This window comes from Neoarius graeffei, chromosome 16 (assembly GCF_027579695.1).
Source record: "Neoarius graeffei isolate fNeoGra1 chromosome 16, fNeoGra1.pri, whole genome shotgun sequence".
Lineage (NCBI taxonomy): Eukaryota > Metazoa > Chordata > Actinopteri > Siluriformes > Ariidae > Neoarius > Neoarius graeffei.
The window spans coordinates 48,345,072-48,466,967 of NC_083584.1; the positions used below are offsets into that span (position 1 = coordinate 48,345,072).

Consider the following 121,896-nt stretch of genomic DNA (forward strand, 5'->3'; position numbering starts at 1 on the left):
GTTCACAACAACCGCATTCCCAAAGTCAGCAAGTCAACTGCAGTCCCCAGCCACAAAAACGCCACTGCAAGAGTCCAGAGCATCCTCCAGGTGCGACCCCCAACTGTCCACATGGGGCCGCCCTCCACAGGAGTGATGCGATGAGACTCCAACCAGACACAGGGCACCAGGATGGACCAGGCAGGTCCAAGGAGCCTTTGGTCCCTGTAGCGCTAGAACATCTTTGTGGAGCATCCATTTTCACTAAACTAGACTTAAGAAGTGCATACAATCTAGTCTGAATAAAGGAAGGCGATGAATGGAAAACTGCATTCCTTACCACTAGGGGGCACTACGAGTATTTAGTAATGCTCTTCGGGTTGCGTAATGCTCTGTCAGTGTTCCAAGCATTCATAAATAATGTCCTAAGGGATATGCTTGGTCATTACATTATTGCCTACATTGACGATATCCTGATTTATTCCCCCAATCTCAAAACTCACATTCAGCATGTCCGTTGTTCTTACTCATCTGCTTGAGAATCAGTTATATGTGAAGGGGGAAAAGTGTGAATTTCATCTCCCTTGTACTTCTTTCTTAGGTTACATCATCAGTCCGAAGGGTGTTGTTATGGATGATAGGAAGGTAGAAGCTGTAGCTAACTGGCCCATCCCTACTTCCATAAAGGAACTCCAGCAATTTCTTGAGTTTGCTAACTTCTATCGCCAGTTCATTCGTAATTTCAGTAGCATAGCGGCCCCTCTTACCACCTTATTGAAGGGAAACACCAGAAAACTAACATGGAACCCTCAGGCACAGGAGGCGTTCAAAACCCTCAAAATAGCTTTCACCTTAGCCCGTTTTGAAGCATCCCAATCCCACTCAGCCTTTTGTAGTAGAGGTGTACGCCTCTGAGGTAGGCACTGGAGCTGTGTTGTCCCAGCGCGTAGGTAATCCCTGTAAATTACATCCAATAGCCTTCTACTCCCATAAACTAACCCCTGTTGAATGCAATTATGGTATAGGAGATAGCGAATTGCTGGCCATGAAGCTGGCTTTTGAAGCATGGCGCCATTGGCTAGAGGGAGCTACACATCCGTTCCTAGTTTTAACGGATCACAAAAACCTTGAATATTTACGGTCAGCTAAATGGCTCAACCCCCGTTAGGCTCAGTGGTCCTTATTTTTCTCACGTTTCAATTTTTCCATTACATAATTATCATCCCGGTTCCTGTAATACTAAAGCAGATGCCCTTTCACGTATATATCCCAGTCACAAGTCCTCTACTGAGGTTGACAATGTGTTACCTTCATTAATTGTGGTCGCCCCCATTAGATGGGAAATAGATGCAGAAATTGATCAGGAATTAACTGTCACTCCTATCCCTGAACCATGCCCTGTGGGAAAGAAGTATGTGCCTATCCAATGCAGGGACAAATTAATTATGTGGGCTCACTCCTCTTTAACTTCTGGCTACCCAGGAGAGACATGTACCCACCAGTTATTTTCTGGCAGATATTGGTGGGAGAATATGCTGTCAGATATAGGTTTGTTTCCTCATGTACCACTTGTTCTAAATGCAAAACACCCAAGACTCTCCCTGTTGGTAAACTAATGCCCTTGCCTGTCCCTTCTCGTCCATGGTCACATTTCGCTATAGACTTTGTCACTGATTTGCCTCCCTCACAGACCTACACGGTCATTCTGACCATTGTTGATAGGCTTTCATGAAGAGATAGATTTATTCCTTTCGTTAGCCTACCTACAGCCTTTCAGACAGCTGAAGCTATTTTCAACAATGTGTTCTGTATATTTGGTGTTCCTGAGTATATAGTATCAGATCGAGGGCCCCAATTCACCTCTCGTGTGTGGACAGCATTCTTTGAGAGACTGGGAGTTACCGCAAGTTTCACATCTGGTTACCATCCTCAGTCAAATGGTCAATGCGAAAGAGTGAACCAAGAACTAGGAAATTTTTTGAGAATTTATTGTCACAATAATCAAGCCGACTGGTCAAAATATTTACCCTGGGCAGAAATGGCTCAAAATTCATTAATTAGCTCTGCTACAGGATTAACGCTTTTTAAATCTATGCTGGGTTTTCAACCCCCATTAATGCCATGGTCTGCCACACCCTCTGACAATCCTGCCATTGAAAGCTGGATGCAGCGGAGTGAGCAGGTCTGGGAGCAGACGCACCAGTGGATTGAGAATGTCCTCCGCCAACACAAGAGGCTGACGGATCGTCACAGAGGTGACACACCTACCTGCCTCCATGGGGACCAATTGTGGCTGTCGACCAGGGACTTCAGGTTTCCTGAGGGAAGTAGAAAATTATTGCCCAAGTACATTGGTCTGTTTAAGATTCTCCAGAGAATCAATAAGGTTACTTACAAAGTAGATCTGCCTGTGCATTACCGTGTTTCTAACTCATTTCATGTATCTCTCCTGAAACCTGTTGTCTCAGGTCCGTTGGACGAGGCCACACACGATGTTCCGACCCCACCTCTGGTGTACGTGGAAGGCATCCCGGTGTATGCTGTCCATCAGTTGCTGGACTCCAGGAGGAGAGGAGGGACTCTGCAATATCTAGTGGACTGGGAGGGCTATGGGCCCGAGGAGCGTTGCTGGGTTCCTGCACGAGATGTCCTGGATCCGGGGTTGGTGGAGGATTTCCATCAGCGTCATCCAGGGAAGCCCACACCTCAGCCTAGGGGCTGTCCCAGGTGCCATGTCCAGCCCTCCCGGTAGTCTGCGCAACAGTGGTTTCACAGGTTGTCCACAGCAACGGTCCTCTGTCCAGCACCATGGCAGTTCTGGTGGCTTGCTCAGGAGTGTTCCCGGCAGCATGGGTGGTGGTCGTCATGGTTGTCCTCGTCCCTCGGCCTCCTTAGACTCCTTGGGGGGGTACTGTCGCACTTCCGGGCTCACCCTCCGTCTGCTTTAACCCTCAGGACTCCATTTCCCATAATCCCCCTCACACACCAGTTACTATCACATGTACTCCGTCAACTAATCCAGAACCACTTCTTAGAAGTGCATTGCCCAAATTCTAATTACAATCACCTGTACCTTTTTGTCTGTGTTTGTATTTATACACCTTTGTCTGTCATGTCCATTGCAAAGTATTGCCTTTCAATCCTCATAAGTGTACTGAGCATTCTTCTATGGTTTGTTTCTCTGTGTATGACTTATTTTTTGCCTTCCAGTTTTTTCCTATTGCCTAGCCCTTTTGTTTTGGTCGCCTGTATCTCTTGATTCCTGTTTTTTCGACTACTGCCTGTTTTTGACACCGATTTGCCTTGCCCATGTTTCTGTTTTGATTATTCTCGGTTTTGACCTGGCTTGACTTTTGTACATTGACTTCTGATTACCCTTCTCACATTAAAGCCTTGATTTTATTGAAAATCCGTGAGCGTCTGGTTAGTCACAGCTGTGTTACAGTAAGCAGTGATTGTTTCCTCAAAAAAAAAGGGGTGTGTTTTTCAAGATCGCGACTCCCATTTTGGTCAGAAAAGGTATATGTAAATGGCATCATATTGTCCACTCATATATTATATACGGTCCTTGAGATGGACGAATTGTCTGCCTGGATCAGGACAGAAATGTTTCATCACATAAAGGTCAGATATAACTTTGTACTGATTTGCACCAACCCTTCCCTCTAAGACAGTGATTCTCAAACTGTGGTACGCGTACCACTAGTGGTACGCGGGCTCCATTCTAGTGGTACGCCAGAGAATCACTTAATTAAATATAAATAAAATTAAAATAAAATAAAACGTGAAATACTATCCATAATATCCGAATGGATGAAAATATCTTATCAACCGATGACAAGAAAATGAAAGGAGATACAAATTAAGTTAATAATTTTAAAAAGTTTGCAAGTGCTTCTGGGTAGCCATACGTAGCGTACGTACGCATTCCCGCCGGTTCCGCTGACAGACGGTTATCCGCCATTGGTAGACTAGGCTGTGATGGGAAAAGGTGGAGGTGGCTTTGCTAATTATGACGAGTACGACAAAATTACTGTTGTGGCTTAAATCCGCGAATGGGAGCGTGGATCAGGAGAGAGGGAGAACTGAAGAGGACGTGTGTGAGCCGAGCGCAGATGCTAACGACAGTGGCAAAACCAGCCCCAGAACTGCTAGCTAACGGCAGAAACCAGTAAGGAGGAAGTATGATGAAAATACATAAAACTGGGATTCATTTGGAGCGGGACAGAGGAGCTGCCCAGGCTGCAGTGTGTTGTATGCGGGGACGTTCTGAGCAATGAGTCCATGAAACCATCGCATCTCAAACGGCATCTTACAACCAAACACACAGCACTAAAGGACAAACCAATGGATTTTTTTTTTTTACGAAAACGTGATGAACTGAAGCAGTCCAAGTCCACCATTCTGTCCTATGGTACACCCGTAGCCAAAGCACAGGAAGCTTCATATCGTGCCAGCCTCCTGATCGCCAGAGCCGGTAAGCTGCACACAATCGGGGAACTGCTGTGTTTACCATTAGCCAGAGAGATGACCCGTATCATGTGTGGAGAGAAAGCTGCCAGAGAGTTAAACTTGGTGCCGCTTTCAAATGACACCGTGTCAAGGAGAATAAATGACATGGCTGACGATGTTAAAGGAACAGTCCACCGTACTTCCATAATGAAATATGCTCTTATCTGAATTGAGACGAGCTGCTCCGTACCTGTCCGAGCTTTGCGCGACCTCCCAGTCAGTCAGACGCAGTCAGACGCGCTGTCACTCCTGTTAGCAATGTAGCTAGGCTCAGTATGGCCAATGGTATTTTTTGGGGCTGTAATTAGATGCGACCAAACTCTTCCGCATTTTTCCTGTTTACATAGGTTTATATGACCAGTGATATGAAACAAGTTCAGTTACACAAATTGAAACATAGCGATTTTCTATGCTATGGAAAGTCCGCACTATAATGACAGGCGTACTAACACCTTCTGCGCGCTTCGGCAGCACATTGATATCTGAGCTCCGTATCAATGCGCTGCCGAAGCACGCAGAAGGTGTTAGTACGCCTGTCATTATAGTGCGGACTTTCCATAGCATAGAAAATTGCTACGTTTCAATTTGTGTAACTGAACTTGTTTCATATCACTGGTCATATAAACCTATGTAAACAGGAAAAACGCGGAAGAGTTTGGTCGCATCTAACTACAGCCCCAAAAAATACCATTGGCCATACTGAGCCTAGCTACATTGCTAACAGGAGTGACAGCGCGTCTGACTGCGTCTGACTGACTGGGAGGTCGCGCAAAGCTCGGACAGGTACAGAGCAGCTCGTCTCAATTCAGATAAGAGCATATTTCATTATGGAAGTACGGTGGACTGTTCCTTTAAAAAGACACTGATTGAGCACATTAAGAACAGTAGATATTTTACCATACAGCTTGATGAGACTACAGATGTTGCAGATTTGGCCAATTTATTTGATTCATTATTTAAGTACAGTGTTTTATTTTCCTATATTTAAACACAGTGTTACTGTTCAAAGTACTGTGTGTAATGTTACAGTGGCCAACAATATTAAATATACTTGTTAAATAAAACCTCTGCCTTGTTTTTAATGAATACTTAGGCCTACTATGCTACTGTATTTTAATGTTGGTCATTATGGTGGTACTTGGAGAGCCAAGTATTTTCTGAGGTGGTACTTGGTGAAAAAAGTTTGAGAACCACTGCTCTAAGAGGACAAGTGAACCTAAACTATTCCAGCAAAATGTATAACACGCAATATCACAGAGCCACCATTTTTCCTTTAATTTGCCACTCATCTGCACATTAACAATTGATCTTCAAAGTAATAAACCATCAAAAGATAAAGACAACTCTGACTATGTGAATGTGAAAATAATGAAAAACCAAGATGCAGTAAAGCATGTTTACTTAAAGATGCTGACTGCAAAGTTGAATTCTGGGCAAAATGTTCCATTTCTATTACTGTTGGAGTTTCGAGATGTTTCACTGCTGCACACATCGTGTATCCTATCTGTAAATGTTTTGCTGAGATAAAAAGCATGCCACATTTTACAATTCCGAAGACTGCCGAAGCAAGTGAGCAACAATATCACGTGACCACCGTGGGGCGTATTTGACTTATTTTTAACCAAAACACGTCAGCATGGGCAAACATGGCAGACTCCACTCTCCTGCCACCTAAAACCCAGTGGAAAAGAAGAGGAAAATATGAAAGTGAATAAGCTAGAAAGTGCACCAGAAAAGCAATGGAAACCAAAAGGTTGTCATGAAGGGGCAGATCGACTACTGGAATCAACTGAAGGATGAAACAGGCAGGAAATCTGATGAAGAATTTGCAGCACTTGTCTTGGATTGGTGAGTCTGAGTATATAGTTATACACCTAATGTTTTGATCTTACAAAGAAAGAAATAATAACACAAAAGCAGTAACAGAAAATATATATTCGTCTTTTGTTTCATGGATCTATTCATTAATGTCAACCACAAATTACATACCTCCGACTCAAAACTCTCCGAGGATGATGCAGAGTCACAATTTTTTCTGCACGTCGCCATCTTGGTGTGACGCAGTTCCATAATTATGCTAATTAGTTAAAGGAAAAGGCAACTTTTGTACAAAACCAGGTGTGTAATAGGAGAAAAACATATACGTAATCAATTCCGTTAATTATTTCCATTATATATCGAACATGAAAAAATATTTTTAACTTTGAAATCATGAATTGACACAGAGGAGTCGAAGTTGGAGGAGTCAGCCATTTTGAGATTGTGGGCAACTATAAACCAATCAGAATCTTTCGTTAATGCGCCTCCCTCTGATCTGTGATGTCACTGGGCCCATGAAAACAGTGTTTACAAGCAGATCACTGTGATTAGGAGTCCCGGCGGGTGGCTTGTATTCGATTCGTTTATATCCTGACCTTGTCAGCTGTCAGATTTATGTTCATGGACCCGGTAAGCTGGTAAATAATATTTATTTATTTTTTTCTTTACCAAATTCTAACAGAAAACGAGAGCGCCCGAAAGGGAAAACCGAGCCGAGCCACTTCACGCATGCGCAGTAGGCTTGGTAGGACAAATCCAAATAGGAGTCATTCAGGATTCAGCCATGTTTTTGCTCCGTGTTTTTACTCGACCAAAGTTATACAGTATTATGAGCTTTAAGTTGCATAAATAAAACCATTTGGTGAAACTTTGAAGAAGCGATTGTACTGGTTTTTTACCTTATTACCATGAAGCACTGAAGAGTTCTTTTCAGTGGTGGGCCGCATGACGTCACGCAGTAGATCAATATGGCGGAACGCATCTTCGCTGAGCTCAGCACAAGCCCATATTATTAAAAGTTAAAAGATACTGTTATGCGGTCTGTTCTTTCTCTATAAATTCCATGATCGATTACTTTATATATTTATCTATCTATTTGTGGTGATTTTGTACAAAAGTTGCCTTTTCCTTTAAAGCTCTTCACATTTGGCTGTTTCTGTAGGGCCATACTGTTTACCTCAAGAGGGAGGAAAACAGTCCCAAAATGGAAGAAAGCAACCCTCAGCACATCAAAATGATTACATCTCGTCTGCATGATATTGTTCTTGCAAGACATAGGAAAATACCATGCACAATAAAAAAATTTGAAAATTTCAGATGACTTTGCAGTCAGCACCTTCAACAGCTAACAGAACGGTAGAAGAAAATACATAAAGTCAGTATATATTGCAGGTAGGATGAACATGGCCACACAGAAAGTCTGGCCAAAAGGCATATTTCTTGTTGTAAGGGGCCTTTCTTAGGCACCTGCCTATGTCTCTGTCACACTGGCAGAGGATTTTCTCACATCTGTCTGTAAGGCAATCTGGAGAGAAGCCACATGAAAACACATCAGTAATTATTTCTTTAAAAATTGTAGGATGAGACCTACAGTATATATTGTATACTGGTGATACTTAAGTCATTCCATGAAATTGAGCTGTATATGAGCTGATAGCCAACAAGGCACATAGCCCCGAGTTGGCTATAAGCCATGTACAATGAGATTGAGTGGAATAACTGTTTTATTCTATCCACATTCACTGGATTTTGAGAAATGGAGCATTTTTACTTTTTGCAAATTTGATAAATAAAAACTTTATACAGCGGCACGGTGGTGTAGTGGTTAGCGCTGTCGCCTCACAGCAAGAAGGTCCGGGTTCGAGCCCCGTGGCCGGCGAGGGCCTTTCTGTGTGGAGTTTGCATGTTCTCCCCGTGTCCGCGTGGGTTTCCTCCGGGTGCTCCGGTTTCCCCCACAGTCCAAAGACATGCAGGTTAGGTTAACTGGTGACTCTAAATTGACCGTAGGTGTGAATGTGAGTGTGAATGGTTGTCTGTGTCTATGTGTCAGCCCTGTGATGACCTGGCGACTTGTCCAGGGTGTACCCCGCCTTTCGCCCGTAGTCAGCTGGGATAGGCTCCAGCTTGCCTGCGACCCTGTAGAAGGATGAAGCGGCTAGAGATAATGAGATGAGATGAGATGAGATGTTCTTACCATCAAATACTTTTATTCCATATTTTGTTGCTTTTTTAAAATTTTTGGGGGGTTTTGTTTTCGAGTAGAATTTTTATTTCATCCTCAGTTGGTTCAGCAACACGCTCTGCCATTTTGTTTTTCTCTACTCGCAGTATATGAGCTGATATCCTAGTAGTAGAGTAGCCAATCAGAGCATGCGATTGCTCATATCCAGTAAATGTGGATATAATAATAACTATTATATCATATAAAGAGTTAGCTAAAGTCTAAGTTGAATTACTAGCTGCTGAAGCATTACAATTACTTGCCTTATGTCACTTAGGAGATTGAGTGTACAAGAAATGAAGGAAACATTTTCAGCATTGATAAACATACTGCTTATTAAAATGCCTCTATGTGAATGCTTTCTAAGGAATCAACTATAAACATCCTCCACTACTTTCACCGTGTATTTAGGTTTTTGTTGTGTGTTTATGCTTGCAATTACTGTGGTTTGTACAGGCTTAAAATATCATGAAATTAGAAAACAAAATGACTCAGACCTACATTTACTGCCCTTCTCTTATAAAGGATCTACTGTATTCCTCAAAACCACTGGGAATTACTCATGAGCAGATTCAGGGCTGTTCCACATTTTTCCCTCCTGCACTTTAAATCAGCAGATTCTCTTTAATTTGGCCAGCTATTCTCAGCTTTTATGGATGATACAATACAACTTTGATTTCTCTACTGTAACACATACCACAGTTAGCCTCTTTGTCCTCACAAGTCCATTGATACTTGTCAGTTGTTGTCTGACAGCCTGCTGCTTCCGCATCACCATAACAGCAGTCGTGCTTGTGGCAACACCTACAAGCACATTTATAGAGCATAAGCAAGTTTCCGTAATAATTGAAGATTGAAAAATTACATGAGACTTGCACGAAGGACACAAAAACTAAACACAAGAGTGCTACAAATAGTGAAGAGTAACCAAACAGTCAGTTAAACTATGAATGATACAGTTTTACAAGTTGAAGAAGGAATATAACACATAACCATCAGCAATTGCGAGTTCTACTTGTAGTCGGGTCATACCAAAGACCATCATAAAAATGGTACCTACTACCGTCTGGGCAAGGCACGCTGCAATACAGATGTGAGTGGGGAAGTCAAACTCTCGTGGTTACCAGAGAACTAGCCCTCCCCCCCCCCCCCCCCAACTGTAACCCTAGCTGTATAGACGAGAGGCCGAGGGCTATTGAAACGGAGATCGGCGCCGCACCCATACACCTTAAAGAATTGGTTAGTACTGGGACAGGAGACTGCCTGGGAAGACCAGATTCTGGCGTGAGAGGGACTTTGACTTGACATCAGTAATCCTGATCAATAATCACAACCTTGGGTAACAATGCAGCAAAAGAGAACACATTTACCCAAGAAACAAGGTCTGTATAAAGACACTGCACAAACATTTCCCTACTCTGAAATGATTCATCTTAGTGTTTACAAGACCGTTTAATTAGCCAAAAGCCAATTGTGACCATGTTCTCCAAATCATCCCTTGTACCTGACTTAAGTACAGGTAGTCGTCGACTTACAAATGCGTTTGGTTATGACTGACCAGTCGTAAACCAATCTGGTCGTAAGTCGGCCTATGTTAAATGAACGTAAGTATATTGTGATGTGTAATTATATTGTAATCATCTTAAAGTCTTATTTTATCAACATTTTCTTATTTCATTACCTTGGCTCATGATTTGGTTTAAGTCAAACACTGCATACTACACTGCGTACAGTACAATTCGTTTAATATGTGCAAAACAAAAAATACGAAATACAGGTGTGAAATAGAAAACATTTTAGTTTGAAACATACCAAAATACAAATGTAAAACATAGCAAAATACAAAACTTAGTGACCGCTGGCATCACTGGTGCTTGGCTGTGGGTCGTCTACGTCATCATCAGCTGTTGCGGCGCTCGGGCTGGTGGGAGCATTTGCTCGTTTCATAAACCAGGAGCTGGGGCGGAAACTGTATGACGGAGTGCGTGAGGGAGCACGAGAGAGACTGCGCATGTGCCTGGAGCTGGGGCGGAAACTGTTGTATGCGGCGAGAGGCGCTGCCGGGAGTTGGGGCGGAAACTGTCGTACGCTGAGCTAGCTCAGCTGGGAAACACTTGCCAGTCATAACCAGACGGTCGTAAAGTCGATCGGTCATAAGTCGCATAGGTCGTAAGTCGACGACTACCTGTACACGGTTTATCTTTTAGCTTGACCGCATACTACATTTACAGAACAATAATAATCTTATTGTGCAGACCACAGAACAAGCTTATTATGCTTTAACTTTGATTCTGAACTCTTGTATTTCTCTGAGAAGAAGTAAAAGGGATCTGTTTTTCCTAAAAGCTGAGACTAAAATATAATGTTTAGGTTTATGTGGGTTTCGCATGTGGTGAGCGTAGGGTGGACCTGTTTTTTAGATGCCCACCACACAGCCAAGGAATTTATTCAACTATATATTACATCTTTGCCAAACAGAGCCAGTTTAGGAAGTGTCTGCATCCATTTAACAATGCTTTTAAAAACACTAGTGGCACTATAACATCAGTGTGATTTGGATATTTGTATCTTATAATGTCTTACCAGTCTGCCCTGTCTCTGGGCCAGCCTTTCCCTCCAAGCCCACAATAACAACCATACATCACATACAATAACGCTGGCCTGCTTGTGCTGCACTTAATGATCCCAGCGAGCTCCAGTAGACTTCTCTTACTCCTCACAGACCTCTGGGCCACCAGTGAAGCCATACTGACTGATAAGGAACCAATGAATATTATTTATTATTAGCTGTCATTGAATGATATCCAGAAACATGGACATTTATACATACATTACAATCTCAAATAGCTGTACAATATATAAGCTACCTTATATTTTGGGTGTTTTTTTCTATTCTTGATGTTTCTTCCATAACTATTTGTGGTGCATATATTTATAAAGAAGCACTTAGAGCTCAGTCTATTTGCTTTCTATTTTCTATGCTAAAAAAAAAACCCTGTGTGTTATTTATCCAGGGCGTCATTTAGAGCCACAGGCTATTTTCCTACCATCAACTGCTTCTTAATGTCCGAAGAAAAATAAGTTGATCTATGATTTGGACTTGGCTTTAACAATGACTAACACCACACTATAAACTCTGTACTATAAAAAACTATACTATAAAATATATACTACTATTAAAAAGCAGCAAAAGTAGTGATACTCATTACTGCTCATGAATCACGATTAGTGACCTATGAGAATTTTAGATGTTAAATATGGAAGTGTGAAAGTGACAAACAGTGTGAAACATAGACAACTATGGAAACCATTAAAAGTGGTCTGTTAAGTTTTTCCATAGCTGTGCGCATGCGCACATGCATAATATATGTATGTGTTTTATATATATATATATATATATATATATATATATATATATATATATATATATATGGTTTAAAGATAACTACAGTCTCCAATCATGTACCATCTATGCAATCTTTATTACAGATTTTAAATCACACTTCAGTACTTAAATATAAATTTGCACATCATACTCTCATAAATAATGGATATTTCAGTAGTATGTACATTTTATTATATATTAGATCCATAACACAGGTACAAAACAAGTCCCCTTGATGAAACCATCCCATTGCCCAGGAGTCTGGTGCCTTTATTTATTAGAGTGTTTATTCAACACTGGGATTTTTGCTCGTACAACTATGATTTAAAGATAGTGACTACACTTAAAACACTTAAAACTCAGAACTTTAACTAAATACCTAGTGGAAGAAAACTTCAGACTGACCTGAGAGGACCAGGAATATCCGATACAGAGCTGTCATTGTGTGAACTGAACTGAGTCTCAAATGAGCAGTGCAACTGGAGTCTATGTACTGTATTTCCACAGGAGCAGGAACACAAACACTGAAACCTTCCTTTGTTACCTCACCCAAGACAGAGTCCACCAGGGGGCGAGGTATTGTTTTCAGTGGGGTTTCTTTGTTTCTTTGTTTTTTTGTTAGCAACATTACGGGAAAACGGCTGGACCAATCTTTATGAAACTTTCAGGATAGATGGGCATTGGTCTCAAATAGAACCTCCAACATTCTGAGTTTCATCTGTTCAAGGTCAAGGTCACCAAAAAGGTCAAAATATTTTTTTTTATTTTCGCGACATCTTCCTTTTTATTCATCATATTTATTTCAAACCAACTCCAAAATGTTCATCTTTCAATTCTGCTTCCATTGATATGCTACATGATGGGGTATCTCTCATAGGTTTCTTTCAAACTTTCATTTGTTTGTTTGTTTGTGTGTGTGTCTGTCTGTTAACAATCTAGTGTCTAGACGGTTGCACCGATTGACTTCAAATTTTCAGGGCAGATGGGCAATGGGCCGTAGATTACCTGATTACATTTTGGGGTAATCAGGTCAAGATGAAGGTCAAGGTCACTGGAAAGGTCAACCTTTTGGTCAAAATAACATATTTTCCATTATAACTCAAAAACGGCTGCCGATAGACAGATGTTTATTATTATGAGCGTATAGGAACTCCCATATGGCCTTTCATTTGGCACCATGAGCTTTGACCTTGAGTGACCATGAAAGGCCAAACTCAAGGTCATGGATTTTCAGAGGACTGTAACTTGAAAACGGTTGATGGTAGACAGATATTTACCATTATCAATTTATAGGAAGTGCCATATGGGCTTTCAAATGACTTTGGAATGTCAAACTCAAGGTCATGGATTTTTATAGGACTATAACCTGACAGCTGATGGTTGAGGAAATATTAGCATTATCAATATATAGGTATAAAATAAGGGCTGCCGGGTGAGGTTTGTTTTGCCTGGCAACACTTGTTTAACCTTTATTTAGCTGCTGCCTCAAATAATTTTCTGCTTCCACAAGGTTTGGGTAATCCGTGTGATTTCCCTCTTACACTGGAATAACTTTGTTTATTATTATTATTATTATTATTATTATTATTATTATTACTATTATTATTATTATTATAAACAATAGATTTGAGAATAAATGGGAAGTAAATTTGATCTTAAGTTTCTTTAAATAAAATGTAATTTATTATAAAACTATTTGCTTTGCAAATAATCTATATTTATGTGGTAATAAAATTAAACTCGCACGTTGATGACATTCTCCATCTTGTGCACTCTGTTTACCTGTTTGGACAGATCTCTTAGGGGTGGGACTAACACTGGACAATGAAAGAGGTGTTTTTATTGGTCAATCTCAAGCAGAACAATGCACTGGCCACGCCCACTGCAAGCACAACATTACATGCATTGAAGAACAATACTGAAGACATTAAAACTATGAAATAACAAATGGAACATATATGGAATTATGTGGTAAACAAAAAAGAGTGTTAAAAAACAAAAACAAAATATGTTTGATATTTTAAATTCTTCAAAATAGCCACTGCTTATCTTGATGATGCTTTGCACATGATTGGCATTATCTTACCCAACTTCATGAGGTCGTCACCTGGAACGCTTTTCAATTAACAGGTGTGTCTCATCAAAAGTTAATTAATGGATGAGTTTCTTTGCTTCTTAATGCATTTGAAATCAAACAGTAAATAGTAAGTAATAAACATACAGTAAATAGCCCTGTTCTACAACTGTAGTAATCCATATTATGTCAAGAACCACTCAACTAAGTAAAGAGAAACAACATCCATCATTACTTTAAGACATGAAGAGTCTTTTAATTAATAAAATTACCTAATTACATAAAATTAACCAGTGCTTCCCAGTAGCATTGTGCATGTTTGTATTTTCCCCCATACAAGTTTACTTTCACTTTTAATGACATGTGAAACAGCTTCATTGGATGGCCAGAATTTCATCAAGGATTGAAAGGTAAATTTAAATTCTAATAAAATTCAGAACTTAAAGGGAATATTCTATGAGACTGATCATTTTATGAGACTGATTAATTATATTTATGTTGAACCACCTAGTTTGTAGTATGCTAGTATGTACCGTGCATTACCAGTGTTTCCTGTATAAACAGTACTATTTGCAACTCTACGTATTGTGGTGACCCCTACCACTCAGGCTCAGACACAGACTTGGGAGACAAAAGTGCAGTGGAAAAAACAAGTGCTCTTTTATATACACAAGTGGTAGGAAGTGGGGATAAGTGAGGGTGTGAGGCATTGGTGATGTGTCCTCCTGTGGTGTGATAATGTCCCTTTAAGGTTGTGTAGGCTCCATGGCTCAGGGGAGGCATCAGGGAGGAGAGCTGTTTTGGCCTGAAGATGGGTAAGCATTGTTGGAACTGGAATCTGTTGGAAGACTCATTATTTCCTCTCATCCTCCTACTTGCTCAACTGATTAAGCAGCATCATTTTATATCCTCCCTGTGCATCATGCAGGGTGATTGAGCATCTTGATTAGAGAGTTCCAGCCATGCTGTGTTAGGCTATGTGTGTGTTGTTTACAAAACAGTGGCAACATGGTGAGGAATGCTGGTGATCTTGTGGCCAAGGGCTGCCAACCCACTGTTGTCAAAGTATCCCCCTGCTGTTGTTGGAGCCTGAGCCCAGAGCACACTTCTCCTGGAGAAGCCATCAGCATTTCCATGGTGGACCCCCACTCGATATCGGACCTGGAAAGAGAAGTCCAGTAGGGAAAGAAACCATCAATTTATTCAGCTGTTTGAGTCCTTTGCCATCCATTGCAGGGATATGTGATCTGTAATGAGAGTGAAATAATGACCAGTTAAATAATATTGTAGCCCCTCTAAGGCCCATTTGATGGCCAGGGCTTCTCGTTCCACGGCGGCATATCGTTGCTCTGTGGGGGTCAGTTTCCTACTCACATATACAATCAGGTGCTCTTCTCTGTCAAACTCCTGGCAGAGAACGGTGCCCAGGCTCAGAGCATTGGTGTGCACCAGAATAGGTTATGACAAGTCCAGGTTTCAGAGCACTGGCTTGCTGGTGAGGGCTGCTTTCAGCATGGAGAAGGCCTTCTCCACTTCTGCTGTCTGTCAGACTTTGCCTGGCTCACCTTTCCTGGTTAAATCTGAGAGTGGGAGGACTATAGAGGAGAAGTTAGGCACAAATATTCTGTAATACCCTGCTAAGCCCAAGAAAACACATACCTGGTGCTTTGTTGCGGGTCAGGGGTAGTATTTTACAGCCTTGATCTTTTTGTTCTGGGTTTTCAGGAGGCCCTGCTCTATATGATAGCCTAGGTACTGTGCTTTGTTGAGTCCCAGGTGGTGCTTCCAGGGGTTGGCTGTCAGCCCAGCTTGCCAGAGTTTGAGCAGCACCTGCTTGACCTGCTGCTGTTTGTACATGCTCCTGCCATGTGTAGGAGTGGTAATGACAATTGAGGTATGTGGCTGATGGGGCCACAGGAGAATGTCCATTAATTGCTGGAAAGTCGCTGGCACCCCATGTAGCCCAAACAGGAGAACTTGGTACTGTCAGTGGCTTGTGGTGGTACTGAACATTGTATGTGGTCTGGAGCTGGGAGTGAGGACCACTTGCCAATATCCTCTGGTGAGGTCTAGTGTAGAGATGAAGTGGGTTCTCTCCAGGCACTCAGTGAAGTCATCCATTCATGGCATAGGGTGGTTGTTGAACTGCATAGTCACTGAGACCCAGCAGGCTTAGGAACTGGGATTATGGGGCTGGACCATGGGCTGTTGGACTCTTCAGTGACCCCAGATTGAAGCATATGGGCTATTTCAGCTTCTATATGCAGGCCTCTGGGACCTGGTAGGGTCTTTCTTGAGTTGCCACTCCCAGTGGTGTCTTAACCTCATGTTGGAGTACATGCATCCACCCTGTCTCAACTGAGAACATGTCCCCAAACTGGTCCTCCAGTTCTCTGAGCTCCTGCTTCTGGGCCCACATGAACCCTTCACCATGGTGGATTCACTTATCAGTGGGTTGTGAGGAATAGAAAGGCCTGAGAGCACTGACACAAGTTCAGTCTGCAGGGCTTATAGCTGCACACCACAGCCCTGAGAGTTCCTACCAAGGGAAAGTGTGCTTCACCTCATCCCCAGCAATGCCTGCAATTTTCCTGGCCCATTGGCAAGGCCCCTACACCATCACAGAGAGAGTAGGCCCAATAAACTACTGCCTGCAGCAGCCATGTAAGAGAGCCACAGACAAGCTCTACCACATTAACATTCTGAAAAAGCGGATACATACAATTCTGACTGATTTTGACCTTTTTTTAATGCAAAAATTCTACCCCTCACCACAACACATTTATTTTTTAGTATATTTAGAGTATATGTGAAATCAAAATAGATGTTTTCAGAACTTTTGATACCTGCTTCTTTTAGTGTTATTGTTTTTACTGGAAAAAGACAAGGGTCCAGTTGTTCAAAACATGGTTATTTTAACGGCAGGTTAACCTGTAACCATCTGTTAAAATTTTAACCTGCTGTTAGTTAACCAGCCATTAAAAAATAATTTCTTGAAGGTAATTTAACCATACCATTAGCAAACCAATTGGTTTAGCCCTAACCAATTGGTTATGACATCAAACCATGTCAAAATCAATCCCACAATGCCACGCCCACCTTTGCAACAAGATGGCTGATTTTACGTCTGCTTCACTTGACTGTTCTTACATGAAGAAATGAAAGAAGAGAAACAAGAACTTTTCTCCGGACGAAGAAAATTTGATGCAAGCAGTGGTGGAGGAGAATCATCAAATCCTTACTTCTAAACACAGCAGTGATGTAACCAATAAGAAGAGGGCAGCTTTGTGGCAGGAGATCACCCGACAGGTGAACCTGAAAGCAGTGGCATTGAGGACAGTGGACGAGATAAAAGAGAAGTGGTCCAGGATGTCCAGAAAGGCCAAGAAGGAATATACAGACAGGCAAATTCATCAAAGGAAGATGGGTGGATGTCCCCCACCACCAGAACTAAGCCAGGCCACTTCCCGCATAATTGATCTGCTGAAGGACACTGCCAGTTTCAGCAGTGTCATGGGAGGTGTCAAGATGAAAATTTCATCAGGTATTAGATCTATTCATGATAACAATTACTTTTCTTGAACTAAATTTATGTTTTCAACATTTTGCTTAGAACAGAGGTTCTCAACCTTTTCTGCTTCGAGCCCCACCTTTTCATTGTAACGAGTCGGGCCCATTATAAAAGATCACCAATTATTTTGACTCATACTGTATATTTTATTAGAATCGAATAATCTATTGTAAAGTGTATTGATGATTGATGGGATGCAGCATCACTCCCTGTTACAGATTGGAGCCCAGGAATTAAATAAATGCAATAAAAACAAACTGTTTTAATTGTAGATATCCATCCATCCATTATCTGTAGCCGCTTATCCTGTTCTACAGGGTCGCAGGCAAGCTGGAGCCTATCCCAGCTGACTATGAGCGAGAGGAGGGGTACACCCTGGACAAATCACCAGGTTATCGCAGGGCTGACACATAGAGACAAGCAACCATTCACACTCACACCTACGGTCAATTTAGAGCCACCAATTAACCTAACCTGCATGTCTTTGGGGAAAACCACAGCACCCAGAGGAAATCCACACAGACACAAAGAGAACATGCAAGCTCCACACAGAAAGGCCCTCACTGGCCGCTGGGCTCGAATCCAGGACCTTCTTGCTGTGAGGTGGCAGTGCTAAACACTACACCACCATGCCGCCCTAATTGTAGGTATTGTTGTTAGGTTGGGCTGGGAATCGAACCCAGGTCACTGGTGTAATAACCCAGCAAACCCACACTAGGCCACCAGGGGAATGACTCAAGTGCAGAGGAGTGAGACGAAAGTTAGAGTTCAAACAGTTTATTCGCCAAAGCTCAGAAGTCCAGAAAATCCAAAGTTTGTGAAAAAGCAAAAATCCACAAAAGAAAAATACAAACACACAGGAGATACAGGAAAAACATCCAAAAGTTCAAAAGTCCAAAAATCCAAAACCAAGGCAAAGAAAGCAAAAATCCAAACGCTCAGAAGATACAAAAACAGCAAGGGTCCAAGTAAACAAAAACAGTCCAAATGTTCTAAGAGAGTAGAGTTCCAAAAACACAAGTAGACAGGCAAGGTACACAGAACCAAGGTGACTAGTCATGAACAGCACAAAGACTCAGTAACAAGAGACAAAAAATGGGGTAGTATAAATACCCAATGTAATAGGACACATGACCAGGTAAAATTGGCAATTAAGAAAATAGGCGGGGCAGTAAATAAAGAACAGGTGGGGCACAAGGCACATGAAAAACAAAGAAGCACATGGCTGTCAAAACAAACACAAATCACAGATACAATAGAGGCCGAGACAGTCACAACACCTAACAATTGTATTTAAAACTGTACGGATGTGCCAGAAGCCAACATAAAACTTGGATTAAAGATCCAAAAGTGGAGTCTGGTCGATTAACACAAGAACTTATGGGAGGCGTAAGATGGTGGCGTAGAGTGAGCACTGACTGCTGCGAGCATCCGGAATGAGATGGCGTAGTCTGCGACACTTCCTCCCTGCCGGATGGACATGAGCTTCCTGGCTGCATCTTTGCTGATGTCCGCCTGATCGAAAACATGAAGCATCTCCTCCGTAAACATCTTGAAATCGGAACACTCGGGTCCCTGTCTCTGCCAGATGGCTGTTGCCCAAGCTCATGCCTTATCAGCTAACAAAGTTATTACATATGCAATCTTGCGGCGGTCTGTAGTGTAGGTGGTAGGCTGGAGCTCAAAGGTGAGTTGGCACTGGGTAAGGAACTCCCAGCACTCACCGTGCTTGCCGTCATACCTCTGTGGTGCAGGAAGGTGGGGTTCGTGAGGTGAAGGAGGCAGCATGGCAGGAGGCACTGGACCGGGAGCAGGGGGCAGAGGAGTCAGCTGTGCCAGGGCATTCCCAATTCGCTGAAGCAGTGCATAGTGGCGAGCAAGGGCCTTTTATTGGCTTGCAAGTGTTCGTCCATGAGTGTCCATGGTAGCTCCAAAGCTTGTTAAAGCAGCCATAATTTTCTGAAGTTTAGCCAGGTAGACAGCTGAAGAAGCCTCTGCTGAGTCGGTCATGACTGAGTCTTTCTGTTAGGTTGGGCTGGGAATCGAACCCAGGTCACTGGTGTAGTAACCCAGCAAACCCACACTAGGCCACCAGGGGAATGACTCAAGTGCAGAGGAGTGAGACGAAAGTTAGAGTTCAAACAGTTTATTCGCCAAAGCTCAGAAGTCCAGAAAATCCAAAGTTTGTGAAAAAGCAAAAATCCACAAAAGAAAAATACAAACACACAGGAGATACAGGAAAAACATCCAAAAGTTCAAAAGTCCAAAAATCCAAAACCAAGGCAAAGAAAGCAAAAATCAAAACGCTCAGAAGATACAAAAACGGCAAGGGTCCAAGTAAACAAAAACAGTCCAAATGTCTTAAGAGAGTAGAGTTCCAAAAACACAAGTAGACAGGCAAGGCACACAGAACCAAGGTGACTAGTCATGAACAGCACAAAGACTCAGTAACAAGAGACACAAAATGGGGTAGTATAAATACCCAAAGTAATAGGACCCCCCCCCCCCCCCCCCCCCCCCCAGGAGCGTCTCCTGACGTTCCCAGGGCGATCAGGATGGGCCAAATGGAAGTCCCGACAAAGTTCTTTGTCCAAAATGTCCCGAGCGGGGACCCAACAGTGCTTCTCAGGGCCATAGCCCTCCCAGTCCACTAGGTACTGAAGACCGCCACGGACCCGGCGGGAGTCCAGCAAGCGGCGCACAGTGAACACGGTCTGTCCACGGAGGATGCGGGGAGGCGGGGGATTCCTAGGGGCAGGGGCATAAAGGGACAACAGTACGGGCCACAACAGGGATACGTGGAATGTGGGGTTGATTCTCAGAGACCGGGGCAACTGGAGCCGGTAGGCAACAGGGTTCACCCTGCGCACTACCTTGAAGAGGCCAACATAACGAGGGGCAAGTTTGCGGTTCTCCACCCGTAGAGGGAGGTCTTTAGCAGACAACCAAACCTGCTGCCCAGGGCGAAAAATGTGGGCAGGCCGTCTATGGCGGTTGGCCTGAGTCTGGTTGGCCCTGGAAGTCTGGATGAGAGTCCTCCGGACCTTGTTCCAGGTCTTACGACACCGTCTCAGGAACTGGTTGACCAAGGGCACCCCAGCGTCCTCCTCCTGTTCAGGAAACAGAGGTGGCTGGAACCCGAATTGGCATTGGAATGGAGACAACCTGGTGGCCGATGACTGCAGGGTGTTATGGGCGTACTCCGCCCATGGCAGCCAGGTGCTCCACGACGTCGGGTTATCCATCGCCAGGCCTCGCAGGGTGGTTTCCAGGTCCTGGTTGAGCCTCTCAGTCTGGCCATTAGACTGGGGATGGAACCCAGAGGAGAGGCTGGCAGTGGCCCTGATAAGCTTGCAAAACCTCCACCACACTTGGGAGGAGAACTGGGGCCCCCAGTCGGAGATGATGTCCTGTGGGAGCCCGAAGACTCAGAAGACATGGGTGAATATTAGTTTGGCCGTCTCAAGGGCAGAAGGGAGCTTGCATAGTGGTATGAAACAACAGGCCTTTGAGAACCTGTCGACTATGACTAGAATGACAGTGTTACCTTGTGAATCTGGAAGGCCTGTGATGAAGTCGACTGCCACATGAGACCAGGGACGCCGAGGAATGGGCAGGGGATGCAGGAGACCCTGGGGATGCTGCCATGGGTTCTTGCTTCTGGTGCACACTTCACAGGACAGGACGAATGACCTCACTTCTTTCTCCATGCCTGGCCACCAGAAGCGTCTTTTCAAGAAATCCAGGGTCCTCCGAGCTCCCGGGTGGGCAGTGAGAGGGGATGAATGACCCCACTGGAGAACCTTGGCCCGGGCTTGACGTGGGATGTACAAGAGGCCAGGTGGCCCTGTCCCAGGACCGGGGTCCTGGCGTTGAGCTTGTTGGATGGCCTCCTCAACACCCCAGCGGACAGGGGCCACAATCCGGGACACAGGGATAATGGGCCCAACTTCACTTCCCTGTTAGTGGAAGAGAACTGTCTGGAAAGAGCGTCAGGTTTGGTGTTCTTCAAGCCGGGGTGGTATGATAAAGTGAAATTGAACCGACTGAAGAACAAGGCCCACCTAGTCTGTCATGGATTAAGTCTCTTGGCTTGCTGGAGGTACTCCAGGTTTTTGTGGTCTGTCCAAACCACGAATGGATGTTGCGCTCCCTCCAGCCAGTGCCTCCACTCCTCAAGGGCCAGTTTGACCGCAAGCAGTTCTCGATCCCCCACATCATAACGGGACTCCGCAGGACTCAGACGGTGGGAGAAGCATGCACAGGGGTGCAACCTTCCATCCGAGCGTTGAGAGAGGACCGCGCCGATGCCACTGTCCAAAGTGTCCACCTCGACAATGAAGGGTTGCGATGTGTCAGGGAGGACCAGAATGGGTGCTGTACAGAAGCGGAGCTTGAGGTCCTTGAAAGCCTTCTCTGCCTGAGGAGACCAGACATAAGACCCACCTGTCCTTTTGGTGAGGTCAGATATGGGCGCTGCTACAGAACTGAAGTTTCTGACAAACTTGCGGTAGAAGTTAGCAAATCCTAAGAACCACTGAACTTCTTTCACGGACTTGGGAGTGGGCCAGTCCCGGACGGCCAGGGTCTTAGCTGGATCCATCTGGAGTTGTCCCATCCATACAATAAAGCCCAGAAAGGAGACCTCAGGGACATGAAACTCACATTTCTGGGCCTTCGCAAACAGATTGTTCTTTAGCAGCCTCTGAAGAACCTGACGGACATGGTGGCGGTGCTCATGCAAAGTCTTGGAGAATATCAGAATGTCGTCGAGGTAAACAAAAGCATATTTGTTGATCATATCCCTCAGGACGTCATTGATAAGGGCCTGAAAGACTGCTGGTGCATTGGTAAGTCCAAAGGGCATCACTTGGTACTCATAGTGTCCTGAAGGGGTGTCTTCCACTTGTCTCCCTGTCGGATACGAATGAGGTGGTATGCATTCCGTAAATCCAACTTGGTGAAGACTGTAGCACCTTGGAGCATGTCGAACGCTGTGGACATCAGTGGAAGGGGATAATGGTTGCGCACTGTGATCTTGTTCAGGCCCCTGTAGTCAATACACGGTTGCAGCCCCCCATCCTTCTTGCCGACAAAGAAGAAGCCTGCATCAGCAGGTGAGGTGGAGGGTCGGATGAATCCAGAGGCCAGGGCATCCTTGATGTATTCATCCATGGCTTTGCGTTCTGGCTGAGAGAGGGAGAACAGCCTGCCCTGAGGAGGGGTAGCCCCAGGGAGCAAGTCTATGGCACAGTCGTAGGCACGGTGCGGAGGAAGAACGGCGGCCCTACTCTTGCTAAAAACCTCCTTCAGATCCCAGTACTCTGTGGGAACTTGAGATAACTCGGTGAGATCAGGGGGCTCGGCAGGAGGCACAGGAGAACTAGAGAGCAGACAAGAGGCATGGCATGTAGGGCCCCATTCCACAACCTGGCTTGTTACCCAGTCTATGCGAGGGTTGTGGCGGGTAAGCCAAGGAAGGCCTAGAATCACTGGGAACTCTGGTGAATGAATCAAGTGCAGGGATATTTCTTCTTTGTGACCTTGAGACTGGAGAAGGACTGGAGAAGTTACTTGGGTGACTCTTCTGTCACCTAAAGCTTGGCCATCCAGAGCAGACACAGACAACGGAACTTCAAGAGGTGCAGTAGGGACATTGATTCTTCGGGCGAAGTGAACATCCATAAAGTTTCCAGCAGCCCCGGAGTCTAACAAGGCTTGGCAAGAGTGGACAGACTCACCCCAGGAAATGGAGACAGGGATGTAGACTCCTTGGCCAGGAAGTTCGGGAGAGAGGGTAGTCCCCGTCACAACCCTGCCTCGGCTGGACGGGGCGGTCCTTTTCCCAAGAGCTCGGGACATGATGCTTGGAAATGGCCAGGCTTGCCACAGTAGATGCAGCACTTGTCCCTCCTTCTGTGCTCCCTCTCAGATGCGGAGAGACGAGTACGGCCAACTTGCATGGGCTCCAGACAGTCACTGGAGGAGGTGGACGGACTCCAGGTTGAGGCAGTGAGGCAAGGGAAGCTCAGGGCTTGGCGACGCTCTCTAATCCTGTTATCAAGACGAATGACATGTGAGGTCAGAGTTTCAAGGTCACTTGGGCATCCGATAGAGGCCAGACCATCTTTGATGGGGTCAGACAGACCATGGTGGAAGGCTGAAACCAGGGCAGTCTCATTCCATCCACTGACTGCTCCGAGTGTCCGGAACGAGATGGCGTAGTCTGCGACACTTCCTCCCTGCCGGATGGACATGAGCTTCCTGGCTGCATCTTTGCTGATGTCCGCCTGATCAAAAACACGAAGCATCTCCTCTGTAAACATCTTGAAATGAGAACACTCGGGTCCCTGTCTCTGCCAGATGGCTGTTGCCCAAGCTTGTGCCTTATCAGCTAACAAAGTTATTACATATGCAATCTTGCGGCGGTCTGTAGTGTAGGTGGTAGGCTGGAGCTCAAAGGTGAGTTGGCACTGGGTAAGGAACTCCCGGCACTCACCGTGCTTGCCATCATACCTCTGTGGTGCAGGAAGGTGGGGTTCATGAGGTGAAGGAGGCAGCGTGGCAGGAGGCACTGGAGCGGGAGCAGATGGTGGAGCAGGAGCAAGGAGAGGATCAGGAGGAGGAGATGGGGGCAGAGGAGTCAGCTGTGCCAGGGCATTCCCAATTTGCTGAAGCAGTGCATCATGGCAAGCAAGGGCCTCATGTTGGCTTGCAAGTGTTTGTCCATGAGTGTCCATGGTAGCTCCAAAGCTTGTTAAAGCAGCCATAATTTTCTGAAGTTTAGCCAGGTAGACAGCTGAAGAAGCCTCTGCTGAGTCGGTCATGACTGAGTCTTTCTGTTAGGTTGGGCTGGGAATTGAACCTGGGTCACTGGTGTAGTAACCCAGCAAACCCACACTAGGCCACCAGGGGAATGACTCAAGTGCAGAGGAGTGAGATGAAAGTTAGAGTTCAAACAGTTTATTCGCCAAAGCCCAGAAGTCCAGAAAATCCAAAGTTTGTGAAAAAGCAAAAATCCACAAAAGAAAAATACAAACACACAGGAGATACAGGAAAAACATCCAAAAGTTCAAAAGTCCAAAAATCCAAAACCAAGGCAAAGAAAGCAAAAATCCAAACGCTCAGAAGATACAAAAACAGCAAGGGTCCAAGTAAACAAAAACAGTACAAATGTCCTAAGAGAGTAGAGTTCCAAAAACACAAGTAGACAGGCAAGGTACACAGAACCAAGGTGACTAGTCATGAACAGCACAAAGACTCAGTAATAAGAGACACAAAATGGGGTAGTATAAATACCCAATGTAATAGGACACATGACCAGGTAAAATTGGCAATTAAGAAAATAGGCGGGGCAGTAAATAAAGAACAGGTGGGGCACAAGGCACATGAAAAACAAAGAAGCACATGGCTGTCAAAACAAACACAAATCACAGATACAATAGCGGCCTCTAGAGGCTGAGACAGTCACAACACCTAACAATTGTATTTAAAATTGTACGGATGTGCCAGAAGCCAACATAAAACTTGGATTAATGATCCAAAAGTGGAGTCTGGTCGATTAACACAAGAACTTATGGGAGGCGTAAGATGGCAGCGTAGAGTGAGCATCAGTATAGGACAGCTCTGGTGGCATTTATCAGGTTATGTGTGAATTATTTATGTCTGTGCGATAAAAATACGAAATTTTGAACATGAGGTATCATATCATGAGCCTGGACAGTTATTTTCTGCAAATCTCAGACCGTATGAAGAAAGTAACGAAAAAAACAGCAAAGACCAGCTCTACCTCGAGCCCTGATGGCGGAGGTGAGCTAACCGATGCTAGCTCAAGAGCTATGGAGCCATGTCTTATTCAAGCTTTGGATAACTGACAACCTCACTAAAGTCATTGACACCAAAGTTGCCACGGTCTTAGAGGCCATTAAAGAGCAGACCTTGCAGTTGCAAGCAATTGCCATGTGTGTTGCTGAAGCTGAAGAGCGAATTGCTGATGTTGAAACTACAGCTACATCCTCAGAGGCTAGGATAATGGCTCTTGAAAAACAAGTGCATGACATGCTGGAGTATATCAATGACCTTGACAACCGAGGCCGCAGATGCAATGTGCATATGGTTGGATTACCTGAGGACACCGAGGGGTCAGATCCGGTAAAATTCTTAGAGAAATGGGTCCCCGAATACCTCCAGATGACAACAAAAGATGGTTGACTGAAGCTTAGCCAGGCTCACAGATCCTTAGCATCGAAACCTGGCCCAAATCAACATCCAAGGCCACTGATACTGAAGTTCCACAACTTTCGAGACAAACAGCGGGTGATGGATGCCATGTGTCGACTCAAGTCTCGCAGACGCAACCGGGATGACTCCGCACCCAGAGAGCCCAAAGTTTCATTCTTCAACGACTACTCAGCTGAAGTGTTTTGGAGACGTAAAGCATTTGACGACGTGAAATCCCGATTGAAGAAAATGAACATGGATTATACTTAGCTCTATCTGGCTATTTTAAGGGTGACAGTGGATGGAAAGCAGAGACGTTTTGACTCTCCGAAGGACGCCGTACTGCTGGCTCAGTAATTAGAGGATGCTAAGGCATGTCAGATTGACAATCTACAAAGCGGACTCAGTCATTGATCAGATTGATACGTGTTACCGTAACAACACGGTATATAGATACCCCCTACTCAACTTATGCATGCACTCTATATTTTATTGTGCAGCAAATTATAGCCACTGTGAGTGCGCTTGGATGGTTTCTTTTTTTTTTCTTTTTTTTGTGAATTAAGATTATCTCCACAGAGTGAGGTGTAGTTTAATACTGACATTGTTTTGGAATGAGGATTGGATGGCAAGTTTTCTAGTCTTGCCATGGAGGAAGGTTTGTAATCCCTGCAGGTTAGATGGCAGGGACAACCCCCTTGAACATTTGCATTTTTGTTGTGTTTTTCTGTATAATAGTTCATCTTCTGTCACCTAAAGCTTGGCCATCCAGAGCAGACACAGACAACGGAACTTCAAGAGGTGCAGTAGGGACATTGATTCTGTTCACATCTGAATGACGAAGAACATCTTAAATTAACAATGCATTCTCAAATAATGAGTTACCCCAGACTTTGAGAGAAGCAACTATCTCACTCATTCTGAAAAAGAGGAAATGTCCAGAATCCTGTGCCTCTTATAGGCCCATATCCCTTCTTAATGTAGACCAGAAAATTTTGGCCAAAATTTTGGCCATGCGCCTTGAAGGTCTCTTGCCTAAAATTATAAAGGAGGACCAAACTGGTTTTATAAAGGGACGAAATTCTAGTAATAATGTTAGGCGACTGCTCAATATCTTTCAGGTTTTTCAGCATTGGCAAACTGATGGTTTAGTACTCTCTTTGGATGCAGAGAAAGCCTTTGACCGAGTCAAATGGATATATTTATTTTACTGTCTAAATAAATTTGGTGTGGGGATAATTTTATCAAATGGGTCAAGGTCCTGTATAATAGCGCCAGAAACTACACTATAAGTAACTTTAAAAACGCACATTGATAAAACTTGCTGAATTCGTGCTGAGTTTATCTCAAGAAGAAAAGAAATATATCACAATGGAAAAATAACTTCGTTCCGCCCGAATAAGTTCCAAATCTGTGCTCAAATCAGAATTTAAGGGAGTTGTACTCAATAACGTACAATATGACTCGGGTAGTCAATGACATGGACAGGCTTTAATTTTCAAACAAATTTTGCATACACTGTACACACACAATCTTGCCTATAAATACCCGGGGGAAATGATGGGAAAATTGTCATTATTGAAGATGCCACGCCTAAGCCAAAATCAACGTGAACAGGCCATCGGGATGTTGCGTGCCGGAAGTACACAGACAGAGGTCGCCCGGCACTTCGGTGTTCATCATTCGACCATTTCCCGTTTGAGTCAGCGTTACAGACAGACAGGGAGCACCAGGGATCGTCCACGCCCTGGTCAGCCTCGAGTCACGACGCCAGTTCAGGATCAGCACATCAGGCTAGCTCACCTCCGTGACAGATTCCTGACACCCTCGGTCACTGCTGCTGAGACCCCTGGACGACCCAGACCCAGAATCTCCAGCATGACGGTCTGAACATGGACCAACTGTCACTTTGAATTTTTTTATTGTGAATTAATTCTTGAGTTTGACAATAAATGTCCTTTATTGATGTTTCAAGATGTGTGTGCATTACATACAATATCATAAATTTCAAATATATGCATGGATCTAAAGTGATATCGTGTTGAATTCCATTGTGCATTTTTAAAGTTAGCCTACTTAGTATAGTATAGAGGTGTTTAAGGACTGGGTAGAAAAGACATTTACAGTAGATAATAAAAAAGTTATCTTCATTTGTGGGGATACTAATATTGATCTGTTGAACCCTAATAAGCACAGTACGACTGAGGAATTTATTAATACCATGTACAGTATGAGTCTCCACCCAAAAATTACCAGACCTACCAGAATTACTGACCATAGTGCTACCTTAATAGATAATATATTTACCAATGATATAGATAATAACATTATAAGTGGAATATTAATCAATGATATTAGTGATCATCTACCAGTTTTTACAATTTATGACTGTAATCATAAGAGAAATGTGACAGACCATAAACTTAAGTATAGAAGAGTTAGGACTGAGGAGGCCATGTTTGCATTAAATAATGATTTATTAATACAAGACTGGGAATCAGTTTATATAGAGAATAGCATTGATAGAGCATATGATAACTTTTTAAGTATATTCAAAATATTATATGATAAAAATTGCCCAATGAAGCAATATAGTACAAAACAAATCTTTAATGACCAACCTTGGATTACTAAGGGCTTACAAAATGCCTGTAAGAAGAAAAACACTCTATATAGAGAATTTATTAAATTAAGAACCAAAGAGGCAGAAAATAAATATAAAAAATATAAAAACAAGTTAAAGTATCATAAGGAGATGTAGGAAGGATTATTATGGTAAATTAATATATAATAACAAAAATAATATTAAAGGAATATGGAATATATTAAATAGTATTATTAAAGATGGTTCTGGACAAATACATTACCCTAAATACTTTAATGACAAAGGTATGGAAAATTATAACATGGATGTAGTTGCTAATAGTTTTAATAATATTTTTGTTAATGTTGGACCAAGATTAGCTCAAAATATCTCTGATCCAGGAACAAATGATGATTGTATAGATAATATTATAACGAGGAATTCTTGTTCTATGTTTCTTACACCAGTAGATGAGAAGGAAATTATTGATATAGTTAATAAATGTAGTAATAAAATATCCACAGATTGTAATGATATTGATGTGAAACTAGTGAAAACTATTATTGGGGGGATTTCTAAACCATTAACATACATCTATAACTTGTCATTTCAAACCGGTACATTTCCAAGCAATATGAAAATAGCAAAAGTAATTCCATTGTATAAATCTGGGGACAAACACAACTTCACAAATTACAGACCTGTTTCCTTACTTCCTCAATTCTCCAAAATTCTTGAAAAACTATTCAATAACAGATTAGATAAATTTATTGAAAAATACAAACTACTCAGTGATAGTCAATATGGATTTAGAGCAAATAGATCAACAGAGATAGCACTAATGGAATCAATTGAAGAAATCAGTAAGTCTATAGATGATAAGAAATATGTCGCTGGGATGTTTATTGATCTTCAAAAAGCTTTTGATACTATTAATCATGACATATTAATTAATAAGATGGAACAATATGGGATAAGGGGAGTTGTATTAAATTGGATAAAAAGTTATTTGAGCAACAGGACACAATTTGTGAAGTTGGGTGACTTTGTCTCAACTTGTTTGAATATTGATTGTGGTGTCCCTCAGGGGTCAGTATTGGGTCCTAAACTGTTTATTCTTTATATAAATGATATGTGCAATGTATCAAAGATATTTAAGATGGTATTATTTGCAGATGACACAAATATGTTTTGTTCTGGAACAAATTTACATGAGTTAGAAAACATAATCTCTTCAGAATTGTGCAGGTTAAAAAGTTGGTTTGATCGAAATAAATTATCATTAAATCTGTCTAAAACAAAAATCATGTTATTTAATAATTATAAAATAAATAGGGCAATAAATGTACAGGTAGATGGTGTTGATATTGAAAGTGTTTCTAATAATAAATTTCTTGGGATAATAATAAATGATAGAATTAATTGGAAATCACATATAAAATACATACTAATGAAACTATCAAGAAGCATATCTGTGTTGAGTAAAGCTAAGCATGTCCTGGACTATAATTCACTCCGCATTCTTTACTGTTCCCTGGTTTTACCTTACTTAAATTACTGCTCAGTGGTGTGGGGAAATACATATAAATGTTCACTTCATGCAATAACTATACTTCAAAAAAGAGCTATAAGAATAATTCATAGTGCTGGTTACCGAGATCATACTAATTCACTATTCTTAAATTCAAAATGTTTAAAATTCAGGGATATTATAGAATATAAAACTGCCTTAGTAATTGTGGCAGCGGAGGCGTGGTCAAGCGCCGGTCTGTGACAGGAGGGTGGAGCCAGGGAAGGTGAGTGGCAGAATCACTACACCTGACGGTAATTAACCTGTGTTTGTATGTCTTCCCAGTAACCGCGCCCTATTTAAGGAGGCAGAGGGAGAGCAGAGGAGAGCTCTTCCCGGGACAAGAACACAGCGGGTGTGTGTGTATTTACCCAATAGAACTATTGTTATACTGAAAAGTCTGGCAATAAAAGCCTGTTATTAACTGAAGCTTTGTCCTGCTGTCCTCTGTGCTCCACCCACACCTAAGAGAGCTCTACAGTGGTGCCGAAACCCGGGAAAAGGTGGAGCACCAACCTAGCAGCCCCATGGAATCCTCCCCGTTCGCGGACCTGGTCCACGCCCTTGCCACGGCTCAGCAAAGCCAGCACCAGGCGCTCATCACGCTCCGAAAGGAACAAGAGCGGCGCTTCGAAGCCCTGGTGCTGGCCCAGCAGGAAGATCGCAAGGCGTTCCGGCATCTCCTTGCGTCGGCGGGGTCCACCAGCGCCCCGGCCGCGGGCCTGTCTCCCCTCACCGTGACCAAGATGAGCCCGCAGGACGACCCCGAGGCGTTCCTCGCATTGGTCGAACAGGTCGCCGAAGCCTCGGGGTGGCCGATGGAGCAGCGCGTGGCGCGCCTCCTCCCCCTCCTGACGGGAGAGGCGCAGCTGGCCGCGCTACAGCTCCCCACCGACCACCGGCTGGCCTACGCGGACCTTCGCTGGGCCGTCCTCCAGCGCGTGGGGCGCACACCAGAACAACAGCGCCAGCGCTTCCGCGCGCTGTGGTTGGAGGAAGTCGGCCGGCCGTTCGCATTCGGCCAGCAGCTCTGGGATACCTGCTGGCGGTGGCTGAGGGCCGACGATCGTGACGCTGAGGGAATCATCGATCAGGTGGTGCTGGAGCAGTTCATCACCCGCTTACCAGCCGGAACTGCGGAGTGGGTCCAGTGCCACCGCCCGGCATCGCTGGATCAGGCAGTAGGACTGGCGGAGGATTATTTGGCGGCTGTTCCGGTGGCAGGACAGCCGACGACGTCTTCTCTTCTCTCCTCTTCTCTCTCTCTTTCTCCCCTCCCTTCTGTGTCCCGTCCTCGCCCCATTCCCCCACCACGGAGACGGGGGCCGGCTCCACCCCAGCCAGCCTGCCGCACCCGTGGTGCCCTCCCGTTTCTCCCTTCTGTGTCTGTCTCTCCCCCCCCTCAGGTGAGTGAGCCCCAGAGCACCGGTGCAGAGGGAAAGCCCGGACCGGTTTGCTGGCGCTGCGGGGATCCGGGCCACCTGCAACAACAGTGCGCAGCAATGGAGGTGGGCACGGTGGTACGGATCCCCGATGCGCCAGAGGCTGCCCTCGATCGGCCCGGAGCGTATCGCATACCGGTGAGTGTCCAAGGGGCTACATATCAGGCATTGGTGGATTCTGGTTGCAATCAGACCTCGATCCGCCAAAGCCTGGTGCAAGACGAGGCATTGGGGGGAGCACAGGGGGTGAAGGTGTTGTGTGTGCACGGGGATGTTCACAGCTACCCTTTGGTGTCGGTCCACATATTTTTCAGAGGGGAAAAATCTATAGTGAAGGCGGTGGTTAATCCTCGCCTTACCCACTCTTTAATTTTGGGGACTGATTGGCCGGGATTTCGGGGTTTAATGACGCGCCTAGTAAAGAGTGGGTCCTGCCATTTGACAGGGGGAGGTCCCGGTGTCGCTTTGGCTGGAGCTGCTGTCGCAGAGCCGTCTACGTCATCTCTGTGACAGAGTGAGGAGCCGCCGGCTCCTCCTCTTTCTGTTGGGGAATCCCTCGTGGATTTCCCATTAGAACAATCGCGAGACGAGACTCTGCGACATGCGTTTGACCAAGTGAGAGTAATCGATGGTCAAACGCTCCAGCCGAACGCCATCCCGTCCTTCCCCTATTTTTCTATTATGAAGGATAGATTATACCGAGTGACGCAGGACACTCAGACGAAAGAGCGAGTCACACAGCTGTTAATTCCAAAGAGCCACTGGGAATTGGTATTTCAGGCAGCTCACTTTAATCCCATGGCTGGACACCTAGGGCAGGATAAGACACTAGCCCGAATAATGGCCCGATTCTATTGGCCGCGGATTCGCGGCGATGTCCGTAGGTGGTGTACGGCGTGCCGCGAATGCCAGTTAGTAAATCCAGTGGCCATTCCAAAAGCACCTTTGCGCCCCCTACCATTAATTGAGACCCCGTTCGAAAGAATTGGGATGGATCTCATCAGGCCATTAGATCAGTCAACACTATTACAACATTATATCAACATTATTCAGACAACACCAGCCTGCTGACTGACCTCACTAAAAAGGGGGCGCCAGATCCGGTCCAGTGGACGGAGCAGTGCCAGCGGGCTTTCTCTGAGGTAAAGGCTGCACTGTGTGTGGGGGCCACTATTACACTCCCCTGACTTTTCTCTCCCTTTTGTGTTGCAGACCGATGCGTTGGACAGAGGGCTGGGGGCGGTGTTGTCCCAGGAGGTGGAGGGGGAGGACCGCCCCATCCTGTACATTAGCAGGAAGCTGTCGGTGCGTGAGGGGCGCTACAGCACTATTGAGAAAGAATGCCTGGCGATCAAGTGGGCGGTCCTCGCCCTCGGTTACTACCTGCTGGGGCACCCTTTCACCCTCTGTTCGGACCACGCGCCCCTCCAGTGGCTCCACCACATGAAAGATGCCAACGCGCGGATCACCAGTTGGTATCTGGCACTCCAACCCTTCAATTTCAAGGTGGTCCACAGGCCGGGGGCGCAGATGGTCATGGCGGACTTCCTCTCCTGTCAAGGGGGGGGAGTCGGCTGCGGGCCGGACGGCTGCCCGGCCTGAGTCGGGAGGTGGGGGTATGTGGCAGCGGGGGCGTGGTCAAGCGCCGGTCTGTGACAGGAGGGCGGAGCCAGGGAAGGTGAGTGGCAGAATCACTACACCTGACGGTAATTAACCTGTGTTTGTGTGTCTTCCCAGTAACCGCGCCCTATTTAAGGAGGCAGAGGGAGAGCAGAGGAGAGCTCTTCCCGGGACAAGAACAGAGCGTGTGTGTGTGTGTATTTAAGCAATAGAACTATTGTTATACTGAAAAGTCTGGCAATAAAAGCCTGTTATTACCTGAAGCTTTGTCCTGCCGTCCTCTGTGCTCCACCCACACCTAAGAGAGCTCTACAGTAATGTACAAAGTAAGGAATTATAAAGTACCAAGGAATATCCAAACAATGTTCTCGGATAGAGAGGGGGGCTATAATTTTAGGGGGAAATTGAAATTTAAAATTCGCAGTGCTAGGACAACGTTAAAAATGTTCAGTATCTCTATTTGTAGAGTAAAGCTATGGAACAGTTTGAATGTGGAGCTCATGAAATGTACAACTATAAACCAGTTCAAAAAAAGGTATAAGGAACAGATCTTTATGAGGTATAGGGAGGAGGAATTACAATAACATGCTATTGATAATATAAGTGTATATATGTGGGTATGGGTACATATGGATACATTATATAGGAAGTGAGTATTTGTATTATATATATATATATATATATATATATATATATAATGCATAATTGTATATAATATATAAGCATAATTATGATATGGGTGTCTGTGTACGTATGGATGTGTATAGTTATAGGTATGTGTATATGTATGTACTGTATATATGTATTGTATGTGTGTATATATGCATAGCATAAGTATTTGTATATATATATGATTTGATTTGGGCGATATTATACCATGCTGGTATGTCTTGGTATGTTGGTATGGGGTTTTTTTTGTTGTTGTTGATTTTGCTTTCTTTTGTATATATAGTTTATTATGGTGGAAAGTGACATTTGATTAATGGTGGTATAGAGGGTTAGGATTTGATAAGTTATTTACTTCTTCCTAATCCTTTCCGAACATTATTATGTTATTGCCTTGTGGCTACGCTATTCTGTTTATGACGATGTTTTGATAATTGCATTTTTTATTTTTATTTTTTGTTTGTTTTGTTTGTTTTTATATCTTTACTGTTCAGAATAAAGCAATCAATAAAATCAATCAATCAATAATCCTCAAGCAGCCATTCTAGCTAATGGGCTCAGATCAGACAGCTTTCCTGTACATAGCGGAACCAGGCAGGGATGTCCTTTGCCCCCCCTTTTATTTGCCATGGTTATTGAACCATTGGCAGAGGCCATTAGGACAGCGCCTGCTATACAGGGCTTGCAAATAGACAGAGTGCATCATAAAATAAGTCTTTATGCGGATGATGTTTTAATTTTTGTTTCTAATCCAGGGACTTCAGTACCTGCGTTACTTAATGTTATTGACTTATTTAGCAAATTTTCTGGATACAAAGTCAATTTGATGAAATCAGAGGCCATGCCGCTAGGGAGCCTAAATTCAGTACCTAAAACATTGCCCTTCTTCCCCTTTAAATGGTCTCCGGCAGGCTTTACTTATTTAGGTGTACACATAACCTCTACATTTAAGCAAATGTATAAAGTCAACTTTGTTCCCTTGTTTGAGAAAGTGAGACAAGATTTAGAGCATTGGAACTCTCTGCCGATATCCTGGCTAGGACGTATAGCCTTGATTAAAATGAACATATTGCCTAGACTACTTTACCCTATCCAAATGATTCCGATTTTATTTTCAAATAAGGTTGTGAAAAAACTAAATGGTTGTCTCAGTTCTTTCATATGGAGTAAATGCAAACCAAAGCTAAAAATGGCTACTCTGCAGTTGCCAAGCTCTGAAGGAAGGTTAGATTTACCTGATCTTAGAAGGTACCAGCTGTGTGCTCATTTACAATATATTTATGATTGGATCTTAAATAAGACGACCACTGTCTGGCTGGATGTTGAATCATCCCTTTCAAAATATCCATTAAGAGACATGCTGTTTATTAAGAATTTTAAAACTATTAAGCTGTGCTGTGACAATCCTGTCACACCCAACACAATTAAGGCATGGCGATTGATGTGTAGACTTGAGGGGAGGTCAAAACTGACATCAGCTTTTACTCCTATTCTAAGTAATCCTGTGTAGCACGTGTTTAGGTGGGTGGAGCACAGAAGCACGGCAGGCCAGTACTGAGTTCTCACTAACTCTTTATTTGCACTTTTCGGTCGCAAACACACTCTCCCAGCCACACGCATGCACACACACATAAGTCATCTGGTTGGGGAGAGAGCCCGCTCTGCTCTCGCTCTCTTCCTTAAATAGGGCGCGGCTCCTGGGAAGACACACAAACAGGTTAATTCACCTCAGGTGTAGTGATTCTGACACTTACCTTCCCTGACTCCGCCCTCCGGTCACAGACCGACGCTTGACCACGCCCCCCTGCCACATACCCCCACCGCCCAACTCAGGCCAGGCAGCCATCTAGCCTGCAGCCGACTCCGCCCCCCCTTGACGGGAGAGGAAGTCCGCCACAGCCATCTGTGCCCCCGGCCTGTGGACCACCTTGAAGTTAAAGGGTTGGAGTGCCAGATACCAACTGGTGATCCGCGCGTTGGCATCCTTCATGCGGTGGAGCCACTGGAGGGGCGCGTGGTCCGAACAGAGGGTGAAAGGGCGTCCCAGCAGGTAGTAACGGAGGGCGAGGACCGCCCACTTGATGGCCAGGCACTCCTTCTCTATGGTGCTGTAGCGCCCCTCACGCACTGACAGCTTCCGACTTATGTACAGCACTGGACGATCCTCCCCCTCCACCTCCTGGGACAAAACAGCCCCCAGCCCTCTGTCCGACGCGTCCGTCTGCAATATAAAAGGGAGAGAAAAGTCAGGGGAGTGTAATAGTGGCCCCCCACACAGTGCAGCCTTTACCTCAGAAAAAGCCCGCTGGCACTGCTCCATCCACTGGACCGGATCTGGTGCCCCCTTTTTAGTGAGGTCAGTCAGCGGGCTGGTGATGTCTGAATAATTAGGTATAAACCTACGATAATAGCCAGCCAGCCCCAGGAACTGTCTCACCCCCTTTTTGGTCTTGGGCCTCGGGCAGGCCGCAATTGCCGCTGTCTTGTTAATTTGGGGACGCACCTGCCCGTTGCCCAAGTGGAAGCCCAGATACCGTACTTCCACCCGCCCAATCGCACACTTCTTCGGGTTGGCTGTGAGGCCCGCCCGCCTCAGCGAACCTAAGGACGGCCCTCAGATGTTGGAGGTGCCTCGGCCAGTCATTACTATAGATAATTATATCGTCAAGATAGGCGGCCGCATAGGCGGCGTTGGGGGGAAGGACCCTATCCATCAGCCGCTGACACGTAGCGGGCGCCCCAAACAGCCCAAAAGGAAGTGTGACAAATTGGTGTAAGCCGAACGGTGTGGAAAAGGCCGGTTTTTTTTCAGGATAATGGAGTCAAGGGGATCTGCCAATAACCCTTTGTTAAATCCAGTTTCGAGTAAAAGCGAGCCGTGCCTAGTCAATCGAGCAACTCATCAACACAAGGCATTGGGTATGCATCGAATTTAGACACCGCGTTGACCTTCCTATAGTCGACACAGAACCTGACCGACCCGTCGGCCTTGGGAACCAAGACCACCGGGCTGCTCCAGTAGCTGTGGGACTCCTCGACGATGCCCATTTCGAGCATGGTCTGAAGTTCTTCCCGAACCACTTTTTTCTTGTGCTCGGGTAACCTGTAAGGGCGGCTACGCACTACCACCCCCGGGGGCATCTCAATGTGGTGCTCTATGAGGTTGGTGCGGCCGGGCAGGGGCGAGAACACGTCCGAAAACTCGGTCTGCAACTGGGCAACCTCCGCGAGTTGGGTCAGGGAGAGGTGGTCTCCACAGGGGACCGGAGAGGTACGCGATGCCAATGTTCCCTTTTGCACCTCCGGCCCCAGCTCCGCCTTCTCTGGAACCACCGACACCAACACCACGGAGACCTCCTCGTTCCAGAGTTTGAGCAGGTTGAGGTGGTAAATCTGTAGCACCCCACCCCTATCCATTTGCCTCACCTCATAGTCAATGTCCCCGACTCGCCGTGTGACCTCAAAGGGTCCTTGCCACTTGGCGACTAATTTGGAGCTCGATGTGGGCAACAGTACGAGTACTTTCTCTCCCGGTGCGAACTCCCTAAGGCACGTGCCCTTGTCATACAGGCGGGTCTGTCATTCTTGGGCCTGCCGCAAATTCTCCTGAGTTAGGTGCGTGAGTGTGTGGAGTTTTGCACGCAGGTCAATAACGTATTGGATTTCGTTTTTACTTGGTGAAGGTCCCTCCTCCCAATTTTCCTGCAGCACATCTAGGATGCCGCGCGGCTTGCGCCCATATAACAATTCAAATGGGGAGAACCCCGTAGAGGCTTGGGGGACCTCTCGCACTACAAAGAGCAAGGGTTCGAGCCATCTATCCCAATTACGTGCGTCCTCACTTATCTCATCTCATCTCATTATCTGTAGCTGCTTTATCCTGTTCTACAGGGTTGCAGGCAAGCTGGAGCCTATCCCAGCTGACTACGGGCAAAAGGCGGGGTACACCCTGGACAAGTCGCCAGGTCATCACAGGGCTGACACATAGACACAGACAACCATTCACACTCACATTCACACCTACGGTCAATTTAGAGTCACCAGTTAACCTAACCTGCATGTCTTTGGACTGTGGGGGAAACCGGAGCACCCGGAGGAAACCCACGCGGACACGGGGAGAACATGCAAACTCCACACAGAAAGGCCCTCGCCGGCCACGGGGCTCGAACCCGGACCTTCTTGCTGTGAGGCGACAGCGCTAACCACTACACCACCGTGCCGCGTCCTCACTTATGAATTTTTTAATTATGTTCTTGAGGGTGCGATTGAACCGTTCAACTAAACCGTCCGTTTGTGGGTGATACACGCTGGTGCGGATCGGCTTAATACCCAACAACCCATACAGTTCGTTCAGTGTACGTGACATAAATGAGGTGCCTTGGTCAGTCAGAATCTCTTTCGGGATTCCAACTTGGGAGATAACGTGGAAGAGTGCCTCCGCAATACTGCATGCTGAGATATTGCGAAGAGGCACTGCTTCCGGGTATCGCATTGCATAGTCCACTAGAACTAATATAAAGCGGTACCCTCGTGTTGACCGATCTAATGGCCCAACGAGATCCATTCCAATTCTTTCGAACGGGGTCTCGATTAACAGTAGAGGGCGTAACGGCGCTTTTGGAACGGCCGCTGGATTTACTAACTGGCATTCGCGGCACGCCGTACACCACCTACGGACATCGCCGCGAATCCCTGGCCAATAGAACCGGGCCATTATTCGGGCTAGTGTTTTATCCTGCCCTAAGTGTCCAGCCATGGGATTAAAGTGAGCCGCCTGGAATGCCAATTCCCGGCGGCTCTTCGGAATTAAAAGCTGCGTGACTCGCTCTTTAGTTTGAGTGTCCTGCATCACTCGGTATAATCTATCCTTCATAATCGCGAAGTAGGGGAAGGACGGGGTGGCATTCGGCGGGAGCGTTTGACCATCGATTACTCTCACTTGGTCAAACGCATACCACAGAGTCTCGTCCCGCGACTGCTCTAATGGGAAATCCGCGAGGGATTCCCCAACAGAGAGAGGAGGGGCCGGCGGCTCCTCACTCTGACGCGGAGATGATGTAGACGGCTCTGTGACAGCTGCTCCCGCCAACGTGACACCGGGACCTCCCCCTGTTAAATGACAGGACCCACTCTTCACTAAATGTGTCATTAAATCCCGAAATCCCGGCCAATCAGTCCCCAAAATTAGAGAGTAGGTAAGGCGAGGATTAACCGCCGCCTTCACTATAAATTTTTCCCCTCGGAAAAAAATGTGGACTGACACTACAGGGTAGTTGTGAACATCCCCGTGCACACACAACACCTTCACCAATTGTGCTCCCCCCAATGCCTCGCCTTGCACCAGGCTTTGGTGAATTGAGGTCTGATTACAGCCAGAATCCACCAACGCCTGATATGTATCCCCTTGGATACTCACTGGTATGCGATACGCTCCGGCCCAATCAAGGGCAGCTCCTGGCGCGTTGGGGATCCGAACCACCGCGCCCACTTCCATTACCGAGCACTGCTGTTGGAGGTGGCCTGGCTCCCCACAGCGCCAGCGAACCAGCCCGGGCTTCCTCTCTGCACTAGTGCTTTGGGGCTCACTCACCTGGGGGGGGGGGAGAGAGACAGACACAGAAGGGAGACACGGGAGGGCACCGCGGGTGTGGCGGGCCGGCTGAGGTGGCGCCGGCCCCCGCCTCCGTGGTGGGGGAATAGGGCGAGGAGGAGACACAGGAGGAGGGGAGAGAGAGAGAAGAGAAGAGGTCGTCTGCTGTCCTGCTGTCGGGACAGCCGCCAGATGGTCCTCCGCCTGCTCGATTGCCTGATCCAGCGACGCCAGGCGGTGGCACTGGACCCACTCTGCGGTTCCCGCTGGTAAACGCGCGACGAACTGCTCCAGCACCACCTGGTCGAGGAGTCCCTCGGCGTCACAGCGGTCGGCCCTCAACCACTACCAGCAGGCGTCCCGGAGTCGCTGGCCAAATGCGAATGGCCGGCCGACTTCCTCCAAGCGCAGAGCGCGGAAACGCTGACGCTGTTGCTCTGGGGTGTGTCCCACCCGCTGGAGGATGGCCCGGCGAAGGTCCGCGTAGGCCAGCCGGCGGTCGGCAGGGAGCTGTAGCGCGGCCAGCTGCGCCTCTCCCATTAGCAGGGGGAGGAGGCATGCCGCGCGCTGTTCCACCGGCCACCCCGAGGTCTCCGCTACCTGCTCAAAGATGTGATGAATGCCTCGGGGTTGTCCTGTGGGCCCATCTTCGTGAGGGTGAGGGGGGACGGGCCCGCGGCGGTGGAGATGGTGGACCCCGCCGACACGAGGAGGTGCCGGAATGCCCGACGATCTTCCTGTTGCGCCAGCACCAGGGCCTCGAACCGTTGTTCTTGCTCCTTTCAGAGGGTGAGCAGCGCCTGGTGCTGGCTCCGTTGGGCTGTGGTGAGGGTGTGGATGAGGTCGGCGAAGGTGGAGGACTCCATGGGGCTGTTCTCTCCTGTGCTCATGCCGGGTTTCAGCACCACTGTGGCAGGTCGTGTAAGTGGGTGGAGCACAGAAGGACGGCAGGACAGAACTGAGTTCACAAAAACTCTCTTTATTCAGCTTTTCAGCCTATCTATATACTCAGACACACGCACACACATCAGTAGTCTAGTTGTGGAGAGAGCCACCTCTGCTCTCGCTTTCTCTCCTTAAATAGGGTGCCGTCACTGGGAAGACACACAAACACATTAATTAATGACAGGTGTAGTGATTCTGCCACTTACCTTCCCTGACTCCTCCCTCCTGTCACAGATAGGCGCTTGACCACGCCCCCGCTGCCACATTAAGATTTTGCACAGAATGCATATATCCCCTAATCGCAGACATAAGTTCAACCCCAGTTTGTCTCCAATGTGTCTCAAATGTAAAACAGAAATTGGCACTCTAACTCATTGTCTTTGCTCATGCCATAAGCTGCAAAATATTGGTCTAATGTCTTAAAAGAAATTGAAAAGATACGAGGATTAAAACTGGGGATGGACCCATTGTCTCTTATATTAGGCCTGCCTGCAAGAGGTGTAAGGTTAACAAATCAAAGACTGTTCTGTATTCTTACATTTGCAGCTAGGAAAAACATTTTGTTGCAGTGGATTAGTTATAAAGAACCAAACATTAAGGGTTGGCATAAAGTTCTGTTTGATTTAGTGCCTTTGGAATACTTGACTTGTATATCACATTCAAAATCAAACCAATTTTATAAAGTTTGGGAACCTTATTTGAATTACTTGGACCCCAATGTATCTTCCATTCTGTTACAGGGATTCCCTGGAAGGTCATAATAAGGGGACGCATTGCTGTACACCTAGTTTTCTTTTCCTTCATTTACAACCCCGATTCCAAAAAAGTTGGGACAAAGTACAAATTGTAAATAAAAACAGAATGCAATAATTTACAAATCTCAAAAACTGATATTGTATTCACAATAGAACATAGACAACATATCAAATGTCGAAAGTGAGACATTTTGAAATTTCGTGCCAAATATTGGCTCATTTGAAATTTCATGACAGCAACACATCTCAAAAAAGTTGGGATGAGGCAATAATGCCGCTTTTCCACTACAAACGCGGCTGAGCCGTGCCGTGCTGAGTCGAGCTGAGTCGAGCTGAGTGGGGCTGTTGGAGTTGCATTTCGACTACAACCGTGCTGAACCGTGCTGGCTGGAAGTGGGTGGACACATTGGGTGGAGTTAGCGAAAGTGGGTGGACGTCACGTGATGTCGTTAAGCAGCGCAAACAGTGACATCAGTGACAGTGGCGGAACAAGTCAGAGCCGGGCCGGGGGCGGGGCAAATGACCAGGCCCTTTATTAAAGCTTATCATAACATCATTTTAGGCTACAAAATGTCCGCAACTGCGGTGTTTACCAATTTCAACACTACCGGGTGCAACTATGTTATTTAGTACATCAAGTCCTTCAAACGAACATGTAACTCAGAAACAAAAAACATTAGGATACTGTACATGGCTCATAATAAAACATCAATAGCCTATACTGCGCACATTATTTGAAGGGCATACGAATGAGCGCTCAGAGGTTGCAACGGTGACAGGAAGAGTCAGAAATAAAAGGAGGGCGGTGCAAACCTCACTGAATGCACTGTGTTTACCAATTTCAACACTACGGGGTGCAACTATGTTATTTTGTACATTAAGTCCTTCAAACGAACATGTAACTCAAACAAAAAAACATTAGGCGACATACTGTACATGGCTCATAATAAAACATCAATAGCGGACTGCGCGCATTATTTGAAGGGCATACGACGAGCCTTGCGCTCCGCGAACTCATCCACGATGCTCTGTATGTCACTGATTCAGTGATCTTTTCAGCGGTAGTCTCACGACCCGGATAGTAAACAATAAACATGGAGGACATGGAGTCATTAGTGTTGCTGGTCTTAGTGCTGTGGCTTGTTGTCACCGACAACGCCAACAGATACTGGCAAGAGCGTATAGATGAGGCAAGGCGCATAAGGCTTCAGAAATTCTCGTAATTCATAATTATTATTCTTCCGGGTTTGCGGTGTTTACAGATCCCAGCGTGCTCGCGGGGCGTGTGTGGGCATGTGAGGACACTCCTCCTCACCAATCAGTGCACAGGGGAGTGTCTGCTCACGCCCCCAGCCTCACTCGGCTCGGTTTGGCTCGCTTCAGCCCCACTCCAAAACGGTGCGAGTTTTAGGGGCTAAGCAGGGCTGAAGCGAGCTGAGTCGTGCTGTTTTTTGGTAGTCGAAACGCGAGCCGTGTCAGGCTGAAGTGAGCTGAAGTGAGCTGAAAAAGGGTAGTGGAAAAGGGCCATAAGAGGCTGGAAAAGTTAACGGTACAAAAAAGGAACAGCTGGAGGACCAAATTGCAACTCATTAGGTCAACTGGCAATAGGTCATTAACATGACTGGGTATAAAAAGAGCATCTTGGAGTGGCAGCGGCTCTCAGAAGTAAAGATGGGAAGAGGATCACCAATCCCCCTAATTCTGCGCCGACAAATAGTGGAGCAATATCAGAAAGGAGTTCGACAGTGTAAAATTGCAAAGAGTTTGAGAATATCATCATCTACACTGCATAATATCATCAAAAGATTCAGAGAATCTGGAAGAATCTCTGTGCTTAAGGGTCAAGGCTGTAAAACCATACTGGGTGCCCGTGATCTTCGGGCCCTTAGATGGCACTGCATCACATAAAGGCATGCTTCTGTATTGGAAATCACAAAATGGGCTCAGGAATATTTCCAGAGAACATTATCTGTGAACACAATTCACCGTGCCATCCGCCGTTGCCAGCTAAAACTCTATAGTTCAAAGAAGAAGCTGTATCTAAACATGATCCAGAAGCGCAGACGTCTTCTCTGGGACAAGGCTCATTTAAAATGGACTGTGGCAAAATGGAAAACTGTTCTGTGGTCAGACGAATCAAAATTTGAAGTTCTTTATGGAAATCAGGGACGCCGTGTCATTCGGACTAAAGAGGAGAAGGACGACCCAAGTTGTTATCAGCGCTCAGTTCAGAAGACTGCATCTCTGATGGTATGGGGTTGCATTAGTGCGTGTGGCATGGGCAGCTTACACATCTGGAAAGACACCATCAATGCTGAAAGGTATATCCAGGTTCTAGAGCAACATATGCTCCCATCCAGACGACGTCTCTTTCAGGGAAGACCTTGAATTTTGCAACATGACAATGCCAAACCACATACTGCACCAATTACAGCATCATGGCTGCGTAGAAGAAGGGTCCAGGTACTGAACTGACCAGCCTGCAGTCCAGATCTTTCACCCATAGAAAACATTTGGCGCATCATAAAACGGAAGATACGACAAAAAAGGCCTAAGACAGTTGAGCAACTAGAATCCTACATTAGACAAGAATGGGTTAACATTCCTATCCCTAAACTTGAGCAACTTGTCTCCTCAGTCCCCAGACGTTTACAGACTGTTGTAAAGAGAAAAGGGGATGTCTCACAGTGGTAAACATGGCCTTGTCCCAACTTTTTTGAGATGTGTTGTTGTCATGAAATTTAAAATCACCTAATTTTTCTCTTTAAATGATACATTTTCTCAGTTTAAACATTTGATATGTCATCTATGTTCTATTCTGAATAAAATATGGAATTTTGAAACTTCCACATCATTGCATTCCGTTTTTATTTACAATTTGTACTTTGTCCCAACTTTTTTGGAATCGGGGTTGTACTTTCTTTTTACTTCCTTTATTAATGTGGATACTGTATGTGTGTAGCTGAGCCATTGTGTGTTGCTGGTGTGTTGTTATGTTGAAGTTTTGTGGTTTTAGTTTGCTTGCTTGTGTTGTTGGAAAAAGGAAAATTAATAAACACCTTTAAAAAAAACCACAAGAACTTATTGCCATGTTTGTGTACAGCAAACAAGCACATTATTAAAATCAAGAAGTACACTCAAAAGAAGTGGATATAGAAATCACTCAATGGGATAGATCCTTACATACTAAGAAGGATTTTTCCTTTGAAAGAAAAATTTACTCGCTAAAATTGACATTAGTAGAATAAATTTTGATCCTATTATAGCCATAACTAAATACAAAGACACTAGTTATGCATACTATTAATTAACTTAATGTGAAGATAATTAACAGATAATCAAGAGATTTTAAGGGTTTTTTTTAAGATTGTGTTTATTTTATTCTTTTGTATTTGTAATTATTTGTATCTGTGCACGACCCCACCAGCTCTGCTGATCAACTTATTGTGTATATATGAATAAATAAAGTTATTCATACATTCATTATGAGCTGGAAAATTATCCATCCATTGAGTTCCCCGACATCTCAAACTACCTGGTGCTGCAGACATCATTCTACACGGACACACAGATGAAAACCTGGAAGAGCATGGAGGAGTGCAATTTTTATATGTGGCTTAGTTAAAGATCTGGGGATCAAAACACTACAAGATAAATTCTGTATCTTTTTTGCCCGGGTAAAGAGGAATTTCTGGGCTTTGTACACATCTTTACAATGGTTGTTAGGACACTAGAAGTTTTAGTATCGGGTGTAAACAAACCATAGCTGTTCGATTCTCTTCCAGCAGGCATCACAGATCCATATAATTTACCCACCAACATATTTATTTATTCAGCACACTGTGTGTGTGTGTGTGTGTGTGTGTGTGTGTGTGTGTGTGTGTGTGTGTGTGTGTGTGTGTGTGCGCGCGCACACCCGTGCGCAGGGGGGTTAAATGCAAAGGAGGAATGTGACAATAATAAAGACTTGTTCTTCTTAATTTAACCACAAATGTATTTACTCCACGTGAAAAGTGTTTGGCAAACCAGCTACCGGATTTACTTTATTATTTAAAGAATTATTTAGTATTTGGGGGGTGGCACGGTGGTGTAGTGGTTACTCCTGTCGCCTCACAGCAAGAAGGTCCGGGTTCGAGCCCCGTGGCCGGCGAGGGCCTTTCTGTGCGGAGTTTGCATGTTCTCCCCATGTCCGCGTGGGTTTCCTCTGGGTGCTCCGGTTTCCCCCACAGTCCAAAGACATGCAGGTTAGGTTAACTGGTGACTCTAAATTGACCATCGGTGTGAATGTGTGTGAATGGTTGTCTGTGTCTATGTGTCAGCCCTGTGATGACCTGGCGACTTGTCCAGGGTGTACCCCGCCTTTCGCCCGTAGTCAGCTGGGATAGGCTCCAGCTTGCCTGCGACACTGTAGAACAGGATAAAGCGGCTAGAGATAATGAGATGAGATGAGACTAAATCTGGGCATACACTGTGCGATTTTTGACACGATTTTCACTCATGCGACTATTTTGGAGATCGGGCCGAGTTTTGGCTCAATCGTGCGTCTCGGATCGTGTAGTATACATGGGGTAACGACAAGTGATTAACACCTCACAACCTCCTCCCGATCGATCGGATGAAAATCAAACCTGTTTGAAATCCTGAGCATCGCATCCGACCATCGGATCATATAGTGTGAGAACAGGAATCGTAAGCTGCGTGCTGTTTACCCCTGCGATTCACTCGTACAGTGTGAGCAGCAGCTGAATACCACGATTGAAAAAATCGCACAGTGTATGCCCAGCTTTGGCTCCAAACTTGAAAAAAATTCGCAGCCCACTAGATGGCGCTTTATGGCCCACTAATGGGCCACAGCCCAGTGGTTGAGAAACACTGGCTTAGTGCATGATTGAAACATCAGCGACAGAAAAAAACAGTGTATGTTTACAAATCTATTCTGGTTTTCCCATGTCTATTTATAGAATGTTTACGTTTCCATGACAAACAAGTTTCACGTTTGCCTATACCAAAAGTTTTTCAAATAAAAGTGCGACAAAGCTGTAAATATTATTCGATTATGTACAAGAACATCATTCAATGCAAAATTCTTGCAGCAAATCAAATATATAACAGAGAGATTCTCTACCAAATCGGTACAGATGTCGAAGTTCTGTGTCTAACTAATTTGGTCCTCATCTGAATTGTTTTGGACGGCGTGCATTAACAATTGGGAACATGCCAGCAGCGTTCGCCTATAAGATGAACACCATTTTGAGGTTTACATAACCACTTGGTTAAAAGATAACGAAGGCTGGGGAGTGTATTAACTTTAACCACTTGGTTAACTTTAATGGAGTTTTGAACAACAGTTTAATGGTATGTAATATTTAACATAATGTTAACTAGTAATTTAACCATTGGTTAAAAGATAACCATGTTTTGAACAAGCAGACCCAGGTAATTTTTTTAACCCCTAATCTTCAACTGTACAGTTTTTGTGAATCTGTGCCCATGATAGCCCCAGATTCCTGTTCCTGGCTATCAGAAATGGAACCCAATGTGATGTGCTGTTGTAACCCATCCACTTCAAGGGTCAATGTTTTGTGCAAAATGCTTTTCTGCTCATCACTGTTGTAAAGAGTGATTATACACTGCCTGGCCAAAAAAAAAAAAAGTCACCATTTGAATTTAAATAAGCAAGTATCTAACAGCCTTTGATTGGATAATTACTGCAGTGATCAGGGCCGCGTTAACCCTTGCCAAGGCCCTGGGCAGACACCCCCCCGAGGCCCCACCCCCGCCTGTTGTCAACTGCGCTCAGCAAATTCACCCCCTCAGACGTGCCTGTCTAACTAGACACAGAAACTTAAATAATGACAGTGGCACAATTAGAAATACTATTGAATGATAAAACTTTAATTCCATCAACACCTATTTAATCGAGAAAAAGCAATGGTGAAATAGGCAATTGCATGGTGAAAAAATCCATCAGACATCACGGTTAACAAGTCTGGTTAACTAAAGTTTAGCCTCAAGAAGCCTTTGAATGAGTGAGTCAATGAACAACATGTCAAGAACATAACCTAGGCCTACAACAGTTTCTTTAGTATTCAGAACAAGAACATTCATTTGGTATATAATCGTTCGTTTTCATTTTGGAATCCAGGCGACTTTTAACTTGTGAAAACAAAGAGCGATAACAAAGAAAAAAAAAATCTTGCTTCTCAGAAATAAATCTCAAAATGTTAGGCTATGTGAAACATTTCATCCTTTCACACACGTAATGTCCCAAACAGCAGTGGCACACAGCTTTGCGCATTCAGTTTGACAGCCATGGGTCAACTTACAAGGGCACTTTCCTACTTTTCTGGAAAGCGAAGTCATTTATTAAATCATTGAACTCAAGCTGGCGTAGCGTGTGAAGACATGGTGGACAGTGATCATATTGACAATGACGGGTGATTTATGCGACGGGACAAGGTGGGCTTCCTTACGGGTGGCGAAATGCATCAAAAATGTTATCAATATGATCAAAACTTCTGAAAATATCGTTTCATATTTTCCGATCTCGCTACCTCCGAGGCCCCCTAGTGGCCGAGGTCCTGGGCAGCTGCCCATGAGGCCCATTAGGATAACACGTCCTTGGCAGTGATTAATGTGTTTCAGCTGCCACAAATTCTTTTAACCTTACCTGATGCAGGGAGTTGCTTCTCATTTCTTAAACAAACATGTTAGAAGATGCATCCTGTGCTCATAGAAAAGATGTTACTGTGTTTCAGAAGGTCAGATTGGCCTGCATCAAGGGGAAAAAAACCGAAGGAGATTGCTTAAATTACTGGAACTGGCTGAAGAACTATCCAATGCATTATAAAGGATAGTGATAAACTGTCAACTTTGTGGGAAAAAATGTGGTTGGAAAAAGATCCTGACTGACCGTGATCAGAAATCATTTAAATGCTTGGTGAAGTTGAATCATAAAAAAACAAGTGTTGCCAGGCAAAACAAACCTCGCCCGGTAGCACTTATGATGAATATGAAGGAGGCTATCACGAAAAAAATAGGTACCCTATGGGTACATGTGGCTCATTCCCATCTCATTATCTCTAGCCGCTTTATCCTGTTCTATAGGGTCGCAGGCAAGCTGGAGCCTATCCCAGCTGACTACGGGCGAAAGGCTGGGTACACCCTGGACAAGTCGCCAGGTCATCACAGGGCTGACACATAGAGACAGACAACAATTCACATTCACACCTACAGTCAATTTAGAGTCACCAGTTAACCTAACCTGCATGTCTTTGGACTGTGGGGGAAACCGGAGCACCCGGAGGAAACTCACGCGGACACGGGGAGAACATGCAAACTCCACACAGAAAGGCCCTCACCAGCCATGGGGCTCGAACCCGGACCTTCTTGCTGTGAGGCGACAGCACTAACCACTACACCACCGTGCCGCCTGGTACATGTGGCTACTGCTTATAAATAAAATTGTTTTCTGATACCTTGTCCATACAGTAAATATACCATATATATTTATTCGATGAGGCAGTAGCCACAAAAATGAAGCGTAATCCAAAAATGACCAATTTAAAAATCACAGAAGTAAAATATACCAAGTGTCTGTACTTTATATTATTCTACTCTTACCTCTTACAGTTTTCAAAACTGAAACCTCCGAACCGAGGCTGACATATACACGCTGTCGCCATGACTGAAATTCTTATTTCCTGGAAATGGCCCAGTGCTAGAGCTCAGTGGAATGCACTTTCCCTCTGTAATAAGCATAAACATGTCTGAAAGCGATTTCTTTAGTCTAGTCCAATTATTTTGAATGGTGAACCAAATTGCATACACTCACCAGCTATTTTAACCAGAACACGTGTATGCATATGCGCAGTGCGCGATTGGTACACTCTTACGTTCTTACAGCACAATGACATAGAGGCTAGCGCCTCTATATGAGGCAGTAGACACAACAAAAACAATTTTGACCTTTTTGGTGACCTTGACCGGATGACTCTCAAAATGTTGGAGGTTTTATTTGAGACCAATTTCCATCTATCCTGAAAGTTTCATGAAGATTGATCCAGCCGTTTTCCCGTAATATCGTTAACAAAGAAACAAAGAAACCCAACTGAAAACAATACCTTGCCCCGCTTACTCGGTAGCAGGCGAAGTAAAAATCAATAGTAGACCTCACAGCTATGTTTAATAGTGACAGTAAGAGCATTTCCACACTCACAATGTGATGAGAATTCAGCTGCGTGTCCATAAGAAAACCACCTGTTAGTGAGACTAATCAGGAGAAAAGGCATCAATTTGCTCGGGAGCATAAAGATTGGACTCTGGAGCAATGAAAAAGTGTCATGTGGTTTGATGAGTTCAGATTGACCCTATTCCTGAGTGATGGGTGTGTCCTGGTAAGAAGTGGAGCTCATGAAGCCATGCATCCATCATGCATAGTGGCCACAGTACAAGTCTCTGAAGGCAGTGTTATGATTTGGGGTTGTTTCAGTTGGTCAAGTCGAGGCTGAGAAACATTATGGGGTAATAAAATAAAGTCAGCTGATGATCTGAATGTACTGAATGACCAGGTTATCACATCAATGGATTTTTTTCTTCCCTGATGGCATGGGAATAAAATTAGGGCTCAGATTCTGAAAAGGTGGTTCAGGAAGCAGGAGGAATCATTTTCACACATGAATTAACCCCTACAGAGTCCCGACCTTAACCCCATTGAGAATCTTTGGGATGTGTTGAAGAAGACTATGCAGTAATTTGGCTCTCCCATCCTCACCACAAGATCTCTCATTATCTGTAGCCGCTTTATCCTGTTCTACAGGGTCGGAGGCAAGCTGGAGCCTATCCCAGCTGACTACAGGCAAAAGGCGGGGTACACCCTGGACAAGTCGCCAGGTCATCACAGGGCTGACACATAGACACAGACAACCATTCACACTCACACCTACGGTCAATTTAGAGTCACCAGTTAACCTAACCTGCATGTCTTTGGACTGTGAGGGAAACCGGAGCACCCGGAGGAAACCCACGCAGACACAGGGAGAACTCCACACAGAAAGGCCCTCACCAGCCACGGGGCTCAAACCCGGACCTTCTTGCTGTGGGGCGACAGCGCTAACCACTACACCACTGTGCCACCTGTGTGACTTGTTTTTTTTTTTTTGACAGGGCAGTGTATGAGTGACTATGTTCTCATCTCCAACCAATCTGATTAGAAGAAGAACAACTTTATTCATCACACACTTGTGAAATTCCTCTCTGCATTTAACCCATCTGAAGCAGTGAACACACACATGAGCAATGAGCACACACACATACACCCAGAGCAGTGGGCAGCCATGCTAATAGCACCTGGGGAGCAGTTGGCTCACTCAAGGGCACCTCAGCCCAAGGCCATCCCATATTAATCTACTGTATAAGCATGTCTTTGAACATGTGGGGGAAACCAGAGCACCCGGAGGAAACCCACGCAGACACGGGGAGAACATGCAAACTCCACACAGAAAGGCCCTCGCCAGCCACTGGGCTCAAACTCAGAACCTTCTTACTGTGAGGCGACTGTGCTAACCACTTACACCACCGTACCGCCCAAGCTCTTCTAATCAGATTGGTTGAGATCCTTCTTGGCATCTCCAACCAATGTGATTAGAAGAAGAACAACTTTATTCATCACACGCTTGTGAAATTCCTCTCTGCATTTAACCCATCTGAAGCTAGGGCTGTGCCGATAGACGATGCCATCGTCCATCGACGATGGTGGTCATCCATCACGATGGAGAGCCACCATCGTGATACCACGCCCCCTCCTGTCATAATCATGCATATACGGTATCATCTGGGCCTATTTAACCTAAAAAGTTAGTTAGTTTTGTTTAATATATAAATATATTATATAACATATATAAATACATAATTATATAAATCATTATAAAGTAATATCCTATTCCCGCTTGTTCACGTAGGCTATGGTGCAGGGACGTGCTAGTGAACATAACGTGGTTACACAAATACAGTATGCTACTAATAATAAATTTCGACTTCATTTTTTAGCCTACACTATACTTTTAATGTAAAATTTGTCATGTTGTTCAAACAAATAGCCACTATTAACGACTTCAGTCGGGAAATATTTCACCTTATCAAACGGCAGTGAAGCGCAGACTTCGGCAGAAGTCAAATAACTTTAATCTGGTAAATAGGCCTACTTTCAGACTCAAAATGGTCCACTCTAAGCCATAATGTCAAACCAAATGGAAGAATGAAGGTGATTCTGATAAATGTAAAGACAGTTAAAAAAAAACAATATTAAATCATGATTTTAAAAGCTGGCGCAATAATTCAAACACTAATAAATTGGAAAAATTAGCGCGTTCAAGTGCGCACTAAAGGCCGAAACACATCTTCAATTGATATGATGTAAATAAACAATGAGTAATAGCTTAAGTGTAGTTTCTTCTCATAGTTTGAATACTAGTCTTTCATTGTTAGAGCAGATTAATATCTTATCATGATCAGTGAGTGCTCGGGGAGGTTCATTTCCACCTGCGCTTTGCGCAGCTCATTTCTCCGAAGCCAGCTGTGCGCAAACGCAGTGTTGACTGCTCGGCAAACTCCAAACGCTCGGTCTGTACTGGCCCTCTGTTGCGCAAGCGAGTTGGTTATGGCCAGGTTCAAATTGTGCCCAAAACAACTTAACCACGGCCATTTCAATTGCCTGATGGCTGTGACAATATTCGCCCCGTTGTTATACAGGCGATCTTTTTCTCCTCTATTTTCCATTCGGCAAGTGTCTCGCGCAATGCGTCTTCTAAATTGTCCGCTGAAAGTGTCTCTGGCATGAAACTCGTCTGCAGGCATTTGGACTGCATTGCCCACTCTCGGTCCACATAATGTACGGTAGCTGACATATAGGGCATCATGTTGCAGCTGGACCACATATCCGTTGTCAAGGCCAAATATTCCACATCACCTAGCGCTTTTTTTTCCTTTACGTGCCAAAGCCTCGGATGAGTATCTAATACTTTTAATAATAATAATAATAATAATAATAATAATAATAATAATAATAATAATATATTTAATAACGTGGTATTAAAATCCCCCCCGCCCACGATATCATCGTCCATCACGATGTTTGCACTGTAAACATCGTCGATGCCAATTAAGGGGACATCGCACAGCCCTATCTGAAGCAGTGAATATACACTTGTGAGCACACATACACATGTGAGCAATGAGCACACACACATACCCAGAGCAGTGGGCAGCCATGCTAACAGCGACTCTTCAAACAAGTCGGTTCGAAGAGTTGAATCTTTCACAAACGACACATAACTACTCCTGTGTCTGTGATTGGCTGTGTTCAGCAGATGGTGCAGTTCAAATCCACAGAAAGTCACGTTATATCTAAAGACTAGCCTGTGGCGACAACCAGAGGTGGACAGTAACGAAGTACATTTATTTGAGTACTGTACTTAAGTACACTTTTTGAGTATCTGTACTTTACCTGAGTCTTATTTTTTTTGGAAACTTATGACTTTAACTTCACTACCATTTGAAAGACAAATATCATACTTTTCACTCCACTACATTTCTATCAAGGTCCTCGTTACTCGTTACTATGAAGCAGCTTTGAAAGTGGATGAGGGTTTTTTTTCTTTTCTTTTCTTTTCTTTTCTAAAACATGATTGGTTTTTTTTGCAGGTGACACTGAGACAGCCGATCAGTAATCACTATAGTCACGTCACATCCATAGACTGGATAAAATCAAGTTCAGTGACTTCTCAGCAGCATTATTTAACACGATCAGTTGATGGCAGAATGGAAGCAGGCAGTTATTCTAGGGAATGCACACTCCCATGGCCCATGAACCCATGTTTCAGTTTTCTGAAAGGATTAAAGATTCATTTCGTTTTAAATGTTTGCTTTGTTTGCCAAAAACGAACCACATCACAGCCTACAAAAACTCACCATCCAATGTGCAAAAGCGTATTGAGGAATATAAACGTTTTATTCCAAGAGAAAGCTTGCAGTGAAGTTGTCTGTGCTTTTAGAGCTAGCGATAACGTTGCAATAGCTATGCAGGCTGGTTAGTCAAATGACTTTCAATGGATTTGCCCACCAAGTTGCCGTAGCCTTGTCCACAGCTAATGTTACCACACAACTAGTTAACTTGGACACTGTTAGTTAGCATGTAAAAACGGAGTTACGCTAACATGAATAACGTTAACTTATCTGAAGTGCTTTCAGAAATGTTTTAGCATCTCATCTCATCTCATTATCTGTAGCCGCTTTATCCTTCTACAGGGTCGCAGGCAAGCTGGAGCCTATGCCAGCTGACTACGGGCGAAAGGCGGGGTACACCCTGGACAAGTCGCCAGGTCATCACAGGGCTGACACATAGACACAGACAACCATTCACACTCACATTCACACCTACGGTCAATTTAGAGTCACCAGTTAACCTAACCTGCATGTCTTTGGACTGTGGGGGAAACCGGAGCACCCGGAGGAAACCCACGCGGACATGGGGAGAACATGCAAACTCCACACAGAAAGGCCCTCGCCAGCCCCGGGGCTCGAACCCAGGACCTTCTTGCTGTGAGGCGACAGCGCTAACCACTACACCACCGTGCCGCCCATGTTTTAGCATAATCTTGCCAAATAAACAGAATGTAGAAATCTTTCTTTTCTAGTAGCATTAGCTACTCAATATGATTTTGAGTTTGAAAAGAGTTTGCTAGCATGTCAGGTGGAGTTTCACTGACTAGCTAGCTGAACGTTAAACCACCATGATGCACAGCATGTGTTCATTTTGTGAATTCACATTTCTGTCTTTGGTAACGGCATTAGGTTTTATAAGTGTTGTGGCAATAATACAACAATGTGTTGACAGAAAATGTACTTTTAATACTTGTTTTTTTAAAAGCAAGTACTTTGGTACTTTAACTCAAGTAAAAATTTGACTGTACAACTTTCACTTGTATCGGAGTAACATTTGACCAGTGGGATCTGTACTTTGACTTAAGTAATGAAGTTGGGTACTTTGTCCACCTCTGGCGACAACCAATCTGATTATTTTCCTGTGATCTGTGGGTGTGATGGTCAAGTGTCCACTGACTAATACAGTAACTAAACACAAAGACAATAGTTATGTGTGGCAGTATGCAGTGATTTGTCCTAGTGACGTTCAGCTGGGTTCTGATCCCAGCCAATCGCTGCATGAGAATGCTACATAAAGGTGAGCAGAGAGCACCTGTCTGCCTCTCGCTTGCCAGAGGCTGGGTTACGTCACGTCCCAGCGTCTTCTACTTCTGCTTTCGTGTGGCGACAGAAGCTCACTTGGGTGTTGCTGCTGGCTGCATGCTGCTCACCGCTCCTTATGCCTCTCACTGTTCGCTGCTGGTAGCTTTCGTATAGCGTCGCTCCCTCCGCTTCACACTGTGTTGTTCTGGACTGCCTGACCGGGTAAAGGTAGTCTAGCAGCGGCGTAAAGCCGGCAACCCTGGAAGAAACCACTGCTGTTTTGACTTAAGCTGTTTTGCTCAGTGTTATTTTGCTTCGCGTTACTTTGCACCGCGTTGCGCTGCTTCGCTTTGTCTTGCGTCGGGCATGCATGGCTTTGCCACGGCCGACTTGGCTTTTGGTTGCCTTGCTTGACGCTGACTATTCAGCAGGCCAGTTGCTTCCGTGGCGTGCCGGTGCTCCTCAGGCGAAGCTGTGGCTCAGTAACACTGTCTTTTAATTAAGTCAAGCCACATCTTATCTGTGTGTGTGTGTACATGTGTGTGAGAGAACAGCATGGTGATTTAGTTATTCTGTTCCTTTGTTATTTGTGTTTGTTTGTTTATTGGTACATTCTTTATTTTCTTTGTTATTAAATAGTTTTGTTTTTATTTCTAACCCATTGCTCTCTGCCCCCCCCCAATTCAGGTGCTGAGTCTACAGTGGTGGATTGGTGTCCTGGTGATGGTGTTCCCCTTGTGTTGTGTTTTGCACGTCGGGTAGTTTTTGCTTCCTATTTAGTTGTTTCATGTGTGGTGTTCCTGGGATTCCCCTTTTTATTTGCACCATCTGGCACCGTGAGTCTCAGCCCTGATTGGTTTTCTCTTGATTGTCCCAGAGCAAGTGATATATTTTTTTTAAACAAAAATTAACTTGTTAATAATAAAATTTGTATTTTTGTATTCTTGAACTGCCGTCTCTGTCTTACTTGCTAACGAACCTAAGTGCCCTTTTTGTGTTTCTTTTGGGGATTATCATATCCAAAATATTTCCCTGGGTGAAATTCCCAGGGTGGCGTAGTCTCATCTCATCTCATTATCTCTAGCCGCTTTATCCTTCTACAGGGTCGCAGGCAAGCTGGAGCCTATCCCAGCTGACTACGGGCGAAAGGCGGGGTACACCCTGGACAAGTCGCCAGGTCATCACAGGGCTGACACATAGACACAGACAACCATTCACACTCACATTCACACCTACGGTCAATTTAGAGTCACCAGTTAACCTAACCTGCATGCCTTTGGACTGTGGGGGAAACCGGAGCACCCGGAGGAAACCCACGCGGAGAACATGCAAACTCCACACAGAAAGGCCCTCGCCGGCCCCGGGGCTCGAACCCAGGACCTTCTTGCTGTGAGGCGACAGCGCTAACCACTACACCACCGTGCCGCCCGGCGTAGTCTGGCAACAAATTAAATTCTTTACACTGTCCTAATCCATACTTTACGCCTCGTGCCGCTACATATGTCAAGTCAACTTTATTGTCAAATATGCTATACATGCTTGACATACAGCACAGATGAAATTTCAGTCCTCTCTGACCCACGGTGCAAACAGGCAATGCAATAAATAAAAATAGAATAATTGAAAAAAATATATGTATAAACACTCTAGATAGGAACTAGACATAGACTAAACACTCAGACAAACAATATAAACAGTATAAACACTAGATAAGAACTACACAAAGACTAAACACTCATATATACATACACACACACACAGGTTCAAATAAACAAAACAGTCAAGGGCACTTGAGGTATAGCAGGTAAACATGAAATAAGCAGTATAAACAAACTAGCAGCTGTTAAGATGAGGTAGTGCGGAATATGCATACTAATGTGAACAGATGTTCAACAAATTTTAAGATTGTATATATTTTTAGTCTTTTGTATTTGTAATTATTCGTATCTGCACATGCACGACCACACCAGCTCTGCTGATTGACTTATGTTTAAATAAAGTTATTCATTCATACACACAGTGAAACAGCAATGAGGTGTGCAGTTGGAACAACTGAATGGTTCAAGGTGAAGGTGGGACTCCATCAAGGATCTGCTTTGAGTCCTTTCTTGTTTGCCATAGTGATGCAGGGCCGCGTTAACCCTTGCCGAGGCCCTGGGCAGACACCCCCCCGAGGCCCCACCCCCGCCTGTTGTCAACTGCACTCAGCAAATTCACCCCCTCAGACATGCCTGTCTAACTAGACACAGAAACTTAAATAATGACAGTGGCACAATTAGAAATACTGTTGAACGATAAAACTTTAATTCCATCAACACCTATTTAATCGAGAAAAAGCAATGGTGAAATAGGCAATTGCATGGTGAAAAAATCCATCAGACATCACGGTTAGCAAGTCTGGTTAACTAAAGTTTAGCCTCAAGAAGCCTTTGAATGAGTGAGTCAATGAACAACATGTCAAGAACATAACCTAGGCCTACAACAGTTTCTTTAGTATTCAGAACAAGAACATTCATTTGGTATATAACCGTTCATTTTCATTTTGGAATCCAGGTGACTTTTAACTTGTGAAAACAAAGAGCGATAACAAAGAAAGAAAAATATCTTGCTTCTCAGAAATAAATCTCAAAATGTTAGGCTATGTGAAACATTTCATCCTTTCACACACGTAATGTCCCAAACAGCAGTGGCACACAGCTTTGCGCACTCAGTTTGACAGCCATGGGTCAACTTACAAGGGCACTTTCCTACTTTTCTGGAAAGCGAAGTCATTAATTAAATCATTGAACTCAAGCTGGCGTAGCGTGTGAAGACATGGTGGACAGTGATCATATTGACAATGACGGGTGATTTATGCGACGGGACAAGGTGGGCTTCCTTACGGGTGGCGAAATGCATCAAAAATGTTATCAATATGATCAAAACTTCTGAAAATATTGTTTCATATTTTCCGATCTCGCTACCTCCGAGGCCCCCTAGTGGCCGAGGCCCTGGGCAGCTGCCCATGAGGCCCATTAGGATAACACGTCCTTGTAGTGATGGATAGCTTGACAGACGAAGTGAGGCAAGAGTCACCATGGAACATGATGTTTGTGGATGATATTGTGATATGTGGTGAAAGTAGAAAGGAGGTTGAGTTGGGTTTGGAGAGATGGAGGTATGCATTGGAACAAAGAGGAATGAAGGTGAGCAGTAGCAAAACAGAATACATGTGCATCAATGAGAATGGGGATGAGAGTGTAGTGAAGATGCAAGGAGTAGACGTAAAGAAAGTTGGTGAATTCAAGTACCTGGGGTCAACTGTGCAGGAAAATGGGGGCTGCAATAGTGAGGTGAGAAAGAGTGTGCAGGCAGGGGAGAAGGATTTCGGTTCAAGGAAAGTCCCAGCAAAAGTGAAAGGTAAGATGTATAAGACAGTAGTGAGACCAGCTGTGATGTATGGATTGGAGACCGTACCCTTAACGAAGAGACAGGAGGTGGTGGAGTTGAGGATGTTAAGGTTTGCGATGGGAGGTTGGACAGGATAATGAACGAGCACATCAGAGGGACAGCACACGTGAAGAGCTTGAGAATTAAGCGAAGAGAGATGAGACTGAGATGGTATGGGCACATCCTGAGAAGAGATGCAGAGCATGTTGGAAGGAGAATGTTGAGGATGGAGCTGCCAGGCACACGAAAACAACGAAGGCCAAAGAGGAGATACATGGATGTGGTGAGAGAGGACATGAAAGTGGCAGGTGTGGTAGAGAAGGATGCGGAAGACAGGGAGCAATGGAGATGAAAGATCCACTGTGGCAACCCCTAATGGGGAGCAGCCAAAAGAAGAAGAAGATTCATACATCATGGCTTGAAATTCGCGGTGGTCTGGTCGCCCGAGGCGACTTAATTTGTCATTTGGCGGGTAATTCCTGTCACTAGCTAGCCCGGCTGGCTAGTTGAAAATAAAAAATATATATGAAGCAAAGATTCAGACACACCGTCAACTAAAGCCACAACATATTAAGCGTGTGCCGTGTCTGTGTTAATCGATGTGTTTATCGGCAGGACGGAAAATACCGAAGAATTCCGAATCATATCATGTACGAGTCAGGCTGTCGGTTTTTTCACTACTGTGCATGCATATAAGGCATCTTGTTGAATATCGCAGTAATCACGTTATCAAATTCAATAGATGTGGCCACATTATCACCCATTTAAACACGTGTTTTTGTTGTTGTTTACATCTACATTTGCCAAAGCTACGCTGCGATGTGGAATTTTCTGAAAGGTGTACAGAAACCACCAGAGACGGGGACAAAGCAACCTCGGTCTGAAGAGGAGAAAAAGGCCGCCGATAAAGCGTACGAGAAGGAGAAATGACAAAGGACTTATAAGCAAACATGGGAGCAGGGTAGGCCTTGGCTGCGATACGATTTTTATGGAATAATTAATTTTTTTCAAGTTGATTCCTAGTCTAGTTAGTTTTTTCTTTTTTTATCAGACATCTAGTTTTTAGGTTTGTTTACCTGACATGTTTCGACGTACGACTGTCGTCTTCCTCAGAGTGCCTGGAGTGCCATCTTGCAGGGGACGAACAGACAGTAGAAGGCGTGACCGACCTGTCAAACCAGACAGGAAGACCACGCCTTCGGAAACATCAGCTGATAAAAGATGCGTCACCAATAACATCCAGTGACACTCTGAGGAAGATGACAGTCGTACGTCGAAACATGTCAGGTAAACAAACCTAAAAACTAGATGTCTGATAAAAAAAGAAAAACTAACTATATTTAATATATGACATAATGAACGTAATTGAAAGATTGATTCCTAGTCAATATGAAGCTCCTAATGCTTTCTCTCTCATAAATGGTTAAATACAGAAAGCATGTTGGACATATTTCGGGTGCTATAGTCATGATAGTAAGTATATTTGTTTTCAATACTCATACACCAAGTTGCCAAGATTTCCAATATATTAGTATTTGTTGATATTATATTTTGGGGGGCGGCACGGTGGTGTAGTGGTTAGCGCTGTCGCCTCACAGCAAGAAGGTCCTGGGTTCGAGCCCCGGGGCCGGCGAGGGCCTTTCTGTGTGGAGTTTGCATGTTCTCCCCGTGTCCGCGTGGGTTTCCTCCGGGTGCGCCGGTTTCCCCCACAGTCCAAAGACATGCAGGTTAGGTTAACTGGTGACTCTAAATTGACCATAGGTGTGAATGTGAGTGTGAATGGTTGTCTGTGTCAGCCCTGTGATGACCTGGCGACTTGTCCAGGGTGTACCCCGCCTTTCGCCCGTAGTCAGCTGGGATAGGCTCCAGCTTGCCTGCGACCCTGTAGAAGGATAAAGCGGCTAGAGATAATGAGATGAGATGAGATGAGATATTTTGGGGGCGGCACGGTGGTGTAGTGGTTAGCGCTGTCGCCTCACAGCAAGAAGGTTCGGGTTCGAGCCCCGGGGCCGGCGAGGGCCTTTCTGTGCGGAGTTTGCATGTTCTCCCCGTGTCCGCGTGGGTTTCCTCCGGGTGCTCCGGTTTCCCCCACAGTCCAAAGACATGCAGGTTAGGTTAACTGGTGACTCTAAATTGACTGTAGGTGTGAATGTGAGTGTGAATGGTTGTCTGTGTCTATGTGTCAGCCCTGTGATGACCTGGCGACTTGTCCAGGGTGTACCCCGCCTTTCGCCCGTAGTCAGCTGGGATAGGCTCCAGCTTGCCTGCGATCCCGTAGAACAGGATAAAGCGGCTAGAGATAATGAGATGAGACAAGTTTTGGCGAGTTACTTTGGAAGGTAACTAGTCCGGCTGGCTGGTGAAAAAATATATGAATTTCTAGGCCTGTACATACAGTATACCTTCGGCCATATCATGTACTGTACTGTATTTCAAGGTGAATCGCTTGAATGAGTCGGTTCGAAGAGTGGAATCTTTTGCAAACGACACATAACGACTCCTGTGTCTGTTATTGGCTGTGTTCAGCAGATGGCGCAATTCAAATCCATGTTATATCTAAAGACTAGCCTGTGGCGACACGTTGTCTGATTCCGGAGGAAGGATTGGTGGGATATTATAACGATACTGGTGTATAAAACGTTTAGTTTTTATTTATTGTTTCTTTGCTGAGTCACGTCACTAAGGTGAGTCATTTGGCAAAACAGAACAGTGTTCGACCCGTCTTGTGAGCTACTCCATGAACAACTCGAGCTGGGTTAGCTTAACTTTTATTCTGCATGGGTTTCAAACAATGCTAACTTCCTAGTCATGATTATCTAGTTGTTTTGAAAGCTAATGCGTGGTTAATGTTCCGGATTTAGTTGTGGTTTCTAGTTGGAAACCACATCATGGGTACATTTCTAGATTCCATCATCATCAACACCACCATTAGCATGGCCTGTCTGGGTGAACTCCTTGGATTAGTGACCAGATATCACCAACACATGGATTTTTAGAAATATCTTAAGTGACTTAGTTGTATAAACATTTATATAAATGTACTTGGAGGGGGAAAAAATTCTCAGTTTGTTTGTAGAGAAGTTCCAGTGAAGTTATTTAGCCAGACCGCTAGCTAGCTACCTGAACCGCGTGACGTCATAGGCTGTATCAGGAAGTGTTTTAAATAATTCTTTCATGTTTACCTGAGCAATTTCTGTTGACATACCTGTGACAGGAAGAATAAGGCTTTTTGTGTTGCAGGTTTTGACGTCAAGTGAAGCTCCTACCACGCATGGGAACATGTCAGGAGTGTGTCAGGACCGAAGCAGCCGGTGGCAGAGTATTGAAAAAGGGCTGCAGTTCATCCAGTGAGTCCATCTCTTACCCCACACCATCATCAGGTTCATAGTGGCATCAGCGTTTTCCTGTTCAAGTTAGAGATGTTGGCCTGGAAAGCTGAACAGGTCTCAGATTGGGTGTGACGTTGACTGAAATCATAAATCGTCTGTGTGAACATGGGACATGATGTTCCTTGAGGAACGCTGCTATCATGTCTGCAGAGGATTCTGTTGTCAATTCAGTATCTGACATACAATCAGGTCCATCAATTCGGTATTTGAGCGTTGAGACAGTTTCTGTACTTTTCAAGATGTCTTTATTGAAATTTGCAGTGAAGTCGCAACTGAATTACTTTCAATTTACAGACTTAAAAAGTAAAAACTTATACGCTAGGGTGTAATTTTGGGTAGGGACGCTAGGGACGTGTCCCTACCAATATTCAGCCGCTACTGTGTAATCACGACCAATAAAACCGATGTCCTAACCTGAGCAATGATTATATGGCACACAAATGCCGCTTTTCCACTACCAACGCGGCTGAGTTGGGCTGAGCCGTGCCGTGCTGAGTGGGGCTGTTGGAGTTGCATTTCGACTACAACCGTGCTGAACCGTGCTGGCTGGAAGTGGGCGGACACATTGGGTGGAGTTAGTGAAAGTGGGTGGACGTCACGTGATGTCGTTAGGCGGCGCAAACAGTGACATCAGTGAGCTTTTAAGCGGTAGTCTCACGACCCGGATAGTAAACAATAAACATGGAGGACATGGAGTCGTTAGTGTTGCTGGTCTTGGTGCTGTGGCTTGTTGTCACCGACAACGCCAACAGATACTGGCAAGAGCGTATAGAGCAATTCCAGTGTTATGGACGTGACACTTGAACTCAAAATGGCAACAAATGACCCAGTGCATGTTTTATTGTCTCCCAGTATTTAAACAGGTGTTGCATATTTTAAGGCTGTACCATACTGGAGAAGTGATAGAACAAGAACAATTCCCATAGTACATCTAGGGCATGCCAGAAAATGCCAATAAAAGATGCGTTATGGATGTGACAGAAAAAGTATCACTTTTCTTGGGTGACTGTACATTTTTATCAAACTCTGTGAAATTGTAAACCTAATGTCGAAATGGAGATATCCATTTGATAGAGGGGTCCAAGGTGAATATTAAAAAATTTTGTTTAAAATATTTTGTATTTCATGCAGAGTTTCGGAAGGAAAAGTCAGCGTTATGGATGTGACGAAATTCCGTTATGGATGTGACGATAGTAGGGTTGGGCGGTATTACGGTAAGAAGGTATCCCGAGGTATCCAAAAGTACCAACGGTATCGGTCTCATTACCGTCATTTTTAAAAAATATATAATATCTAAATAAATATGGAGTACATGAGGTCATAATATAAAATAATAAATTGAAGATCATCCCGAATAACTGTGTGATCGTATTTTCACTAATTCTATCAATTTCCTAAAGAAGTTCTCATCGCGTGCAGGGTTGTTTATGTCGTTACTATGGCAACCCTGCGTGACATTTGGAGTCTGACAGAAAGCTTCGCAAGAGACTGAGACCGCGGTTGAAAGATGACAAGTCAAGATAACGAGTTAGTGGCAAAAAAAAGCAACAACATCGGCAGTGTGGCAGTATTTTGGTTTCAAACCAAACGAAAAGGGAGAGCCAGCAAACACAGATGAAGCTGTGTGTAAAGTATGTAAGAAGACGGTCATGGCGCGAGAGGGGAACACCTCCAATCTGAGTGTTTTGAGTAGGTTACATGAGTAACAACAAGGTAAAATAATATAACGTATGACATTTGGGATGTGGGTAATAAACGTTTGAAATGTCATCTACTGAAGAAACGGAAGAAAACATCGTAGCGTAAACTGTTAGGTTTCTGGTGGGAATTAGCAATGCGCTTGCTATCTTTGTTGGGTGTGTTAAACCGTATGGATTTAAGTGGAATAATTGTAAGGAGTTATGTGATCAAGACAACGTTTTAAGCAAGGTAAGGCCATTTGATTATTAATTTCCCCGCCATGGCATGACGTGGGCCCATACGATTTTGCCTTGTGCAGCTATCACGCATTTGAATTAGGTTCGCCTCATTTGCGCTGAAGAATATGGTTTATCGCGCAGTCTAAACGGGGTGTTGGTTGATTCTTTTTCTTTTCTTTTTTTTATTTCCCATGCTTGAAAGGGTATGATCCTGCTCATCGTGTACTTTTTTTTGATGGAGTAGGTGAAATAGTGCTGCAAATGGCGTTTCAACGCAGACATGTGTAAACGACAGTTGAATGCTATTTTCAAGATGAAGGAAGAGTTGCGTGATGCTTTGAAATATCTCTTAATCCATTCATCAATGCACACAATTCGCTTTGCTGCTTAATCCATACCACAATGCACACAATTCGCTATGCTGCTTTTAAATAGTACATTTGAGCCATAGGCGCAGGTCTGGACAAGGTCCGCCGGTATAGGCGCACGTTACACAGTAGGCCGAAACAAAATATTATTTTTTTCTCGGTAATACCGTATACCCCGGGAAAACACAGAGACAGTTTAAAGGTATCAAAATTTGGATACCGCCCAACCCTAGCGTATAGCTGAGGCGAGGCGCATAAGGCTTTAGAAATTCTCGTAATTCTTCTTCTTCCGGGTTTACGGTGTTTACAGATCCCAGTGTGCTCGCGGGGCGTGTGTGGGCATGTGAGGACACTCCTGCTCACCAATCAGTGCACAGGGGAGTGTCTCCTCACGCCCCTAGCCCCACTCGGCTCGGTTTGACTCACTTCAGCCCCACTCCAAAACCGTGCGAGTTTTGGGTGCTGAGTAAGGCTGAAGCGAGCTGAGTCGCGCCGCTCTGAGGTAGTCGAAACGCGAGCCGTGTTGGGCTGAAGTGAGCTGAAAAAGGGTAGTGGAAAAGGGCCAAAAGGGTTAAATGTATGACACTGCTAATAATCCCCCCTCTAACGTAGATATCATTCTCTGATTAGCTGCCTGTTTCTCGCTAACTTACATGGTTGGCTATCCCAGCTGTCACTCCATCTGCTGTAAAAGCAGCACACTTCCCACAGCAGCCGTGACTACCCGCCCATCAACCCCCCCGTATCTCACACGTACACACCTGACCTACCCCACGCACCCCCCACTCTCCGTCAGCCTACAAATTGAGCTGGACTTCGATGTCCATGCATGCTTGCCCTACGACTCGCATGCTGACTTGAGTATCATGGATGACGGCCCCTCTCCCAAGAAACGAGACATTCGTTCATTCTTCTTCAAAGTCAAGAATGTAAGTGCAGGGTTTCCGTCGAGCTTTAAAAACTCAACAAAATCTGCGTTAACCTATAAGATCTGCATGATATGAAATTATGATTGCTAATGGGAAAAAAACACCTTTCGGAAGCTCTGCCTTGGATCACTTTTGTGTCCCCACCAATGTCAAAATCAAAGTTGCTTATACGCCTAACGATATTGCACATCTCGTAACATTTGTAATTAAAAGTAGCAAGATTCTTACACTATATCCCTTACACACAATGATTAACACATTCATAAAATCCACATAACTTAAATAAAATATGTATACATCGATTGCACTTAATTTTTCAATCGTCTGAAAACAGAGAAGTGTTAACGACATGGAAAATATTTGCGGCTTGCTGCTGATGGAAATTATTCCCCAGACTTATTGAGCAGGTTGCACGTGTACGGAATAGGAGAGTTACTATATCGGTTTGTTCTTGTTTTGGGGCAGTTCAGTGTCTGACTGTTTCTCGTGACACGGCCTGAGACCTGAAGCCTGGTCGGTGGCAGCCAATCTCTGTATTCAGACTTCAGCAATGTCCTTGCGAACTTGAGGCAGAGCTGCTCCCTTCTCTCTGCTAATGTTACAAGACCAAGGCTTTGCAGTGCACAAGAGTAGCCTGTGTAAGCGTTCCCTAAAATAATATGGCACGCCCGCTTCTGGATTCTTTCCAGTTTGTCCGCTTGAGATTGGGTTAGTCCTGATGACCATGCGGGTGCCGCATACTCAAGAATGTGCCTAACACAGCCCGTATAAATCGTTGTCAGGTCAGCTCCTCCGTACACCACCACGATGGATTTGAAACGAAGCAACTAACGTGATCGAAGTAGACTTTCAGCTTTAATTTGAGGCGTTTTAATACAAATCTTGCATGAAATATTTACAGCCATTTAGGAATCACGTCATCCCTCCGTTTTCGTTTTCAGACAACTGACTAAGATATTTTATAGCCAGTTGTGGCCCGTTTCCTCATTTATTTCATGGCAAAAAGTCAAAGTCCCTTCCCATGCCATGTGGCGCATATGGCGGCGCCGATCTCTGTTTCCGTAGCCCTCGGCCTCTTGTCTATTACATAGCTAGGGTTACAGTGGGGGGGCTAGTCCTCTGGTAACCGCGAGAGTTTGACTCCTCACTCGCATCTTTATTGCAGCATGCCTTGCCAGATGGCAATAGGTACCATTTTTATGATGGTCTTTGGTATGACCCGTCATTTATTTCATGACAGAGAAAAAAAAGATCTGAAGTTGATTCCAAGTGTTGAATTTGCATTTGGTAGCTGTTCATGGGAACTCTTAATATGAGGTTCAAAGACATGTTGATACAAGTGGAGGTTATGGTTCAACTGAAAAAACAAAACAGGCTTTTCACGGAGATGATAAACTTAGGAGTGGCCAAATCTCATCTCATCTCCTTATCTCTAGCTGCTTTATCCTGTTCTACAGGGTCGCAGGCAAGCTGGAGCCTATCCCAGCTGGCTACGGGCGAAAGGCGGGGTACACCCTGGACAAGTCGCCAGGTCATCACAGGGCTGACACATAGACACAGACAACCATTCACACTCACATTCACACCTACGGTCCATTCCATACAACTTCGAACCAATGTGGAGTAGAGAAGAGTTGGAAAGACGACAGGGTAAGGACGAGTCCGTCACGCTGGTATTTACGTCATTACTGTCGCACAATTAAAATGTGCCAGATCAGGTGGCTGATGGGTTTTCAAAATAAATATATGCGTGTATTTTTGTGATAAATACATATTATACTGAGCGCATTTCCCACATAATCCTCACTAAGGTTTCGGACAGCGCTACAAAATGGCGTCCTCACTATATAGTCCCCTATATAGTGAGGTAGGGAGCGATTTCAGACACAGGGAAAACTTCCGGCTTGATTACCTCAGCATTCGAAAGAGGGCGCGCCCGTTTTTTGATAACGTTGGCCATTTTGATTTCCGCTGTATGTTTTACTTCCGTCCTACAAAGTCTTGCACAGGTCTCGGCAAATCTCGTTTACTGCTATTGCTTTGACATGTGGACTATGTTACATAGTATATTTCAAACACTCATAACTTGCTTATAGCAGTGACAAAATGGCTATCAGAAATGCATTCCTATATTTAATAAAGTGAGAAATAGAATTTTCTCATCTCATCTCATTATCTCTAGCCGCTTTATCCTTCTACAGGGTCGCAGGCAAGCTGGAGCCTATCCCAGCTGACTACGGGCGAGAGGCGGGGTACACCCTGGACAAGTCGCCAGGTCATCACAGGGCTGACACATAGACACAGACAACCATTCACACTCACATTCACACCTACGGTCAATTTAGAGTCACCAGTTAACCTAACCTGCATGTCTTTGGACTGTGGGGGAAACCGGAGCACCCGGAGGAAACCCACGCGGACACGGGGAGAACATGCAAACTCCGCACAGAAAGGCCCTCGCCGGCCACGGGGCTCGAACCCGGACCTTCTTGCTGTGAGGCGACAGTGCTAACCACTACACCACCGTGCCACCCCAGAAATAGAATTTTGATTAAAAAAAATTGCCTTCAGTTCCCCTTTAAGGCAAGGAAGTGGAATTAAATGGCTGAGTCAGTCAACCCAATTGAGCATGCTTTTCGCTTACTGAAGACAAAACTGAAGGCAGAAAGACCCGCAAATAAGGAGCAGCTGAAGTGAAGGCTTGGCAAAGCATCTCGAGAGGAAACTCAGAATTTGGTGATGTGCATGGGTTCTAGACTTCAGGTTGTCAATGACCTGCAAAGGATTTGCATCAGAGTATTAAAAATAATGCTCGCTAGTTTGTCCAGTTACTTTTGAACCTGTGAAAATGGAGGGACTAATATATAAGAAATGTATAAAGGCTGTAATTCCTAAATGGTTAATGCAGTGTTTGTTAAATGCCTTTGAATTCAAGTTGAAAGTCTACACTTGACTAATGCCGCTTTTCCACTACAAACGCGGCTGAGTCGGGCTGAGCCGTGCCGTGCTGAGTCGGGCTGAGCGGGGCTGTTGGAGTTGCATTTCGACTACAACCGCGCTGAACCGTGCTGGCTGGAAGTGGGTGGACACATTGGGTGGAGTTAGCGAAAGTGGGTGGACGTCAGGTGATGTCGTTAAGCAGCGCAAACAGTGACATCAGTGAGCTTTTAAGCGGTAGTCTCACGACCCGAATAGTAAACAATAAACATGGAGGACATGGAGTCGTTAGTGTTGGTGGTCTTGGTGCTGTGGCTTGTTGTCACCGACAACGCGGACAGATACTGGCAAGAGCGTATAGATGAGGCGAGGCGCATAAGGCTTCAGAAATTCTCGTAATTCGTAATTCTTCTCCTTCCGGGTTTGCGGTGTTTACAGATCCCAGCGCGCTCGTGGGGCGTGTGTGGGCATGTGAGGACACTCCTCCTCACCAATCAGTGCACAGGGGAGTGTCTGCTCACGCCCCCAGCCTCACTCGGCTCGCTTTGGCTCGCTTCAGCCCCACTCCAAAACCGTGCGAGTTTTAGGGGCTAAGCAGGGCTGAAGCGAGCTGAGTCGTGCTGGTTTTTGGTAGTCGAAACGCGAGCCGTGTCGGGCTGAAGTGAGCTGAAAAAGGGTAGTGGAAAAGGGCCATTAGATCTTGATGGCTTCATTTCAGATCCAATGTAGTGGTGTACAGAGGCAAACTCGCGAGCACTGCGTCACTGTCCAGTAGGTGGATTGCATCCGATGTTGTATCCACCTCATTAGATATGCTGGACATCAAGCGGTGGTCAGCTAAGCTCACTGTTCATAAAGCGTTACTATGGCTAGGGTGCCTTGCTAGTCATTAAAATGCTCTATGCTTGTGTTGTTTTGGGCTGTTTGAATCGATCAAACCGTAAAACACAAGTTTCTTCCGGTTTCTCCATGAAGTGATAAAGGGTGAAAGAGCAAAGGAGTTTACCAAAAGACAACAAGAAACGTGGCTCTTGAACCACTTCGTGAAAGGTTTGTAAATTCCTCTGATTTATTTTGTTTGGATTCACAAATCGCTTTTCTTGCCTTTTTTTTTTTTTTTTATGATGTTTTCAAATTCAGGAGACGCTCAAGTCCTTGGATGTATTTTTGTTTCCTGTTTGATAGTGGTTGTCATTGTAAACGAACGCATATGTTTTCACTTTATTTATCAGGATGTCCTAGCAGTCTTTACAAGGATGATGGTGTAGCTTGGGCTCCTACACTGTACTAGATAGATAAGATAATCGAGACGATTTTGTGTAAACACAAAAGCAGGGCTCATGAGAAACTGCTTCCCCAGCCATGCAGTTAGTGAGCCTTGATAACTTCTCCATCCTGTTTTACCAATACCCAGGTCTTTAAAGGGGTTTCTGTGGCTCTTTGTGAATGATTTACCTGGAAGAGAAGAGCAGGGAGGATTAAGAATCAAGTGTCTGTGGTTTGTTTACACCTGATGATAATTCTTGTAGCGTCCTAGCAGTCATCACAAAGACACGTGCAAAAAGCCAACTTCCCCAGGCATAAACGATACGGGATTTGTCTTGTAGTGTCCTGATCCCCAGATCTTTAACCCAGCCACATATAAAAGTTGTACACCTCCATGCTCTTCCAGGTTTTCATCTGTTTGTCCGTGTAGAAAGATGTCTGCAGCATCAGCAGCGGTCTCAAAAGTAGCCGGTCACCGGCGGCAAATCGCCGGCTATGGCTTGTTATGCCGCCGGCTATTGTCAGTCGAGTCACAAAATTTAATATTAAATATTTCTGACAGCAAAAAAAGTTGTGAACGTAACTTACATCCACTATGTCATGTATGTCCGTTGCCGCGTCAACTGTGTTTAAATCCTCGACATGAATGCAGCCATTACTGCTGCCTGTGTTGCCAGATTGTGAGGTTTCCCGCCCAATTTGGGCGGTTTTAAGTGCATTTTGGCGGGTTTTGAACATATTTTGGGCTGTAAAACGTCAGCAGTATCTGGCAACATATTTTTTTACTTAATACAAGAAATTAATGGATGCCAACGTTTTTGCCAAAATGGTATTTTATTTTCCATTGTTTAGGCAGCTTCAGCATCATACTGTGAGATTCTGTTCAAATTGTTTTTTTCTTCTATGAAGCCTGAGCCATTTATTTTATTAGTTTATAATTATTGTTTAATTTAGTCTTCAGGAGAGACTGCCTGCACACAGTACTAGTATTAATAGTTTTTTTTTTTCTTACATGAAAGCTGAGACATTTACTATATTATATTTTAAGGTAACTTCATGTTGTGCTGTGCGGTTCTCTGCACTTTAACTTTTGAACCAACAGGTGCATTTGGATAAGTAAAGCCTATTTTTCTGCATTTTTGTAGTCCTGGTAACAGGGCTCGAAATTAACTTTTTTTCTTTGTGTCCCCCAGTGGTCCCGAATTCTGTGTTGTATTGTCCCGAATGGAAGCAATAGTGTCCCCATTTTTTTCCTCTCTGAAATAACCAGTGGTTAATATTATCATATGAAGTCTCATCTCATTATCTCTAGCCGCTTTATCCTGCCCTACAGGGTCGCAGGCAAGCCGGAGCCCATCCCAGCTGACCACGGGCGAAAGGCGGGGTACACCCTGGACAAGTCGCCAGGTCATCACAGGGCTGACACATAGACACAGACAACCATTCACACTCACACCTATGGTCAATTTAGAGTCACCAGTTAACCTAACCTGCATGTCTTTGGACTGTGGGGGAAACCGGAGCACCCGGAGGAAACCCACGCGGACACGGGGAGAACATGCAAACTCCACACAGAAAGGCCCTCGCCGGCCCCGGGGCTCGAACCCAGGACCTTCTTGCTGTGAGGCGACAGCGCTAACCACTATACCACCGTGCCGCCCATCATATGAAGTTACTATTATATTTGTAACTATGCGATTTTGAACCCTTTATATCATTTTTACAATAAGTCACAAGACACAAGCGACACATGTCCTATACATCATCTACTTCAAAATTACAGTTATTGCATTTTCAGTTTATTAAACTTTGGCAATCTCACTGTATGAATAGATACCTGTTTATTTAAAGGGGCCAACTAGCTCATTCAGAAAATGTTTCAACTCCCTACATCTGCAGTACACTTTAGTTGAAAATAAGACCCCTTTTATGTTCATTTCATCTACTTGTACCTTGAATATCTGTTGGCACTTAGAAGGCCAACTTATAATTTTCACCATTACCGTTATCCATTTTTATGAACTTTCCGTTATCCATTACCGTTATCCATTTTTATGAACTTTCCGTTATCCATTTTATGAACTTTCGCTGCCGGGTGCAAATGTTAGCAACATCAGCATAGTGGCAGGTCCGAGCCTAGTTGTGCTGCTGACTGACTAAACTTTCTGAACTAGAAAGACACCAAGAAAACTCACTTATTCTGTTGAACGGTATCTTCCGTCAATATCATCCACATCATTCCTGTTGTATTTTATAACGTGTCTAACAGTGTTCATCAAGTTCATTCAGTTGCTAGCGTTGCCTGCAGACCAGGCGATGACACTTTGGATCCTGAAGGTCCCGGAGACGTTATGTCTGGGCTTTCAGTTTCTTCCCCGCGGTCGGTCCGCTTCAACCACTTCAGCATTTTTGTTCTGGCAAGAGTCGGCGCAGCGTGTGCGGTAGCAATTCCATTCCAAGTCCATATAATGCGGACTCCGGCCGAAGATTCTAGAACGGAATGCGCTGCTCTGTAGCCTACTGATGCAGGTGCATCGAAAGTGTAGCTACTATGTATTTTTCGCTGTTAACGTTTTAAAATTAAAATTGACAAATTAGGTGAATGTCTACGTATGTGTTACGGCTTTGTAAATAATATTAATGTAGAACTTTTTTTCTAGATCTGTTTTTTTCCATTGTCCCAGATATGATAATTTTGTGTCCCGATGACATTTTTTATGGTCCCCGGGACGTCGGGACACCGTTAGTTTCGAGCGCTGCCTGGTAATCTTTTATATTGGTAAAGTTGTTTATAGGACCATTTCTCAGTGTCTGTTTTTTTTAATCAATAGTTTTTCAGTAATAACTTAATATTTAACACATCACTCAATTTTAAACAACCCCCGCGCTTCCCCCATGGGCTGCCCCCATAGTCTCCAAAATTTCTGTGGGAAACACTGGCGTGCGTAACAACGCTAATCAAGCTTAAGCTAGACGACCCGCCTCAAATACCCGTCCCGGGTAAATGTTATCCCAATTTTAGATGGCCTGTTCCAAACCATCCCGCCCCATGAAAAATTCGTACTTGCATCTCTCTCTCTCTCTCTCTCTCTCTCTCTCTCTCTCTCTCTCTCTGTGTGTATGTATGTATGTGTGTGTGTATATATATATATATATATATATATATATATATATATATATATATATATATATAAATATAATATATATCCCTGCACGCTTTGCGTGCATTATGTCTGCCGCTGGCAGACATTTTACCATTTTGCACCCTGCTGTAAATTATTTGTACCCTGCTGTTCTCCCAAACTTTGAAGCCCCTGCATCAGGTAGTTTGAGATATCGGGGAACTCGACGTACAGACAATTTTCCAACTACTAGGAAAAATCCTTCTTTGTTAGCGGGTAAGGATCTATCCCGTTGCAAAGACCAATGTTCTGAAGGTATTTTTGACCGTGAATTGGCCTTTAAACTGCAAAAGTAGTCGGAGACGGTTTGGCCAAATGGGTTTGCCTGACCAGCACTTACTTCACCAGAAGTAAACTCGTAGGCATGTGTCACATGACTGAATACAACCTATTGGAGATGGAGCTGACTGTACAGTACCTGCCCTGCTGTTAAGGTGTTATTACTGCTGTTATTACTAACTGTCAAAACACGAGCTGAGTCAATCTGGTAGGCCGCGTTTCCTAGGTGGTAAGTACTGGTGGAAAGGAAACGGTTGAATGTTTTATTTAGCTATTCTGCAATATTATTTTCAGCCTCTCTTCTATCCAACTAAGAAGCTAAATCCATCCATCTATTATCTGTAGCCGCTTATCCTGTTCTACAGGGTCGCAGGCAAGCTGGAGTCTATCCCAGCTGACTATGGTACACCCTGGACAAGTCGCCAGGTCATCGCAGGGCTGACACATACCCCTTTTCCACCAAATCAGTTCCAGGGCTGGTTCGGGGCTGGTGGTGGTTCACAACTCGTTCAACTTGCGAGCCAGCTGAGAACCAGTTTGCTTTTCCATAGCTCGTGGTGCTAAGGGGAGCCACGTCACTGTATACGTCAGTTACGTCACTGTATACGTCAGTTACGTCGCTGCGTTTGCATAAACCTTGGCACGAACATCGAAGCAAAAACAACACGGAGAAGAAGCAGCAGCAGCAACAACAATAATGGATGACTTCGTGTTTGTACAGTTGCTGCTTCTCGTCGCTTAAAAATGGCGGCCTTTCGTGGTCTTGTTATTGTTGTCGGTCTTAACAACTCTGGTTTTTCTGGCCCCAGAGCCAGTTCTTTGTCAGTGGAAACAGAAAACCCGGTTCCAAACTAAGCACTGGCCCCGAACCAGCCCTGGAACTGCTTTGGTGGAAAAGGGGCAACAGAGACAAACAACCATTCATGCTCACATTCACACCTACGGTCAATTTAGTGTCACCAGTTAACCTAACCTGCATGTCTTTGGACTGTGGGGGAAACCGGAGCACCCGGAGGAAACCCACGCGGACACGGGGAGAACATGCAAACTCCGCACAGAAAGGCCCTCGCCGGCTGCTGGGCTTGAACTCGGACCTTCTTGCTAACCAACTGCACCACCGTGCTGCCCTTAAGAAGCTAAAATGTTAGTTAATTAAGCAATATAATACCAGACAAGCAATAGTGCTGTTTTTGTACTGAATAACAGTACACCAGGGTACTTGCCGTGATCAGTAAACAGCGTTTATTTTTGGGTTTTATTTGACTTGAAACTTAATATCCATTATATCCAGTCATGCAGCACACAGAGCATGTTGATCAAGATTTTTGCCCAAAGATTTTACAGGCTGCTATTGGCCAAAGAACAAAAACATGACTAATCGTGTAACCAGCTGTTAAAGTCGTTTTGCTTTTAACTTTGAGATGATCTACTGCTCTCTTGGGACCTTAATATCCTTAAAGTTATATAAATAGCAGTTATTTTTGCTCAGTAATGCAGGCAGTAGTCATTCGCAGACGTCTTCCAGGAAAAAGTAGCTACCACAGTCTGCTGCAGTAACATAAATAATAAATACTGTACATCGATTTTTGTTTCTTTTAAAATTTGTCAAAGGATTGTGAATGAGAATCGTGATGCAAGCCAAAAAATTGCCATTCCCATTTCGTTTCAGTAGAAAATGTGCAACTGAAGTTTATTGCAAGACAAAATTTAGTAAAGATAGACTTGATAATCGATTAAGTCGTCTGTTAACATGTGCTGGTGTATAGTTTGTCATGCAAAAGGAAAAGGATCTACAGAAACTGGTCCAGAACTTTTGGAGCTCATTTCAGCTCAAGTCTCAAATGTAATTGTCTCTGGACTTGATTGAAATCCATCTGTTTGTTTCGTAGGTCTACTCTGCCCTTCAACGGCTCTCAAGAGGAGTATGAGGTTGGTAGCCTTCTGTCCCGCTACGTCATACACTCATTAATGTAGACGTTTTGGATGAATGTTAAATTTGTTTTTACAGGTGTTTCTTCAGGATCTGGTGAGGAATCTGTTTGGTGAGGGTAATGATGTATTCCGTGAAGGCAATTGGGCTCGATCTGTCGAGCTCTACACTGAGGCTCTAGATGTATCCGAATACGCAGAATCGGAAGATATCGATGTCCCTTGTAAAACGAGGGAGCGCCTCCATGCTAACCGTGCTGCAGCCTACTTACACATTGTGAGTGCGCACTTCTGCCATAGTGGTGGGTGTTCAGTGGGTGGCAGGGCAGCTGTTAAAGATTTGACTGCTAAGAAGAAACTGTTTCAGACTTGGACAGTAATGCCACAGATACATGAGAGAGAAATTGTTTTTGTTCAGCATGTGGATTTATTTATTTATTTTTATTTTTTGTGGTGTTGCAGGGTCTCCATGACCAAGCCTTAGAGGACTGTGAACAAGCTCTTCAGCTGAACGAGAGCAATTATAGAGCACAGTATAGGAAAGCACGATGCCTGAAAGAGTTGGGGAGACACCAGGAGGCCTACGATATCATTGCTAAGTGCTCCATGGCAGTGCCTCAGGTCAGCCTATTTTATACTACATTTCTGGTTAAGAAAAAAATTGAAAGATTTTCCTTTTTGTTTAGGCTTGTCTGTTTTTATATGTTCTATATTCTGATTTATAGGATGCCAGAGTGATTGAACTGACTCAGGAGCTTGCCAAAATATTGGGATTGAAAATTCGTAAAGCCTATGTGAGAGGCAAGGTATGTTACATATTGAGTCATATGTTACATGGAAGTAGTAACACGTGACCTACTGTACTGTTGTGTCAATAATACACCCCAAGAAGCAGCAGTCCAAAGTGTGTTGTTCCACTACTACTTCAATGATCATGTTTTTCATTTTACATAGAAAGCAAAAAGTTTTAGGATGATATGACAATCATACGATTCTCAAAGGCATTTCTACGGTACACAAAATGCATCGTGATATTTACAGGTTTGCTTACAAAGTGTAAGCAAAACAGTGTTGCGTTTTGGAAAAAAAATGGGAAATAAGTTTATTGGTAATGAACCAATGTAATGTGCACACATATATTTTATATAATTTATTATATTAGTTTGTCCGGTGGGGTATTTGTTACCCCTGTCACCTCCCAGCAAGAAGGTTCTGGGTTCGAACCTGCTGGTTGACGGGGGGGGCCTTTCTGTGTGGAGGTGGCATGTTCTCCTCATGCCTGCGTGGGTTTCCTCCAGATGCTCCGGTTTTCCCCCCCACAGCTCAAAGATGTGGTTTCAGTCAACTGGTCACTCTAAATTGTCCATAGGTGTGAATGGTTGTTCGTGACTGTGGTGGGGTTTACATTAGATCGTATCAGCGGATCATCAGATTAACATTTTTAAAACGATTAGTGTGCACACAGCAACGCCAATACACGATTTGTGTGCACACAGCAACGCCAATACACGGATACGCTCGGCTCCGTAGGCATCCTGCGCTCCAAATCACTCCGCCCTGAACAGCGAGTGCCCTCTGGAGGGTGCGCACTCCGGCCCTGCGCAGCTCACAGAGCGCGCGAGTGGAGTGCACGAGCAGTGATTCGGGACTGAGCTGCTGTGTGTGTGATCTCAGTGCATGTCGGGCATGCGCGTCACTTACCACTTGCAAGTGGAAGGATGGCAAGCCTAAAGACAATCATAACTACACAATGGGCAGTATTTGCATCAGTATTTGCAGTATTTTCATACTTTTATACTCTCTAATGAAAGGTGATACAAGGCGGAAGTCCGCGCCGTTTTTCAGCAGTCGCGTCACATGACCAACGCCAGTGAATCAGGAAGGTGGATGTCACAGTGACGTTGTCCAATGACGACGCCAGCTAGAGCTCAGCACAGCGTATCCGCGTATCCTCAATGTTTACACAGCACCGGACCAGACACGATCTGGATTGAATACGTGGACCCTGACGGATTCCCGTTTCCAGGCGTTTTAATGTAAACGGACAGTGCATCCGCGAAGAAAACGAGACCGATACGGTCTAATGTAAACTTGGCCTGTGTTAGCCAGGTGATAGATTGGTGACCTCTCCAGGGTGAACCCCGCCTCTCGCCCAGTGTCAGCTCAGCTTGGCTCCAGCTCACCCACGACCCGCAAGGGATAAGTGATTTTAGAAAATGAATCATTGTATAAAAACATATACATGTATTCTTTGTCAAAGGCTTAAATGCATGTGTACTTTATTTTATTTTTTAATATTTTCCACTTTGAAATAAAATTATCCCAGTGGAAACTTGGACTCCAACACTACCTACCTATCCGTCATGTGATTTACATCATTAAACCATTCAGTGAGCCCTCCTGCTCTGCGGAGGGATCAATAACAGGACACTAGATGGGTCTGAGTTTCATACTCTGACAGGGATTCAAAAGCAAAGCCAGAATGACACTGACGCCCTCTAGTGGCTAACTGCAGTACAATTTTTAACCCCACCCATTCTCATGTTAGTGAATTGGGGGGGGGACATCTCCACAAATTAACATAAGTTTGGTTATGTTAAAGGAGATACGTAGAGCCATGGCCTCACGTTTTGTTTATAAGTGCCTTGAGACCTCAAGAATGGCACAGGAATAGTTTTAAGCGTTAACTATAAATCTAATATAGTGATTTTTACGATTAAAGGGATTCATATAGGTAGCGGTCTGAGTGAAGGACCTTGACATCCGTGACATCACAGCAGGAAGTCTATCGGTCTCATCGCCATTTCCGCTATACTAAAACACAGAGCTGACTGCAACTTCGATCCTCCATTTTGAGCTAATTTATTGCCATGCCACGTAGATGTGTTGCTGGCCGGTGCAGCAACACGACAGAAGGTGGATTTGCGTTGCATTCATGGTCCAAGAATGTTCAAACTGCAAAGATTTGGATGTGTTTTGCGAGAAGTTCACGAGCACATTGGGCGCCTACGAAGTGGTCTCTCCTCTGCTCTGCACATTTTACTGAAGACTCGTACAAGACCGCTGATCTGTTGAGGAGTGTTGGCTATAAGCCCGTATTGAAAGAGGGTGCAATACCAACGATAAAAGAAAACAACAAAAAAAGGAAAGCAAGTTTAGTTGCACCAGTTCTCCCGGAGTGTGAGCCGAGGATTGTTGCTAAAACTGGGGACAGAACAGGACGCGACATGTTATCGCTTGGGCAGTGACCTCCCCACGGTTGTTGATAAAACCAGTGACGTCCCGTCCCGGATTTTAGTAATTGCCTGAGCTGAGCAGTAATGGCGGAGTACTCAGTATGGAGAATGAGTGGACCAGCCGTCTGATTTCTCTGCTGGATATGCTTGTCTCAGCAGCAATATCTCGCCTTTATGTGGAAGAAGTGAATGAACGGAGAACTGAATGAACAACTGAAAGTCAGATCGTTTCAAAACAATCGGCCACAAGCTCGGCCTTCAAGAAGTGAGAACATAGACGGGCAAGATGCTAAGATCATCGTTTGGATACAAAACAACAAAAACAGCAACGCTCATTGTTTACCTGCATTTAGATTAATACATGTTTGTATAGTGTGTTTAACTCTTTACCCCTTAAAGCAGTTGCTACAGCCACCCTTGTGTGTGTGTGTGTGTAAATATATATATACTGTTCACCCTTAGAACATATTTACAAGAAAAAAAGTCGAAAGACAGGGTTTTGTTCATATCAGTTTTCTCCTCCATTATGTTGAAACAATCTAGTCTGGCTAACACAACTGCACAGCTCTGCGAGCATTTGGTCTGGCCAAGATATTAAGCCCAACCGTTTCCCAGAGCCCGTGGTTGACCCGCCTCCCTGAAATGCCTCAGTTTGCTACTGGTCGAAGCCAGAAAAGGCTGTGGCGAAGCTTAAACCAATCACGTCACTCTTTCCTCTGACGTATGCGACGCGACGGGGCTAACTGGTAGATTAAACCATAGACATCCTATTATTAAACTCTTACCGAAGCCGGTCGGAAGCAAGGCGAAAACGTCCTTCCTTTCAATAAATACCTCCAGGGCTGCTCTTTGCTCCGTTTTCAATGAGAACTTCCCGTTGAATGCTTTCAATACAGCATTCGTGAATGAAGCGCTTCCGGCATAGATTCTGTAAACAATCTATGGCTTCCGGTCGCAGTTCTACTACGTCAGTGCCTTGAACACGCCTCTACCCAGGGCCGTTGGAGATGCTCAAAGTTGATTGGTTCCCGATTTTTCGGGAGCTTGGAAGAGCTGTAGATAGCTTGCCTGGCCAGACTAAGCTCGCAACAGGCCCTCGTGTTGCGTCACGCTTAGGATGGGTGGGCCCAGGCTAGAAACAATCATGACATATATACATTTTTGAAAAGAGAGCATGACACAGAATACAACCGTGATTCCAAAAAAGTTGGGACAAAGTACAAATTGTAAATAAAAACGGAATGCAATAATTTACAAATCTCAAAAACTGATATTGTATTCACAATAGAACGTAGGCAACATATCAAATGTCGAAAGTGAGACATTTTGAAATTTCATGCCAAATATTGGCTCATTTGAAATTTCATTACAGCAACACATCTCAAAAAAAAAGTTGGGACAGGGACAATAAGAGGCTGGAAAAGTTAAAGGTACAAAAAAGGAACAGCTGGAGGACCAAATTGCAACTCATTAGGTCAATTGTCAATAGGTCATTAACATGACTGGGTATAAAAAGAGCATCTTGGAGTGGCAGCGGCTCTCAGAAGTAAAGATGGGAGGAGGATCACCAATCCCCCTAATTCTGCGCCGACAAATAGTGGAGCAATATCAGAAAGGAGTTCGACAGTTTAAAATTGCAAAGACTTTGAACATATCATCATCTACAGTGCATAATATCATCAAAAGATTCAGAGAATCTGGAAGAATCTCTGTGCGTAAGGGTCAAGGCCAGAAAACCATACTGGGTGCCCGTGATCTTCGGGCCCTTAGACAACACTGCATCACATACAGGCATGCTTCTGTATTGGAAATCACAAAATGGGCTCAGGAATATTTCCAGAGAACATTATCTGTGAACACAATTCACCGTGCCATCCGCCGTTGCCAGCTAAAACTCTATAGTTCAAAGAAGAAGCCGTATCTAAACATGATCCAGAAGCGCAGACGTCTTCTCTGGGCCAAGGCTCATTTAAAATGGACTGTGGCAAAGTGGAAAACCGTTCTGTGGTCAGACAAATCAAAATATGAAGTTCTTTATGGAAATCAGGGATGCCGTGTCGTTCGGACTAAAGAGGAGAAGGACGACCCAAGTTGTTATCAGCGCTCAGTTCAGAAGCCTGCATCTCTGATGGTATGGGGTTGCATTAGTGCGTGTGGCTTGGGCAGCTTACACATCTGGAAAGACACCAATGCTGAAAGGTGTATCCAGGTTCTAGAGCAACATATGCTCCCATCCAGACGACGTCTCTTTCAGGGAAGACCTTGCATTTTCCAACATGACAATGCCAAACCACATACTGCATCAATTACAGCATCATGGCTGCGTAGAAGAAGGGTCCGGGTACTGAACTGGCCAGCCTGCAGTCCAGATCTTTCACCCATAGAAAACATTTGGCGCATCATAAAATGGAAGATACGACAAAAAAGACCTAAGACAGTTGAGCAACTAGAATCCTACATTAGACAAGAATGGGTTAACATTCCTATCCCTAAACTTGAGCAACTTGTCTCCTCAGTCCCCAGACGTTTACAGACTGTTGTAAAGAGAAAAGGGGATGTCTCACAGTGGTAAACATGGCCTTGTCCCAACTTTTTTGAGATGTGTTGTTGTCATGAAATTTAAAATCACCTAATTTTTCTCTTTAAATGATACATTTTCTCAGTTTAAACATTTGATATGTCATCTATGTTCTATTCTGAATAAAAGATGGAATTTTGAAACTTCCACATCATTGCATTCTGTTTTTATTTACAGTTGGTACTTTGTCCCAACTTTTTTGGAATCGGGGTTGTACAAAAATCACTCATAAAGTTATGCTTCAACATTCACCAACTCACAAGTAGTGTCTGAAAGGTGAGTAATACCTGTGTGAAAACCAATCTTCACATTTTACATGAAGAATTCATGTCAAATGGTGTACAATAAATGATTACTGCAACTTTACAAAGATGCTTTATATAACGTTGTTCAATTATCTTTTCAAAATTCATACATTTTATAATAAATATTCACCTGGGATACCTGTAAAGGGTAAAATATGTATGTAGAGGCAAATTCAGAGTCGTCAAATGTCGTCATTATGGTGCATACACGGGGTCGTCATGAAGGGGTAAAGAGTTAAAGTGCATATCCTGGACCAATTTCGGGTTTTTTTGTTTGTTTGGGGGTTTTTTTATATGAAAGAATGTCCTTTTACACACTCATCCAGAAGGGTAATTTTGCACAAGGCCATCTGTCTACAGCAGAAAAAAATAAAATAACAAAACACATCTGGAAAAATCCCAAGGGAGTCTGGAGCCAGATTCGTGACGTCACCTGCGGAAGCGCCAGCAGGCTGCGAGAGTTTGCACGGATTCAGTGCACAGCCTGTGTAGACCAAGTTTAGCAGCTAGTGATTTTGCATTGAAATATGGAATTGTCACCTGAGCGCAATGTTACTTCACCTTTGGATGAAGAATATAATGAGATGTCAGAATTATTTCTTACCCTGGCAACAGTCGACTTGTGAATTGCCGATTTTCTTGGTCTTTTTTTTTTCCGGCTCTGCTTTAGTCCTCAGCTTCCGGGTGCCTTGCGCGAAGCGCTCCCATTTCTCTCTCATTGTCCGGTCTTTTGGAAAACGATGAGTACTAATCCTATCATGATTGGTGTTGCTACACCCTCCTACGATACATCTGTTAACCATTTTAATAATTACGTGATAACGTTGAAGAAATTTTGCAGAAAACCGCCAGGTCATTTTCTCATAAACAAACCAGCGCTGACGTAGGATTCAGAGGGAGGCGTCCCGTACATGACGTCACGAAAATCAATGTTTGCCGGGAAATCCAAATGCCAAGTTTTTTCAGAGGCGGACTAATTCGCCTCAAATGGCTTGATTTCAACTGAATTTTTCTGGTATTGCGCAAGGTAAAAAAATTGCGCAAAATGTGACAGATATTTAACTAAAGTTTAATATAAAATAGGAGAATTACATTGATCTTGCTCCTGAATTTACCCGTGATATGCACTTTAAGTTACTGGTATAAGATTATTTAATTTGCTTCAGAATGTGATTGTCTCAGTTCATCTGATTATTTAATTAGCCTTTTATGTTTTATCAGTGAAAATGCATGCATGTACATGTATGCTGCATAAGTTATAACACCTATCCTGTTTTAATGAGAGTCAACCCACAATCAGTGAAGTCAAATCAGTCTTAGTTGAGCAAGTCGGTAACGGTATTTCTTACCTTCACCATAAATGTTTATTTATATGACTTTGGGCTATAGCTGTCAAAGGCCTCGGCCTTAAAACCGGTTCCCGCTGTGACGTCATGAACTCGGGGCTGGCTGGCTCAGCGGGGCAGCTCGAACGCCAACTTTGCGGTCGATTTTAACTCCTATATATAAAATTCCCATTTATGCAGCACACGAGTCAAGGATGGAGATATTATCCACTCAGAAATTTATTTTAAGAATTAAAGGTTCTGCGTATCTCCTTTAATATCTTATGAGTGTGAATGGCTGTTTGTCTCTTTGTGTTAGCCTTGTGAAAGATTGGTAACCTGGACATTGTGAACCTCTCACAGTGGCGTATAAATAAGTGTATAGCAAATGAATGAATATTTAAAAATAAGATTTTAAAACATTTAAGACATTTTGTATTTTTTTAATTAATCCAGTTTAATACATCAGCTTCTTCCATTGAGTTTGTAATTTGTTTTAAATTTAATTAAAAGATGTGAAGAGATCAGTGTGTATTGTGACACAATTTCAGTATCAATATTAAAACGTCATATCGCCCAGCCCAACCGAACATTTTTGAGTTTTAAAAGCAGTGGCAGTGCCTGTGGAGGCAGTTCTGGGAGTAGGTTTAAAGACACATGATAATCTGTCATTTTCATATAGTGCATTACTTCAGTTTGAGACAGTCAGTTGCTGCACAGTCTACAGTGTTTAGTACGGCGTCTACGGAGGCGCAGTTTTAACTCGCCAGAAACCTAGCAAAGGTTATACGAAAACAGACGGGACAGCGTCATGAAGACTTGGTGCTCTGGGGAAATTTATTATGCAGGGTGATGTAACATTGCTGTTTGTGGTGAGTCCCATTCTGATTGATTTTTTTTTTTTTAATGAATATAGCCTGCCTTAAATGTTTTATCTGGATCCAGTGCATCAGGAGCAGCAAATGAAAGGGTATGATTAATCATCTTTAAGTTCATTAATTGTGAATCCAGTGAACTCTTCTGTACCAAACACATTTTACTTTTGTTTTGACAGTTTTCTCAGGCTTCTGTGGAAGACATTGAAATAGGTAAGACCAGTTCTGCTTGAAGGTATATGGACTGTATTGAATGGTATTGTGAGAAATGGATCCAAAACTACAAATTACCCAGAGTACTACACTGTAAATGATAAGACCATAAATAATATGGAGGATGTGGTGAATGGTTTTAATCAATTCTTTGTAAATGTGGGACCAGATTTAGCGGCAAAAATAAAGGAACCCGAAACAACACAATGTGGGGACATAGAAGATATGGGGGACAGAAATCCAAGTACAATTTTTCTAACTGCAACTGATGAGGAAGAAATTATCCAAATTGTAAGAAAATGTAAAAACAAAACTTCTGCAGACTGGAATGATATAGACATGTTAACAGTAAAGACAGTTATTGAGGGAATTGTGAAACCATTCACCCACATCTGCAATTTATCTTTTCAATCAGGTACATTTCCAGACAAAATGAAAATTGCAAAAGTGATACCATTGTTTAAAACCGGAGATAGACACCATTTCACAAACTACAGGCCTGTTTCTTTACTCCCCCAATTCTCCAAAATACTCGAAAAACTTTTTTCAGATAGACTGGACAAATTCATTGAAAAACACAACCTCCTTACAGACAGTCAATATGGATTCAGAACGGACAGATCAACATCGATGGCACTAATGGAACTAATAGAGGAAATCACAAAATGTATAGACAATAAAAAAATAGCAATTGGAGTATTTGTGGACCTAAAAAAAGCATTCGATACTATTGATCATAGTATATTATTAAGTAAACTAGAAAAGTGTGGTGTTAGGGGAGTTGGGTGGAGCTGGCTGTCGAGCTATCTAAGAAACAGGCAACAGTTTGTGCAGATAGGTGACCGTAAATCTGATTTCATGAACATTACATGCGGGGTACCACAGGGGTCAATATTAGGTCCGAAATTATTCATAATATACATCAATGACATATGTACAATTTCGCAAGAATTGAAATTTGTTTTGTTTGCAGATGACACCAATATTTTTTGTTCCGGTGAGAATTTGCAGCAGACTTTAGAGATAATCACAACTGAAATAAATAAACTAAAACTATGGTTTGACAAAAATAAATTATCATTAAATCTAAGCAAAACAAAGATTATGTTGTTTGGGAGACATAAAATAGATTGTAATGTAGAATTGATAATAGACAATACTAAGATAGAAATGGTACAGGAAATTAAATTTCTTGGTGTGATTTTGGATCCTAAAGTCTGCTGGAAACCTCATGTAGGATACGTACGAGCAAAACTGGCAAAGTGCTCGGCAATTCTGTGGAAAACAAAATATATTCTTGATTGTAAATCTTTGCATACTCTATATTACTCATTATTTTTGCCATATCTGACTTATTGTGTCGAAGTCTGGGGAAACACCTACAAAACCACTCTGCAGCCGATATGTACAATACAGAAAAGAGCAATAAGGACAATAAACAAAACAGGATACAGAGATCACACAAACCCACTATTCATAAAATCACACATGTTGAAATTTATGGATCTGGTCAAATTCAGAACAGCACAAATAATGTACAAAGCAAGAAATAATCTATTGCCAAAAAATATACAAGGAATGTTCAGTGAGAGAGAGGGGGGATATAATCTAAGGGGAGACCTAAATTTTAAAAAACCAAAGGTTCGAACAAATATGAAAAGCATGTGCGTATCGAGCTGTGGGGTGACTTTATGGAACAGACTGGAGACAGAAATAAAACAAAGTGCAAATATAAATCTGTTTAAAAAAAGGTACAAAAAAATATTTTTAAACAAGTATATTGCAGAGGAAATATGTTAATGGAGGATGATGAGGGATAAATAGAATAGGGTTGATTGTTATATTAGAACTAGCTTAGTATATGGTATATATTTATTTATGGGGATAGATATCTTCATATTTACAGGGATAAGTATGTAGTAGATATTTTTTTTTTTTGTAATTATATATTTATATAGATAGTTATGTGTATATGTATATATATGTATATGGATATGGTATGTAGTATATATTTATTTTTGTAATTATATATTTATATGGATAATCATGAAGTGTATATGTGGTATATATTTTTATAAGTGTATTAATGTAGTTTGGATTTCGGGGTAGTTAAAAAGGGGTGGGAAATTAAAAAAAGTATTGTACTTCTTCCCACTCCTTTTTCGAACAATGTGCGGTGTATTGTAATGTATTAGCTCTTTATATTATTTTATTTATTCTTTTTTTGTCACTTTTTTCATTTTCTTTCTTTTGTATGTATAAATAGTTACATACATTTTTATACATGTTCGAAATAAATAAATTCATTCATTCATTCATTTTATTTTTGAAGCTGAAAACCTTTTCACCACCCCAAAGCCAAGGACTAAAATGATCCCTTTTCTCTGTTTCCCAGACGAGTGTCCGTTTACTCAGGGTGTTGGCACTCGGTCAGTGAACATGCCAGTGTGTCCTCCCGGGAGTCAGAAAACGGAAGCGGAGCCTCAGCCTATACCTGTTCACACAATACCCACCATAACCCCCTCTGAGCTGCCAAATCCTGAGCCTGTCCCTCTGATTATGCCTGCAGTAAATGGATCCAAGCCCAGTGATTCTTATGCACAGCTGGACTTGGATGGAGAGATTTTAGGAGATGATCTGGATGAACTGCTGGATAAAGCAGCTCCAGCTGATCTGCCCATGGTAAATGTTTGGTATCTGGGATCAACCATGTGCACAAACTTTCACACGCACTGATTCACACCAGAGTGAATTTATAATCTCCAGTTCACCTACTGGTATGTTTTTGGGAGGTGGAAGGTGAAACAAAGAGGTCGTTCAAAATAGACACTAACCTGAGTGCAGGATCGAACCGTGGGCTCAGGAGCGGTGGAGTGGCAAATCTACCCACTGTGCCGTCCATTGAATAATATTAAAACGGTAAAATCTTTCCCACAGTTCATGGGACATTCCACCGAATGGGTGCCATTCGCTTGTTGTACCACTCCCAAATTAAACTTAATTTGTTATATCTTTTCAACACTGATTTATAATAACACATATATTTAACTATTCAAAATGTGTATTGATCAACCTCAGGCTACGTTATTTATTTTTTTTGCAAGGTTTGGAAGTCAAAGATGGCTGCATTTTTTTTCAGTCCTGTTACCAAAACTCTGAAAGTAACAGGACTGAGTTTTTAGCCTAGGATTAGCTAATACATGGAATTAAGCCACATGGCGTCATCACTAATAGCATGACCTCACTTAGCACATTCTAGTGATTTTACCAAAAATCTGTATTTTTAAAATAAACAAATATCATCTAAGAAATAATTTAAGTAACAGGACAGTATGTTGACATTGACCTTATGAGTCAAAGTTAAAAAATCATCAAATATACAGAAAAGTAAATGAGAGGATTAACTTTTGGTCTTCCCATGGCCTTCAGAAGACACAACTGATGTAACTTCCTGTTGAGCATGTGATTTATGGAATGTTCCAAATTTGTCAGATGGGGTAATATGTTTGGGTAACAGGACTGAGTGAAAACTCAGGGACACGACTAAAATGTGTATTTTAAGATATTGTGGATTTCTTATGAAAAAAATATATTTAAACCATGGATAGGATATGGAGTCACACAACAGTGCAAAAGAAATACTGTTTCTGAAGGATTTTAATCATAATATTTCATAGTTAAGCATAAAGTTAGAGTGCGGGGACAGGTGTAACATGCTATTTTTCAGTATTTTAGGTAGTTTTTATTAATCCTTACAATTATATATCTTAAATTTGAAATCAGATCAATGTGCAGGACATTCTGCGTAATAAGGAAATGTATTTTAAAGTACATTTTTATGTGCATTTATACATATAATTTTCTAGGGACGGAAATGGCACCGATTCGGTGGAATGGCTCTCATACACTTAATGCTGCGTTCATGGGGGGGGCATGGACACCTCTTGTTTGCCATTCAGCTCATAAAAACCTACTTTAGCCATACTTTTACAGGCCTGAGTGACTGTTTGCTGTTTTACTATAATGACCAAAGACTTAGGTAACGTTTTGGACTGAAATTGCAGCACAGTGAGTAACATTATCAACAAGATTATCTTCTCAAAACAGTGATTTAGTATGGACTAAAGCCGATGCTGTTCAGTGGGCGTGGCCGTGTTGCTTTGATGTCGCTCCGTAAACAGGGAAGGAACTGGTAGTTGAGGAGACAACCCCAAGTTGATGTTGAACTTCTGAGCTATTTCGCCTAGATCACAGCAGAACTTTTCATAATGGATTAACATTATTGTGTTTTATTTAAATCAAATTGAGACGTGATGCCTAGGGATTCCCAAGTATGCTCAAATTTGTCATGGTGATATATGGAGGAAAAGTATTGTGTATAGGCTTCGACAACGGTGATAACGGAGGGAGTGTGGTCAAGTGTAACCTTGGATACCAACCCTACCATTATCTGCCGATACACAATCACTGCAGCACCTCTGGAGTTTGCCACAAGTAGGGAGGAACCACGGACACACTCACTGACTGACACTTTCTCCCAGTTTTGGCAGGAAACAAACTTCGAGTCATGTCGCTAGTTACGTACAGTCAAGCCGGAAAGTCTGCACACCCCTTTCACCTTCTCCACATTCTATTACGTTACAGACTTATTCTACAATAGATTTTCTTTTTTTTTTTGTCTCGAACATCTACACACAATTGCCGATAATTACGAAGTGAAAACAGGTTTTTAGAAAATATGCAATTTTATTTTACTAAAAAAATAGGTTATTTAAGGGTTACATATCTGTACACATCCTTGGCCTAATACTCGGTTGATGTACCTTTTGGCAGCAATTACAACTTTATACCATCTTGGGAAAGAAGCTATGAGCTTGGCACACTTGTTTCTGGACGTTTTTGGTCATTCTTCTTGGCATATCCTTGCAAGCTCTGTTAGGTTGGATGGGGAGCATCGGTACACAGCCATTTTCAGCTCCTTCCACAGATGTTCAATTGGATTCAGGTCTGGGCTCTGGCTGGGCCACTCAAGGACATTCACAGACTTTTTCCGAAGCCACTCCTTTGTTTTCTTGGCTGTGTGCTTCGGGTCGTTGTCATGTTGGAAGGTAAACTTTCGACCCAGTCTGAGGTCCAGAATGCTCTGGAGCAGGTTTTCTTCAAGGATCTCTGTGTACTTGGCTGCATTCATCTTTCCCTCTATCAGGACTAGTTGCCCTGTTCCCAGTCCTGAAAAATATCCCCACAGCATGATGCTGCCACCACCATGCTTCACTGTAGGGATGGCATTACCCAAGTGATGAGCGGTGCCTGGTTTCCTCCAGATGTGACACTTGGTATTCAGGCCAAAAAGTTCAATTTTGGTTTCATCAGACCAGAGAATCTTGTTTCTCATGGTTTGAGAGTCCTCTAGGTGCCTTTTGGCAAACTCCAAGCGGGCTGTCATGTGCCTTTTACCTAAAGAGTGGATCCCGCCTGGCCACTCTACCATAAAGGCCTGATTTGTGGAGTGCCGCCTGGATGGTTGATCTTCTGAAAGGTTCTCCCATCTCCACAAGGATGCGCTGCAGCTCTGTCAGAGTGACCCTCAGGTTCCTGCTCACCTCCCTGACCAGGGCCCGTCTTCCCCGATCGCTCAGTTTGGCCGGGCGGCCAGGTCTAGGAAGATTCTTGGTGGTTCCAAACTACTTCTACAGTTTATAATTGATAGTGGCCACTGTGCTCTTTGGGACCTGTAAAGCTGCAGCAATTTTTCTGTATGCTTCTCCAGATCTATGCCTTGACACAATCCTGTTTCTGAGGTCTGCAGATAATTCCTTTGACCCCATGGCTTGGAGTTTGCTCTGACATGCACTGTCAACTGTGGGACTTTATATAGGCAGGTGTTGGCAATCCGCAATCATGTCCAATCAATTGAATTTACCACAGGTGGACTCCAGTTAAGTTGTAGAAACATCTCAAGCAGCATCAGTGGAAACAAAATGCACCTCAGCTCACTTTTGGGTGTTGTATCAAAGGGCATGCACACTTGTGTGCATTTTGATTTTTAATAAATTGGCACAAATGTCTAAAAACCTGCTTTCACGTTGTTATTATGGGCTATTTTGTGACAAAAAATGAACTCAATCTATTGTAGAATAAGTCTGTAATGTAATAAAACATGGAGAAGGTGAAAGGGGTGTGCAGACTTTCCAGCTTGACTGTAGATGTTCTTTGATGGTCAAGAATATCATTCTGATCAGCATGTTGTCATATGACACAGCTTCTCTGTAATTGTTTTGATCATGTTTGTTAAATTGCATTATCACGCTTTCTCGTCTTTGAAATTATACCACAGCGTGAATTCTCGGATCTGATTGGTCAGAAGGGGTGCGTTATTTTTGCACAACAGCCAGGCTCGGACAGCAGTTCCAGCTGTAACATGAATAACAGGTTTATGTTAATGTGCTTTTTCTAATATGTTATTTGTTGCTATAGTAACAGCTCATACACAGGGACTTGTATGATGCACACCATGCAAAGGAGAACTTGAGGCAAATTTTTTTTTAATCAAAATTCTATTTCTCTCATTTTCTTAAATATAGGAATGCATTTTTGACTGCTATAGTTCATTATGAGTGTTTGAAATATGCTCTGTAATATATCAGTCCATATGTCAAAGCAATGGCCGTAAACGAGATTCGTTGAGACCTGTGCAAGACATCGTAGGACTGAAGTAAAACGTACAGCGGAAATCAAAGTGACTAGCCTGGGCCCGCCCATCCTAAGCGTGACGCAACACGAGGGCCTGTTCCGAGCTTAGTCTGGCCAGGCAGGCTATCTACAGCTCTTCCAAGCTCCCGAAAAATCGGGAACCAATCAACTTTGAGCATCTCCAACGGCCCTGGGTAGAGGCGTGTTCAAGGCACTGACGTAGTAGAACTGCGACCGGAAGCCATAGATTGTTTACAGAATCTATGCCGGAAGCGCTTCATTCACATCACGAACATGGAGCAGCGGCAAGCCTTTAACACAGCGGTAGATGCTGTATTGAAAGCATTCAATGGGAAGTTCTCATTGAAAACGGAGCAAAGAGCAGCCCTGGAGGTATTTATTGAAAGGAAGGACGTTTTTGCCTTGCTCCCGACCGGCTTCGGTAAGAGTTTAATCTACCAGTTAGCCCCGTCGCGTCGCATACGTCAGAGGAAAGAGTGATGTGATTGGTTTAAGCTTCGTCACAGCCTTTTCTGGCTTCGACCAGTAGCAAACTGAGGCATTTCAGGGAGGCGGGTCAACCACGGGCTCTGGGAAACGGTTTGGCTTAATAGCTTGGCCAGACCAAATGCTCGGAGAGCTTTGAAGTCGCGTTAGCCAGACTACAAAGTGACCAACATCTGCCAATGTTGTCAAAAGACGCGCGCGCCCTCTTTCGAATGCTGATGTAATCAAGCCGGAAGTTTTGTTTGTTCTGATAGTGATCAGGAAAGTTTGAAAAAAAGTAGGCAGTAATCGTCATTTAAACTCGTTTTTGTGCAATATTTCGTTTGGAAAACAGTTTTCAAAATGGCGGCACCGACACCTGGCTGACACTTCATGTTTCGAAGTCTCGCACAAGTCTCGTGAAGATCACGCAGATAAGCGACGCCTGCCGTGGACCAAACGAACTAAATTCAACATGGCTAAAAACCGAATAGGCCGATAAGTCTATTTAATTGCGATTAATTGAATAACACGTTAATTAAGAAATAAAGCAAGTTTAAAAATGGCTTCAGTTCCCCTTTAACAGAGATAAACATAAATTTTGACTAACTTGGCTGACAGGGTCCACAGCTGTTAAAATATACAATGTGTCATTCATGAATGAATTAAATGCTGTAATTGAGGTTACACTGCTGTGGTATCAGCATCATTGCACACTTCAGGTAACTCTGCTTCATGCTGTGTCGCATCACACCACCTGAGATGGCTTAATTTGTTTATCCACAGTCTGTCGTGTGTTACTCCTTACTAATCCTACATGAAATCTGACAGCAAGTTAACATCTGGTGTTTTGTGTGTGTGTTAATATCTTTAAAAAAGTAAGAGATTCTAAAATTTTATTTTGCTGTCTGTCACTCCTTAAGGGCATTCCTACAGTGCCGGGTGCGCTTCCGTTAACAAGCAGTATTGGTACCCCGTGTTCCATGGCTGCTCCTCTTCAGCCACAACCCTACATGAGCCACACAATGCTCATGGCACCACTGTGCACTGTGACTCTGCCTGCGCCTTATCATAAACCCGACGCATCGATCTACTCCTTCGGCCTGGACTCCTTTCCCTCACAGCTGGATTCACTGGATAGCTTGTCTATTTCAGATTCTCAGCCAGGTGTGTCGCTTTGTCTCAAATATTACTGTTACACTTTCGGAGCTGGATCTAATATTCAAGTAACGATTTATAATTGGTCCTGTTTTACTGATCTGTAGTCCTAAATCATTTTCTTTTTTGCAAGTGCACACTACAACCTCAAAGTAAATTGCATGCACTCAGGAACAGCGGCAACTTTGGCTGGCTGGTCAAGTTATTCTGCAGCAATGTGCAGCAATCGGTTAAAAAAAAAAAAAGCTCTCTCCACCTCATACCCAACTCCAGTCTACATTCCCCATAATGCAGTGAACCTAAACATTAACACTTTACTCTCTAGGGTCTGGTAATATAATGTAATTAGCAATAAATGTCACTGGATATCTCGGTAATGCAACATTGAGGCGATCTTGTTATATTCTACAAGCCTACTTGCATTGACAATTTTTAAAAATACTTTTCTATTTAACTGCGCATGTTTCATTTGCTGTCGCATCCATTTGGAGGAAATTACACAAGCGATGCTGAAGCTTGCATCACATGAAATTCATTAAACATCTGTATTATTGCAGTTATGGTCTAGATAGAGCAGAATTGGCCAGCCATACAGCCGAGTGTGTTTTTAAATATACAATATGTCCCAAAAAATCAAGATCCAAGGAGAATAAGACTATACATACAGCTGTGGTCAGAGATTTACTGTACACACAGTGCTCAGCGTAAATGAGTCCACCCCCTTTGAAAAGTAACATTTTAAACAATATCTCAATGAACACAAACAATTTCCAAAATGTTGACAAGACAAAGTTTAATATAACATAACATCTGTTTAACTTATAACGTGAAAGTAAGGTTAATAATATAACTTAGATTACACATTTTTCAGTTTTACTCAAATTAGGGTGGTGCAAAAATGAGTACACCCCACAACAAAAACTACTACATCTAGTACTTTGTATGGCCTCCATGATTTTTAATGACCGCACCAAGTCTTCTAGGCATGGAATGAACAAGTTGGCAACATTTTGCAACATCAATCTTTTTCCATTCTTCAACAATGACCTCTTTTAGTGACTGGATGCTGGATGGAGAGTGATGCTCAACTTGTCTCTTCAGAATTCCCCATAGGTGTTCGATTGGGTTCAGATCAGGAGACATACTTGGCCACTGAATCACTTTCACCCTGTTCTTCTTCAGAAATCCAACAGTGGCCTTAGATGTGTGTTTAGGATCATTGTCATGTTGGAAAAGTGCACGACGACCAAGGGCACAGAGTGATGGTAGCATCTTCTCTTTCAGTATCGAGCAATACATCTGTGAATTCATGATGCCATCAGTGAAACGCAGCTCCCCGACACCAGCAGCACTACATAAGGACACTGCCACCACCATGTTTCACTGTAGGCACCAGGCATTTTTCTTTGTATTCCTCACCTTTGCGACGCCATACAGTTTTGAAGCCATCAGTTCCAAAAACATTTATCTTGGTCTCATCACTCCAGAGTATAGAGTCCCAGTGGTCTTCATCTTTGTCAGCATGGGCCCTGGCAAACTCTAGGCGGGCTTTTTTTGTGCCTGGGCTTTAGGAGATGCTTCTTTTGTGGACGGCATCCATGCATGCCATTCCTCTGCAGTGTACGCCGTATTGTGTCACGGGAAATAGTCACCCCAGTTTGGCTTTCTACTTCTTTAGATAACTGCAGTGAACTTGCATGCCGATTTTCTTCAACCCTTCTCATCAGAAGACGCTCCTGTCGAGGTGTTAACTTCCGTGGACGACCTGGACGTCTCTGTGAGATGGTTGCAGTTCCATCTTTCTTAAATTTTTGTACCACTTTTGCTACAGTATTCTGACTGATAAATAAAGCTTTGCTGATCTTCTTGTAGCCTTCAGCTTTGTGGTGTAAAGAAATTATTTTCTTTGGGGAATTCTGAAGAGACAAGTTGAGCATCACTCTCCATCCAGCATCCAGTCACTAAAAGAGGTCATTGTTGAAGAATGGAAAAAGATTGATGTTGCAAAATGTCGCCAACTTGTTCATTCCATGCCTAGAAGACTTGGTGCTGTCATTAAAAATCATGGAGGCCATACAAAGTATTAGATGTAGTAGTTTTTGTTGTGGGGTGTACTCATTTTTTGCACCACCCTAATTTGAGTAAAACTGAAAAAATGTGTAATCTAAGTTTTTATATTATTAACCTTACTTTCCTGTTATAAGTTAAATAGATGTTATATTAAACTTTGTCTTGTCAACATTTTGGAAATTGTGTTCATTGAGATATTGTTTAAAATGTTACTTTTCAGGGAAGGTGTACTCATTTACGCTGAGCACTGGGTGGGCATGAGTGTCATGACACTGTGCTTTCATTAGTCGTTAAAGAAAATTTCGAGTCGAGTCTGAGAACAAGATTCCAACCGCACCATTTGACGGTGGCTGTTGCTGCCTTTATGTGAAACTGTCTCTGCTGCTGTGTTGGATTAACGTTACTACTTGACTGCCATGTTTTAGGTTACAAATAAAAAGCTTGTTCATCGCTCAGCAAAGCCCCGCTATCAACAGGGCAAATAACATGAAAGAGGGTTAACGCTAGCTAGTTCATCAGCCAGCAAGTCCCACTATCAACAGAGCAATGAACATGGCAGGTCACTTCCTTCTCTGGGTGGAGTCTTGCCAAATGACGATTGGAGTTCAAGGTTGTCCCCGTCGTCTCCTCAATAGTTCTTCTACATATGGAACACATACCAGTGTGTGGGTTTTTTTTAATAAATGTATTTATTCCCCCCCGCACGAGAAGTCTGTATAAGCAAAGTGGACAATCCTAGGGGCTTCTCTCCAGGCATTTTAGCGCCATTAACTTTAGTTTGTTCCTGAACACGACGTATGAACAGGTGAATATGCATTCTCTTACACGAAATTGATATACAAATGAATGTAGATATAAATATTATTATGGCATGTTACAAAAAGTAAAGAAAAAAAATCCAAGTCTTCGTCTCCAATTTACGAGTCTGAATGCAGTTAATGCACAAGTCCGAGTCATCAGTGCTCAAGTCCAAGTCAAGTCATGAGTCCTTAAAATTGGGGCACAAGTCGGACTCCAGTACTACAAGCCTGGTTTGAGGTTATCCTGAAGAATTGAGGTAGTCGTCGTCCTCCATTATTCCATCCATTTTGTGCAAAACAGCCCCAGAGTATGATGCTACCATCACCATGATTAAGTTAGTACAGTGTTCCTCTGGTCATTGTTGCCACAAACAGTCTCTCATCGGACCATAAGCCTTTCCTCCAGAAGGCTTTTATGTTGTCCATGTTGTCAGCTGCAAAATTTAGTCAAGCTTACAGGTGTCGATTTTGAACAGGGGCTGCTTTCTTTCTTGAATGGCAGCCTCTCAGTCCATGGTGATGTAAAACTCACTTGACTGTCAAGTGTTCCAGGAGCTTCCAGCTTTTGCTCAACATGTTCCTGACATTTTGGACATAGATTGGGGGAAATTATAGGATGTTAACTAGGTTATGTATATAATTCTCATCCTGTTTTGACTGTTTACTCTTCTTAAATGTCATGATTTAATAATTTCTACTGTATGTGTGGGGTTTTTTTTGGGGTCCCTGCAACAGAGAAAACTTTCCCACTGGAAACAGGTTTTGGCCAGCATTCTTTTATGGTGAGTTATTTCTGTTTTTGTTTTCTGTCGTTGTTTTCAGCATGAAATTGGTTTAACAGCTTTGAACATTCTTCGTTTAGATGGGCACCAATGAAAGAACCTTGCCCACAGTGCCACCCATAGGAATGATGCTTGGCATGCCAGAAAGCACTGGTTATGCACAGGTACAGGAGTTTCCACAGCAGGTGGACCTTGCCAAGAATCCACTTGCTGAAAGCCATGAGTTTAAACAAGCCTGTTCTGTGTGCTATGTTAAAACCGGTAAGAGGCAGCAATGCAGTACAGATGTACGCTTGCTTTGTTGTGCAGTGGTTTCATAGGGCATGCCACTCTCATAGCTGTTTTATACCTGCAGGGCCTGGGATACTAGACTACACCTATCATACCGAGGAACATAAATGTAAAAAGGATTTGTTGATTGGAAGAATCAAACACGTGGAGAACCCTACATGGAAACTGATCCGGCCGAGACCCATCAAAAATCAGTACATGGGGCTTTATTATATTTGCAAAGGTGAGTTATGGGTACTATTTCATAATGGTCCGTAAACTTGGCAAACCATGTCTCCATGGGTATCGTTTTGTGTACAGGCATTGTCATGCTGGAACAGGTTTGGGCCTCCTAGTTCCAGTGAAAGGAAACTAATACTGCAGCATACAAAGACATTCTATACAATTGTGTGTTTCAAACATTGTGGCAGTTTGGGGAAGAACCACACACATGGGTGTGTTGGTCATGTGTCCAGAAACTTTCGGTCCTCTAGTGTATATGGAATCTGATTTGTGATATGGATGATGAATAAATATGTACAGTATAAGTCAAAAATTTAGACACCCCAATTCAATATTTTTTTCCCCATTTATTTTTATTAAGTCACTTCATGTCTTAAAGGAATGACGGATGTCGTTTCTCTTGACCAAGTTGAGTGGTTCCTGACATTACACTACCGTTCAAAAGTTTGGGGTCACTTTGAAATGTCCTTATTTTTGAAAGAAAAGCACTGTTCTTTTCAATGAAGATCACTTTAAACTAATCAGAAATACACTCTATATATTGCTAATGTGGTAAATGTTATTTTTGGTGAACGTATGGCAATATATGTCATATTTAGCAAAATTACTCGTGTCATTTAGAAAAAGTGTTTTTTTGACCACAGGTAGCTCCAAAAGGGATGCACTTACATCATTCTTTATACCATAAAACAAATATTTGGTTCCATATCATTGGAAACATAGTTAAGTTTTAATGTTGAATGCCAGTAAGTTTCCAGACTATTTTGATCAAATTAGTAATTGTGTCCAAAAAAAATGTCCTCTCCGAGACAGCTAATTTTTCAATATAAAATAACATATCTAAAATGATTATTTTCATCCTAAAATGTGGTCAAGATATTGGGACATAAATATTAGAGACAACTAACAAAGCTTACAGCCTTATACACTACCGTTCAAAAGTTTGGGGTCACTTTGAAATGTCCTTATTTTTGAAAGAAAAGCACTGTTCTTTTCAATGAAGATCACTTTAAACTAATCAGAAATCCACTCTATACATTGCTAATGTGGTAAATGACTATTCTAGCTGCAAATGTCTGGTTTTTGGTGCAATATCTCCATAGGTGTATAGAGGCCCATTTCCAGCAACTCTCACTCCAGTGTTCTAATGGTACAATGTGTTTGCTCATTGCCTCAGAAGGCTAATGGAGGATTAGAAAACCCTTGTACAATCATGTTAGCACAGCTGAAAACAGTTGAGCTCTTTAGAGAAGCTATAAAACTGACCTTCCTTTGAGCAGATTGGGTTTCTGGAGCATCACATTTGTGGGGTCGATTAAATGCTCAAAATGGCCAGAAAAATGGCTTGACTATATTTTCTATTCATTTTACAACTTATGGTGGTAAATAAAAGTGTGACTTTTCATGGAAAACACAAAATTGTCTGGGCGACCCCAAACTTTTGAACGGTAGTGTATATGGGTTACTACAGTTGTGGTATTGAACAGGGCTATTTTTTTTTTATTATTATTATTATTATTTACTGTTTGATCTCAAATGCATTAAGAAGGCAAGAACCTCGTCCACTAATTAACTTTTGACAAGGCACACCTCGTGACTACCTCATGAAGCTGGTTAAGATAATGCCAGTAGTGTGCAAAGTGTCATCATGGGAAATGGTGGCTACTTTTAAAGAATCTAAAATATCAAACATTTTGTTTAATACTTTGTTTACTGGGTGGCACGGTGGTGTAGTGGTTAGCGCTGTCGCCTCACAGCAAGAAGGTCCTGGGTTCGAGCCCCGTGGCCGGCGAGGGCCTTTCTGTGTGGAGTTTGCATGTTCTCCCCGTGTCCGTGTGGGTTTCCTCCGGGTGCTCCGGTTTCCCCCACAGTCCAAAGACATGCAGGTTAGGTTAACTGGTGACTCTAAATTGAGCGTAGGTGTGAATGTGAGTGTGAATGGTTGTCTGTGTCTATGTGTCAGCCCTGTGATGACCTGGCGACTTGTCCGGGGTGTACCCCGCCTTTCGCCCGTAGTCAGCTGGGATAGGCTCCAGCTTGCCTGCGACCCTGTAGAACAGGATAAAGCGGCTAGAGATAATGAGATGAGACTTTGTTTACTATATAATTCCCTACACGTTCCAGATGTTATTTCATAGTTTTGATGTCTTTAGTATTGTTTAGAAAATAGTCAAAATACAGAAAAACCTAGAGTAAGGGTGTACAAACTTCTGACTGGTACTGGATACAGTTACATACTTTCCATGATTCCTAACTGCCGTTCTAATGGGTCGTTTTATCATCGCCTCCTTTTTTTTGTTTAATTATTTAAAGACGTTGCTAATGGAGAAGAATGTAAGTACCCTGGTCACTGCACGTTTGCTTACTGCCAAGAAGAAATTGATGTCTGGACCCTGGAGCGCAAGGGCTTCATTTCCAGAGACCTGCTGTGTGATCCAAGTGGGAGTCGAGCGAAGATTAATTTGACCGTTTCTAAAATCCTACAGGAGCACCAAGGGATATTTCTGTTCCTCTGTGAGGTGAGATCACGCATGTGATGCTGTTGCTATGAATGTCTGTGTTGTGTGAGCAGACGCAGATTGACGTAATTCAACACCGAAAATTCCATTAAATTTCAGTTTCCTGTGGGAATACAAGGGTCTCTGTAAAACAAAGTAGTAACTAAATCATTCAAACAAGGTTTCGTTTACGTTCTGAGATCAGATGTTAAGAGACGTATAGCACTGACTAATCAGGACTTTACATTTAAATCAAATCCAGTCAACTTATTTGTTAAAAGCGTTATACAAATAACTTCATCACAAAGCAGCTTTACAGAAAAATATAGACTTAAACAAAAGGAATTAATAAAAATAAATTTAAGATTCTACCCTAAAAATGCACAAGGATGTTTATTCTTGCAGTTCTGTGTTTATCCCAGTACACAACACTGCCAAACTGTTGTTATTAGGCTAAAAATGGCACCTGTCACGCAGCCAGTAAAGTGCAGGCAGCATCAGGAGACACTCGCACCACAGGAAGTGGGCATGTACCATTAAACTGCATCAGTTTCTAAAGTTATTCTGGTTTTATGTTTAACACGCATCTCAGTTTTAAATCAGGAATAAACCATGATGGCGTACTGTTATAGGAAAACAATCCAACGGGTTTTTTGTTTGTTTGTTTGTTAATAAATATTCCTCTTGTACCACAGCAGTTTGTTAATGATTACAATTTCTGACCATTTGTAGTTAGTTTAACGTTGTTGAACATCCACAAGACGAGTCATTTCCTGTCATCACTCATGACGTGACTGCGATAAACAGTCGTTCTGTTATCAGTATTGTTTATTTTCTCTCCACTGGAGTTATAATAAGACAGAAAACCACAGCTTACTGAGAAAACTGGAAAGTACCAGCTCCTCTGTCCTGAACACTTCGACTGCGGACACTGGAGACGCTTTCCTTTAATGTGAAATAAATGCATCTTACTAAAACAAGCGCGTTAATGTAAACCTATCATTTAAATTACAGCCACTGTGGGAGATGTGCTGTTCTAGAAAATTAATCAGCAACTTCTGATTTAAGAATGTGACAGCAGTATGTGGGATGAACACCAATATTTTATCACACTCGTTTACTTGATTCCGTTTCCGGTTGAGAGTATGCTGGGTGCGTTTTGGCGGCGGCTTCTCACCGGAGCGTTTTAATCTTTATTTTTTTTTCTTTTGTTTTTATCCCCCGCTGGCCAAAAGGTGCCTTCCGTCCGTCCCAGGAAAGGTGCTGACCTTCTGAAATCAACCCCTCTCACAATTTTTGGAGGAATTTCACGAAACTTGGCAGGATTCTTTGTTATATTTCGGTAAATTCGGTCACGTTTTGCTAGAGTTGCAGCCTTTGATTAACAAAATTATAGTTTGACAATTTCATGAGTGTGTTTTCTTTCTGAAATCAACTCCTCTCGCAGTTTGTGGAGGAATTTCACCAAACTTGGCAAAAGGCTTTGTTATATGACAGTTATACGCATATTGAAATTTCATTTAATTTGGGCAAATTTTACCAGAATTATGCCCTTGATTATTAACGAACTTGTACTTTGGCAATTTCATCAAGGTGTCCTTGCTTTCTGAAATCAACTTCCCTCAATTTTTATCCCCCGCTGGCCGAAAGGCCCGAAGGGGGATTATGTCGTGGCGATCTCCGTCCGTCCTGGGAAGGGTGCTCACCTTCTGAAATCAACTCCTCCTCAATTTTTGGAGGAATTTTTCATAAAACTTGACAGGAGTCTTTGTTATATGTCGGTAATGCGCATATTACAATTTCGTTCAATTCAGTCGCATTTTACCAGAGATATGGCAGAGTTGCCAGCAGGGGATATTGTGCTCTCGGAGCACTCGTGTGTGGGTTTTTTTTTTTTTTTTTGCGCGTAGTTTGTTTATTGTTTGAGTGTTTTGTCCGCTGGTTGTGGCGTAGCTCCAAACCCAGTTTTGGGCGTCGGTTTTATTCAGGCCATGGTCCGCTATAGGTGATGCCTGTGCTCCTTGATATGGACTGCAGTGAGCTTGTTGCTCTTTTAACATCAGGGTTGTCCAGCGCTCTGTGCGGTGGTGCTTCTGTGCTCGCTTTGTGGATCCATGGCATGGTGTTCCGAGCAATGTTGCCTGGTGGCATCACGGCAGCCATGCAGGCAGCGTCGGCTTTATCTTCGTGTGCCTGGTGGGACTGTGGTAGCTACGCCATTGGAATTACATCCTGACCTCCTTTTAGTGGACCCCCTTCCCCTAATTGTAAAGTGATCTTGGGTGTGAGAAAGGCACGATATAAATTGAACTTTATTATTATTCCTTCAAAATGAGTCTACTTGGAAATTTGTTAAAAGCAGGTGTGTGTTTGTTTGTTTTATATTCCCACACATCACGGTCTTCTTTATCCCTGACTTTGCTGTGCGAACTACTAAACGCGTCTCAACCCATGCAGGTTGTATTAGCACGCACAATTGGCTAAGTCTGACTGGAAGTTGAGCATTAAAAATAATAAACCTTATAGAATCTCCTCATTTCCTATTGTATTAGGGTATCAAACATTTCAATTCCCTGTGCATCTATAACCCTTTGGAGCTTTTTCACTCCAACTGAAAGACATGATGTAACCAGACTAACAGCATCAGTAAAGCATGTGTTTTGATGTTATGACCATCTCTAATAAATGTGCCCCGATTTGTAGGTGTGCTTTGATCACAAACCCAGAAAAATCTGCAAACCCGGTATCTGCTCTCATCAAGTGAAACAGCATGGGTTTAATCAGAATAAGTAAGCATCTCTTCTCATAGTTTTGGTGGTGATTTGATTTAAAGGAACAGTCCACCGTACTTCCATAATGAAATATGTTCTTCTCTGAATTGAGACGAGCTGATCCGTACCTCTCCAAGCTTTGCGCGACCTCCCAGTCAGTACGCCTGTCATTATAGTGCAGACTTTCCATAGCATAGAAAATCGCTACGTTTCAATTTGTGTAACTGAACTTGTTTCATATCACTGGTCATATAAACCTATGTAAACAGGAAAAACGTGGAAGAGTTTGGTCGCATCTAACTACAGCCCCAAAAAATACCATTGGCCATACTGAGCCTAGCTACATTGCTAACAGGAGTGACAGCGCGTCTGACTGACTGGGAGGTCGCGCAAAGCTCGGAGAGGTACGGAGCAGCTCGTCTCAATTCAGATAAGAGCATATTTCATTATGGAAGTACGGTGGACTGTTCCTTTAAGCCTTCGATCAGCTACTGGCAAAGGCAGTCACTGCAGCCATAACCTCTCGCGAACATGTTTCCATCAGGTGCCTCATCCATTTATTGAAGAGCCAGACGAGCCTGAAGTACTCCAAAATTCGCCCATACCATTCACAGTGCCAGCTGGATATGTGTAGGCACGCAGTGCGCTACGGCTGCCAGCGAGAGGATTTCTGTTTCTTTGCCCACAGCTTCGTCGAGCTCCAAGTGTGGATGATGCAACGTGAGCAAGGTGGGTCCACAGCTCAACTGTAGTAGTAGAACACAGGTGAAAAGACCTGTCCATTTAGAGCTCTACTTCATTAATACTGATAACTTTTCAGGTATTACACATGAAGCTATCGTCCAGGAGGCAAAAAAGTTTTGGAATATCGAGCACAGCTCACGAGAACAGGTGCCTAGACGTTTTTAGCATTACTTTCATGCTGATTTAAAACCTGTTAAATGGAACTCGTAATTGGATTTCCCGGTGTGTTGTGGTCCCTTAGGAGCTGCAGGCCGTTTTGAAGAAGTTTGGGCCTCCTAATCTTAAAATGCAGTTTGTGTGTGGTCAGTGCTGGAGGAATGGGCAACTCACTGAGCCTGACAAGCACAAGAAGTACTGCAGCGCTAAGGCCAGACACCTGTGAGCTTTTGGCTGCACTATTATTACCTGACTGAATACAAATAGGCTTCATGCAATGGGAAATTTTTAATTTTGATGTCATTTTTTTTTTTTTTAAACTTTCCAGCTGGTCCAAAGATAGACGTGTGGTCTTGGTTAGCTCCGTGGAACGGAGGAAGTGGACAGAAGTTCGCCCTCTCCCAACAAGAAAGCCTGCACCTGCTCAGTTTGAGGTGAGCTTTATCGTGGTGATGAGCACAAAATACAAGTAATGAATTAGAACATTGCTGTCTTTACCCTGCTAATATTTTCATCGTGTGTATTTTTCCGTCGTCAGATTTGCTTGCATGTGGCTGCTGGAAAGAAATGTCAGTATATTGGGAACTGTACTTTTGCCCACAGCATGGAGGAGAGAGATCTATGGATGTATATGAAGGATAACAATAGTAAGTCCACAAATGTGACGTGGGGTGGGGATTTTTATTTTTTAATGAATTCTGCCGCAGACTCCTCCACTGGTCCAAATTTTAATTTGTCCAATCGGCTTTTTTAGTAAAATTGCGTGTAAAAGTACGCGTAAACCAAACCGAACTAAAAATTCCCACTGAATTGACAAAAAAAAAATGCTTGGCACTCATGTGCATACGTTGATCACCCATATCGTGACGCCCACAAAACTCCGTTAAAGGTCAAGTGTACAGATAGCTGGGAGCACAGAATGAATGCTCAGGGTAAAGGCTGAAGGGCAGAAGTAGAAATTATGTTTAATTTGTGTAATAAGTTCAGTTTATATAGCGCCTTTCTCAAAACCCAAGGTCGCTTTACAATTATGGGGGGGGAGTCCACCAAATAGAGGTCAAGATGTCATTTCAATGGTGTAGCAGCCACAGTCCCACCAAAAGGTGCACGAAAACCAGTGCAACGCCGCTGGGCAACATCACTCGGAACGCCCACAAAGCAAGCACAGACGCACCGCCACGCAGAGCGCTGGTATGTCCCAAACCGCCTGCACAGCTGCCGCAACACCACCGAGCAGCATCGCTCAGAGCATCAGGCCAAGCATTGCTGCACAGAGCGCTGGACAACCACGATGTTAAAATGAGCAACGAGCTCACTGCAGTCCATAGCTAGGAGCGCAGGCATCACCCACGGTGAACCAAGGCCTGGAGGGAACCAACGCCCAAAACTGGGTCCGGAGCTACACCACAACCAGTGGACAAAAGCACTCAAACGTCAAAAAAAAGGAAATAAAATAAAAAGCTCCAGTCAAATATTTTTAATATTTTGTATGCCAGTAAAATATATTAATAATAACTCTTCAGTCAGCTGAGGCGTTTGTTTATGGCTCGGCGCATACAGACCAGTCTGTCCTCTGTTAATACACCATTTCTATCATCATAATTGAATTTTATTTCTCTTAATTTATAGCTTTGTGTTGGCTCGCTTTTATTATTTTCACATTCTTTAATTATTGCCAATTCTATAAAAACTGGATTTCACCAAATGTTCTCTTGAACTATCGTGCGGATGTGTTTTTCATAGACTCCAAAACCATTCTGAGTCGCTCTAGAAAATGGCATTTACAAATAACATTTAAACTCAACAGTATCTTCCAGATTTAAAAAAAAAAGTGCAGAAATTCCTGCAAAAACAAGTTGTGATTTTTACATTAGTTAGTCATCTTATGTGTAAATTTTCCCAAGTCGGACACGAACGTTTTTTCTGAATTTACAGGAAGACCGAATTGCTTGTATGAGCTCATATGGATAATTTCCTTATGCAGGGATGAGAATTTTCCGCCGATCGGCGGATTTCTGACTTTTTCAAACCAAAATGATCGTTTTTGAGATCGATGTAAATCCATTGAGAAATTTTCGGTGTGTGTGTATGGTTAACGATCTGTGGTCACCTTATAACGCAGACATCCCAAGTCTCCCGGAAGTTCCGGGAGTCTCCCTCATATTGATAGTGGCTCCCTGATGCCCGCAAATTGGAGAATATCTCCCGGAATCTAGAGCAAGCGAGCAAGAGCGTGCATGCGAAACATTAATGTCTGCCTCGCGCATCTTAGAATGTGCACATATGACGAAGCGCGAGAGAGAGACTGCGTGTGCCTGTTCATGTAGCGCATGCCAGACAAAGAGCATCCTGATTGGGTTACTCAGCAAAATAAGTCAATCAGCTTTCAGTATGGGTGGGCTTTTATCTCTTTTCTCGAGGACCGAAGTTTTCAGTTGAGTCAGTGCAGCCTACAGGATTGTCCTGGCAGAGAGCAAGCGCGCGCGCCACAAAAAAAAACAAAATACAAAACCCACTTCACCTCAGATTACACAAAAGAATCTCCCTGTCTAATAAGGGTCAACAATAATGACAGTTTCGCGTGATGTACTGTTTGCAGCAGTGGTTTCAGCATTGCCCATGGTGGCTTAAATGATTGTAAAGGACATGTTGAGGTGAGGAGTGTCATTTCATGTGCATTATATTTAGGTCTACAACAGGCTGTCATGAAAAGACCAAACTTACTGAAGATTTCCGTAAAGTAACAATGTATGAATATACATCATATATATCACATATATATCAAATACACGTCATATATAAGTGTGTATCTTTTTATAAATGGGGTTAGCTTATCTAATGTAGCATGTTGGAGAATCATAGTATCATATCTATATTTCTGATAACATTTTAGGTATGATACCGTGTGTAACTCTCCTACTTATTGCTCATTTCATAGGGGGGATTGCTGGCGTGTGCCGTGCGGGAGCGTCTGCCCAAACTTTTTTAGGCCAAGATGAACTTATAGTTTTTGATTTAAAAAAATGTCCAATATGTAATGCCCATTGTACATGCCTGTTCTTTAATTCAAAATCACCATCTTGATCTTCACATTGACCATATGGTATCTGTATTACATTACACAACATCCTGTCCAGATAAATCCTAGTTAGTACACACAACAGTTGAAAGGGAAGTGATGAGTGATGTTGCATGTTGCCTGCTTAATATGTAAGACCTCCTGCTACCATGATAACATCAGAAGAAAGCTTAAGAGAATTATACGATAGAACTTTTTTCTGGTTTGCACTTCATTGTAAAGGATTAGAGTATTCAAAGACATGAATAGCAAAAATGCAGAAATATGATACTGTAGAGCTCGTTTATATTAAAAGATGCATTGATTTGATTTTTTTTGAAATCATCAAATGTGAATTGATTAAAAACAAGTCTCTTGTACCATATTAATCATTTTCACCTGGTAGTCCACCAAGAAGGGGAATTTATTTCCAAATAAATTGCAACTTTTTGCTGATAAAATTAATGGTTTTGGGGTAAAAAAAAAAAAAAGCAAAAAATCATTAGCTCCTGCCCCCTGGGCCCCCACCAGGGCTCTGCCCCTGGGCCCCGCTGGGTGCTTGCAGCCCCCAAACCCCCAGCTTTTTTCGGACTTTTTTAAATATTTTTCATTCTCATCCCTGCTTATGAATTTGTTCATATCCTGCTTGGTGTGTGTGTAGTTGCAGATATGGAGCAGCTGTATGAGAATTGGCTTCAGTCTCAGAAGCCAGGCGGTAGCGAAGAGAGCTTGTGCAGTGCTGCTAAGGAGAATGGAAAGCAAATTCACATGCCAACAGACTACGCAGAGGAAGTGGTAAAGGAACATCATCCACACACCCTCCTCAACTGTATATTTGATACATGTTTTGTTATTCCACCAATTATTTCTAACCAATGAAGGAAAGTGCAATTCGCAGCACAGGAACAAGATGGAAGACAAACTTCCTGTACCACTGTGTGGAATGACTTGTTAACATGGCTTTTTTTTTTTTTTTTTTAAACCACACAGCTCATGATTTGTCTTATTCACTAGGCTGGCAACCACTGTTGGCTGTGTGGGAAGAACTGTAACAGTGACAAACAGTGGCAGCAGCACATCACCTCAGAGAAGCATAAGGACCGCATGTTCAACTCCGAGGATGACCAGAACGGCTGGCAGTATCGCTTCCCCACAGGAGTTTTCAAAGTCTGTGAGCGGTGAGTTTGGTTTGAATCTACACCATCCAAGCGCTGTTACAAACGTTGACGTGTATTTGATAGACATATGTTCGTTGGTTGCAGGTTCCTCAAGGGTACGTGCCCCAACGGAGAGAAGTGTACTATGGCCCATGGCGAGGAAGAGCTGAAGGAGTGGATGGACCGCAGAGAATTTCTTTTGATGAAACTTGCCAAAGCCCGAAATGATCACTTGATAGCGCCAAACGATAACGACTTTGGCAAATATAGTTTTCTGCTTAAAGACATAAAGTAAACTTTAATTCAAAAATGTGCCAGAGATGTTTGAAAATTATGTTTCGGAAATAGTGTTGAAGTGGACGAGCTCAAGTGAAGCTCCCTACAGTTCGAGAGGACATGGCTGTTTTTTTTCCTCCCCTCTCTGGTTGATGATGCTATTGGAAAACACGTAGCTGGAGCTGCATTCTGCAAAAATATGGCTTCGTTAATGTTAAAACAGAGGGGGGGAAAAAAGAAAACCATTGTGTTTTATGTTCCAGCACAGTAAGTGTTACACAATGGGCCTCTCTTCCGATTCCTTGACTTGTAGTCAGGCCAAAGACACCAAAGAGGAAAGACTGCAGTATACATGAATATTTTAATATTGGGTCACATGATCACGACAGGTTTATGAGAATTTGTCAGGTTAGTTTCCCTCATGTTTTTAATTTGCAGTGATTTTTTTTTCTTTCCCCTCTCATTTACATTTTCTGCCATTTTCACATTGGCTTCAGCATTATTTTATTTTCCCTGCTGTTAATGGTAATAATGACATGTCTGATGGTTTATTATACACATCATGTGACAGGAGCATGAGGTGTAAGTGATTATTCGAGGGTAATTTCAAGATGATTTACGATGCATTTTGTTGGATAGTTGGAGTTTAGTTGTCTCATTGCTCTGAAATGAGTTTAAATATCGCCACTCTCAGCTGTTTGTCATTTCCAGACTTTTAAATGGTTTCTAGGTTTACTAGATTCAGTCTGCATAGTTTTAAGTTCTGATTTAATGACGGTGTCCATGCTGAAACATTTGTGACCGATACACAAAAGCCGGTTGATGAGCTCGAACTAAGGTACTGCACTTTCTTTCTCCTTTAGTCTTTTATTACCATCTCACTGTAGAAAAGCGCACTTTCCTGCCTTGTTTGACCTTTTTAGATAGTGTTTCAAATACAACATTCTTTCCCCAACCCTTGTATGGATAATGTAAAGGCCACCTAAAGCCCATACATGCTTCATCCTGCTTGAAAATGAAAGATTGTTTGAATAAGTGGTAGAGTTCTCAGTATTCACTAGCAACATCCTGTTTAACGTCCTTTATCTGAGACGCACATGGGGGACAGTAACGCAGAAAAATATTTTTGCATGTTTAAAGCATGTTTTAATACTGACTAAATAAAAGTAGAAATGCCTTTGTTTCCTCTTAAATACATTTAGGGATGTCAGTTATAAGCTATACCCATGTGCAAGAAAGTTAGTATTAAAATCCAGGATCCCTCGTACCCTAGACGTACCAGAGGGTCAGGTTCTCATTCCATCCAACCAACCAAGCAGGAGCACCTCATTCTGCTTCTTTGATTGGCTCTTAGTCTTCAATCAGCTAATTTCTGGTTATATTTCAAATTATAAAGATATGCCCTTGATTTATTTGACCTCGAGTCTTTGTATACTCTGTTGAAGTTATTACAGAATCTCTGACGTAATGAATTGTTACAGCATCGTGCTGACTGCCTTTACTGGTATTGTCGCTCCATTGTGCCTGCTGTTGAGCAGCATTTTTCCACTTGCGTATACATTTTCCCCACCCATGGGACAACTGTGTATACAAAAGGGCTGCTATTCTTAAACATTTCACTTAGTTTGGTGATCATTAACTTTTTTTTTTTCTCTTTCAGCAAGATTTCAGATCTTTTATTACGTTTTAGCTGTATTCATGTAGCATACTGAGAGTTGAGGTCCTTGCTGGAAGACATGTCAATCTGGGGAGGTGGAGGTTTTGTCTGGACCCCCACCCATTGACTTATCCAGAATGTGAATAAAACGGAACATGTTCATTGTAGTCTCTCTCTCCTGCACTCCCAATTTACCTATTCTAGTCTTACAGTGGGGCAAAAAAGTGTTTAGTCAGCCACCAATTGTGCAAGTTCTCCCACTTAAAAAGATGAGAGAGGCCTGTAATTTTCATCATAGGTACACTTCAACTATGAGAGGCAGAATGGGGGGAAAGAATCCAGGAAATCACACTGTAGGATTTTTAATGAATTAATTGGTAAATTCCTTAGTAAAATAAGTATTTGGTCACCTACAAACAAGCAAGACTACTGGCTCTCACAGACCTGTAACAACTTCTTTAAGAGGCTCCTCTGTCCTCCACTCGTTACCTGTATTAATGGCACCTGTTTGAACTCGTTATCAGTATAAAAGACACCTGTCCACAACCTCAAACAGTCACACTCCAAACTTCACTATGGCCAAGACCAAAGAGCTGTCAAAGGACACCAGAAACAAAATTGTAGACCTGCACCAGGCTGGGAAGACTGAATCTGCAATAGGTAAGCAGCTTGGTGTGAAGAAATCAACTGTGGGAGCAATTATTAGAAAATGGAAGACATACAAGACCACTGATAATCTCCCTTGATCTGGGGCTCCATGCAAGATCTCACCCCGTGGGGTCAAAATGATCACAAGAACGGTGAGCAAAAATCCCAGAACCACACGGGGGGACCTAGTGAATGACCTGCAGAGAGCTGGGACCAAAGTAACAAAGGCTACCATCAGTAACACGCTACGCCGCCAGGGACTCAAATCCTGCAGTGCCAGAGGTGTCCAGGCCCGTCTGAAGTTTGCTAAAGAGCATTTGGATGATCCAGAAGAGGATTGGGAGAATGTCATATGGTCAGATGAAACCAAAATAGAACTTTTTAGTAAAAACTCAACTTGTCGTGTTTGGAGGGGAAAGAATGCTGAGTTGCATCCAAAGAACACCATACCTACTGTGAAGCATGGGGGTGGAAACATCATGCTTTGGGGCTGTTTTTCTGCAAAGGGACCAGGACGACTGATCCGTGTAAAGGAAAGAATGAATGGGGCCATGTATCGTGAGATTTTGAGTGAAAACCTCCTTCCATCAGCAAGGGCATTGAAGATGAAACGTAGCTGGGTCTTTCAGCATGACAATGATCCCAAACACACCGCCCGGGCAACGAAGGAGTGGCTTTGTAAGAAGCATTTTCAAGGTCCTGGAGTGGCCTAGCCAGTCTCCAGATCTCAACCCCATAGAAAATCTTTGGAGGGAGTTGAAAGTCCGTGTTGCCCAGCGACAGCCCCAAAACATCACTGCTCTACAGGAGATCTGCATGGAGGAATGGGCCAAAATACCAGCAACAGTGTGTGAAAACCTTGTGAAGACTTACAGAAAACGTTTGACCTCTGTCATTGCCAACAAAGGGTATATAACAAAGTATTGAGAGGAACTTTTGTTATTGACCAAATACTTATTTTCCACCATAATTTTGCCAAAAAATTATTTAAAAATCAGACAATGTGATTTTCTGGATTTTTTTCTCATTCTGTCTCTCATAGTTGAAGTGTATCTATGATGAAAATTACAGGCCTCTCTCATCTTTTTAAGTGGGAGAACTTGCACAATTGGTGACTGACTAAATACTTTTTTGCCCCACTGTAACTAGTCACAGAACCTTACACCTGTGACATGGCCAAGTCTTTGACTTTCCACAGAAATTATATTCATTTAGCCTCTCTTTGTTGCACAAAGACAGCCTATGGTTTGTTGTGTCTTTTTATGGCGGCTATATTATTCTGGTTAGATCAGGGGTGTCAAACCTGATCCATAAAGGGCCGTGTGGCTGCAGGTTTTCATTCCAGCCATGCAGCAGCACCCTGATTTGGCTTATTCAATCAACTGACACACCCACCCTTTAATCAAGGGTGGGTGTGGCTGCAAGTATTTGACTGTGTGAAGACAGTTCAGTTGATTGAATGAGCCAAGTCAGGTGTGCTGCTGCATGGCTGGAATGAAAACCTGCAGCCACAAGGCCCTTTATGGATCAGGTTTGACACCCCTGGGTTAGATGGTCACCTCGCAAGTGAAATGATCCACACCCATCCGCTGGCTTTATCCCAGTGTGATCCTGAGCTGCTGAAAATTTCTGTACGTGTTCTCTGGTTTCCTTCCACCTTTCAGAAATGTACCAGGAGGTGGATTGACTACTATTAAATTTCCCCCAGGTGTGAGTCTGTATGCCTATTCCCCACAACATTGTCTAATAAACTTGGTTATGAGCTTGTATAGTATTTTATAAAATGGTAAATTAAGTCACAGCAGCCCCAGAATGTGTTCCTGACCAGTGTTTCACCAGTATAGGCTCCAGAGCCACTGCGACTCCAGTTGTTATAAAGCAGTTACTGATGAATGAATGTTTAATTCTAATAATCATTATTGACTTGATTACTAGCCCTATCGACAATTAAACATGTTTTATGTGAAGATGTTAAACAAGAATGACAATACTATAGTATATAGCTTGGATTGAATCGTTTATCAATATTATCCTTTTCTATAACATTGCCATCTAGTTTGAAGCCAAATAAAAAAATGCCAAGAATAATGTTGTAATATAAGCAGTACTAAATATCTTCTCTCCATAGTTACTTTGTCAGAATCCTAAGTGTCTCTTGTTGGTCTCGAGGTCATTTATATTTAATTATGAAGGTAAGAAGCCCAGACTTGGTGCTTTTTCATAAAAATAGTTCAATTCTGTATCAAAACCACAAACCTGGGAACACGAGCTGATAAGAGATGAAGCCTGGGTTGGGTTTTTTTTTCTTTCTGCCTACTCCCTACAATATTGTCTAATAAACTTGGTTATGAGCTTGTAGAGTATTTATAAACTAGTAAATTAAGTCATAGCATCCCCAGCCACGAGAAAGCATTTACTAATGAAATGAATGTATGACCATAATAAACATGTAGCATCCTGTAGCACCACACCAAGCAACCCACCTTCCCCAATGTGCTCCAGTGTTAAACATGGTCTTTCTTTGTCCTGCTAGCTTCATATCTAACAGCACAAAAGTAAGTGTTTTGGGATCTGGTGAGATCCCAATCTAATGCACAATTCTTTGTGTTGTCAAGGGCACGCTGAAGCACATTTACATTACACAGGCAGTGTCGCCGTATACAGGTATATCTCTGACTACCTCAGAAGGTGGTTTGTGCGATTCGATCGGAATCTGATCAGAGTGCTTCCTGGATGTGGTTACATCTGGATTTTTAAACTGTCAAGTGAAATGAACATTGAAGATGAACTGGGGTGGCACGGTGGTGTAGTGGTTAGCGCTGTCGCCTCACAGCAAGAAGGTCCTGGGTTCGAGCCCCGGGGCCGGCGAGGGCCTTTCTGTGTGGAGTTTGCATGTTCTCCCCGTGTCCACGTGGGTTTCCTCCGGGTGCTCCGGTTTCCCCCACAGTCCAAAGACATGCAGGTTAGGTTAACTGGTGACTCTAAATTGAGCGTAGGTGTGAATGTGAGTGTGAATGGTTGTCTGTGTCTATGTGTCAGCCCTGTGATGACCTGGCGACTTGTCCAGGGTGTACCCCGCCTTTCGCCCGTAGTCAGCTGGGATAGGCTCCAGCTTGCCTGCGACCCTGTAGAAGGATAAAGCGGCGAGAGATGATATGAGATGAGAAGATGAACTGGTCCTCCAAAAATATATTTATGCAAAGACCTATGCTTAAGATCAAATCACAGTTTATTCATTCATACAGGAAATACGACAATTCATAGCCCCCCCCCCCAAAACATGACAAAGGTGAAAAACTATTTACATCTTTCAAGTAAACTCCTCATTCCATACAGAAGTATGCTCAGCCACGGTAATGAATACCTCTAGGATCCTGTGCCTCCACGTACTCAGACCCCGTCACTGGTTTTCATTCTTGATGGCTTCTTCGCAGATCAGAACTACAGGAGCATCTAATGGCACATGTATGTAGAAATGAAATACAAATCTAATTTCCATGCTAAAAAAAGTAGACAGCAGAGCGCCTTGACCCTGCATTATGAATAACGTGTTTAATCTGCACACACAGCTTTCTGATTTCATGTCGGAGACTAAACGTGTAATTGAAGGCTCTTGAATCACTAACTACGACGCATGATTGATTTAACTGGCCTATTAAATGGATTGTTGAGTTAATATGCAGTAGCTTGATACCAAATATGTGCAGTCATTACACATACTAGCTTTAAACCAGAGCCAGCTCTGGCTGGAAGTGAAATAGTACAACAGAAGAAGTATCTGTACCCAAGGACAGAATTTAGATAAATAAAATGTCAGCTAGTTGTAAAAAAAAAAAAAAAACACCATCAGTTTCACATGATTACAGGGTTCCACTAAACAACCACAAAGTGCAAAAACATTCAAACTACAAAGACTTTAGAAGCAGCTGGACGAATACATGCGCTCGCTTTGTTCTTCTGCCTTTGACCTGAAACCATTTCTCATTACAACAGGATGTTCACGTCAGTGCTATGTTTTGTAATGTATAAAAGGAGCAAAGAAATGTGATCCCTCCATGGATCACCTCCAGCACAGCTTTTTCTAAACAGAACCATTAGCTGTGGCTCTCTGTGAGGGTAGGAGTGAGTTTGATCTTATGATCTGCCCGAGGAACATGGGCTGAGTACTGCACCAAAGGCTCTTTGGTTTCACCCTCGCCAACGATGCTTTCCTCATCCTCGGACTGAGCGAAGCGTTGCAGCCGTAAGCAGCACCAGCAGCCGCAGATCAGCGCGCCCAGAGCAGCAACGGCAATCAGGATCACGATGATCGTCACAACACCAGTCGTGGGGCTGTGGTCCATTATCGACATTTTCTGCGTAGAGGAGAATTCAGTCTGACCCAAACGTTAAGATTCCTATAGCAGGTCCTGGCAGCGTGTAGTCTTCCTGGTCCACAGATCTTAAAGAAGCTGCTTTTTAGAAAGGTAAAACAAAACGACAGACTGTTACAGAGTGAAGCAGATGAAAGCCGCAGAAGTATACATACACTTTATTAGGAACACCCATACATCCGTCTGCTGTTTGATGCGGTTCTCTGATCAGCCGATCCCTTGACAGCAGCACAATGCATAAAATCCTGCAGATACAAATCAAGAGCTTCAGTTAATGTTCACTTCAAACGTCAGAATGGGAAAAATTGTGATCTCAAAGTGTGACTTTCTTTCACTGTGGCATGGGTGTTGGTTTGAGCCAGATGGACTGGTTTGAGTATTTCAGAAACTGCTGATCTCCTGGGGTTTTCACACACAACAGTCTCTAGAGTTTACACAGAATGATGCGAAAAACAAAAAACACTGCGTGAGCGACAGTTCTTTGGGTCGAAACAAACGTCCTGTTGATAAGAGAGGTCAGAGGAAAATGGCCAGATTGGTTCAAGCTGCCAGGAAGGATATAGCAACTCATATAATCACTCTTTACAACCGTGGTGAGCAGAAAAGCATCTCAGCATGCAACAGCAGAAGACCACATTGGGTTCCACTCCTGCAGCCAAGAACAGGGATCTTAGAATCAAGAACTAGTTCCCATTAAAGTGACCGGTGAGTGTATGTATCAGACAGCGCAGTTACAACAGAATAACGACGTAATTTATTCTAGCTAATAGTACAGTGTTCAGTAAATCCCCTCACTTTATTTTTATGGAATTGGAGATTTTCCTCAAAAGTGAGAAATCAGAACTCCATCAATTTTGACTTCTGCGCATTTAAGATACAAAACTGAAGGGGACATGACTTCCATGTTCATCTTTTGGTACTACCTGTGAGGGATGCATATTTTCGTCTTGAAAACGGCAAACTGTTTACTCAATGCTACAGATTTAACAAACTAATACGTAAAATAATATACAGCACAACTAATTTAACAAGAAGTGCTACACTGTATGGCCAAAAAGTTTGTGGACACCTAAACATCACACCCTTTTGTCCTTGTTGTACGTCCCGTTCCAGAATTTATTCCCTCTTTGCAATAAGTTCCACTGTTCTGGGAAGGTTTTCCACTAGATTTTGGCGCGTGGCTATGGGGATGTGTGGTCAAGAGCATTAATGAGGTCAAGCACTGATGTTGGGTGAGGAGGTCTGAAGTGCAACTGGTGTTTCAGTTCATCCCAAAGGTGTTCAGTGGGGTTGAGGTCAGGACACTCAAGTTCTTCTACTCTAACCCTGGCAAACCATGGGTACATCCAAACACTCATAGCACCACACTACAAACCCTAATCAGAAAACAGTTGGGATGGTATGTTGAGATTGAAATTAAAACTGAAAACAATGGTTTGTAAATAATATTTGACCTGTATTGAACTCAAAAACAATACAACAGCACATTGTTTTACCTCAAGAATTGTTTTTTTCCCAAAATAAAAAAAAACACTTCAATTTTGATTCTTGCAACACATTTCAAAAAAATGTTGCCAGATATCTCCATGCCCAGAGAAGACAACAGTGCTTCTGGACACAGTTAACATAAAGCTTCGTTTTTGCACAGTCAAGTTTTAACTGGCATTTGTGGCTGTAACTCCGTATTGTAGCTTAACAAAGGTTTGTTAAAGTAATCCCGAGCCCATGCGGTTATATCAGCTATAGATGGATGACTGTTCTTGATGCAGTGCCGTCTGAGGGATCGGACATTGTGATGAGTGTTCAGCTTAGGCTTGAGCCCTTTACACACTGAAATTCCTTTACACTCCTTGAATTGTTTCATGATATTCATTTTTGCACAGCAGAGGGTGAAGTATCCAAATCTTTCTTTGAGGAACATTGTTCCCCCCCACACACATTTGTTGGCAAACTGGAGATCCCATCTTTGCTCCTCAGAGACTAAGCCTTTTCTGGATACTGATTTTGTACCAAATCATGATGATCCTTACATTACGGGCATTTAGCGGGCGCTCTTATCCGGAGCGATGTACAATGTACCCAGAGCAGCCTGGGGGTTAGGTGCCTTGCTCAAGGGCACATCAACCATTCCTGCTGATTCTGGGAACCAAACCTATGACCTTTTGGTCCCAAAGCTGTGTCTCTAACCATTCAAATCAAATCAAAGTCCTTCCCACGCCATGTGGCGCATAGGGTGGCGCCGATCTCCGTTTCCGTAGCCCTCAGCCTCTCGCCTATTACATAGCTAGGGTTACAGTGGGGGTCTGGTCCTCTGGTAACCACGAGAGTTTGACTCCCCACTCGCATCTGTATTGCAGCGTGCCTTGCCAGACGGCAGTAGGTACCATTTTCATGATGGTCTTTGGTATGACCCAACCGTGAGTAGAACTTGCAATCTCCCGATCAAGAGGCGGATACACTAACCACTAGGCCAACTCACGGTTCACTCTAACCATTAGGCCATGGCTTTCCCATCTGTTTCAAATCACATCATTATTTAATTGTTTTCTCATTGCTAGCCCTAAAGTTCCCCTGTTCCAATTTTTTTTTTTGGAATGTGTTGCAGGTCTGAAACACAGGAATGGATGTATATTAAATTAACAAATTAAATGTAGTTGACCACTGCGATAACCTGGTGACTTGTCCAGGGTGTACCCCGCCTCTCGCCCATAGTCAGCTGGGATAGGCTCCAGCTTGCCTGCGACCCTGTAGAACAGGATAAGCGGCTACTGATAATGGATGGATGGAGTTGACCAACAAAACATGAAATATCTTGGGTTCATTCTGTCTGCAATTAAATACAAGTCAAAGTAAATTTAGAAATCACTTCTTTTTTTATTTGTATTTTCGATACTATCCCAACTTTTTCTGATTTGGAATTGTGGGTAGGATGTCATAATCCGTAGTGCATCCAAATACTCATTCAGCATTTAATACACCCGAGACGCTTTTGAAAACCAAGCGTAAACAGGGCTGTAGTTCCAGTGAAGGGAAACTGGAATGTTACAGCAAAGTTTTGTGCTTTTAACTTTGTGGAAACAGTTTGTCAAGGAATCACAGATGGGTGTGACGGTCAGGCGTCTACAAACTTGTGGTCATATAGTAGAGCAATTATTGACAGTCCATAATTATCGACACCTTTTCAGATTTACCATTCAAAACAATTTTACAAAAGGTGAGTTTCAGTTACAACAGTTATTATTGGTTAATCAATCAACCGGAAGACCCGCCTCGCCCTTTGATCTTGTCGTCTGATGACACAGCACAATGAGCAATCTGAGGAAAACTCGGACATCATCGCAGGTAAGCGTGGTGGAAAGATCATGGACATGTTTTTACTGATCAAATTCACCGATATTTCATGATCCCCTTGTCGAAACCTACTTTGTTTCTTACTCTTCCATTTAACAGCCACCATTTTGTATCTAAACGCGCATTTGAGAAGTCACGTGAGGTGTCAATAATAGTGATCACTTTCATCAGTGTCCACCATTATCGACACCCTGTGGAATTAAGTGACATTTACAACTGTTATGGCTCGATCTTTGTGTAACATTGTTGAAGTAGATGAAGTACTTTAAAAAATAAATAAAAGTGCTGTGATTTATGAGAATTTTTTTTCTGATTCATAACAGAATGGAATGTTTAGAATCCGACTGCAATAAATAGAATTAGACCAGAATTAAATTCCTTGCATATAAAAAATTACATGCTTGAAATATTCGGTGTCTCCCATAACCCGGTATGGAAAGTATGAACCGGAACATTACAATAACGTTACGTTTTCTAAATATTCAGGGGTTTCATACTTAACATCTTGTACTCACATGTATCACTGTCATGTATTCTAGCATTATCCAGCATTATTATATCCCGTTACATTGTATTAACGTTACATTCATGATATTTTCAATTGAAATTGATCTAAAAGCCCGGAACATACCTTGGCGTGACGTCACAAACAAATCCCATGTGGCAGAACGAGCGCCATCCTGTTGGGATGGGTTCTCACTGGATAGCTGTCTCAACTTTTAACTGTCATGACGGAGATGTTGATGTGTTAGACAGTGGAGGAGGCAACTATCTCAGGTTAACATGTTTAAGTACTGTAGTATGGCTCGGTTTGCAAGACCAGTGTCATCAAGGTCGCTAGTTTTGAAATTTGTAGATGTTCAATCCCAACCTGATACTAATTCCTGTGGTGTGTTTGCCATAGCAAACTGTCTCAGTATTTTACATGACGTTGACCCGTGTACTGTCGAGTATGATGTTAGGGTCATGAGAGAGCACTTACATACTTGTATGCAAAACAAACTTGTTCTCACATAAAATTGTTGAGAAAACTGATATAGAACCATTTATGTAGAAAGGCTTTACTGCAGTTGTAAGTTACCAGACGATTCAGATATGCAATGAATGTAAAATGTGGTTTCACACTAATTGTGAAAACGTGGGTCATAAAACAGAAGCACAGATCAAAAAAGATAAGAACTTGAAGTGTATACAATGTCAGCTGAAGAAATGAAAAGGTAGAGGTAGGGGAAGAGGCAAGAAATTGTAAAATGGATGAATAAATAGTTAAGTTATATGTTTTGACAATAAAACAACTAAACAATATATTTTGTTTTTATTCTAACTTTATCATACGTGACGGGTTCATCTATAAAGGCGGGATGACTAATGTAAGTACTGATTAATAAAATGGTGGACGTGACGGATGTCTCTGTGAAACTGGAACAAAAAAGGTAAGATTATACATTATGTAAATAAACGTCACAAAAACGGTATTGCAGGACGGAACACTTGTTATACGTGGGACGGAACAGCATATAAAAACCCACAAGGCAAACATAAGAAAATACGTGACGGGACTGTTCTGTTCCGTACCGGGTTATGGGAGATGCGAAATATTCAGGTTTTTCTATTCCATTCAGGATATTTTACATGTTCATACATTTTTTTGGGTAGTTTGTTGTGAATATCTACCACATATTACAATATCCATAGACATTTTATATTTTTAGGTGTAAAAATATAAAGTTTTGGTTCGAGGAATGACATGCGACCTTTGACTTGGATTTTTATGTGGTTACAATGCCAATTACTGTTGACATTTATTGGTAAACTACAAAACTAAGCAGCCCAGCAGAGACAAAAGAGACATGAACGCCGACAGTGTCCCCCATCGTCATTTGTGACAGGGACATAAGAAGATGAAGACGACAAAACTAGAAATTAATACAAATAACAACGAATGATTAACAAAACGTGATCTATGAAAATACTTACAAAGTGGAATAAAAAAAAAAGATTTCCTGACACAGGTTAAACATTATCAGTTCATTTGTTTACAAAAACAGAATTACTTCATTTATGTAAACACCAACATCGATATATTTATATAAAATATATTTTGTACTAAATATAAGTCTATGTAAAACAAATTTTAAATAAAAACTTAATACCACATAATAATAATAATAATAATAATGTGTCGATAATTGTGAAACGGTGTCGATAATTGTGGACAAATGTGTCAATACTTGTAGAACGGTGTCACGTGATCTGATAAGCTAAGTAATCAGAAATCAACTCTTTCTCTCCATTGCAAGTTTGAGTAATTATTCATGCACAATTTATGCACCGAAAGTATTTTTCTACTTTTGCAACGGCCAAAAGATCATTAAGGTATCGATAATTGTAGCCACCGCTCCAGTGTACTGTGTTTACTGCATCACTGCACGACACCAGCTGCCGAAACTAAATTCCTCACGTGCGTCAATATACTTGGCCAATCATTTTTTTTTGAATGCTTTATTAGAACAACACAATACAACAAAGCCAGTCATTTAAAGGAAATGCATAGACATCAGATATTAACAGAAAGTTAAAAAAAAGAAACAAAAACCTAACATATAATGAATGCAAGTAATCAATTATGTAAAGAGTTAGCAGATCACCTATTCAATACTGTGCTAATAAGACACAACACTGTCATTTTTTTTTAGTTTTTCTTAACTATATTTAAAGACTTAAAGAGTGTTTCCATTTCTAAAGAGAACAGAGAGAAAGAGGGTTTGTAATTTTTGCCATTTTTGTTTATGAACAAAAAATTTAGCTTGCAAAATAAAAAATAAAATTTCACAACATATTCCCAGGATTTCTTTTCAGGATTTTCATAATAGAAAAAATATATATCTTTGATACTAAGGGAGTAAGCCACATCCAAGTGATCAAAGAGGTACTTATTAAAGTCAATAAGAAAAAGGTCAGTCATTTGACATTCAAAGGACAGATGAATCAAGGTTTCATCCATATTTCCACAAAAGGTACAAAAGCTCTGTACAGACGCGCAGCTTGTGAATAGGCAAGGCAGACAACTGCTTGGGGCCCCCCTGAGAGTCAGGGCCCCCCTGAGAGTCAGGGGCCCGAGGGCTTATTTATTTTGTTTTTTATTGTTCTTTACCATTGTATTTTCACATTTGGAATTTAAAAAAACTTTGGTTTCATACATTTTTCGTTGGTGTCAGATTATTTAATATATTGGTGATGAACACTGGTCAGAAGGGCCCCCTGGAAATTTTTGCTTGGGGCCACAACAGACTCTAGAATCGCCTCTGGCTCTGTATGTCTGCATACTTGGAGATAAACCCGTTCACTGGATAGATTTTGTGAAGGATCTTAAAGTGAACCTCTTTTTACCTGGCCAATAAACAGGATTCTGAGTCTGATGTTATGACGTCACATCCTGAACTCGGAGGAAGTGAAAGAGTTCATGGGGGCGTTTGTTTGGGTTTTTTTCCCACCCCAATTGGGACAAGACCGTCACATATCGTTATGAAAGAATTTAAAAGCAACCACAAAGCCAGCACTGCTCACTACACCCGGCCAGCACTGCTCGCTACACCGGCTGGCTGTGCAAGAGTTCGAATAAACCCGTTGTTTATGTCGGTGTTATGGAAACGCAGCTGCAGCAGCCTCTTTACACACCCAGACTCAGAGAAGCGCGCAAACACACACACACACACACACACACATGTTGTACAGAAGCAGAAGTGACACTCACACCAACATCTACTGCAAAATCACCCTTTAAATCATATTATTATTATTTACACGGCGGTCGAGGCGACTCACCGTTTCATCAAACCTCATTTAGGAGGAGCCGCTGTGATGAGTTTTAATCCCAAACTCATCACGAGTTCAAGCTGCATCGTAGAAAAAGCAGCACACACCAAAAAATGACAAGGAAGCGCGTGAGTGAGACGTGACGTAACAGGAAATGACGTCACAGCTGCAACCGGCCAATCAAATCCTGGAATTCTCCTTGACCAGAATAAATTGCATTTTCATCTCATCTCATTATCTGTAGCCGCTTTATCCTGTTCTACAGGGTCGCAGGCAAGCTGGAGCCTATCCCAGCTGACTACGGGCGAAAGGCGGGGTACACCCTGGACAAGTCGCCAGGTCATCACAGGGCTGACACATAGACACAGACAACCATTCACACTCACATTCACACCTACGGTCAATTTAGAGTCACCAGTTAACCTAACCTGCATGTCTTTGGACTGTGGGGGAAACCGGAGCACCCGGAGGAAACCCACGCGGACACGGGGAGAACATGCAAACTCCACACAGAAAGGCCCTCGCCGGCCACGGGGCTCGAACCCGGACCTTCTTGCTGTGAGGCGACAGTGCTATCCCCTACACCACCGTGCCGCCCTTATTTAGTAAAATAATGCACAAAATACATAAATATAATGTACATTAAGATAACACAAGAACGTGTATAACACTTATTTGCATTGTGGTCTGTCAAGAATCAAATGGCAAAATAGGGGTAAATAGTAAATACATAATATTATGTAAACAATAGTATACTAAAATAATAATAATAATAATAATAATAATAATAATACAAATTTAAAATAAAAATAGTGACAATAATATTAATAATGATAAATAATAAAAATAACAATTTGTATTAATAATGATAATTAAGAATAATAATATTGAATAATAATAAAAAATTAAATTAAAAATAGAAATAATAATAATAAAATAACATATGTATTAATAATAATAATATTAATTATATTAATTAATAAAAACAAATTAGAAATAGAAATAATAATAAAATATGTCTTATTAATAATAATAACTAATAAGGGCGGCATGGTGGTGTAGTGCTGTCGCCTCACAGCGAGAAGGTCTGGGTTCGAGCCCCGTGGCCGGCGAGGACCTTTCTGTGCAGAGTTTGCATGTTCTCCCCGTGTCCGCGTGGGTTTCCTCCAATGTGCTATGCTGCATTATTTACATAGCTATACTTGATATGGTTGAGAAGGAAAAGTTGCATTCCAATTCTTTTGGATAAAATGAAACTGTAAACATGATATTTTTTACAGGTTATCTACAAAATAAATAAAAAAAGCCAATAAATTAAAAATAAAATCTGTGGCTATAACCCAATGATTGTATACCCTGCAACAAGACAACAATCTAAAACATAAAGTCAAAGTAACAGAAAATTAAAATAAAAATACTTAAAAACAAGAAGTCAGATTTTCTATGGCACCTCTTCTTCAGACCTGATTTCAACAAGGCAGTTGCAACCAGTGACTGTCACTGGTTAAAAGAAGAAGAATGGGCAGAAGAAGACTGACGAACCAGTCTGGCAAGTTAGGTGGTGAGGGGGGATATTGGTTGGTGGTGATATTAGATGTGAAGTCTATAATCATCCATCCACTCATTATCTATGTTCCTTTCTGTCAGGGTGGTGAGTGAGCTGGAGTGAATCCCAGCTGACTTCGGGTGAGAGGCGGGGTTCATCCTGGACAGGTCACCAATCTATCACAGGGCTAACACACAGATAAACAGCGATTCACACTTATGGGCAATTTGGAGTAGCCAGTTGACCTGATCCACATGTTTTTTGACTGTGGGAGGAAACCGAAGCACCCGGGGGAAACCCATGCAGACATGAGGAGAACATGCATCTATAATCATATACAGTGGTGCTTGAAAGTTTGTGAACCCTTTAGAATTTTCTATATTTCTGCATAAATATGACCTAAAACATCATCAAACTGTCATACAAGTCCTAAAAGTAGATAAAGAGAGCCAGTTAAACAAATGAGACAAAAATATTATACTTGGTCATTTATTTATTGAGGAAAATGATCCAATATTACATATCTGTGAGTGGCAAAAGTATGTGAACCTTTGCTTTCAGTATCTGGTGTGACCCACTTGTGCAGCAATAACTGCAACTAAACGTTTGCGGTAACTGTTGATCAGTCCTGCACACCGGCTTGGAGGAATTTTAGTCCATTCCTCCGTACCGAACAGCTTCAACTCTGGGATGTTGGTGGGTTTCCTCACATGAACTGCTCGCTTCAGGTCCTTCCACAACATTTCGACTGGATTAAGGTCAGGACTTTGACTTGGCCATTCCAAAACATTAACTTTATTCTTCTTTAACCATTCTTTGGTAGAATGACTTGTGTGCTTAGGGTCGTTGTCTTGCTGCATGACCCACCTTCTCTTGAGATTCAGTTCATGGACAGATGTCCTGACATTTTTTCTTTACCTTTAACTTTTCCAGCCTCTTATTGCCCCTGTCCCAACTTTTTTGAGATGTGTTGCTGTCATGAAATTTCAA

The 121,896-nt window shown here is 43.0% G+C and overlaps 3 protein-coding genes across 8 annotated transcripts; 1 reads left to right on the top strand and 2 right to left on the bottom strand.

The window, feature by feature from the left end:
* Window positions 1-5,742: 5,742 nt before the first annotated feature.
* pla2g10 (phospholipase A2 group X) lies at window positions 5,743-12,410 on the bottom strand. The gene is made up of 4 exons (XM_060942123.1): window positions 12,321-12,410; window positions 11,114-11,282; window positions 9,228-9,334; window positions 5,743-7,834 (listed from the first exon to the last, which is right to left on the bottom strand). Exons 1-4 carry the CDS (start codon window positions 12,355-12,357, stop codon window positions 7,686-7,688), a joined length of 462 nt encoding a protein of 153 aa, XP_060798106.1. The 5' UTR covers window positions 12,358-12,410; the 3' UTR covers window positions 5,743-7,685.
* A 47,880-nt stretch (window positions 12,411-60,290) lies between these two features.
* zc3h7a (zinc finger CCCH-type containing 7A) lies at window positions 60,291-107,339 on the top strand. The gene is made up of 23 exons (XM_060943097.1): window positions 60,291-60,378; window positions 60,864-60,970; window positions 73,782-73,821; window positions 73,901-74,098; window positions 74,284-74,442; window positions 74,547-74,627; window positions 82,182-82,235; window positions 82,320-82,353; window positions 84,749-85,035; window positions 90,456-90,699; window positions 94,296-94,342; window positions 94,423-94,603; window positions 94,698-94,856; window positions 97,169-97,374; window positions 100,057-100,142; window positions 100,669-100,853; window positions 100,945-101,015; window positions 101,110-101,246; window positions 101,353-101,458; window positions 101,563-101,671; window positions 104,744-104,877; window positions 105,097-105,260; window positions 105,345-107,339. Exons 1-23 carry the CDS (start codon window positions 60,361-60,363, stop codon window positions 105,532-105,534), a joined length of 2,997 nt encoding a protein of 998 aa, XP_060799080.1. The 5' UTR covers window positions 60,291-60,360; the 3' UTR covers window positions 105,535-107,339.
* A 3,668-nt stretch (window positions 107,340-111,007) lies between these two features.
* snn (stannin) lies at window positions 111,008-119,484 on the bottom strand. Of its 6 annotated transcripts, none has more exons than XM_060943100.1 (4): window positions 119,370-119,484; window positions 116,176-116,267; window positions 112,371-112,438; window positions 111,034-112,271 (listed from the first exon to the last, which is right to left on the bottom strand). In XM_060943100.1, the coding sequence occupies exon 4, from the start codon at window positions 112,170-112,172 to the stop codon at window positions 111,915-111,917; it is 258 nt and encodes an 85-aa protein (XP_060799083.1). In that variant the 5' UTR covers window positions 112,173-112,271; window positions 112,371-112,438; window positions 116,176-116,267; window positions 119,370-119,484; the 3' UTR covers window positions 111,034-111,914. The 6 variants fall into 6 exon arrangements, 5 of the variants coding, with proteins under 5 accessions (XP_060799083.1, XP_060799084.1, XP_060799081.1 ...); XM_060943101.1 differs by having other exon boundaries at window positions 111,034-112,274; XR_009656806.1 differs by lacking the exon at window positions 116,176-116,267 and having other exon boundaries at window positions 111,008-111,273; window positions 112,349-112,438.
* Window positions 119,485-121,896: the final 2,412 nt, after the last annotated feature.

Bases quoted from the DNA above. Each gene is read 5' to 3' on its own strand.
- pla2g10 (XM_060942123.1), bottom strand. From the start codon at position 12,357: ATGACAGCTCTGTATCGGATATTCCTGGTCCTCTCAG. The intron at 11,283-12,320 runs GTCAGTCTGAAG...GTTCCTTATCAG, and splicing joins GATATTCCTGGTCCTCTCAG to TCAGTATGGCTTCACTGGTG. The intron at 7,835-9,227 runs GTATGTGTTACA...GCTTCTCTCCAG, and splicing joins GGACAAAGAGGCTAACTGTG to ATTGCCTTACAGACAGATGT.
- zc3h7a (XM_060943097.1), top strand. The intron at 97,375-100,056 runs GTGAGATCACGC...CCCGATTTGTAG, and splicing joins TATTTCTGTTCCTCTGTGAG to GTGTGCTTTGATCACAAACC. The intron at 101,459-101,562 runs GTGAGCTTTATC...TTCCGTCGTCAG, and splicing joins CTGCACCTGCTCAGTTTGAG to ATTTGCTTGCATGTGGCTGC.
- snn (XM_060943102.1), bottom strand. From the start codon at position 112,172: ATGTCGATAATGGACCACAGCCCCACGACTGGTGTTGTGACGATCATC.